Genomic DNA, 144179 nt, shown 5'->3' on the forward strand with positions numbered 1-144179 from the left:
GTAGTATATTTTTTGTTTGTGACTATTCAGAGAGTGCAAAATAGAAGCGGTCTTTCCATAGCGCTATACTTTTGAGTCTGAGCGCAAGTAAATTGATTAGCACTTCCAGCGCTTTGTTTGGGGTAGTCTTTAAAGCGTCTTCTTCTTCTTCTTAATTGGCGCTATAACCGCTTACGCGATTTTGGCCGAGTTTAACAAAGCGCGCCAGTCGTTTCTTTCTCGTGCTAACCGGCGCCAGTTGGACACACCAAGTGAAGCCAAGTCCTTCTCCACCTGATCTTTCCAACGCAGAGGAGGCCGCCCTCTTCCTCTGCTACCACCAGCTGGTACCGCATCGAATACTTTCAAAGCCGGAGCGTTTGTATCCATTCGGACGACATGACCCAGCCAACGTAGCCGCTGGATCTTTATTCGCTGCGCTATGTCTATGTCGTCGTAAAGCTCATACAGCTCATCGTTCCATCGTCTGCGATATTCGCTGTTGCCAACGTGCAAAGGTCCAAAAATCTTACGCAGAATCTTTCTCTCGAACACTCCAAGCGTCGCTTCATCGGATGTTGTCATCGTCCAAGCTTCTGCGCCATACGTTAGGACGGGCATGATGAGAGTCTTGTAGAGTGTTAGTTTTGTTCGTCGAGAGAGGACTTTACTACTCAATTGCCTACTTAGTCCAAAGTAGCACTTGTTGGCAAGAGAGATTCTACGTTGGATTTCAAGGCTGACATTGTTATCGGTGTTAATGCTGGTTCCTAAATAAACGAAGTCTTTTACAACCTCAAAATTATAACTGTCAACAGTGACGTGGGTGCCGATACGCGAGTGCGCCGACTGTTTGTTTGAAGACAGGAGGTACTTCGTTTTGTCCTCGTTCACCACCAGACCCATTCGCTTTGCCTCTTTATCCAGTTTGGAGAAGGCAGAACTAACAGCGCGGTTGTTAAGGCCGATGATGTCAATATCATCGGCATACGCCAGCAATTGTACGCTCTTATAAAAAATTGTGCCTGAGCGATTAAGTTCTGCGGCTCGCACGATGCTCTCCAACATCAGGTTAAAGAAGTCACACGACAGGGAGTCACCCTGTCTGAAACCTCGTTTGGTATCAAACGGCTCGGAGAGGTCCTTTCCAATTCTGACGGCGCTGTTGGTGTTGAGCAACGTCATCTTACATAGCCGTATTAGTTTTGCGGGGATACCAAATTCAGACATCGCGGCATACAGGTAACTCCTTTCCGTACTGTCGAATGCAGCTTTGAAGTCGACGAAAAGATGGTGTGTGTCGATTCTCCTTTCATGGGTCTTTTCCAAGATTTGGCGTATTGAGAATATTTGGTCGATGGTAGACTTTCCAGGTCTGAAGCCACACTGATAAGGTCCAATCAGTTGGTTGACGGTGGGCTTCAGCCTTTCACACAATACGCTCGCTAGAACCTTATAGGCGATATTTAGAAGACTAATCCCGCGGTAATTGGCACAAATTGCAGGATCGCCCTTCTTATGGATTGGGCAGAGCACACTTAAATTCCAATCGGCAGGCATGCTTTCATCCGACCATATTTTGCATAGGAGCTGATGCATGCACCTTACCAGCTCCTCGCCGCCATGTTTGAATAGCTCAGCCGGCAGTCCGTCGGCGCCCGCGGCTTTGTTGTTCTTTAGCCGCGTTATCGCTATTCTCACCTCGTCATGATCGGGTAGCGGAACGACAATTCCGTCGTCAACGATTGGGGTATCGGGATCTTCACTTTCTCGGTGACATGCGCAGCTGTCACTGTTTAATAGGTTCGAGAAGTGTTCCCTCCATAATTTAAGATTGCTCTGTACGTCGGTCACCAGTTCGCCGTCTTTGTTCTTACAGGAAAACGCCCCGGTCTTAAAACCTTCTGTAAGCCGCCGAACTTTCTGGTAGAATTTTCGGGCGTTGTTCCTGTTGGCCAGCATCTCAAGCTCTTCGCACTCACGTATTTCGGCCTCTCGTTTCTTCTGTCGGATAATACGTCTCTCTTCCCTTTTCAGCTCTCTGTAGCGATCCCACATGGCTCGCGTTGCGCCCGATCGAAGCGTGGCTCTATAGGCGGCATCCTTTCTTTCTGCGGCAGCATGACATTCCTCGTCGTACCAATTGTTTTTTCGGGCTCGCCGGAATCCGATTTCTTCTTCGGCGGCGGTACGTAGAGAACGAGAAATGTTGCTCCATTGTTCGTGGATGCCGGTTTGTTGGGCAGTACTCTCTGAGAGCAGGAGTGAGAGTCGAGTGGCGAATCTTCTGGCTGTCTGTTGTGATTGCAGCTTTTCGAGGTCGAACATTCTTTGCGTAGGTAGATGCACGTTTTTTGCTGCACAGAGGCGCGTGCGCAGTTTGGCTGCAACAAGGTAGTGATCCGAGTCAATGTTGGGTCCTCGGATCGTACGTACATCTAATACACTAGAAGCGTGTCTTCCATCTATCACAACATGATCGATCTGGTTTCGCGTTTTTCGATCAGGGGACAGCCAGGTAGCTTGGTGTATCTTTTTATGCTGGAATCTGGTGCTGCAGACTACCATGTTTCGGGCCCCGGCGAAGTCGATCAGCCTCTGTCCGTTACCGGATGTTTCGTTGTGTAGGCTGAATTTTCCGACTGTGGGACCAAAAATTCCCTCCTTGCCCACCCTGGCGTTGAAGTCGCCAAGCACGATTTTTATGTCATGGCGGGGGCAGCGCTCATAGGAACGTTCCAGGCGCTCATAGAAAGAATCTTTGGTCGCATCGTCCTTCTCTTCCGTCGGGCCGTGGGCGCAAATTAGCGATATGTTAAAAAAACGAGCTTTGATGCGGATTGTTGCGAGACGCTCGTCCACCGGAGTGAACGACAGTACTTGGCGACGAAGTCTCTCTCCCACAACAAATCCGACACCGAATTTGCGCTCCTTTACATGGCAGCTGTAGTAGACGTCGCAAGGTCCTATGGTTTTCTTTCCTTGCCCCGTCCATCGCATCTCTTGGATGGCAGTGATGTCAGCCTTTACTCTCACGAGGACATCAACCAGCCGGGCAGAGGCACCCTCCCCATTAAGGGACCGGACATTCCAGGTGCATGCCCTCAAATCATAGTCCTTAGTTCGTTTGCAGGGGTCGTCATCAGTATAGGGAGGTCTCATCCGAGGCTTTTTCAAACTTTTCATTGGGGGGGGGGATTTTTAAGTGGCGGGTCCCAAACCCAACGCACAACCAGCTATCCTGGAATGTTTCGCCTTCTCACTTTAGCTCACTCCCGAACGGGTGTTCGGAAGCTACCCAGAGGATACGTGGGCTAATCCCGGCCGTTGTGAGCTGCTTGAACCATATGTAGAAGAATCGTCCTGGCCACTCCCAAGTGAATGGCGATCAGTAACTTTTCCCACTTGCGTGGACTTCTACACGGAACCATCCTCCTAACTTTCCCCACTTGCGTGGACTTCTACACATGGAACCATCCTCCAAAGCGTCAGAGATGCATAAAAAGGCTGTTCTTTGGACCTTACTCATGATTTTAGCGTAAGTCGCCGTTTGAGCAGATGGCCACCATACAAGTATTCCATACATTAAGATTGGCCTAACTGCAGAAGTATAGAGACATACGAGGCGTTAGTCCCCATTTGATACCGACCGTTTTTTTGCAAGTATATAATGCAACGTTGGCCTTTTTTATTCTTTCCTCAATATTAGATTTCCAAATGAATTTGTTTGATTAATTTTAAAATTCGCAGACAGCCCGAATTAAAGTTTACTGAAATGAGCGCGGGTATATAAAGTTGACTAACTTGAATTTCTATTGAACTTAGCCTTCCTTACTTCTTTTTTGCTAATACTTGCAAAGCACACCGTTTTAGTATAGTATATGAGCAGGTTTTGTAATTCACTTCCATGTGAATTTCATTCAAATTTTATGTTGATTGCTTGGAACTACAGAATCTGCCCCAGACATATGACACATCGTGGTTAATTTATCTGGTTTATCTGCGAATTGGTTTACTGTGATATACTCGTAATTTAATTTTAATTGCAACCAGAAGCTCAAATAATTCTGATTATTCAATGAACAATGAGTACGACAAGGCATCACCAATTCGAGTTAAGTGAAATTCGTATCGCGAGACTTGGCATTTAACACGTAGAGAGATAAGAAAATCATGCACTTCCATTTTATAATACCACTTCGAATATCTTATCAAATAACAAAGATAAGTAAACTCAAATATTTATTAATTAAAATACACCGATTACAGGAACTACTCAAGACGAAGCTACTCCGAAAATAAATTTTTGTTTTTGTAAAAAATTTTAGCACGACGTCTTAATTAATGTTCTTCCCAAATTATATTTCATTCACGTGATTCTCCTATATTTCGCATTCGTGTGCCACACAGTGTTCAATTTTTTGAACCAGAGCCGCCAGAAATTGATTTATTTATTTCATGACTTGATAGAATAGTAAAAGAGTTTGCTTTATTTCTACAGAAAGTGAAATTTCTGAAAAGCATTAAAAATTAAAATAAATGAAGCATTGTAATAAATAAATACCCGAATTTCTACTATATCTAGAGGTTTCTTTTATACGCTAACCTCTAAAGAAATTTTACAAAAGCCATTAGTTTTTTTTGTTTCAATATACAAATAAATAAATAAATAAATAAATAAATAAATAAATAAATAAATAAACAAATAAATAAATAAATATATTAAATAAATAAATAAATAAATAAATAAATTAGCCCATAAACACATTTTTAGTTTTGACTTATTCCTAGCCTTTAATTTGAACTCTGAGCTTCAGTGTATTCATCCGTATCGATAGTTTTATTTTCCCGCATACCAAACCTGCAAACTCTTTTAAACGTTCACAGTGTTTTAGGAGATTTATTGTAGAATTTTATGACAAATATTTCTTATTACAATACATTTGAACATTTTATGTCCCTCTTTTATGAGTATTTCTAGCCCTTTCACATAAATGAAACAAAAATACCCTTCTAATATATTTAGAGTTATAGCATAGACAGATAGTGGCGTTAATTGGGATTAACAACTTAAGGGGACCAGGTGGTCTAGAAATCGATTTTTTATTTTTTCGATATTTCGAAAGTATATGTAGATAGGTAGGTGAGATGGCAAGAGCACCCCAGGTACACTACAAGTAGCACTTACGTGCCGTTTTGATACCATGAAGTGAACCACTACCTGTGAAAGGATTAAGGGAGGAGATAAAACCGTCTACAGCCATCCAGTGCTGTTGATGTAGCGGAGGAGAGAAAAGGGATCTAGGCTGGAGAATTTCATCAAGTCAACCTCAAAGGAGACGCTGAGGAATCTCAAGCGCCTAGCCGCCAAAGCCGGACTGCTTGTCTCCGGCAGTTTATAGGGGACCGAAATGCTAGCTGATTTAGAGTAAACCCCCGCTCCCACTTCAGACTCCATTTTGGACAGTGAAAACAGAGGCATCTATATCCGCACCAACTCTCCCCTCTTTCCAATCTTGCCTGCTCGGAAAGATAGCCCTAGCACAACCCTCAAAGCACATTTTGCGGATGGAGAGGTCGGTGAAAACAGAGGCATCTATATCCGCACCAACTCTCCCCTCTTTCCAATCTTGCCTGCTCGGAAAGATAGCCCTAGCACAACCCTCAAAGCACAGTTTGCGGATGGAGAGGTCGGTGCGAGTATCAGAGAAGGAAGGGGAGATCTGCTTCAAGATGCTGCTATGTCCTACAGGAAGTTGTCTCCAAAGGCCAAACTCCTCCAGCCTAATAGCACTCTGAGCAGCAATGGATTTAACCTGCAGATCCACAGGAATACCAGTGATGCCCACACATGCAATTCTCTGCACTCTCTCTCTAATTTAGTGAAGTTGTAGCCCTTCTGAAGAGCTACCCACCAAACTAGGCAACCGTATGCCAAAATTGGCAGAACCACTAAGTTGTACATCCAAAGTACGACACGTGGCTTGAGACCCCATTTTTTGCCGAACATAGATTTACAGGCGTAGAAGGCTATATTGGCCTTCTTAACTCGATTTTCTATGGGCAGCTTCCAGTGGAGCTTGGGGTCAAGTATTACACCAAGATACTTGACTTCGGATGAAAGTGTAAGACACTGGTTGTTAAGTCTAGGAAGCTTAAAAGGTGGAGGCTTGTATTTTCTGGTGAATAGCATCAACTCCGTTTTGTCAGAGTTGACTCTGATACCGGTACTGGCGGCCCATCTGCTGAGTGTAGCCAGTGCACCTTCCAAAATTTCAGCCATTACTGATGGGAAGGGACCTGAGACCATCAGGACCAAGTCATCGGCATATGCCGAAATGCGGAAATTCCCAATATTATAGCTTCTACAGTCCATTAACTAGGTAGAGATCGGTGTTGTTCACAACCCCAATGACTATCGCCCGTACTAGAATCATATTATTATTTCGTTTTTTTTTTATTAAAAAACTGGAAAAGCCCGATTTTTAGAGTGTCAAATTCAAAACCGCGCCATTTGGCCATATTGTTTTTTATTCCGAGACATACTGATTAATAAATTTTTTGGTTTTTGTGTTTCAGATAAAATAAAATATCCAAAATGGACAACACCGTCCAGGTCCAATTTTTCGGGATGGTCAACTTCAGCGCCATTTTTTAAATAAAAAAAAAAAAAACAATTTTATCATTTTTGTATGTAAAAGAGTTAAATAAGAAGCCTAAAAAATTTAAATATCGTTTTTCATTTATTTATTGTAAAAAAAGTTCCTGAAACTACCTTAAATTTTCGAGCTCTTCGGGACCTCTTAAGTCGGAATTGTCTCAGAAATTAAGTGCAAATAATCCGGATTAACTACCAGACTTAATTCACATAAATTCACGGATTAGGGAAATTTTCGATAGCAACACTGTCGATGGTCAAATCGACAGTTAATATCTATTGTGAATGAAAAATAATCAAACTTTTAATAAGAAGAACAAGAAATACTGAATGTAATGCTAGTTTGCACTAACACGTTTGAAATTAATTATATTAATTGATTTGATATAATATTTCGGAGCAGTTTCAGAAATTGCAATTAAAGGTTTGGTTTTAATAAATAATTACTTTTTAGTATCAGGATATTTAATAACCGTATTTGTTGCCTACGGACCATCTTTTACTGACAAAATTATCCAATAAGCAAATCAGTTGTCCACTAATCCCGTAATCCCAATTAACGCCGACGTCTGTCTAAGCTATTAGAGTGTTATTGTTTTACGTGATTGCCAAATTTGTTATTCACAATAAGTTCTAAAACCGCCATATTAGCAAAAATCACTTAAGGATTTCTGCTCACTTTAAAACGTAGGGTAACTAACCCACGCCCAGCAAATCAAAGAGCTAACCACACGTTGGAAACGATAAAACTGTCAATTGAAGCCATCATTGAGTTAAGTTATAAGAGAATCAAATCGCTTGGAGAACTACGGCGGGTGGAACCTAAGATTTGTTGCAAAATTTTTTCACTTTAAACAGAACCAAAACGACTTCCGCATCAAAGGTGAATATATGAATGCTTAAATTTTTCGATTAATTCAAATTATCAAAATTTTAAATAACATGTAAACAGTACGCAAAGTATTTTTTCAAATAAGTAAACGTTCAAATATTTTGTTTACATTTTTTAATTACAGCTAATTTAGTCATTGCCGGTAGCGGCATAATTTCTATACAAACAAGTCTATCTTCGTCTAAACAACTTCGCACTCAGTTTTGTTGTGTGAAATCTTATTTGATTTTGTAAGAGAATTTTTTTTTACGAATTGGTTCTGTTTATGCTTTAAAATGAAATGAGAATTTAACTTTCAAGCAGGTTTGATTAACTGATGCTGGTTTAGTTCAATTATTGTAGTAGGTATAGTGCTTGTCGGTTGACACACCTAGGCCTGCCGTAGGCCTATTGTGATACCACCGGGGCTGTCCCCTCTCCTCACTCTACATTGTCCTCATTGAATCAACCTGTGGCTTTAATATATTTAACAAGACTTGATATTTTTATATTGGCTACTTCTGCTAAGTTATTCAGGGAACTTTTTCCTAAAATATTGAACCTTCTTCTATCCAGAGCCATGCACCCGCATAGAAAGTGTTCTATAGTCTCTTCTTCTTCAATGTCGTTACAGCTTCTGCAATAGTCGTTATAGGGCGTTCCCAGTCTACTGGCAGACAATGTCCTTTTAGGACTCCGAGAAGATTTCTCATGTCTTTCCTGTTTAGTTTCAACAGTCGGTTTGTCCGGCCTATGTTCCATTACGTCCACGTCGTTCTACTAGTTGCACAGATCAGGGACAGAGACCATAGCCTATTGGCAGCACTGATAGTGTGTTTATTTATAAGCATCTTACAAGCTGCTAAAGGTATAGGGTATGTTCTATGTTTCTATGCGGAGCAGGTTTATTACAAAGTACTGTGATAGTTCTGTCAAAACGTCGATACATTCTTTTACTGTCTTCGAGGTAATATTAGGCGCTTTTAAAGCTTTCAGGGCCGATTGATTATCTGAATATATGATTATATCTCTTGCTGTGAGGACACTTTTATTTAGGGCTAGCAGGCCTTCCCTGATAGCCAATATTTCAGCCTGAAATACATACATTGCAGTGATCCGATTAGTGAGCAGTGATTCAATTATTGTAAATATTTTACAAAATCCCAGTCGTTCGCTAGTTGTTACAGAATAATGGAATACAAGATTACCCTTTCTGTATTCGCTGCGACGTCATGTCCGTAGAATTTATAATCAAAAGCAAGGGAAATTACTTGTTTGTGAAGGGAAAGAGTAGCCGAAAGCAATAGAAACTACCGAACATAAGAAATTATACACGCACAAACACTTTCTTGCCACGGCATCATCGGCAATGCAAAACTGCATTTGGAGGTATTTTTATAATTCGTGCTTTCACAATTTAACAATTAAAAACAATTAGTTTTCATTATAAAGGGTGATCAATTTAGAGGTGTCGGATTTTAAATTGAAATAAAACAGCGAAAATTCAAATTGATTCGGCAATATTAATTATTTTTGTGTAGAACCATTCATTATATTTTTATTTTGTTTAAGATAATGCCTTTCAAATGTTTGCCGCAACTGCGCCGCAATTCGGTCATCCGTAAACACCAATTTTGAATGACTCGCTGGATGACTTCGGTCGTTATCTCGAGAATAACTTTAGTAATGTTGGCTTTCGATGCCTCAATCGAAGCTGGTTTATCCACAAAGCATTTAGACGATGATATCACACGATCTTGATGGCCATTCCACAGGTCCGGGTACGAGAGATAAATCGCTCACCGGAACGACGACGCAGTAAATCCATTGTTTCGAGGGCTGTATGGCAAGTAGCGCCATCTTGTTGGAAGCAAATGTTGTGAAAATCACGGACTTCAATTTCCGGTATCAAAAAGTCGTTTATCATGGCACGATAGCGTTCGCCATTCACTGTTACATTGGCGCCAGCTTCGTCTTTGAAGAAATATGAGACGATGATTCTTCCAGCCCATAGACCGCATCAAACGGTTGTTTAGGAGAAAATGGAAATTAGATATTATGTTGCAGTAATGCAACACTGCACCGCGAAGATCTAGTTTGGCCGAATACCCAGCATTGTAAATTATTTGTTTTTTATTTAATTAGCTTCCACAATTTTAACAAAACAAGTCATCGCACACGCGAACAGATTTTATTTTCTCTTTTTATTTTAACCACTTCACTTTTAAACAGCTGTTTCAAATGCATGCGCTAATCAAATAGGTTATTTGTTACACCGTAATTAAAAATATCGACCGCCGTGAAGATAAACAAGTTTCAAAAAGTACAATAATTAAAACCAGTCGAAATGATTAAAAAAATTTTCTGTAAATATTTAACTCCAATCTGAAATTCGTTGATAGAAGTGAGAAGGTACCGAAATTTTTTTTATTTGCTGTTATGAAGGTATATTTGCTATTGCATTATTATGAAGGCGTTAATGTATGTTTGCTTTTTTCACCATATTTCTTTTGTTCAATAAAGTTTTTTTATTTGAGTTAACGAATGCAAAATTTATAGCAAATCAAATGACACTCCCTACATCACTACTAGGACTGCTTGGTAGTGGCGCCGATTTCCCCTATCAATTACGTTTACGTTTAGGTTTAATTTATTGCCCTTGATTAAATTTTTGTTTTTTTGCCAATATTCAGCTAATATGATTAAATTCTATTAACACTTGGGCAGCATTTTCGCCGTTTGCTAGAAGGTTGGTAATAAGTGGCATTAAATATCTATTAAAAATAGAAAAAGTCTTAATATTATACAATTTTCAAAGCTGCACGTGAATCTGTCAGAGATATTCGAAATATCTGCAAGCGAAATTTTCTGCAAGCGTTTATGTAAGTGATGGGCCCGCCGTCAAAACAAAAATGATCCGAACTGCGATTTTCGTGTCGGTTGCGCATTTAGGTTAATTATTATTATTAAGATTTCACCTCTCTTTGCCTTAACTAATATTTATAACATTTTTGAGAGGTCTTTCCAGTTTTCACTTTTTACAGTGAAATTGATTTTTTTGGGAATTCGCTCGACTATTTTACCGTCAGGGCATGAAAATAAAATAAAACTAAATTAAAAAGTTTGATATTGAAAAATTAAAACAACAAATTTTCTTTATATGTATATGGTAATATTAATTATGGTATGTAATAAAACCTTCTTTTATTTTCATTAAACATTTCTAGGTTATTGTTTTCAAGTGCAGAAAATTTCATAAGCCATGAATTCGTCTAAGGGTACTTTAATCAGTATTCTTCATACAAAATACTTTTATGATTTTAGGAAATTGCGAAAAATTACATGTTATCTGAAATACGTGAATCAAATACAAATTATTGCAGTCCGACAGTTTTGAAAGGAAAAAACCCGCACATTTTTCGGGTATACTGCTATCAAACATTTTTTTCAAGGTACTTGATCAATGATGTTTAGCGTAGACAGCCGCAAGCTCAATTTGTTTTTTAATGCTTGTTGCTATTGATATGCCTATCCACTGCACGCAGAAAAGCGTACTAGCTCGGTATTACCTATAACCAGTTTGCTTTTCAGCTGATGTGGTTCGCGTTCTTTCGTTTTTCTAGCCAATACAATTTTTCACCTGGTCATACACTATAAAATGTTAACTGGCAGCCTAACAGGCTAGTAAGTTTTATATCAATTAATGGAGTGCAATGGAGCTTGGAGTTAAGTATCACTCTAAGATACCTAACTTCCGATGAGAGCGGCAGAACATGGTTGTTTAATTGGAAGTCGAAAGGATGGAGGTTTTTTATTTTCTGGTAAATAGCACCAGCTTCGTTTAGTCAGAGTTGACTCGGAGGCCGAAAGTGGTAGCCCAGCGACAGAGTACATCCAGTGAACTTTCCAAAATCTCAGCTATGACTGAGGGAAACGGTCCCGATATCATTAGGACCAATCCATCAGCGTATGCAACTACCTTAACCCCACCCTTATTTAGCATTGTCAGAACTTCGTCAATAGCAACCATAGTAGGGGCGAACGGAAACCACCCTGCGGCGCCTCCCTGTGAACGAATCTAGTGACTTTAGCCCCTCTTGCCACCGCATTAACTTCTCTGCAGCCAAGCAGGGACGAGATCGAAAGACAGATAGGTCTTTCCACCTCTAGTCTATCTAATGCAGTGACAACTGACTCCGCCGTGTGACAATTGAAATCGCCCTCTATATCTATGAAGGCCGCCAAAGTGAATTGTTTTCTTCTAGAGATTTTTCCACAGTCCCCACGACTTCGTGTAAGGCTGATTCCTTTTCAGGTAAGCATGTTGTTTACCACCGCTATACGAAATATAATTTTTTTTAAATTTATTACAGCATTATCGTCAAGACTCGAGGTATTATCGGGGGCATGTGATTGAAAGCCAATAAGTATATTTTTATATTTTAAAAATCTATCTTTCAGATTGCGAATAAACAAATCCAAGAATGGGATGTTTCCGAAATCATAAGTCTGGCTTTTTTTGGAATTAAAGCTATTACTTTCAAATGCGTAATTGTATGATTTATAAATTCAACTTCGGCATTTTTTCTTAGAAACGAATTATGTCACTGTTTTATATATGTTTCAAACCCACCTCCCACTCGGTTGTGTGCATAATTGAGTGCCTTGGCTTTTCTCTGCGGCGTGGTGCACACATTGTTTACAGTATGAACTGAAGACGTCAGAATACACCTGTTAAATTATTTGTGTACTTATACACATACTCGTAATCTTAAGTAGGGAATTATTTATATTCTGATGGGCAGCAGATAAGTTTCTTATTCGTATTTTAGTTAAGGAAGCTATCATACGCAATACAAATGAATGAGTCGCCGCCGTCTTCAAAACAAGAAAAAAAACCAATCGCCGTCCATAAAGTGTTAAGATAATGTAACACAGATAAAATATAAATGTCGTGCGTGTGGCAATGACGTTTTCCGCACTTTTATAATAAATATTACTCATAATAAAGTTTTTAATGACTAAATGACCAAATCCAATATTTCTGAAAATAACAATGTTTCGCCAAAAGAGTATATGATGAAAGGGGATAAAAGTAATATCTTAATTTACACCGTTCAACCAAATCCATTTTTTTCAACATAACAATGTTTCGCCAAAAAAAGGGTAATATAAAAGGGATACAAGTAATATCTTAATTTACACTGTTCAACCAAATCCATTTTTTTCAACATAACAATGTTTCGCCAAAAAAAGGGTAATATAAAAGGGATTAAAAGTAATATCTTAAATTACACTGTGCAACCAAATCCATTTTTTTTCTCAAAAAACAATGTTTCGCCAAAAAAAGTATATGACGAAAGGGGCTAAAAGTAATACCTTAAATTACACTGTGCAACCAAATACAATTTGTTTAAAAATAACAACGTTTCGCCAAAAGAAGTACATAATAGAAGAAGCTAAAATTATTACCCTAAATTATATTGTACAGCCAAATTCATTTTTTATTCAAAAGAACAATGTTTCGCCAAAAAAAGTATAAGATGAAAGGGGCTAAAAGTAATACCTTAAATTACACTGTGAAACCAAATCCCATTTTTTTTCAAAATAGCAATGTTCCATCAATAGAATATGAAAAAATAACCTAAAAAGAATTATCTTAAATTGCACCGCGGTATGGCTCAATTACGTATGAACCAAATATCGGCCAAATTGCCGCCGCGGCCTCGGCGGCACACCTCCATCCGATGGTCCAAATTTTCGATGACGCTGAGGCATAATTGAGGTTCTATGCCGTTAATGTGCCGAATTATCTCATCCCTTAGCTCTTGAATTATTGCTGGCTTACCGACGTACACCTTTTCTTTCAAATAACCCCAAAGAAAAAAGTCCCACGGTGTCGTTGACGTTTAGGTGTGGTTCACATTCAAAATCGACCCTTGAAATTTAACCACCCTTTATATCAGGATGGCTACTTGTAGCCAATTTGTTTAAATTTAAATTTTTAAATTTGTTCTGTGGCCAAAGAAATGAGACAGGTATTTTTTATTTTTCTCTTTAATATTTACCCGTGCTGCCAATGCTTTGAAAATTACCATTGCGTCTCCTATGGGAAGATTGCACTATTCCGTAAATTCGTTATAAAATGCCCTCTTTCAATTACCATTTACAAATGTCTAAAGTTTATAACTCTATGCTTTACTAAAAAAAAACAAATTTTATAACTTTTTATAGGGACTCTGAGAACCCCAAAAAATTTAAAAATTTGTTAACAATTAAAAAAAAATAAAATCATTTAGTTTTTTATCTTTTGTTTTTGGTATAATTTTTTGGACATCTGTGAAGATAAATTAAAAGACAAAACAACAAATTTTTACACATAGACGACCGCCGTAGGTAGGATATGGCAAACCACCGAGTGTGTTTGTGCCATGAAAAAAAGCTCCTCAAAAGACGGTGTTTTTCAGAGGCGGCGAGACGAACGGCATGACGCATACCACAAATAGGAAGATGAGGCCAAAAACCCAAAACCATTCTATGGATACATTGCCAACTTGTGAGCCTCGTGCGGATTGAAGTCGTTTCATATCCCAAAGCTTTGCTTGACAACACAACAATTCAAATCAAAATTGGCGATATTGCTAAAGTGGATGTTGTATGTGTGTGACAGGACCGCTGCTTACAATGGGACACAGTGCAGGTGGTTGCGGTGTGATTTGCATTTAAATGCGTGGTTGCAATAAATAATTTGGCATTGGTGAGCGGGCTTGTGCGGAGCTGAACGAGTGGGTATCCGTGCACTGCTGCATGCACCGCTGTATTGCGCCATCTTGAGCACTTGGCGCCATCTTAGCATCTGTGATGCTAATAAGGCATGCAAATCGCTCCAAGCAACAGTCAGAGAACATATAACCTGATCTGTACTCATCAACGTTAAGCTCTTGCATTGGTTGGAGCTTGTACGGAGGCAGACCCACGTAGTGACAGGGAAGTACACGGGTTCTCCTACACACCAACACAGCAAGCGGCGTTACTCTCAGTCGATCTTATGTTTCCAAATTTGGTCACAGAGAATCACTTTACCTGCCGTGAAAAGTCTTAAATTTAAGGCCATGTTCTTTGCGCTCTTTGCGTACATAAAAAATCCTGTTTTTATTATTAGTGGGAGTGCAATGAAAAAACTTCGAGAGCATTTTTGAATTGCAGAGTTTGTATAAAAGCACACCATAAACTGACTATAAAAACCTGGAAAGCATAAACCAGCTTCACTCTAATTACTCGTATTTGAGGTACCCGTCACAATTGCTAAACAAATTCGCGTCAGCAGCGAAACTACTATACGAGTACTAGGTATGGAAATTATTTATAGTTTATTATTTTATAACTTATATACTAGCGTTAGCACATACATATGTATACACCTCATTACTTTTTTGATTAATTTTTCGAGTTTTCAGTGGCCTCCTTATAGCACTTCAGTCGGCAACGGAAATTTACAGAAATTTGTGTTGGAAAAAAAATTCAGATTTGTGGCCAAATTTGTATACTTATACACTTACTTATACGCACATATGTAAGTTGTTATGATGCAAGTTAATTTTTACATTTGCTGAATTTCGTAAATTCCGAAAAATGAAGAATGATCCAGCAATCAACCTAGAAACATGAAAAACTGCGCCTAAACGTGATTGCAATCAACAAACTACCAAATAAATCAGCATCAGCAATGAATATCCCGACACAATGGCATTCACTGTGTGGTGTGCGCGGCCGAGGGGGTTTATTTAAGTTTCAATTTTGCCAGCTGCCAATACTTTCGTCTCACCACTAGAACTTCAAACCCTTAGCCATGCAGCTTTGAATGTTCCGGTATTGCAGGGCGACCATTTAATAAACGAAACTACTACATACATACATATTTATATAGGTATGCTGCACCGAATTGATTTGAGTTCAAATGTGAAGTAGGTCTGACATATTCAGAGCCAATATCAACAAAAAAGCAAACATACGTGTGTTATACATACATACATATCAGGTCAGTCCATAAGTTCGTTCGTATTTTACCCATAATTTCACCTTTGCACGATTTTTGAATACAAAAAATTATTCGCGGAATACAACGAAACTGTTTATATTTTTTTTAATATATTGTGCATTCAACAGGTGATTTTAATCGAGGACAGAAGCACGTGTTGTTAAAAAATTAAATGAAATCTTCGAACGCGTATATTTGTATTTTTTTTATAAAAGTGATAAAAATGAACAATTGCTGCTGCAGAAATAAGCACTGTTCACGGAGAGGATACCGTGAGTGTAAGGACTGCGCAAAAGTGGTTTTCCAAATTCCGAAGTGGTAACTGCGACGGGGAGATGCCCCGCGCACTGGTCGTCCTGAAGTCTTTAACTCCGACGCCTTGCTCGAACTCGTGGATGCTGAGCCAAATTTGATAGTCGATATGATAGCTCGGAGGTTAAATTCATCGGATGGAAGAGTTCACGGGCATCTGGTTCAGTTGGGAGAGGTTTCAAAGCTGGGAAAATGGATTCCGCATAGACTTTCCGTCGCCAACCTTCAGCAGAGAGTGAGTGTGTGTTCTCAGCTGCTACAACGGCTTGAAAATTAAAGTTCTTTGAACCGTATCGTTACTGGTGATGAAAGATGGGTCTTTTGCAATAATCCTGTTCTCAAACGTCAATGGTTAGATAAAGATGAAACACCAGAACCGACCCCTAGAGATGGCCTTCACCCCAAGAAGATTCGGCTGTCCATTTGGTGGGATATGGCCGGTATTGTTTATTGTTTATTTACATTGTTTATTTACAGACGATAACTGCTGATAATTATTCCCAATAGCTATCAAACCTGACCTAGGCACTTAACAAAACTCGACCGTCTTTAGTGAATATACACAAAGTTTTGTTTCACCACGACAACGCAAGACCTCATATCACAAGGCAAACATTAGGCAAGCTGAACGAGCTCGGATGGCAGCTAATGCCGCATCCACCATACTCTCCGGATATTGCACCTTGTGATTATCACCTTTTCCGTGGACTTCAATCCCATATGAGTAACAAGAACTACTCCTCAAAATAAGCTATAAAAAGGGATATCGAAGAGTATTTTGGCTCCAAGGACTTTGTAAATAATAAAGAAAAATATAGTATTATTGATTAATAAATCATTTAAAAATCTTTTTTATTAATTTTAAAACCACCTTTAAAAAACGCACGAACTTATGGACTGACCTGAAATATGTGTTTGTTGTTAATATTTTTTGGCTGCACTTGCGAAATCAGTGCATAGTTATTTTGCTTAAATATTTTAAAACTTTGTCTATTCGTTCGCAAGGTAGATGGAAGATATATGATGAGTGCTTATACATAGAGTAAGATTAAGATACCTCTTTCTTCGATGAGCCGATTTCGATGAAATAAGGTGTACATACTGCCCTAAGCAATGGCTGTGAAAATCTTATGAATTCAGGGAGTAGACTTGGAGATTATATGTATATATGTATCCATAATTATGAAAGTGGTCTAAGTCAAAAATTTGAAGAAATTACATATCTTATACATACATAAAAATGAGTGTTTGTCTGTATGTTATCGATGAACTCAAAAACTATTTGACCGATTATTATAAAAATTGGTATATTTATGTATTTTTGTAAAATATGCTCATTGATGCCACTCGCCACCGGGTGGCGCTGCAGAGTAGCAACTTCTGCCCCGATTGTCATAAAAATTAATAAGACTATATTTTTTTACACAGAGGAAACGAAACTGCCGTCGAATTTGCAAAACACTGAGGCACCAACATGCAACCGAAAACCTTCTGATTTATTCATCTACGCACTAGATGGAAAAACCAGATATATTGTGTATCCCACAGCACTTCAATAAATATCGATTTGAAACTAAACTTTGAAATGTCACAATTTAAACAAAATCAATAAAATGGTTTAGAATACATTGAATATTTGTGTACTGATTTTCTTTAAAGTGGTATTTCTTAAATTTATTTTAGTTGTTGGCGTAGCAACGCGCGGGGTAGTTATAAAATAAATAAAAAAAACTAGGGTCTGTCAGACTCACGCACGGTAGAAGTGAAACTTCTAAGTTGGTTGTTCCATGCATGGGAGCCCCGGTTTAGATCTCTCGTGTTAAATTCAGGTTTTCATATTTTTTTTCTATATCACTCCACATAAATTTGTACTATTTATTTTTGTCCTTATTAGCTTCAAATTTGACACTTTGGTGCAGTGTTGCACTTGACGCTGACATTTCTTTGAACTTCCAATGGTATTTTTTGCCTACTTTTGGCGCGTTAATCAATTTGCTTTCATCACCGAAACGGTTGAAATGTCATTTTACAACCTTCTACTTCAACTATCGTCACTCGTTTCGCAAACGCACTCATTGTATCGCTTCGTCTCCTCCATACCTACCATCTATTTACTTCACAGCAGTTTCTTATTGCTTTCCCGCTTACACACATTCAATCGGCGCTTTATCTGATACTCACACACAGCACTCATTTGCACGGGCTATGGCTATCTATAATACCCGTTGTCGGTTGTCGATTGTCGGTTGCCTGCATGTCGCCAGCCTACTTCAATGCTTACTTGTGTGCTATATACATTTCGGCGTGTCTCGGTGGCTCCCTCACATCGTTCAGCGCTTGCGATGCGAGAGAGGGACAGAGAGAGCGAATAGGCGAGAGTGGGAAGGAGCAGCTGCTTCTTGGCCCTGCCCATTTGACGGATTTCGGTAACGCTCCAAACTTACCGTTTCACTCGCCTATTTTCAATCTGCCTTGGGGCCCCCGACGCGCCTAAAGAAGTTTCACTTCAATAAATAAATATTGGGTATGGGAATAAGTTTCCGTCCTTTCCTAGCCAAACTTATGAATTATTGAAACAATTAACTACTATATGATGTTATGTGAAATATGTGCCATAGGAAGCTACAACTTTACTCCATCTTTCAGGCAGCATACGGATTCATCTGACAAAAAATTCGAGTTCTTTTGACTTGATCCATTCATTGAGCCAGGTTACGATGCTCTCGTAAGATGTGAACCGCTCTCCAATAAGGGCTGACTGCACTCATCGGAACAGATGGTAGTCCGAAGGTGTAATGTCTGGGAAATACGGCTGGTGGGGCAAGATTTCCAAATTCAGTCCCTCTAAATATTTCTGGATCGTTTTAGCAACGTGTGGTCTGGCGTTGCCATGCAGCAAAATCAGTTTGTCATTTTTACCGTCCCATTCCGGCCGCTTTTTTTGAGAGCTCGATTCAAACGTATAAGCTACAGTCGGTAACGATCGCCAGTGATGGTTTAAGGAGTTTATAATAGATGACACGTAACTTAAATATGTGAAAAGTTAATGAAATTATACCTATGAACATATACTGGTATATATTGGTAACATAAAAGTATTTGATCTTGAAAAAAAATCGATGAACAGGGTGTCTGGCGGCCGAATTCGGAAGTACAAGCTGCCTTTACAAATAAATACTAGTGATAAAAGTTTATTTCAATAACTATTAGAAAGAAGACAGTACGGAGTTTTTTTATTATTCAAGGAAGGATGTTCTCTCATTATTAGCAGAATATAATCGTTCAGCATGTGCCGTCCACAGAACTGGCTTGCCCTAGACGATTTTCAATATATGGTTGAAATATGTTCCGGTTATTCCACTGCCTGGTAATGCACACCAAATCGTCACTCGAGGACTGTGAAGTGACTGCTGATATTTTAGTAATGGGTTCTGTCCTTTAGGTAACCAAAAACGGCAATTTTGAATGAAATTTTTAAACGAAAATGGTCTTCATCATTCCAGAAGATAGTAATTATCATACGACACCGCTGAAACATTGTCTCGCAAAAATTTTTGGGCAAATTGTAAACGTTAGGCTTAAGCGCTTGTGTGATATGAATTTTGAAGGGGTGTAGTCTAAGATCCTTCTTCAGTATTTCATGCACATTAGCTTTTGAAAGTCCTATGACAGCCGCTCTCTTATGCACGGACTACGAGGTGTGTTCAAAAAGTATCGCGAATTTTTTTTTTCAAAATTATTTATGACATTATGTACTTGTGCCAACGTTTTTTCCAATCTTCGAAGCACTTCAAAAAATAATTTTTTTTTATCTTGTTCAGCTCCTTCTTCGATGCCGTCTTTATCTCGTCAATCGTAGCGCAGTATCGTCCTTTCATGGGTCTCTTCACTTTCGGGAACAAGAAAAAGTCACAGGGGTGATACGGTGTCTGTGGCATCATTAGTGTCTTGTTTTTGGCCAAAAAGTCGCGCACAAGCAACGATGTGTGAGCGGGGGCGTTATCGTGATGCAAGAGCCAGTTTTTGTTCTTCCACAAATCCGGGCGTTTCGGACGGATTGCTTCAAATTGCAGGTAATATTAATTATTGTCCGTTTTACCCTGTGGGAAGAACTCATGATGCATAATGCCCCTGCAATCGAAGAAAACGGTAAGCAAAAATTCTACATTCGATCGAACTTGGCGCGCTTTTTTCGTTTTTCGGTTTTGGTTCGTGCGGCAGCTTCCATTGAGATATGATTGAGCTTTGGTTTCCACGTCATAATCATAAATCCACGAATCGTCACCAGTTATGATACTCTGGGTCGTCGCGGACAGAGTCCGACATCTCATTAGCAATGTTCCTGCGATGCTGCTTTTGGTCGAAATTGATGAGTTTTGGTACAAATTTTGCGGCGACCCGTCTCATGCCCAAATCATTGAAAAAAACCGCATGGCACGAGCCAATCGATATGTCTAGGTCTTCAGCAACTTCTCTAACGGTGATTCGACGATTGGTTAGTACCATTTTCTTCACTTCATCAATTTTTTCGTCTGTTGTTGAAGTGCTCGGGCGTCCGGCACGCCGGCATGCTTTTCATCATTCACATCTGCTCGGCCTTCTGAGAACATTTTGTACCACCGCTAAACGTTGCTTTGGTCGAAAGTAGCTTCTCCGTATGACACAGTCAAATTCGGAATGCATCCGCGCACTTAATTTCGTTTTTCACACAAAATTTGATCCAGGTTCTTTGATCCATCTTTTTGAATAGGTAAAAATCGAAGACGCGTGTATAAGAGCGTACAATTATTGGCGTATGCCGATGATATTGACATCATCGGCCTTAACAACCGCGCTGTTAGTTCTGCCTTCTCCAAACTGGATAAAGAGGCAAAGCGAATGGGTCTGGTGGTGAACGAGGACAAAACGAAGTACCTCCTGTCTTCAAACAAACAGTCGGCGCACTCGCGTATCGGCACCCATGTCACTGTTGACAGTTATAATTTCAAGGTTGTAAAATACTTCGTGCATTTAGGAACCAGCATTAACACCGATAACAATGTCAGCCTTGAAATCCAACGTAGAATCTCTCTTGCCAACAAGTGCTACTTTGGACTAAGTAGGCAACTGAGCAGTAAAGTCCTCTCTTGACGAACAAAACTAACACTCTACAAGACTCTCATCATGCCCGTCCTAACGTATGGCGCAGAAGCTTGGACGATGACAACATCCGATGAAGCGACGCTTGGAGTGTTCGAGAGAAAGATTCTGGGTAAGATTTTTGGACCTTTCCACGTTGGCAATGGCGAATATCGCAGGCTATGGAACGATGAGCTGTATGAGCTTTACGACGACATAGACATAGCGCAGCGAATAAAGATCCAGCGGCTACGTTGGCTGGGTTATATCGACCGACTGGATACAATCGCTCCGGCTTTGAAAGAACTCGATGCGGTACCAACTGGTGATAGCAGAGGAAGAGGAAAGATCAGGTGGAGAAGGACTTGGCTTCACTTGGTGTGTCCAACTGGCGCCGGTTAGCACGAGAAAGAAATGACTAGCGGTTATCGCGCCAATTAAGAAGAGAAGAAAAATCGAAGACGAGCCGACACACGTGCAAGCAAAACAGCAGTCAACAATTAACTGAACATTCAAAATGGCCGAACTCGTCGGCATGAGTGAGAGACATGAGCACCAACATATCGCCACAAAAAAATTGAAATTCGAATATGCGTAACCTGCGAGAATTCAAAATTCGCGATACTTTTTAAATACACTTCATAAATACCTCGCATGACTAACGAAGTTAACGCAGTTCCTTATAAGATTATACTTTCAACAGTTAGGAGTAAACTTTAAATTTAAAATCTAATTCTCCTACGAGACACTCTGTATTTAAGCATGATAAAATGATAATGATAACATGATAAAACATGGATACAGGGTTCCGATCTTTAACATGGAATAAAAAAGTCGCTGTATTTTTCATATGGAAACCCCCACCACTCACGTGCCATCACAATTGGCCGTTAAGCTTAAATGTGCTTCTCAATCCACCATGGTTAGAGACAGCCACCGTAGCACTTAAAGTAATAAAGTATCCAATTACGTCATCCATTAGAAGGCAGTTAGAGAGATATTAAGCTAAATAATCTGAAGTTAGAAAAGAAATAATTGCAAGTTGGTGTCTCATTTTTTGGTTTAAAGCTACTCCTGTAGGTCGCTCCACCAATCGTGCCATCATTAGGTGCGCAACTCGGTAGGAGAAAAACTATACCTAAATCATCTTGCCTACAACACTTTCTGCTAGTCGCTAAGAACAAACAATCAGTAAATCCTATGTATTTACTCTTCATAAGCAGTGAGGCAAATAGCGAATTTGTTGTACTTAAACTGCGGCTTGGAATTGTCGCATTACATAATACATAAATGGGAAATACGTGAAAATGTTGAGAATTATATGCATACAAAGCAGATAACGGTCTATCTGATAGCCCATCCGCTGCAAGCTACGTCGATACCGATGCTTACGTCTGTATGCTTTTTGTCTGTATTGTTGTTGCATCATAAGCAGATTTGCCACATTGGCACATTTACTCGTGATGTCCAGCAACAACAATAGCAGTAACATAAAATGATAAGAATTTAAACAAAAAATAACAATCATAGACATTCCGACAGACTTGAGCGAAGCAGTACCGAAGACACAAAAAAAAAAACAGCACAAAAAACAGCAGCGTAATAAAAAAATATTTATATCTAAAATGGGATAAAAAAATATGAACAAAACGTACAAAATAAAAAATATCTACCAACAAACCAGCAATGGAAGTGCTATCCCCAACAACAACGATATTGACGCACGCTACATCTTTCCTTTTTATCACAAAATGATGAATGTGCAGTTTTTCATGGAGCATGAAGAAAGGTTTGCTTTCGGCCCCATGTCGCTTGCTCGATTTGGTTTTGCCCCTGCCCCAGTGGTGAAGTTAGGTCGACACAGCAGAGAAAAAAAAAATAAAAGAGAAAAAGTACGTCGATTCAGAAACAATTATTTGAAATTTACATACATACGCGCACGCAACAATGTTGTTGGTAAAACGCAAATGTGTGTATACATTTTGATAAAATTTTCTTTGATTGCCACACAAAAAAAGAGTCGGCAGACGCTCGTGTTTGTTACTATGCCTATACTTAAAATAAAAACGTTTTGTAGTGCAAACCCGTTTTTGGATACATTTTACTGCTGTTGAGAAATCGTTTTAACCTTTTGATAGCCAAGCTTCTTTTCTAAAACAATACAAGGAGGCGTAAAATTAATCACCCTTTACGAAGACTTATAATTATTGCAAATGGCGTCGTAGGTTAATCACATTTGACACTTGTAAACTAGACAGCTGCACTGTGCAAGCAGACAGGCAATGGGGCGCGTAAAGGTCAAAATAAAGATTTCCATCATTTAAAATAATTTTTTTTATTAAGTAAAAAAGTTATTTGAAAACGAAATTGGATTATTAATTTTGCGCCACCTTGTATCCGCAGATGTGCACGAAGGTGGATGGCGAGCAACTCTCCTTGCTGCCAGTTACAAGTCTACCAGTCAGCTTAGGGTATTTTACAATGTTGAGTCACGAGTTTGCATGCATCAAAAAAGTGCCGGGAATTGTTCGATAAAACGTAAAATAATTGTGTAATCTTCAAAATTTATTTTGTTGTCCTTAAAATAGGCGCCATTCGAAGCAATACACATAGGTCAACGATTAGTCCAGTCATCAAAGCACCTTTTAAACGAGTTTGAAGAGATGTTATTCAGCTCCTTTCGCGAATTCTCCTTAATGGCCTCTATCGACTCAAAGCAGCGTCCGCGTAGTGGCAATTTCAGTTTTGGGAAAAAGAAAAAAGTCGCAGGGGATTAAATCCGGTGAATACGGTGGTTGGTCGACGATATTTGTCGAGTTTTTGGTAAAAAAAATGTTCAAAATATGAGCCTTGGGAGACGGTGCGTTATCATGGTGCAAGGTCCATGAGGTTTCTTTCCTCAAATTGGCCGTTTCCTACATCACATAACTTCCAAATAATATTCTTTATTTACCGTGGCATCATTTGGAACGAGTTCCGACTGCACAACACCATGATAATCAAAGAAAACGAGTAGCATGACTTTCACTTTTGACCTACCTTGACGTGGTTTTGTGGGTTTCGGCTAATGTGGATAGCGCCATTTAGAAACCTGTTGACTGGTTTGCATGTCAAACTCATACACCCACGTCTCATCACCTGTTATGATGCGCTGGATGATGCGTTGGGTCCGAATTCACTTGCTCTAGCATGTCTTCAGCCACCTTCTTCCGACGAATTTTTTGAAAGAAATTCAACTCTGTTGGAACGAGTCGAGCAGTCACGCATCTCACGCCCAATTGATGGTGTAAAATGTTGCGAAACACGCTAAGGTCACGAGCTACCTCCCTCAAACTTAAATGATGGTTTTCCAGCACCATTTCCTTGACTTTGTCCACGTTTTCATCCGTTGAAGACGTTGATGGGCGACCAGATCGGGGCAAATTTTCTACGATTTCTCGACGCTCTGCGAAAGCCTTATACCACTCGTAGACCCGAAGACCTGTGTTTTTGATAAAGTACATTCGCCATTGGCTTTCTGCAACATTTGCAACGATTCGGCACACGAAATCCCGTTCAAAGCACAAAATTAAAGACAAATTCCTTGTTCGATATTTTTATCCATAGTGAAAATCGCAGAGCACACCCGCGGTTGATATAATTAAATGCCAAAAACAAGCTAATTGACAAATCACGCTCAAACTCTGTGACACTATAGAAGGCAGTTAGTTGTACCAACATTTCAGCAAAAAAAGTTAGACACACGCTTTTTAAATGAACAATTCCCGATATTTTTTCGACAGAATAAGTATACCAAGGTGAGTATAAAAAGTTAAATAAGAAAGAAATAAGTATAAGTTTTTATTGTAATTTTTATGTGTGTTTTTCTTATAGGCCCATTAGGTTGTCATGCCCTCAACATTAATTATTGAACTCATCACTTACCTGTTGTGTGATTTTATGTTATTTCTGCTTAGTTTTTGCGATCAACAAGTATCGAGCTTCGTTGATCACTGTTTTTTCTGGTGAAAAATTTACCTTCTTTCCCAAACGATTCTCTTTGAAGTGAGTTTTAGAGACGACACTAAACGATTAATTAACTATGATCTGTAGTTGTGCCGTTGGGCTAGCTCCTTGAAATATTTCAAAGCCAATGGCCAATCTATTAGCGAGTACGAACGAATAAAAGGATCTGATTGATTGGACCGATTACGCGTGATTTATTATATCCTGAACTTTCTACAGCTTGTTCGTTTGGCTGGACTTCTTGGTTATAATAAGTGTATGGCAATACTTTAAAGCCGACTTTAGACTCTTAATAGTCGTAGTATGTTTTGTAAAGCTCCCAAGAAGTCGGCAAAGCTTTCAAACATCTCACAGCTTTGCACTATAGAAGCATACCAAAAGTTCGGAAATCCCATTAATTCCATAATGCAGAACCATGAACGAATCATAAGAAATGACAACACTTTGGCGACCGCCATTTGTATACAAAAAACAGCTGACGGAAGTGACAAAATTTGTGTAATAAAATGTTTGCTTTTGCTTCTGTTCTGTGGAAGGTTGTTGAAAAATTGTGAAAAATACTTAAATAGGTGCTTTATATTAATAAAATATGTTCAATGTATGTAACTCAGTGTACCATAATTCGTTCACATAATGTCAAACATGTTCCGGATAAAAATTAAGTGAGTACAGCCTCGGTGAAAATCACCAGGCACACAAAGTATTTGCATGTTCCATACAAATTAACCAACCGCTTAAAATATGATTTATAACCCCAATTGAATCAATTAAACTTATCGAGTACACGTATTTCAGTGTTTCTCATTTCAATTATACATTCAAATAATTGGCGCTTACACCTTTTAAAATTAATTATTTCGTGTATACGCGTTGTTTGCAGTCGCAATTCATTGAATACTCCAATCACGGACTGCATTTTTATTAGTCACCATCGGGAGGGGATTTACTTATCCTCCTTTTACGTATTTTACTCCCGGATGTTGGGATTCTGAGAGTACAGCCTGTGACAAATGTATCCTATCAAGCGATCCAAATCGTACAATTAAATTTTAGGTTTCATCCGCTGTGCATCCCGGCCAGCGCTCTTCATAGTTCGAAGTTCTTCTATGTTGGTCTCTCAGAAGCTCTTTGTGCTCGAAATGTTCGTATTACCAGATTACCAGAGCCTTAATTGAGTTTAACAAAATTTTTAAATGTGTCGAGATAGATTTTTCAAAAGATCGCTTATTGAAATTTTTGAATATTTATTATAAATAATCGAATTGTACTTCCTTTTTTTAATGCCTATTAACTTTAAAATATGTCCTTTTAACCTATACAAATCTATTATTTTCATTGGCTTAATAAATAAATAAATTCACCACACAATTTCTATATCTTACAAAAATCAAGTCCCAAATGTGTATGCATGGTAATAACTATGCACAGACTACTCCGATTTAACCAGGGTTTTTAGTATTTTAAAGGTAGTCACTCCTGGAAGATCTCCATTTGACAGAAATTACATGAACTTAAAAAAGAATCTTGCCTATAAGCCCAAATGTGTTAAAGAATCATAAAATAACTTCCAAACTGTAACAAATTCAAACTTTCTCAATCTAAATTAGTACTATTTTTACTGTAAAAACCTTGAAATATATATTATCACTCGGTATTAATAAAATCTATTCACTTCTTCCTTTTACTATGGAAAAAGGCTTTCCACGCTTAGCTTTCATCAGGCTTTCCTGACAGCATTGAGCACTCCTCACAAATAGGGTTGCCGAAATTAACAAAATCCATTAAATCCACAGGTTGGTTCAGAGAAGACTCAGGAGCCTAAAGGAAGAGCTCCAGTGGTATCACAATGAGACTATTCAGGCCTTAGTGTGTTTCATGAGAGTCACTCAACTTACTATTACTATAAACATTTTGAAAACACGAGGAATGTGAAAAAAATTATGCATGTGTGTATGTTCGCTAAGCGAGAATAAGCAGTCAAAACAAAGGTGAAAAGTTAGTACTTTCTGAATTTTACATATTTTAGTTTAATATTGTGCAGCTCTCTACCCTTGCGTATATACTCTGTCTTAACCGGCAGGTTTTTTTTACACGTAAAGTTAAAAAAGGTATTGCGCAACATATTTCCGCATATTACGAGACAATTTGTGAAACTTATTTTTATTTTTAGTTTTGGGTTTTTTATAGTAATTTTCTATTTATTTTGTATATAAAGTATTGAAAAATTTGTAAAAAAATGCACGTCTTATAACATTTAGGTAAAATATTTAATCTATGTTCTGAAAAGTTACTAAAATCACCTAACACAATTGTTTAAGATGGTTCTCAACGGGTTAGAAATACTTTTTTTATTACCATTTTATTATAATTTTTTTATAACCACTTTTATTGGATACCAGTTAGATAACCAATGTTGAAAGTAAAGTGTTGATCATTTCATCAAGTGCTGGATAGGAATGTTGATGGGGCCATCTATTTCGTCATAAGTTCAAGCTCAGTGCACTCATTTAAGATAGGAGTAAAGATTTCACTTTAAGGTCAACAAACCCATACGTAAGAGAAGTTTCTCTATATATTCTGGGTTCAATGTACGTTCCTCAAAATTTAATCACTTTTGGTTTTACGGCTTGGCTGCAAGATTTAATCTTTGTGTGGGTTTTTATATTTGTAGAATATATCAAATTCGATAACTAGAAATTTTGTTTAACCAGGCACCCAAAGTCATAGTTCGTAGGACCACCTCTATAAGAATACGGCATAATTTTTATTTTTTGAAATTTTTGTAAAAGTCCAATTTGAACTATTTAATTTTTTTCAGCCAAATAATAACAGTTACATTCAGTTTAACAAGAGATTCAATTGCACATCACAAAATCTTTTTGCATATTTTTGCCCTTTTGTCTTTATGATTGCAGTGGAGTGGTGCCTTCATTACGAATTGGTCCTATGTATAAAGCGTGGTGTAGGCATGGCAGTAAGCTGATCCATGTACATAATCATATCAATTAGTCGACGAGTTATAGCCAAAAAACCATATAAACAATTTTGCTCCTATTTCGAACTTCGAAAGCCGATTAAAAAAAAATTCGAACTAACATAAAAAAACGGCGCGATACGGGTCTTCTAATTTCGCCTCTATTTTCACCCGCCACTCTCAGAATGGACCTAATTTTTGCTAACCTGAATTTGTTCCACAGTGTAATTGAAGATGAATTTCAAATGTGAAAAATTATATTTATAAAAATCAGAATAATATTTTTTTCAACCTCGCAAGATAAAATTTTAAAGCCCTTATAGTCGAGTGTAAAAAGTTTTACTTAAATATGAATAAAGCCTTGATAATTTTAATTTATATTAAAACAAAATATCGTTTTTATTTTTCTAAAATGGGGCATTATTTTACAAATCAGGCAGATTTGAACAAAATATGAACTACACATTTTTGAGTAAGCTTAATATTTAACTCGCCTTATAACGAAAAAAGAAAAAGAATACAAGGTGAAGTCCAAAATAAAAAAAGACTGAGCTAAAATTGAAACGACAGGAGCTTTGTTCTGATAACGTCGAGTTTGTTTATTCAAAATAGTCCCTTCTGCCTAGTGATCTGAAAGCTTTGCGAAAGAGTGTTTCAGGTCATTGACCGAAATGTCCTTCAGGATGTCGGTAGAAGTCTTTTAGATAGCCTCTACGAACGCAAAATGTCATAGTCAAATGCAATTCTTCGAATAGGTAGAAGACACAGGGAGCCATATCAGGCGAATACGGTGATTGATTGATGGTTAAAATGCGATTTCTATTAAAAAAATCAGCCATAAGAGTGGATCGATGAGATGGTACATCAACATGCAATAAGCGCCAGATTCCTCTTTCGCGGAATTCAGGACGAGTTCAATGAATGCAATGGCACAAATGCTTCAAAACGCCAAGATAGAAAATTGCATTGACCGTTTGGTCCGTTGGTACAAACTCCCTGTGGGCAATGCCCTTGGAATCGCAAAAACAAAAGAGCATCGACTTGATTTTTGACCTCTCCAAATGCGATTTTTTGGGTGGTTTCTCGTGTAGGGCCTTCCATACGGCACTTTGACGCTTAGTTTCAGATTCATATTGGAAACACCAACTTTCCTCACTCGTTTCAATGTTGTGAAGGAGGTTCTTGTCTTCTCTTGCCTCTTTAATGGGGTCTTTCGAAAGTTGAATTCCGAGCAATTTTGGTCCTCAGTTAACTTGTGCGGAGTGAAACGTGCATAGACCTTTCGTACGCCCAAATGATCAGTTAGAATGTGATAAATCGATATTTTGGAGATACTCAACTCCGACTTCATGAGTTTCAGCGATGATTTCGGTTCGTTTTTGATAAATTTACGAACAATTTCGATGGAGTTTTCGGTGATTACTGATTTTGGGCATCCCGTATGTTCACTGTCATTTTTGTTCTCACAACCATCTCTAACACGTGTAAGCCACTCATGAACTCTGGCACGAGAGAGACAATCATCGCCATAAACTTTTTTCATCCATTCAAATGTTTCGGTAAACGTTTTACCGATTTTAAAACAAAACTTTTAAAACTCATTTTTGAACCGATGACACAAACTTACTGACACTTTAGACGCAATAACTTTGCTTTCACTGAACCGAATGTCACCAAGCTTTCACTGGAAGTCAGCTGGGCATGTAACTCAATAAAAAGATGGCACCATCAAACACATTTTTATGACACCAGTCCTGTTTATTTTGGACTTCACTTTGTATGCCCACAATTTTTTTTATTTTGATAAATAGAGGGAATCAAAATTTTGAGAGTTTCGTGATTTTTGGCTTGAAAAGTAATTTTTAAACTCTTTTAACTCTGGCTATATTGAACCTATGAGTTTTTATTGTATTACAAAATTTTTATTAAGAAAAATGTATAGAAATATTAGGTTGCTCAATAAGTTTTCCGATTCGAAAAGAAAAACGCAATTTTATGGTTTGAAGTACACTTATTATATTATACTTATTATATATTATCCAGTATATCCCTGAACATTAATACACTTCTACCAACGAGATTTCATTTTATGAATTCCATTCCTGAAGAGAGAACCTGACAGGGCTGCAAAATACGCTTCCACGCGTAGCTTTCAACTGGTCTAAAAAGTTACATTAATATTCAGAATTTATTGTTTTACCAGTTTGCAATTCACAAATAGAGTTCTTTTCGCATCCCAAAAACACTGAAGGTAACACCTTCTTGGCCAATTTCTGGACGCGAACTCATTTCAGAGCCGAAGAACCAGGTTTACAGCACTCTTTAGCCTCTTGTTTTGATTCAGGATTATGGTGATAGCACTCAGTCTCATGCATTGTCATGAATCGACGCACAAAATCCACTTTACCCTTTCGAAAACGCTCTAAATGTTGCTGATAAACTCACATTCAAATTTGTTTTTCTTCCATTGTTAGCGAATGCGGCACATATTGTGCACACAGCTCACTGAAACTCAATACTTCTATCAAATCCAGTAGCTTTTCTACAATTTTCGGTGTTGTCTTCAACAGTAAGTTTGCATTAATTCAAGGCCACATTTAAATTCAGCGACCCATATTTGTACTAATTGATGGTGAAAGGCCTTGTACACTTTCAACATTCGTTTATAAATTTCCTTTGCTTTTAAACCTCCAAAAATAAAAATTCAATCACTGCACTGCATAAATTTTTTCCATCGTAGAAAATACTGTGATACGGCAAAAAAAAGAGCGAAGTTATCACTTTTTTAATGCAGCATGCACCGAAATACCGTTTTTTTTAAATAATAAATAAGGGTTTTGGTGGTTTATGGAAGATTTGAAACGTGATTTTGTATTTATTCAGATCTACTATGTCATTACAAAATGATTGTAGCACAGTGTTATAATTACTAGTGAAAAAAAAAAAATATCCCACGCAGAACAGACAGTATAAATAATCTGTAGTATGACCCTGAAGAGTCCTTTACCTGCCAGTGAAAGTCTTATATAAATCAACATAGTCGGAGATACAGGTATAAGGAAATAAGCAGAAAAGAGGACAGGCGTAAAGTGAGGTAAAAATTTAAAATCGCTTCTTACGATCAAAATATACGCAAAAAAGCATCCAATTTAAAAACCTCGTTTATATCAAAATCACAAACAGACTTATGTATATATAAATACATACAAATATACTTATATACTCACCGCAGAAAGTGCAAATGAAAGTAGAGAATAACCTCTTATTGTATCTAAAAAGGTTTAATTCCAGTTGTCTCAGCGAGCAAAATAAAAAGTAAATTACTATAGTTGCCACTTAAAGCTTATAAATTTTCAGTACATTCGCATTACGCTTTTGCTTTGTAGGTATAATTTTTCAGTAATCAAATATATTTAGTAATGTTAGTCAAATTTAAATGCAGGAAATACATTTTTAGGCGCAGAAGTTTAAATTTAGTCAACAGCAGCAGCTGTGTTGCTGTAAATAAATAAATTTAAGTGCTTGAAATCTACTTTTAGGCGCAGAAGTTTAAATATGTCTAACTGTAAACAGCCTGCATTCCGCTACACTCAACTTATTACGCCGGAAATGCCAATTCATTAGGGGAACATTTTCAAAGTGATGCACGCATTCACGCGCCACCAAAACAAAGTTAGCAACGCTCACGCCCACACACATACAGAGTCAATTTATATAGCACCGCAATATTTTTTACTTTTTATGCGTATAAACATATTTACTGTTTTATATACCCAACGGTAAAATGGACTGTCTCCGGACTAGCGCGAAATTAGACAATTCTGAGTCTGATACAGCTGGAAAGAAAAGAGTTCTTTGTAAAAAATGAAAACAAATTATATCGGCTCAACAGCTAATTTTGAAGATTTCACTGTGCACCAAGGCGGATCGAGTGGCGGTTCCGTGATATACCCAATCTACTGAATTCTTTCAACCGTGATTTACAATTAGAAAGGCATTCTATGAAGCATGTCATTCACGGACTTATTGATACAAATAGGGGAATATTACCAAAGAATCAGAGTATCGTTCGCCATTCAATATGGTGAGAAGACCAGCGATCCCTTACATATCGGGTGTTTTTTTAATTATATGAGAACTATCGATATGGCTAACTATGGTTTGATAGCCGAAAATGGAAAACTGATCGGTCCTTATTTTTTTCGAAACGAAAAAGTAGCTGCCGTTACGGTGAACTGTGAGCGCTATCCAGCCACGGTGACTGACTTTTTTTTCCACATAGTTCCATCAAAATGGCACAAATTGCCATACAGCGCGCTAAACAATTCATTTACTAGAATATTCAAGTCACTATTGATGCCATACCGTTAGATTTATTGGAAAAAGTGGTCTTAAACAGGTCTGATTGAATGGACCATTTAAGTCGTAGCCGCGGCCGACAAAAAATATATGCCATGAAATTAGGGTCAAGCTTTGTGATGCACTCGGTGGTTGCTTAGTGTAACTATTAGGTTGGGGAATAAGTTCATAGCGTAGCGAAGACTTTTATTTAAATAAAAACAATAATTATATCAATAAGTTAATCAATTATATATTTACAACCTCTTACCACCTCCGCCCAATTTGTTGATGCCATTCCGCCAAAAATCGCTTGGTCTGAAAGAATCTGTTTTTAAGGACCTCTTTGTTTGCGAAGGTAACGCCTTTCATATGGTCTGACAGGGAGCGGAAAAGATGGTAATCGGTCAGTGCAAGGTCCGGAGAATACGGCAGATGCTGAAAGACCTCCTATTCGAGTTCTTGGAGTATGGCTTTGACGACTTGTGCAACATGGAACCTGACATTGTCGTGAAGGAGTATGATTTCATCATATAGATATGTTCTTTTCAGTTGAATAGCCTCATTTACGCGGTGTAGTTAGGCAATAAAGAGATCTTTGTTGACCGTGGCATTCTTTTCGAACATTTCCTAGTGCAACATGCCCTGCCTGTCCCACCAAACACATATCATGATCTTTTTTGGATGAAGATCAGGCTTAATTCTGGGCTTTTGGATATCTCCTGGAGCCACCCACTCCATTATTTGCTTCATACTGATGTATAGGCACCATTTCTCATCTCCCATGACGGTTCGGTACAAAAAGTGCTGTTTATGACCGCCAGTTGCTCGACGGTGGGAAAGATGTTGAGAGCAATTTGAAGGCGACTTTCTTTGTTTTTTTTTGCTGACCTCGTGAGACACCCAGGCTCCCAATTCTTCGGTAAACCCAATTGAATAAAAGGAGTGAGTATCATGTTATTATCGCAGTTTATTTTTTCCGTCAATTCACGACTGGTTAGCCTATTGTTCTGCTTCAAAAGTGATTTGAGACGTTTTTAGTCGAATTCAGAAGGTCATCCGCTGCAGGATCTGTCAGTGACTTCAAAGTCAGCATTTTTGAACTTTGCAAACCATTTCCGTACTGTACATATACCCGCCTGATACCTTTTCCATACACGTCGCAATTGTCTCGGGCTGCTTCGACAGCTTTTTGACCGCGATGAAAAGTAGAGAAGACCAGGTGTGGAAAATATTGATTTTTGCCTCCGGGTATTCCATTTCTAAACCTCAAAACTAATAAAAAATTAAATGACTCAAAAATACAATTAACATAGTTTAGTAGAGCAGAAAGAGTCCCATCGAATGAATACTTACCCTTTGCCAAACAGCAAACAAATCATTGTAAAAAATATAAAAACACTGTGAACTTATTCCCCAACTCAATAATATGCAAATTGTTTTAAAATTTTCATATATCACATTGCCGAATTCAGCATTGCCTTAGCTCAAAAAGATTAGCATATCTGAATGGTATGCACCTCTGTAGGGTAGTATTACCAGTGACCGCTGGCGGATGTCAGATTTGGTATTTTAGTAGATCTAATAGCCTATTTCCATTGAGTCTTATTGCAGTTTATTTTTAACTAATCAACTCTATGAAAATAGTCTTCTCTTCAGACCATAGCTAAACTCAACTTTGCTGGTATAACAGAGAATGTTATGCCAACAGTGTAAACCGCTTTACAAAAGTTAACATTTTCGTAACACGAAACTTGCAGACTACCTGCTGGTGATGCAAATTTTTTCGATTCTCACGATCCCGAGATTTTCAGTATTCTTGAAAGCAATCCCGGGACTTGTCCCTAGATGTAGGCATGCATTGTTTGGTATTTCTATTTCGAAAAAAAGAATTGCATCAATATTGTTTGAGAAGCTTTTCTGGCATTTCCTTTTAAGGTATGTTGAAAAGGCACCACGCGAAAAAAATGTTTAAATATTCACTTATTGTAAATTTTTGATCGAAAAAAGGTCATATATATTTTAATCCAGTACAGTTTAAGTTTAATAAATGGAAAGTAGAAGGCTTTTTCATACATATTTATTTATATGAAAATAAACAGTAAAGTAAGTCAGTATACCTTTTTACAACATAAAAAACGAAGAAGATTCCAAATTGTCCATATTTCCGAAAAAATTATTGAATGTTAGTATTTTAGGAACTTTGTTTTTTGTTTTGTTTCTGATGATCTAGAAGTTTTTGCTAAAATAAGAAATTCTGCCATCCAACAGTCTGAGCTGAATAATTTATTTTTTTAGTGCCTTATTAATCGTTTATTGCTTAATATTGCCTTCATATCTCTTATCATATTAATAATACATACTTTTTTTGTATATTTTGCTTCAAAAAAGTGAAAAGTACTAAGCCTTTAATTTTCTACTAGTCTATTATTGGAGGTACTTTAATTAAGCGCCATTTAGGTCACCTACATAACAATTATACTACCCTCAAAGCTTGAAATGTAGAGAAATTAGCCGATATTTATTTATCGAATTAAAAACTAAAAATTCAGTCGTCCGCTCTTATTCGATTTGTACTTTCAATTTCAGAAGTTAAGAGGAGCTAATTAACACACGAGATCACCCTAGTGTTGTGTAACTGTGACCTGTGTAACTTTGCCCTTTTACTTTTGTGCTTTGTCAACTGTCGCAATCTGCAATTGTTTTGAACTGGTTTGGAGATGAGTCGTGACGAACTAGTGTGCGTGCCAATGGTTATCATATTTTGCTCTGTAGGGACAATAAATGTCTCAACGCCATTTACACGTTCTGATATTTCGAATCCTTTAATGTGACACTTTATTATTATTTTATTTTATTCATGCCTACCTCTTACCTTACTTACTGCTATACCATGCTACCCTTCCTATACCTTATCCCCAACGCAACCATACAACTTTGGCAACCGTTCAGTCATGCCAACCATTCAAGTACTTATTTCTCCCTACACATCTGAGCAGCAGTCATGGGGAGCTGTACGTATTCCGCGTGTATTCATTTGATTTTATTCCAGCGCATATTTGCGCTGCAGTCGCTCGCAGACGACCGTTACAGTCGCAGTGTCGTTTTTCGACATATTTAAATATTTATGGGATTGCCGAAACGTTTTAATGTTGATTATGATGAAGCCGTTAGTATTGTTGTTGGTGTTGTTGTTGCTTACTCAATCTGCCTGCTTGTCTGCAGTTGGTTTTGATTATCGTTTTGTCATGCGTAGGGCAGCTGAGTTCAAATCGCTTCCCGGTTATTTTTAATTTGGTTGCCCTATAGTGTCGTAAGGGACGTTGGGGCAGAGATCACTTTGCTAGTCCAGTTGAATATGTAATGATGTACATACATATGTAGTTTTTGCGTATTTTAGATGTGTGTGGGGAGTTTAGGTGTAAGAGGATAAGTTGGTTTATTTAATGGCCGGTTACATCTTAAATGAATTTCAACAGCGAGTTCATGTTCATGTTTACATCCGAAATTGTCAAGGTTCGCTCGTTATTGAATTTACTCTTCTTATAACGTTTGTCTTTAAATTGCGGATTGCAGTGTTTTGCAACATATATGTATATGCAGTTGGTCTTTGTGAATTAAAAGTTAGGTTAAACTACTGAATGAAAGTGGGAATGTGGGAATACTTAGTTCCAAATTCAAAGCAGCTGTTACTTTGCAGCAGTGGATTAAATTTTATATTAAAATCTATAAAGGGTTACCGGGAAAGCCATTCTAAATACTTTAGGGCATCATTACTGAATCGATTTCTAAATAAGTTGATTACGTGACACGATTTTGAAAACTTAAACGTTTTCGAGTTATTCGATTTTAAAAATTATTTAACGAAAAATATTTTTTTTGCTTGTACGTACGTCCCCTTCGACTTCCCAAATTAAACAACCACGTTCTCGCGCTCTCATCGGAAGTTAGGTATCTTGGAGTGATACTTGACTCCAAACTCCATTGGAAGCTACACATTGAAAATCGGGTAAAGAAGGCCAGTATAGCCTTCCACTCCTGCAAATCTATGTTCGGTAAAATATGGAGATTCAAGCCACTGGTCGTGCTGTGGATGTACAACGCAGTGGTTTTGCCAATTTTAATGGATGCCTGGTTTGGTGGGAAGCTCTTCGGAAGGGTTATAATATCACTAAACTGTAGAGGGTGCAAAGGACTGCATGCATCGGCATATCACCGGAGCATGTAAAGCTTGCCCCAGTGCTGCCTTGAATGTCCTTTTGCACTTACTTCCCATCGATTTTTTCGACATTCCCATCGCAGCTCAAAGTGCAATCAGGTTAAAGGGGATTGGCCTCTGGAGACAATCTCTCAAGGGACATGGTAGCATTTTCGCCCAGTTAACACCGTATTTCTTCGAACTTCGAACAGATCTCTCTATCCGCAAACTAGAGTTTGAGGGTCGTGCTAGAGCAGCTTTTCCAAATAGGCATCGAGCTGAAAATCTTCCAAGATGGAATCGGGAGTCGGAGCGGGGGTTTTCTCTAAATCAGTCAATTTATCTATCTCCTTTAAACTGCCAATCACTGCTAGTGTTTTTCAAGCAGAAGTCTTTGCGATCTTGCAGGCATGCAAAATGCTTAGGGAACGCGGGAGCGAGGGAGATATTAACATTTACTCCGATAGTCAAGCTGCAATTAAGGCTCTGACGATGCCATGGTTCAGAATGAAATTAGTAAACTCCTGTAAAGAAGAGATCAAATCTCTTGGGTGTGCAGGTAAAATTTCTCTGATCAGGGTTCCAGGACATAGGAACATAGAGCGAAATGAAATTGCTGATGAGCTTACCAGAAAGGGGACTGAATTGGCCTCAGAGACCTTCTACCCGGTCATCGGAACCCCCTTGATAGTTGTTAAAGGGGAACTGCACAAATTATTTCTCAGGAAAGCGCAGAAAAGATGGAGCTCCATTTCTGCATGTGCTATTTCGAAAGCCCTTTGGCCCCAATACAATATACGAGGGACAGAGAAAGTCCCTTGTACACCTCGACATTCAATTTCCAAAATTGTAGCTGTGTTTACCGGTCACTGGACAGTTGGCATAGACGCGGAAAGCTTAGGGTTACCATTTAATCCCCATTGCAGAAGCTGTCGGGACCTTTCAGAGAAGGAGACTGTAGAGCATTTTCTCTGTAAATGTCCGAGTTTGGCAGCTAGATGACTAAAGTCAGTGGGGGATCCTTTCTTCGACAGCCTGGGGTCGTGCGCCTACCTAAATCCAATCAATCTTCTCCATCAAATCAACAGCTCTGGCTGTATGTAGATATCTACCTGTTGGAGGCCTCATATTGGTATCGGCGTTTTAGAGCTACTTGAGTAGTTTCAGGTTCACTTCAATGTTCACGTCCGCTTTTTTCTGATATTAGTTCCAGTGCCCAATTTTTTGTTTGTTTTTAGTTAAAGCGTATGCCAATTAGTAGAAATTATCAATAAACCTTGAACTAAGCCTTTGTCACTAAGTATTTCCTACTTCAGATTATTAAAAGATCTTGTTTTGCGGAAACTATTCTGTAAATTATTTAAAAAATTAAATAATAAATAATACCCTTAATTATCCAGGACGCCTTTGCCGGAAGCTTTGTACATGTATTGCACGCATTGCAGGGATTGCATTACAAAAGTGTGGTAAAAGTGCAACTGAGATTTACGAATTGCTGTAAAAACTTATTAAATATCATATTTCGGGAATGTTTGTTTACCACACCATTAGTCGTTTTTTCCAAATGTGTGAATTGACAGACAGAAAAAGGTGTGATCGTCCGTCCTTTCGTGGTTCAAACCAGTACAGCCCTAAAAGGTGTTCGGGAAAGTATTCACAGAAATCCGCTTAGAAAGCAGGAAGTCATGCCTAGGGAAATGAATGTGTCGACCAGATCTATGACAAGACTAATTAGGAATGATCTCCACATGAAAACCTTCCGTTGCTCAACTGGTCATCATTTGACAACGCGTTTGATGAAAACTAGACTCAGAGACAGATGAGAAAATTTTCACTGTTGAAAAAGTTTTTGATAAGTAAAACGACAAAATCTATGCTGAAATTTCTACAAACGCAAAAATTATTGTTCCAAGGGTTCAGCGTGGTCACCATATAGTTAAGACTTGGGAAAAAATGTACTAGGAGGCTGTTTTAGAAAGCGTGGTGAAGCAGTTGAGCAGTACTCTCTTCAATGGATAGCGTTGGATCTTCGAGCAAGTTTCCGCTGCAGCCCATAAGGCAAAAACTACCCAGCAGTGGCTAAAAATCAATTTTCCTGAGCTCATATCCGCAAAAGATTCGGCGGTTGGAAGCCCAGAACTGAATCCATTGGATTGCAGTTTGAGATCAGAATCGGAGATCATGACCAGAAATTTGGAGAGTCTCAAGCAATCTTTGGTTTGAGCAGCGACATCAATATCCATGGAAACCGTAGCTGAATGGCTGAATCGTTAATCGTTTGAAGGTTTGTGAACAAAAGTAGAAATAACGCATCTTTTTTCTGCGAATTTCTTCTCGCCTCATAAATTTGGCACAAAATTTATGGCAAAACTATGTACAAAGAGGTGAGAAATTTTAAATGTTGAGTATCTTTTGTTGACACATTTGCTGTTTAAGCGTCTAAGGTCGTTTCACATATTTTTTAATTCTGCGTCATTCTTACACTCATTCACACTTTTTAGTCTGTGCTACCTCGGGAGTATTGTCGACGCAAGTGGAGGCTCTGACATAAATGTTAAACAAAGAGTATACAAAGCGAAGTCTGCATTTGGTACTCTCGCGCCTCTATGGCAGAACAACAAGATAAACGTCGGTACCAAACTGAAAATATTCAATGCATGCGTAAAATCTGTGTTGTTACTTCGCTACACGCACTGTTTTTTGTTTGCGTGAATTGGAAGAATCAACGAAAAAAAAAATCGAAAAGAATCCCACGAGAAATGTTATGACACTGCCCGATCTGCAGAAATTATTCAAAAAGTGCGGATCAGTAACTCTACTCCTTCACTCAAAGCCATGGTAACACAAGATTGGAGGGCTTTAAATTTTCCATGACGACCTATTACCGATCTTATGGTTGCTCAACTTCGCAGACCTCAAACCAGGATACTAAACCAATAAGCATCCTGATGACACCATTTTTTCTCTGAAAGAGGCTGCAATTAATACCGTTATGGCCAATATGTACAAAAAGCATTTGATTCGGCCATGCAATCTTTTTCAGACTTGGTTCGAGGAGGTTATTACAGTTAATGGAAATTTTATTGAATAATTTTATGGATAAAATAGTAACAAATTCGTGAAGTTGCATTAAATTTTGTGTAAAATAAAACCTAATTAGTTTTACTCTCAAATTGTTGTAGTTATTTAAGTATGTAGTTTAAGTAAGTTAATATTTTTGTTCACTTGCACGACAACTTAGTATTTTCTAAAAGGGCCTGACAAGGTGATAGTATGGTCACCTATAGGAATGATATGCGGTCTCCATAGGCCTCATCGACGAACTATTTTATACATCTTGTTTTGGAGGATGATTATAGTACAGAACATTTTCTCTGTTATTGTTTAGCTTGCGCCGACCTCTGCACCTTACATTTTTGGCTCAAATGTATTGAGGATAGAAGAGCTACGTTCTTTTTCTCTCAATAAACTGCCAAGATTCGCAAAAAGATCTATGAAGCTTACAAAGGAGCAATTAGTTCTCATCCTATCTTTAAATTCTCTCCGTAGGTCTTAAGTACAATGGGTGCTTGAAAAATTCCAGTCATTCGTAATTCCATTCTATTCTAGTCCAGGGTGTAGTAGGATTGAAATGTATTTAAATAAACTAATTTCTACAAAACTTTAAATATTAAATTATAATTTAAATAAAGAAAAACACAGTCTCTAAAATTATAATGCAATCACTTGTATGCCTTCACCTCAGTCTCAATGAAAACCGAGCAAAATTATTTAATGCCTCGTCCTCTGCTCTCTATGTATGTGCTTCATTCTATGCAGTAGTATGAACAACAAAATATTTCACAAAGCAAAATTATTAGCTTGTCGTTTGTATGAAAATTTGTGCGACTCGTTGCTCCACTTTGTATTGGGCACGTTGGTCAAAGTGCTGTTGCCCGGAATATGAGTCCAAGCGTTGATATCGCAGCTATTTGTTTCATACTGCCTACTTTCACAAGCAAAATTGTGGTTTTCGTGCTATTTTTTCTATTCTTGTTATGCACGTATGTATGTGTATTTATTTGGGATATGTTGGTGTATGAGCGTGTGTGTGAATAAGTCGCGCTAGAGTCCTCAAATTCGACTGCAACTGTCATGCTCCACAAACCTACTGAACCCCGTTGTGATCGCTAATGCAAAACAGGTACGAACGCTATGAGAAATAAAATGGCCAGAACTAAATTATTACACAAAGCAGCAAAAACCAAAACAAAGGAAGGTATATGAAAAAAGTTTCCAAAATCATACAAAGCCAAAGATAGAGGCAAAACTAAATACAAAGCGCGGATTCGCTTGCGTTCGACTACGCCGCCCCGCTTGAACGCTTGTTCACTGCTTCAGTTCCGTGCACAAAGAAATTGAAGTCACCTCTGTACAGCGCAACTCTGAACAAAAGCAAAAACAGCATAAAACAGACAATAAAATAGCAAAGATGTTAGAATGGCGCTTCTATACGAGTATTACAAACAAAAAAACCAGAAAATTGTGTGAAGGAAAATAGGTAAATGACAAATAAAACGGGGAAAAGTGCAAGTGAAACCAGCTCGACAAATGAACAATGGATAACATTTGCACCTTTTGCTTGGTAGCATAACGTGACCACAACAACAAGAGCGGGAAGCATACAAGGTGCATACAGCAGCGTTGCTTGTGAAATAACAACTAACATTGTGATATGAATTACAGACATAATTACAGGTTGAAGTATATATAGGTGTGCATGTATATAATGTTAACAAGTGAATTGTCCCATATATTTATGTACAAGAAAGGATAAATTTTTTGTTTCAGCTGCTGCATGCTGTAAGAGCACAAAGTCTAGCTGACCCTAACAGCGGCATAAAGGCGTGAGTGACGACACAAGAAGTCCTCAGGGAAGTATGCGAACTAATAGATGTACTTATGCATGTATGTATATGCATGTGTGCACATATACATAGATGCGTTGATGTGTGAACTCTCCGAAATAAACGCATGCATGAAATTGTCTAAAGACTAAAAAAAAACATAAAACACATACACACTAACGCAGCTATAACCATGCAAAGAAAGTGTTGTACAGTGAGTCCTCAACAGATAAATGCAATGTGACATGTTGGCAATAAAATATGTGTAAAAGTCATGCAAACATACAAACAAGCAACACTCAAACATAAATGAATAATAATGAAACAAAAAAGGTATAATGAACCGAGAGAAGAAAATTGGACTGCTGCTAAGTTCAACGTTACAAGCGCGCTTTTCTATTGTCATACACATATACATATGCTTTACATGCAAATACTTAGAAAAACTTTAATTATTCAAAGCAGAATTAGCGGCGTACAAGTACTACTGTGTGGGCACACAATGAAAGCATACACTAAGGCGCGAAAAGGTGTACGTAAAAGCATGCATAAATATATATATATAAATATATATATATATATATATATGTAAGAGCTTAGCAAAACTGATTCGCGTTTTTAGCTGAACTTTCACTTTGCTTTTGATGCAATTGTGGTAAAGGTGAATGTGATGACGTGGCGTATACGTAATTAATTTACTAGGGCAGTGAGAGATTTTTGGTTAGACGCATCACGCTGTAAGAAAAAAATTAAAAGAGAATTAAATGTCAAAATTTTGTGATTATGATAGAATGAAAGATAAATAAATGCATAGATCGATAGATAATAGACAAATAGCTATATAGACGGATGGATGTATAGGTAGACAGACAGATATATAGATAGATAGATATGGATCGATATATATTTAAATATGTAGACATATAGAAGTAGATAGATAGATAGATTTACAGATACATATCAATATAAATACAGGGTTGCCCATACTCGACGGTCCCATCTGGCAACCCTGTATCTTTTGACAGAGACGTCAGATCGCTTAATGACATACCGCGCTGGATGTGTCAGTCCAAGCAGATTTTTACCATGGAACAGTACACGCCACGCGAGCGCTCCCAAATTGTTGAAATTTACATTCAACAAAAGAAGTCAAAAGAAGAACAAAATCATCGTGTCCGATGAGGCTCATTTCTTATTGAATGGGACGGTAAACAAGCAAAATTGCCGTATTTACGCCACTGAAAATCGTCACGAGATTCAAGAGGTACCTCTTTACGACGAAAAAGTCACTGTTTGGTGCGGCGTTAGTGCGAAAACGATTATTGGGCCGTTTTTCTTCGAAAATGAAGTTGGTCAAGCTGTTACCGTCCATCAGAAGCGTTATCGCGATATGATAACATCTTTTGTGATGCCAATTATTCGTCGAAAGCCTATGAGGCAGTTTTGGTTTCAACAAGACGGCGCTCCTCCACACACAGCTCGCACCACAATCGAGTTTTTCAAGAAATTGTTTCCTTATCGTTTTATGTCGAAAAATGGCGATTTTGATTGGCCACCGCGTTCGCCCGATTTAACGCCACCTGGCTTCTTCTTAATATTTAAAATCAAAGGTTTATATTAATAAGCCAAAGACCATAGAAGAGCTCAAGAACAACATCCGTGAGGAAATAGCCGCTATTCCAGCCGAAATATTAGCTAAAACTATGGAAAATACTGCAAAAGGGGCACAATACGCCGTACAGGCTCAAGGCGGCCATTTGAGATATATTATATCATATTCAAAAAGTGATGTCAACAAATCTACTTGAACCAAATAAAATAATTATTATCATCAACATCAAAAAAATTGTGTTTTTCTTTGATTTAAAAAAACACATCGATCCGTCGAATATGGGCAACCCAGTAGATAGATGGACTGATATCTACAGAAATAGATGTATATATATATAGATATATAAATGTAGAAATATAAATATTGTAGAAAGTGGAAATATGGACACAAAGGCAGATAAAAATTTAGATAGATATATAGACAGATTCTCTCTGGGGGTGAAGTGTACGTTGCTTCTCGGGGGAATGCACACAGAGGCGTATGGCAGTTGTGCCAGTAGCCTAAAGACCGACCATTGTGGTAGAATGCCACTCCTGCACGAGGTGCCCCTGCTTTTAACCAAAAATGGCGGATCTAGAGAGGCATAACTCGAAAAAACCCGTAATCCTAGGTGTAATTCGAACCGTGCCTATAGGATGAATGGCACTACGTAAGTGTGTCTTATAACGGTGACCTCCAGATATCGGGCGCCCTCTGGTTGTAATTAGCCTTACCGCGACACCGGGGCACTGTCGTGGCTCGACCTTCCCTTCCCCTTCACTCGTGGGACCACATGGCAGAGTCAAACAATTTATTAAAAAAGGCAGAAGTGCCTAATATAAACCAGGTCGATAACGACCTTTCGGTAAATAGTGCCGAATTACCAACAACATCGCAGGCAGCTAAGGGCAAACAATGCCCTCCAACTGTCAGCGAAAGTACCGATATGGAAGTTGACGACATGGCCCTGGGGCCAGATGGCAAAGCTTCTACCATATCACCAGAGGAAGAGGAGAAACTATTATCTTCTCCCACTCGTGACGCATAAAGAAAGGACGAAGACAAGGTGCGGCTTTGCGGTGCCGCCAGAAAGCGCCTAAAGTACTTCCTAAGAAAAGGTCACAGCATTGACGAGGCAAGAGAGTTGGCTCAAAAACCAGCTGATCTGAAGCGACAACGCTCCAGCAGCACCACGCCAAAGCAAAGCTCCCCTAAACGTGCCAATTTACAGGGGAGCTCTAGCGTTGGACAAAAGGCAGAAGAGCCTACCGAAACGGAAGGACCAAAGGCAGCAGTGCCTAATCCAGAAGTCAAGGTAGACTCAACAAAAATGTCTTACAAAGACGCGGCGTGTAGCACGAAGTTGGGAATAATTCCTCCTGACTATCCCACTACAGTATGGTCGACGGAAAGACTAACGGCCATACAACATGCTATCCTGGAGGCGATAAGGAAAACGCAGACTGGCGCTGCAAAGCCCAAATTTAATAGCTGCACCTTTCGCCCAGGATATATAGTTATATCATGCGGCTGCGATGATACGGCTAATTGGCTAAAGGAAGTAGTTCCTAAGCTGAAGCCGTGGAAAGATGCACAGCTGAAGATTGTGCAGGAGGCGGACATACCGCGCCCACAAATCTTCGTTGGTCACTTTCCAGAATTGGACAGCCCCTCAACTGAGGATATCATTAGCCTCCTTGACGGCCAAAACGAGGGCCTCAACACCAATGACTGGCGGGTGCTCAACAGAGTGCGCAAGGGTACTGTGGTAGAAATTACCATTGCTATTGACCCAATCTCCGCAGAAGTCATAAAGACTTCCAACAACTGGTTGAACTACGGGTTCGGTAAAACCCAACTTCGGCCAAAATCTAAAGGCCCGATTGATCCGCCTAAGGTTACCGAACAGGACCCTGACCCCTCGGCGAAACAAAGCTCTGAGAAAGCAGGAACTTTGACTCCAACGGCTTCAATAGCCCAGGACGATAAGGCCAGCTGCTCCAGACACGAGCCAGAAAAGCCAACAACATCCGGCACATGGCGCCATAACGTGGCCGAGGGTATCCGCATGCGACCCCCGCTGCAGGCTGATAAAAAAGCGCACAGCCACAAGAAGGATCGAAGGGGGGATCAGATGTCCGCTGAGGAAGCAGTCCTGCTGAAAAGCAACCGAGGCAAGAAAAAGGCAGCCATTGCCAAACGAAGGATCACTAGATGACCTGGCCTAAGCAAAAACCCTACAACACCAGAAGGCAACTCGGATGCCTTCAAATAAATCTCCATCACGCAAAAGCAGCCTCGGACGTGCTTACGAGGAGATTTAACCAAGAACTCTTGGATGTAGCTTTCATTCAAGAACCATGGGTACGTAAAGGAGTCATTCAGGGACTCCAGAGCGCAAACGGTAAGTTGATATATGCTGCCAACAAAGACCGTCCCAGAGCGGCGTTGATAATAAATAATCAACTAACCTTTATCCCAATATCACAGTTCATTACAGAAGACCTGGTGGCGATTTGGGTAAAAGTGCCAACGAGCAAAGGTGAGCATGAGGTAGTACTTGCCTCCGCCTACCTTCCAGGAGATGAGGTCACTGCTCCAACAAGGGAGGTTATAGCCCTGGTGGAATATTGTCAGCAAAAACGTCTCCGGTGGATCCTCTGCTGTGATGCAAATGCGCACCACACAGCGTGGGGAAGCACAAACATCAATCCAAGAGGTGAGTACCTTATTGAATTTCTACTTAGGTATAATATATCTATCCTAAACCGAGGCAACGAACCTACATTCATTAATGCAATCAGAAGTGAAGTCCTTGACATCACTCTCTCTAGCCATAATGTTTTGTCCGAAGTCTCAAATTGGCATGTGTCAGAGGAAACATCTATGTCGGATCACAGACATATTAGATTCGATATAGGTGCAACCAAACCACAAATGACAATTTACAGAAACCCCAGAAAAACTAACTGGGACTACTTTCACTTCTATTTAGAACAAAGTGTTAACTGCTCTAAGCGTCACATTCAGCTTATATCTGAGCTTGAGTTCGAATCGAACGAACTACATTCAAACATATATTAATATCTGCGTTTCACGAAAGTTGCCCAGTAAAAGTGAAAAAGCCACAAAGAAATGTTCCTTGGTGGAATAGTACACTTTCCAACCTGCGTAAAGAAACAAGAACCCTATGGAATAGAGCTAAAGCAATGGGAGACTGGTCCTCCTACTCAACAGCCCTAACCAACTACAATAAAGAATTAAGGAAATCTAAAAGGGCTACTTGGAGGAATCACTGTGAAAAGATTTGTAGTCTTCCGGATGCTATTCGTATCCAAAAAGCCCTACTAAAAGATCACTCAAACGGCATTAGTACCCTGAAAAAGCCAGACGGAAGCTACACAAAGAATCCAGAGGAAACCAGTCAACTTCTGCTGGACACTCACTTCCCTGGATCACTTGTGCTAGACGAGATCTCTGTACCGGCAGAAGCCACTACATCTGCGGGTGCTGAGAACTTAAAACTAGCAAACAAGCTATTCCATGAAAAGCGGGTACAATGGGCGATATCAACATTCAGCCCATACAAATCTCCTGGTCCTGATGGGATATTCCCCTGCCTTTTACAGCAGGGTGCACACCATATTATCCCTAATTTGACCAGACTATACAAAGCAAGCTTACTGCTAGGGTATTTGCCTACAAAATGGGCTGAGGTTAAGGTCGTATTTATTCCAAAGGTAGGGAAAAAACCCGAACAATTGCCTAAATCATACAGACCAATTAGTCTCAGCTCATTTTTCCTCAAAACAATGGAAAAGATAGTTGATCAGTATATTAGGGAATACAATCTAGCTAAATTCCCACTGCATCGACTTCAATTTGCCTATCAACAGGGAAAATCCACTGAGACTGCAATACACAGCCTGGTAACAGTTATTGAAAAGGCTATTGAGTCCAAACAGATAGCTCTATGTGCATTTATTGACATATCAGGAGCTTTTGATAACACCTCCTATGAGGCAATCTATAATGCCCTATATCTAAAGGAGGTACCTGAACCCATCACTAGATGGATAATATTCATGCTGAAATCTAGGACGATCAGCACAGAACTAGGAGGAACAATCAAATCTATTAAAGCCACAAGAGGTTGCCCTCAAGGTGGCGTACTCTCTCCTCTTCTGTGGACTCTAGTCATAGATGAACTTCTCCACAAACTGAATAACCTAGGATTTCACACTCAGGGTTACGCTGATGACCTAGTAGTTTATGTATTAGGCTGGCATGAGGAAACCATTTCGGATCGCATGCAACAAGCCCTTACACTAATAAACAAATGGTGCACGGAAAAAGGGCTCTCCATCAACCCATCCAAAACAACACTTGTACCATTTACTAGGAGAAGGAACATAAATCTCAAATGTCCGACCCTTAACAGAACAACACTTGAACTCTCGACAGAAGCGAACTATCTTGGCGTTAGTCTTGACAAAACGCTTACGTGGAACTCCCATATTGAGAGAGTTACTTCAAAAGCCACAAGGGCATTCTTTGCCTGTACAAGGCTTTTTGGTAAGACATGGGGACTAAGCCCTAGAATGACCTTCTGGACATTCACCACAGTTGTAAAACCCATAGTCACTTATGCATCCTTAGCATGGTGGCCCAAGGTCAAGCAAAGAAAGGCGGCAAACGAATTAAGCATACTGCATCGCCTGGTATGTGTTGGTATTACAGGGGCTATGAAAACGTGTCCCACGGATGCATTGGGTGTGCTCCTGAACATACCACCGCTTCCAATTCTAATTGAAAGGGAAGCTCGCTCGAGTGCCTTAAGACTAAAAGGTATATCTGAACTTAAAAGTGGGGATATGAAAGGACATTTAAAGATCTTAGAAGACTTCCTACATAGTCCCATTCTTCATAGGGATGATATACTATCACCCAAACCAATACTCTTCAGGAACTTCCAAGTTATAATCAATGAACGAACAGACTGGAGAACTAACTCTATCACCTTCAAACCTGGCTCCCAGCTATGGTTTACTGATGGGTCCAAATTGGAAAATGGTAGAACAGGGGCAGGAATCAATGGGCCCAAATTCAAAAAATCGATTCCGATGGGATCCTACCCAACAATATTCCAGGCAGAAATACATGCCATTGAAATATGTGTGAGAGAATGCCTTAGAAGGAAAATGAGAGGTACTCACATCTACATACTTTCAGATAGGCAAGCGGCTTTAAAAGCCCTTCTATCAACAACCATCACCTCTAAATTGGTAAACGATTGCCTAAACCTCCTAAACACGTTAGGAAACCTCAACACAGTAACACTATGTTGGATTCCGGGACATGAAGGACATGAGGGAAATGAAATGGCTGACGACCTTGCAAAACAAGGAGCAAATATGCAACTTACTGGTCCTGAGCCTTTCTGTGGACTGACAAAAGGCCACATTAATGAATTCCTTAGGAAATGGGAGGAAAGAAAACTTGCCGCACATTGGCTAAACTGTGCCGGTCAGCGTCAAGCCAAACTATTCCTAAGTCCCAACAAAGGAATATCTGACAAATTTCTCTCACTAAACAGAGTAGATCTGCGTCTTTTAACCGGATACCTTACAGGTCACTGCAGCCTGAGGTACCATCTAAACAATATTGGTCTATCCGAGACCAATGTCTGCCGCTTTTGCGAAATGGACATAGAAAGCTCAGAACATTTGCTTTGCGAATGTCCTGCGTTGGGCAGACAAAGACTTCACCACCTTGGTGGTATCGTAGTATCTCCATGCAATCTTTGGAACAACAAACCCAAAACTGTGCTAAAATTTCTAAAAAGCCTAAAACTCTAGGGTTACAAAATAGGCCTTTCACAATAGATCAGCTCTGGTCGCAGTGCGTAATGGCCTTCTAATAATAATAATAATAGACAGATTCTAGGGATGCCAATATTAACGGAAAATTTTAAAAAATATCGGGATACTTTTAGTAATTCCGAGATCTCTAAATTCGCTCCAATATGCATCTTAGGAGAAAAAAATCTTTTAATATAAGTAAAATAACAAAACCGAAATTCAAACGTAGCGTGTTATTTCAAAGGCTTATTATAAACGACTAAGAACTAAAAATATGTAACAAAAGAAAAATAGGCAAATTTAAAAATCATATATCAAGTAATACGTTTTCTTTTCTTTTACATAACGGTTCACATATGTTGATGGCCCACTGCCTTCATTTCGCTTTATTTACTTTCACTTGATCCGTTGATAAAAATACGCAAAAATTTAAAATAGCTCAAAGGAGTCTTATTACTAAATCAGGTTATTCATACATTCATCAATTTTGAAAGGCTGCCGAAACATCACCCATTTGCCACATCCACTCATTGTTAGTTTAAAATCGTTATGTAATATATTCTACTGTATCAATAAAGGCGAGAGTATTTTTGTCAAATCAAGTTACCCTCGCAGAAACGCACTCCAGTAGAAGTTAACACTTTACTATTGCCTTTTACCGGCCGCTGTAACCGATAGTGCCCAGGTTCAAAATATCAGGCATGAAAGTTTTACCCAAAATTCAATTATTTTCTCGGTAGATGGCTGTAGGAATCGATTCGTAAACTATCCATCAAACAATTTAAAGTTTATATTCGTTGTTTGCTGTTTTGGGTTGAACATCAAATTGACCCGCTCTAATATGCATATTTGTTTTAAGACCGATCTATAATTGTGGAATTGCCAATTGTTTTCACTTCATTTTGAGCTAATAAAAACTTTTTTTTTTTTTCATTGAAAACATAATACGCAGTTTTTTCTTACACGTATAGTTGTTTTTTATATAAACCCTGTTTTAGTGTATGTTTTTGATTTGACTCCCCGTTTAGGTGAAATTATTTTACATTTTTATTCTATTTTAAAATAAAATTTTAATTCAAAATTCTCTTTCTACAATACAGTCAAAACGAAAAAAAAATAAAATTAAGTCCCTGGAATCTCATAATATTTTTTGATAAGAAAATACGAAAGCACCAACTATTTGTCCCAGTAATTTTCTTTCATTTTATGCCAACTCAAAGTTTACAGCTCTTATTTTATATCCAAAATTATTGAAATATTTAATATCTTATTTAGGTAAAATAGCATTCATCTAACTTTTCATAATATTTCAGGAAAATAAAATGAGTCCCCAGTGATACAATTTTTTTAAATGTTGTTGCACTGTGCAAACTATCACAAAAGTAAAGAGCTTTTTTTTGCCGGGGGATTTTTTATAGCGATTCAGAAAAAAAAGAAAACCCAAACAGAAAATCAATGAACTCCTATCTGATTAAGATTATTCAATCGGCCAAATTTTGTAGTGTCAGTTCGAAAAAAAAGTAATGCGCTTGTAATGTTCAATTGACAAGATCTAGAGCTTGAAATTTAAAACAGCCGAGTTTATCTAAATCAAAAGTGAATTAGTGAAGACACATTTTCTTGTTTTGTGTTTTCTTTTTTTATACTCGTACATTATTTGCTATGCATGACCCAGAAAATTATGTACCTATATATAACTCACAACTTTTTGTATTTCATTCAATATTAACTAGTATACTTTTCTTCGGTTTTTTTGTTTTTTTTGGACATCGCTTGCCGCTTCAGCGGTTGTGCTCGAATGACCACAGAGTTCAATGAACTCTCTCATGGCGTACATACAAAAATACATGCTTATATGTTATGTATAGATATATACTCGTGTGTATAAAGTTCGTACAATGGCATTGATTGCGTATACGCCCGAGTGTCACACTTTCCGTACAATGCGCGTCAGCCGATAAAACCCATGTAGCAATACACGTGACTACATATAGGCCTTTATTTAAATCGTGAATGGGCATATTAATCAAGTTGGAAAAGAACGCAAGCTCTTATGTGTGAGGATGCGGAAAAACTATTTAAAAAATTGTTCACAGAAAAAGAAACAATGGTGTTTGTCAGAAGTCAAAGGGTCTGGCAGTGCAGTAAAATGAAAATTTGTATAAAAATTTATATATATATTTGCATATGTGATCCACTCATAGCGGTTTATAACTGAAACGTGCAAGCAACGTACATACGCGTTTTGAATTGGTCATAAATCAAAATGGCGATAGTCCAAAATGCGGCTGATCAAGGTTTTTCCATGCTTTTGTACATAAAAGTAGCGGCTTCTGTTATTTAAAAATTAAAACAAAACAAAAAAGAAACTATATTTACCGCATACCTTTTATTTAAATTTCATTTATTGTATGAGAAAATGTAGCAACAACTGTAAGCAATGCAAAAATGTGGAAACAATAAAACCAAAGGAAAAGTTTATTTCAACTACGTAAATCAGCTAAGAATACTCGAGCACCGATGGCGCTACTTTTTTTTAAATATTATATTTCATATTTATATATATATAAAATGGCTTAAATGCGCTGAGCAATTTTCATTCACTTTCAAGTATTTCGAAATTCGCTAATAATTTGTGATTGCGTGCACTTTTGGTCTCATTAAAGATTGCAGCGAGGAAGCAGTTAAAAAGTATAATCAAATAATAGAAAATAGAAAACTACTTACTGCCAACGATTGCCAACTAGTAGTAAGAATAACAGTGAAAGACTGTCAATACATATCACTTGACCTGATTTTTAAACAAATACATGTACATTTGTACGTTTTTTTTTTCACCTTCTTTCCTGGCATTTGCAGCGATTTTCTTTCCTCAGAAGCTGCAGCCTGGAGCCTTGCTACTTCAATCAAATCAATGCCCAGCAACCTGCAAAATTACGAGGCGAAAATGCAAGAACGAAACAACAACAAGTGGAAGTCAGAAGCAAATATATATGTATTTATATATACATATACTTGTTTTTGTATTTGTAGTAAAATTGGAGCTTTGAGTCTGAAATGAAAAGAAAACGAAAACTACAACAGATGGCAAAGAAATTTGTAGAAAGAAAAGCAATGATGAAACGTTAGTGGCAATAAATGTGAAAAAGCAATGAATTTTTGTTGAAAATTGGAAACGAAAGAAACTGCAGGTGGCACAAATAAAAGTTCAATGGAGTTATATACATATAGACAGACATTTGCTACGAACATACATATGAACATATATGGAGATTCTTTAACTTGAATTTGCTCAATGTATTTCTATAAGGTGGTGCAAAATTAATAATCTAATTTTGTTTTTAAATAACTTCTTCATTAGATTAGGTTAACTAGGCACAACAACCGGAACAACATCAAGACGCACGCCACAAATAGAAGGAGGCGCTTGACCAAACACCCAGAAAGGGTGTACGTGCCAATTTTATATATATATTTATATATATATTAGGCCGGGTCGATTTGTGGGGAGGCAAAAAAATCGCCCATTGCTCTGAGAAAATCATATTCTAGGGATCAAAATAAGAAACTTTGCCGAAGGAACCATACCTCTAAAATGAATTCTGATGTCCCCCAATTTGGGTCGAACTTTTAGTGTCTTTTGTGGGGAGGTAAAAAAATCGCTCATTGCTCTGTGAAAATCATATTCTAGGGATCAAAATAAGAAACTTTGCCGAAGGAACCATACCTCTAAAATGAATTCTGATGTCCCCCAATTTGGGTTGAACTTTTCAGTTTATTTTCTCAAAAATGGTGATATTTTGAAATGATTGTATGGGGAACCCCCAGGGGAGTTCCAGGGGGTGTGCCACTGGCATGGGTGGATCGGCCGTCCAAAGTTAGTGGGGGTCGATCATATATTTGGACTCGATTGGAGCACTCTAAATGGGTCAAAGTGGGATTTTTCGTTCGACCCAAATTGGGAGACATCAGAATTCGTTTTAGAGGTATGGTTCCTTCGGCAAAGTTTCTTATTTTGATCACTAGAATATGATTTTCACAGAGCAATGACCGATTTTTAAATCGGCCCGTCCTAATACATATATATACATATATTATATAAATATATAGCTACGTGTATATGTTGTGTATGTTTAGTCAGTGTTTCGTGATGCTTAAAAGGTCGATTTTGTAAAAATGTTAATAGCGTAATTATACATACATAATAATTCTTCACAGATGCAGTTCAATAATCACATAACACAAATTTTAATAAATATAAATAATCACAAAACACAAAAATGAATAATAATACACGTGGTATATCAACTGCGTATATATAGCGTCTGTCGCCAACGCGTACTGCCATATCACGCACAATACGACTTGTCGTATTCTTACTATACTCTATATCTCTCTTGCTCCGATCTATTAGCGTGGCGTTAGAGCCGTGCGTACATATAGCATCTAACACTATAACGTGCATAGACAAGGCACACGCCAGTACTATCTATCCTATTCTAACAATATGTTGCTCCCTTTCGCTCTACTATAGTAATATGGCGTTAATGCTGCATGTTTACACGTCACTCTCTTTCTCTCTCTGTTATATTCTAACGTCTTGTATGTAATGTATACGTGGTTCTCTCTTGTTCCTACAATACGAGTAACGTCGTATGACTTCGACTGGAGCCTTAGCGTAGGAGTGGGAGAAAAGACGAAGCACCGCACGAAACGGAGACGTGAATAGCCTAAAGCGTATCTAAGATATATATAAGGTATACCTCTTTCTCTCCTTTTCCTCCACATTATATCTTTTTTCTCTCTCGCGGAACGAAAATGCCCAAAACGTTGCATGTCCTTGAAATTTTACTCTCCATTCTCGCTCGTCCATCGACACCTAAGAAATCTAAAAGATCCCACAAATTTTCACTAAAATGATTGAGCATAGAAATACTGTATGAAAAACGAATCGGAAATATTTAACACAGCTATCAAACCACAAGTTCGTCACCAAGGCCATATAAACTTGAATTTGTACGAAATGAGTGCTTTTAAGAAATCTATTAGAACTAGTAGAAAAAGTCGTTAAGCAATATTTTATTGCAAATTTTATATTTTTTTTTTGTGCAAAAATAAATTTAAAAGGAATTTTTTTAATCTGATTTTTTCTTCTTCATTTCTCATCTCCCTTAAAGAATCAAAGTTTCAAAAAGGTGATTTTTTTTATTTACGTAAAAAAATGTTTGCGCTCCGAATTAAAAATAGAAATAAAACGATCCTAAACTGAATTCCACTCTGTCATGATAAGTTTTGATTTTGCATATTCTTTGAAAACTTCAGAGTTTTTTAAGAAGTTTCTAATAAAATTGAAAAATGTTTTTTGTTTTAGACAAAGTATTCTGAACTATGAAAAAGTAGTTAAGAAGATTTCAAAAAATCGATATTTTGTTTTTTCGATAGTTTTAAAGTATAGTATCTTAAGAATATACTGTGAAATTTTCATGCGGAAATTCCCATTATAGCTCCTAGAGCCCATTAGCTAGGTAGAGAGCGGTTTGCGCGCTCATGTGCCTTCAACCTTAAACTCATTAAACTCGAAACTACTTTTTCCGTTTGGTGTCGTCAAAAAAAAAAAAACTATTTAACCGAATCGTGAAATTTTAATGTGTTGTTCACAACATCAGTAGCTATCGCCTGTACTAGAATCATATTCCTTTTTCAATTATTTCGTATTTTTTTATTAAAAAACTGAATATTAACCCGATTATTAGAGTGTCAAATTCAAAACCGCGCCATTTTGTCAAACTTTTTTTTATTCTAATACTAGCATCACCCAGTGGGCTTCGCACCACCATACATAAAATGTTTTTTTTATATCGCAAGAAATTTTTCATATTAAGTTTTCTTTATCGAACTCGTAAAATGTTTAAACAGTTGAATTAGTTGATTTTTTTCATTCAACATACTTTCTAAAGATGTCACAATAGCCTTTTCTGTACTTTTTTAAAATTTGATTGTGGTGGTCACCTATATACAGGTAAGGTGAAAGAGCCGATAAAAACTTGTAATTAAACTTTGATTCTTTAATTTCCATTTTAATTTTTTACGCTAAATAAATTATGCTAAAATAAATAAAGTTAAAAATGTTTTTCCAGTTCCTTGAATGCTCCTGTTTTTATTATATTTTCGCCCAAAATTAATATTAACATAATACACTTACAACCACAACAGTACAACAGAAACGCTCATAAGCGGCTGTGTATTTGTTATTGTTTTTCCCATACAGGCATTTCGTATGAGAGGAAACCATTACTCACACAAAATATCATAACTCAGGAACGGCTGCACCGATTTCAATCAAACTTCACACAAACCACCACCTCAAAGATGGAAAAGAACTCTAAAATTTTTGTGTCAATCGGTTCGGCGGTTCTTGAGTTATAAGATTACCAAGGAAATGTAATATATAACGACAACTTGAAATAACCCAGGATCAGCAGTGTGGTTAGGAATTTCAGCTGATATAAGGCTATCGATTTGATCCGGAGTTATTTACCAGCCAAATTAGTATATGTGCGTGCGGCAATCCCCTTTTCTGCCATTCGATGGAGTACATATGGCAACGCACCTCCCCAAATACATATAATTTCACAATTAAATCCATAAGTGCTTTACATTTTTGCCGAAATGGATACTCATGTGGTTCAAACACATCCTAGAGTTACCCGGGTCCACGTTTTGGATTATATCTCGAGACCTTAGTCACGGAACGGTATGAAAAATACTCTATACTATAGAAATCGTCAACAGCTTCCATTTGCTACCCATATTGTACGAACACATCCTTAAGTTATCGGGGTCCACATTTTGGGCGATATCTCGAGACCCTAGTTACGGAGGGGCATTAAAAATACTCTATACTATAAAATCATCAGCAGCTTCCATTTGCTACCCATATTGTACAAACACATCCTAGGGTTACCCGGGTCCACGTTTTGGATTATACCTCGAGACCCTAGTCACGGAGCGGTATGAAAAATACTCTATACTATAGAAATCATCAACAGCTTCCATTTGCTACCCATATTGTACGAACACATCCTTAAGTTATCGGGGTCCACATTTTGGGCGATATCTCGAGACCCTAGTCACGGAGCGGCATCAAAAATACTCTATACTATAGAATCATCAGCAGCTTCCATTTGCTACCCATATTGTACAAACACATCCTAGGGTTACCCGGGTCCACGTTTTGGATTATATCTCGAGACCCTAGTCACGGAACGGTATGAAAAATACTCTATACTATAGAAATCATCAACAGCTTCCATTTGCTACCCATATTGTACGAACACATCCTTAAGTTATCGGGGTCCACATTTTGGGCGATATCTCGAGACCCTAGTCACGGAGCGGCATCAAAAATACTCTATACTATAGAATCATCAGCAGCTTCCATTTGCTACCCATATTGTACAAACACATCCTAGGGTTACCCGGGTCCACGTTTTGGATTATATCTCGAGACCCTAGTCACGGAACGGTATGAAAAATACTCTATACTATAGAAATCATCAACAGCTCCCATTTGCTACCCATATTGTACGAACACATCCTTAAGTTATCGGGGTCCACATTTTGGGCGATATCTCGAGACCCTAGTCACGGAGCGGCATCAAAAATACTCTATACTATAGAATCATCAGCAGCTTCCATTTGCTACCCATATTGTACAAACACATCCTAGGGTTACCCGGGTCCACGTTTTGGATTATATCTCGAGACCCTAGTCACGGAACGGTATGAAAAATACTCTATACTATAGAAATCATCAACAGCTTCCATTTGCTACCCATATTGTACGAACACATCCTTAAGTTATCGGGGTCCACATTTTGGGCGATATCTCGAGACCCTAGTCACGGAGCGGCATCAAAAATACTCTATGCTATAGAATCATCAGCAGCTTCCATTTGCTACCCATATTGTACAAACACATCCTAGGGTTACCCGGGTTCACGTTTTGGCCTATTTTTCGAGACCCTGGTATCCGATTCTTAAAATTTTAAAACACGAACCATCTACTGAATAGTCCAAACAAAGCCTAAAAATTTGGTTTGGATAGGTGAGCCCGTTCTTGAGTTATAAGATTACCAAGGAAATGTAACTTCTTTTTATATATATAGATAGTACGGGACATAGCTACAGTCATACCGATTAATAATTTTTTTTGGTTTTTCTTTTTCAGATAAATAGAAGAGCCAAAATGGACAACACTGACTAGGTCCAATTTTTCGGGAGGGTCAACTTCAACGCCATGTTTACAATTATTAAAATTAAATTTTTTCTTTTTGTATATAAAAGAAGTTAAATAAGAAGACTAAAAAATGCAAATATCGTTTTTAATTTTTTATTGTAAAAAAAATTCTTGACCTGGGGCCCCTTAAGCAAATTTCTAATATAAAATTTTTTAAAATCTTTTTATAAAATAAAAACTTAATATTGAGAATTTACTTGAAAAAAGTTTTTTTTTAATAATAATAATATAATTTTCGAGATAAAATTATTTTAAAAATGGAATTCTTTCAAATTTCAGATTTTCAATTACGAATATCTTGCAAAATAAAAAAATTTAAATATTGTTAGGGCAGTTATTTAGCGACCCAAATACTGCAAATATAATATAATAGTATTCGCATATCCAATACAAAGTTTAAAAAAATCTGTGATCCAACATTTCACTTTTCTATGGAATTGCCATATTGCCAAACAAATTCCAAATTTAGGTTTTTCGATTATCCAGCTTTTACTTTGGAGTACTGCACATTTAACATTTACAAGCAGAAATTTCGTGAGTTGATTCTTTAAACATGATGCTGGTTTTTCATGCAAACGCATTTTTAGTGATGAAGTTCATTTCACCCCGAATGGATTTGTCAACGTAAAAAATTGCCGCATGTGGGGAAAAGAAAACTCCCGAATAATTTCAAAAAAATCCCACCCACTAAAATGTAGTTTTATGGCTGGTGGAATAACTGGTCCGTTTTTCTTTGAAGAATTAAAGTAAACAGCTGTTACTGTCAGTGGACATCGTATTGAAGACAACTTATTGAAGTTCTTTTGTGGTCTGAGCTCGAAGAAATAGGCATAGATGATCTTTATTTTCAACAGGATGAAGCCACAAGTAGGGTGGAGTCACATGGGAAAACATTGCATTATTGCGATTTTCTTCACGTTTCGTTTAGTATCACGTAATGGTGACTTAAACTCGTCATCTCGATCATGCAATCTAACTCTACTAAACTACTTTTTGTGTGTTTTTTTTTTAAATAAAGTCTATGTGAATAAGACAACAGCGATTCCAGAGTCGAAATATAACATTCGGATCGAAATTGCTGTACTCGGTGCTCATGGTGAACATTCTAATGATGTAATTTTTCACGTATAATTGTTCAGATCCGTATTTTGAATAAGAATAGTAAAATTTGAAAGAAAGTGTTTTTAACCCCTCCATGGTCACGATTACCCAGCCTAACAAAAATGTGCCCATTTTGATAGTATACATTTCGAAATAGTGCTAATAAAATCCGGGCAATGTGTAATTTAAAACACAATATAAGATATTTCAAGAGTAATTTATTCCTGTAACATCAACTTACGTCATTAATAGCTCATTGAGAATAATTTTAATGCCAATAGTTCAGCTAAAAAAAAAAAAATTGATTTCAACAAAAGAAGAGAGTCAAAGTGAATACTAGTAATTTGTAAAAATTTTGTCAAAAAAAAAATTGTGCCACAACAGCAATTGCGAGTGCATTACGCTCAAAGTGTAAGTCAGCTAGTCTGTCAGTCTGTCAGTTTAGTCAAGCTATATGAAAAGAGCAAGTAAGGTTGCGCTTTTGAGAGATTTCTTGCGCACTGAAGAAAACACGACTAATAATTGGTAACAGCCGTAACAGCACCACTCAGGGGAAATGAATGAAAATTCAAAGTGATTGTATACGCTCGGAAATATCGAATTCACAAGCGTACATACAAACACATGCAATTTTACTTGCAAGCAGCCATATAGGCAGTTAGGACGTCACACAAATAGTGAATACTCTTACAAATAGACAAACAGAAAAATTCTTCTTGCAATACCCATAAGTACATGCCAATGCGACCAAATTAATGTTGGCAAACTGTAAATGGTAGCGAAGGCTATGTGCAATGGCAGTCAGTCAGACGCTTTGAAGCAGCAAAGCAAATGAACTGAATGCGAAGGACGTGTAAGCAAAGAAAAAACCTGTAAGTATACAAGTATATTTTTCCAAAGGACCTTCTTCATCGAAAAATGTTGTGCGACCTTAATTGTACAATACGCGAAAATAATTGGAAAAAAGGTGCAACAAAGCCATTGCCGCCAATGATCGAAGAAAAATACAGTGGTACGATGAAATAAGAACAAATTATTTATAAAATAAGTTACACCGTTATTGTGGGTGCGTTGCAAAAGAACTTGTTAATTGAAAATTGTAAATAAAGTAAAGTGTTTGAGAAGAATTTAAGTTATTTAAAAGATACATATAACTTTTTACCACAGAATAGCTGTAAACATATAAAAAAGGGGAGTTGTACTATAAAGAAGTTAAATTAGTTGTTAGACTTTAAAAAAAGAAGTTCTTTATTAAAGCTCTCAACATACCTCCATCCTTTTTTATGTTGCTGCCGCTATCAAGATGAGCTACATTAACAGAGGCTACATTCCTAGCTATGGAGGACAGTGAGATTTGGCGTCTTACCCAAGGCTGGCAAGAGCTCACATACACAAGTATGCCTTTAGAATCTCAGCCCAATAATTTGTTCTTATTTTTTTTGCTAAAAGCACTTAAAAAGTTTATTAACCAGCAAATAAAGAGGAAAATATGCCTGCAAGCGTTTGTGATACGCTTAAAATGTGTATTCCAAATATATGGAAATATTGTAGTCTTTCTCGTAAAAGGAATTAGTAGTAGGCTACTTCTTTGATGTCCAATAGACTTTATTTAATTAACCGTTTTGCATCATTTGACGGAATATCCGCGAACAATAACTTAAACAAAAAACTCTTATCACCAAATTCTTGTCATAATTTAATTTTTGTTTTAATTTTAATTTAACTTTGACGCTCCTAGAAGTTTTAATTAATTTTAATTATTTTTGATTAAAATAAAGTGGCAAACATATGCTGAAATTTCGGTGATTGTACCAAAATTGTAAGTTGGTAAAAAAAAGTTAGGGAGATTAAGTTCGGTTCGGATAGAACTTTATATACCCACGCATATTTAGTGAAATTTCATTTTTGGAATCAAACACAATGAGAGTTATAGCTTGTAACAGAGACAGACGGACGGAAATTTATTCTTAATATATGAAAAGTGAGCGCGGGTTTTATCCGATCTCAATTTTATTTATGGCGGATCCAATGTCGGATCATATGTTTTGATGCTCTTTATGAATATTTTATGATTTAATAATATCTATAAAACATACAATATTTCATTACAATTATATATCAAGTTATAGAAAGTTAAGTAAAACTTCCACCAACCTAAATCCAATCAATGTTCACCATTATATCAATAGCCTGTAGATATCTGCCTGTTGGAGGTCTTATATTTTTATCAAAACGGCGCTTTAGTGATACTTGGGTAGTGCCAACCACTTCACGTACCTACCTACCTTTATATCGGCAATAATGATAATATCGAGAGTCGTTCTTTTTTAAAAGTATTACTTTTTGAGCTTTATTTTTTGATCGATAATAAAACTGATTTCTAAAGCGTAATTTTTGTGGCAGAACTGAAAACTTAAAACCACACACCTTACCTGAACTCTCCTCAACTCACCAGAAGTTAGCTCAACTCACCTTAATTTACCTCTCTCAACTAATCTCACCTGAACTACATTATTATAGACACATTTACAATGGATGACAGATTTACGATACTTGCTCTGTAACTATGGTGAAACACAAAATTGTGAGTGGAACTTGGGGATTCGGCAGCCGAATTCTGACAGATCATTTTAGATGTATTCACAAACTCGTCCAATCAGTCGTTGTTCAGATAGCAACTAAATGTAATTGGTTGATTATTTTCGTATTTCACTAACACAATCTCAGTGTTTTTGTAAACACACCCCAAGTGAAGTCAGCCTATCAGCTGATTCTGTCAAATCCGCGCGGAGCCGAATCAAGGTGAATTGGGTGTGAAAGGTGGCGCCATAAAAACACAGGTACCTTATTTTCGCGATTTTGACAAGTCTGACGTCAGCTCCCTTCTCAATACAAAACAAAGAAAAGGAGGAGAAATTACATGCTGGTGAAAATTAAGTGAATATCTTGTAATTTGTGAATCAAAGTAATGAAAGCGAAGTGACGTGTGTTGAATTGTAAAAGTACAATTTAATATAAAGCCTCCAAATGCAGTTCGTTTGCGTTTTTAAGCGAAAGACACCGTGGAAAGAAAGTGTGTGGGCGTATAGTTTCTTGTGTTTGGTTGTTTGCATTGCTTTCGCCTACTCTTCTTCTTCACAAACAAGTAATTGCCCTTCCTTCTGCTTGTTTATTCATGGGGTCTTACGACACGGCGAATTCGGAAGGCGCAATCTGGTATTCTATCATTCTTGGAGCCGAGTAATGGTCTGCTATAGAGCTTTCTTTCGAAATCTTTCAAGGAATTATCCAGCAACAACCTCACGTTGTCGCAAGCTAAACAAGCAGCCAACGGCAGAAGAAAGTGGAAATCATAGACTTTGGCACTATGCGTTTCATAATCAGCGATTACGCAAACAATAATAAAAACTGCAATTTTTTAGCTCATCGAATTTTGGCTAATGTGGCTCAAAAATCATTTGATTTTTGTATAAAATGGTTTTAAATGATATTAGTTAGACAATGAAGAGTTTTATAGACATTCAAAAAGAAAAATAATCAGAAGTGATCAAAATGTTTAGGTGCTATCTTTTTTTCATCTGTATGTGCATATCTATCTCGCTTTTTTCGTGTTGTTACATACAACTGTTATGTGAACGGAATTAAAATTATTTAATCCAATAATCTATCGATTGAATATCTAATATAAAAATCCAATATCGTTCTATCTAACACTGCGAAATACTGAGGAATAACGCTTGATGCAGAACTCTGCTGGAAAGAGCAAATTAAGGTGAAATAAGCTGAATTAAACCTTAAGATGCAAAAGTTAAATTGGCTTATAGGAAGAAGTACAACCTTCTCCAATCACAACAAACTTTTGTAACCAGGTATTTAAGCCCGTGCGGGCTTATGGCATACAGCTGTGGGACTCAGAGTTGGGCATTTTACACTACCGCAAATTTTTTATTGTACAGGGTGGCTGATGAAAGCCGCTACCAAAAAAAAATTGAATAACTTTTTTTCTTTTTAAGTTATCTGTTCCATTTTTGTTTTAATTTGCAGATTGATCTTTAAAATTTATTAAAATGGATAACTGGGACACGCAAACAAGAATTTGGATAGTCCGCCGCTATCACGCACTGGAGTCCGTAGTTTTGGTACAGAGAGAGTACAGGCGGATGTTTGGCGGCGATCCCCCGAGCAGATGGACCATAATGAGACTGCTGAATAATTTTGCTGAGCAAGGAACAGTCGCAAGAAGACCTTATCATCGAAACCCACCAGTTCGGACGGAGGAAACGATCGCTACTGTAGCTGCAGCTATACAAAGCAATCCAAGGGTTTCAACAAGAAGCTTATCTGCTCAACTTGGTGCCAGCCGAAAGTCTTTGCAAACAATAATGCACAAAGATTTAGACTTATTTCCCTACAAAATTCAAATGGTTAACAAACTGAATGCAGCAGACTTGCCGATTCGCTTGGAATTTTGCCAGAAGATCCTGCAAATGGTGGAAGAAGACCAAAACATGTTAAACTGCCTTTTCATGTCTGATGAGGCCCATTTCGATTTAAACGGCAATGTGAACAAACAAAACTGTCGAATATGGAGTACTTCTAACCCACAGATACTCTACGAGACGGAATTGCATCCTCTTCGCGTGACAGTGTGGTGTGCGGTTTCTTCACGCTGTATTGTCGGGCCTTATTTTTTTGAAGAAAATGGTCACACCGTTACGGTTACTGGAGACCGTTATTTGAAAATGCTGAAAGAATTTTTCTATCCAGAACTATGCCGAAAGAGAATTCCTTTCAACTCTGTGTGGTTTCAACAAGATGGGGCAACGTCTCACATAGCCCAGACTGTTATGACAGAGTTGCGACGAAAATTTCCCAATAAACTGATTTCAAGAAACTCCGAATTTCGTTGGCCCCCCAGGTCGCCTGACCTTACTGCACCTGACTTTTTCTTGTGGGGTTTATGTAAACAAGAAGTTTATAAAACAAAGCCAACAAATTTGGATGAACTAAAACAATCCATTCGGGCAACAATTGCGGCTATTCCTGTCGCAACTCTCAAAGCAGCAATGAACAACTTTTTACTAAGATGCCGCACTTGTGTCAACGAGCATGGGGGGCATTTAAATTCAACTATTTTTAAAACTAGTTAAGCTACATTTAATAAAATTTAATGACGTTCAACTTGAAAAAAAAAATAAATGAATTCCATACACTAAAAAAAAGTTATTTGAGTTTCTTAATGTAACAAAATTCATCAGCCACCCTGTATTAATTATTTAGTGCAATATGGACAACTTTGATGGGGCTGTGCTAAGCAAACACATACTAAAAAAATTCAACGATTTTAAAAAAATTTTCCTCCGCTCATACCAAAACGCTTGAAAAACATACCAAGCCTGAGGCGCGGCGACTTTCCAACTCAGGTGAGCAATGCCGGAGACTTAAACGACAAAAACCTCTTGATCTTGCTTCACAAATTTGGACGGTTGGCCAACAGATGTCAAGTGTTTTCCAGTATATTTATGTATTTCCTGTAAATACTGTCCCATTCTACTTATTAGACAAATATTACTTGATAGTTGTAACGAGGTGTAATTGGATGAAATGTTTTTAACAATTTATAACATTACAATAAAAAAAAGTTCTCTATTTGTCATGTCTAAGCCGTATCAAAATTTCTGTTTTAACTGCAATATCTCTATTAACATGTAATCACTGTTTTCGATTTTTCAAATATTAGTTAAACACCCCAAGAATACATTTTTCAGAGAGATATTGAAAGAGGAAAACCATCTCAATCCGTGTAAGGGCACCATTCCTATACTTAAATATGTTCTTAAAGCCTAAATTGGAAAATTTGACCAGAATTTATTATTCTCTAAGGCGTTAATATAACACACCAAAGAGATTTTAAGATACTCACACAAAAACTTTTATGATTATTTATTGCCCGTTTGTTATATTTCGTTTGAGGGTATTCACTACTTTGTGTCCGTAATTCAATTCCTTGCATTTTTGCATGAAAGTAATTTTTGTTTGGCCTTTATGTTTGGCAACACATCGCGTACATACATTCATATGTGTCATCTGAATAATATTTCAAAGAAGTAAAATAAAATAAAAATGCATGCCTTATTGAAAATATCTAAACAATAACCAAAAAACGCCAATGCAGCAAAGCAAATTCAACTAAAAATCGAAGGCTATCCTAAATAAAGCGCCTTAATAAGACAATGAAAGTGACATTGAAAGCAAATTATTATTTTCTCGTTTTGTTCAAATATTGTTTGCTAAGCATGCGAAAAACAAACAAAGATGATTTGACACGCCATTATGGAAAAATAGAAATTACATGCTGCACCAAAAGCTGGTCATATTTCTGTTATATAAAGCAGAAACCCAAGTAAGTTTGTGTGTGTGTGTGTATTTTCCCATACCATATGTTGAAGTTTGATACAAAGCACTAGGAATTTTCCTCAATTCGCTGATGGAACAGACAAAAATGAAAATGGAAAAAAGTAAAAATAATACTAACTTAAAAAATGTATGATTTCATTGTCAGCGCGATGTATGAGCATTGTGACCTTATTAGGCGAAAAAGGCGAATCATAAAAATATGCACAAATGGGTTGCAAATCAGGCAAAGCATTAGACCATGTGCAGCATGATTGAGTGCATGCATTTATTCATGTGTATATGCATTAGGGTGGATTCGATTTCTACATATTGAAGAAAATGGCCAACTAAAGCATAGCTCTAAAGTTCATTTCGAGCTCCCCCAATTTTCAAAGAAGTTGTCTTCATAGAGAGAGCGAGTTATGGCAATGAAGATATTGTAGAAAGTAGAAAATCATACCTCTTTGTGAAAGTAAAAAGTAAAAACAAAAATGTGTGATTAGAAAAAAAAAACGTTACAAATAAATTTTTAAAACATTGCACAATTTAGTTGGCTTGCAAGTTTAATTAAGAATAGTTTTTGTTTTTTTAGAAGTTTAGTTTGATTATAATCTTATTCCACAAATGGAAGGGACTATAGTTTTATGCCGCCTCCGATTTACAGATGATTTTTTGAACAGCTCAAAATATTAAAAAAAATATATATAAGTTGCTTTGTAGAGCAATAAGGGGGTTTCTTAAATATAAAATACGCACCCAAACAAGTTTATTTCTACCAAGAAATTCTTAAGGACACGTTTGTATTAAAAAAGCAAATAACATTTATAGTATCAGGTCAGTCCATAAGTTCGTGCGTATTTTACCCATAATTTCACTTTTGTACAATTTTTGCAATTTTCTTTGATATATTGTGTATTCAACAAGTGATTTTAATCGCGGATAGAAGCACGTTTGGTTAAAAAATAAAATGAAATCTTCGAACGCATATAAGAGGCATATTTTGTATTTTTTTATAAAAGTAATAAAAATGAACAACTGCTGCTGCAGAAATAAACACTGTTCACGGAGAGGATACCGTGAGTGTAAGGACTGCTCAAAAGTGGTTTTCAAAATTCCGAAGTGGTAACTGCGACGTGTAGGATGTCTCGAGCGCTGGTCGTCCTGAAGTCTTTAACTCCGACGCCTTGCTCGAACTCGTGGAAGCTGTGCCAAATTTGACAGTCGATATGATAGCTCAGAGGTTAACTTCATCGCATGGAACAGTTCACAGGCAAAGGGTTTCAAAGCTGGGAAAATGGATTCCGCATAGACTTTCCGTCGCCAACCTTCAGCAGAGAGTGATTGTGTGTTCTCAGCTGCTGCATTAGCTTGAAAATGAAAGTTTTTGGAACCGTATCGTTACTGGTGATGAAAAATGGGTCCTTTACAATAATCCTGTTCGCAAACGCCAATGGTTTGGTAAAGATGAAACACCAGAACCGACCCCTAGAAATGGCCTTCACCCCAAGAAGATTCTCCTATCTATTTGATGGGATATGACTGGTATTGTTTATTATGAACTTCTGCTATCAAACCTGAATGAGGCACTTAAAAAACTCGACCGTCTTTAGTGAATAGACGCAAAGTTTTGTTTCACCACGGCAACGCAAGGCCCCATACCGCAAGGCAAACATTAGGCAAGCTGAACGAGCTCTGATGGGAGCTAATGCCGCATCCACCATACTCTCCGGACATTGCACCTTGTGATTATCACCTTTTCCGTGGGCTCCAATCCTATATGAGTAACTAGAACTATTCCTCAAAAGAAGCTATAAAAAGGGATATCGAAGCGTATTTTGGCTCCAAAGACAAGACATTTTTTAAGCAGGGAATTAAAAACTTGCCTAAACGTTGGGAAGGATTATAAATAATGAAAGAAAATATACTATTGGTTAATAAATACTTAATAATTTTAATCATCTTTTTTATTAATTTCAAAATCACCTTTAAAAAACGCACGAACTTATGGACTCACCTGATATATAAATCTGCTGGAAAAATTTACACGCTCCTGATTTACAGATATGTATATTTTTTAGCCGAAAATGGCTTTCCTCTACTTAGAGATAACCTACTTGCTCAACAAGGTGTCGTAAAATTAATTACACCATCGGAAGTTTCCTCATTTTTACAAATGGCTTCAATCACGTTTGCCCCTTGTGCACTAGGCAGCTACAGAATACAAACAGACAATCAAGACGCGTAAATTTCAAAACAAAGATTTCCATCACTTAACATATTTTGTTTTTAGTAAAAAAGTTATTCAAAAACAAAAGTGGATGATTAACTTTGAGCCAGAAGTAATTAAAAAGGGAGCTACAAATTTTATTAATATTCAGACCAAAGTCATAACCATGTCTATAAAAATAAAGTTTTCACAAGGCACCTGGCACTGGGTGCTCACGTAGACTCGTGACGAGGCGAAGGAAGTTGGAGTGTATTCGCATAAGCAGAGTGTTTATTTTGGGAAAATCTGATTCGAAAAGTCTGGCTTAGTTAGGTCATCTAATTTCACTGAATTTCTTTGGATTTAAAAAACTCTCCTTATTGAATTTAATGGAATTGGCGACTTTTTCACTTAGGCCTCTTCCATAATACTTTTCATACTCTTTCTTTCAGATTACTGCACGTGTTGTGGTATTACAACGATGATGCACAAAAACAAGTTAAGTATGTTTTTTATATCAAAAGTGTAACTTTAAGCTGTGTTATATGAAATTTTGTATTTCGATAAAGTTCGCCCACCTTAATGTATGTGTCAGATATTTTCACGGTTTGTAGGTCTCAGATTTATTTTTGTTTGCCATTTTTGTCAAAAATTAGAATGCTGAACTAATCATTTTTTTGGCAACAATCACAACCTTGAAGCACACTAACAATGTGTGAAGGCCGCTGTACACTATTTATAAATACATATGCACACTAGTCAGCAAAAGTAAACGTACGGCGTGAGTAGCAGTCTTTTATTGTCTCTGAGTGCTAAAAATGGCAAAGAACTAAATTTCTTATTTATATTTAATTGACAATTTAGTTAATCCTTAAAATAAGCTGGTAATAAAGTTATCGATAAATATTCAAAGGACTTGCAAGTACTGCTGCAGCAAAATTTAACGCACAAAAAAAAAAGGAGATTTCCGTTGTTAAACATCCCCTAAAATTGTGCGAAGAGCAGTGCATTTGGAGTACTTCTGTGCCAGTGTTACCTGTGATACCTGTTTTTTTTTGTCTCGTTAGCCACCTATACCCACGTATAGGTATACCCACGTATGGTTTTAATGTAAGTGATAGAGAAACATTCCATATTAATAATTAATTGTGATTAAATCGAAAAAACAACGGCTTTCTAAAACACAAAGAACATCTAGTGATTCCTCGATACCATTTTGCGACCGATACTTTTACTTGTTTTTGGTATTGGGACAAAACATCGAGTACTGAATACATGTCGATAAAATATGAAGCGTATTTTCAAGCGTCGAGCAAAAATTTAAATAATTAAAGTCAGAGAATTAAATTTTTATTACTGAATGGAAATTTTAAGCAAAAAATCGTTCTCACTAACGGAGGTACAGAAAAGTATTTTTTTTTAAATACTTCATACAATGTAATATAATTTAAAAATAAATTAAATACCTGATATGATAATATACCCAACAGGTGGTTTATTTTTTGTGTTATTGTATTTCCTGCCTTCAAGAAAAGTCTTTTGTAAGAGACGGAGGATGCTACGAAAACTAAACACGCACGAGAAATTTTATAAAGGGACCAAAAAGAAAGTTTATTTTTTTTTGACTCCTCTAAAGTAGTTACTTTTAAATTAGATATTTCACAGTTCAAGTAACGACTCGTTTATTCTATATTACGATTAAGCATTTTGCAGTTATCTAGAATTCATTCCTTGAGTTTCTCCCACAAATCAGATTTTTCTATTTCCCCACATGCAGATTCCTGGTCGAAATAAAACAATATTTCATACTTTCCAAGTACTTTTAACTTTGAAATGGCTTTGCCAGAAGTAACTGTATCCGTGGATTGAAGATTTTTAAATCGAAAATCTAAAAGAGTCGTCAAAGCAACGTGGATATTGTTTTTCATTTGCCCGAATCGACTATTGGTTTCAGAAAGCAAAACATTTTTTCATTCCGATATTAAATGATCTCCAGTGTCACATTTTTGTGAAGGGTTTCCCAATAAGAGGTGTTATTTCCGTAAAACATCAATGATTTCGTTGCTTGTGTGGCACGCAGCGCCGTCTCGTTGAAAATAAACCTTGTTCAGATCAAAACCATCCAATTCCGGCCATGAAAAGTCGTTCATCACCTCTCGATAGCGCAATCCCTTCACCGTAACTGTTGCTCCAGCTTCATTTTCGAAAGACTTAGGTCCAATGACGTTGGCTGGGTTATGTCATCCGAATGGATACAAACGCTCCGGCTTTGAAAGTATTCGATACGATACCTCTGTGTTGGAAAGATCAGGTGGATAAGGACTTCGGCTTCACTTGGTGTGTCCAATTGGCGCCGGTTAGCACGAGAAAGAAACGACTGGCACGCTTTGTTAAACTCGGCCAAAATCGCGTAAGCGGCTATTGCGCCAATTAAGAAGAAGAGGTCCAATGACTCCACTGGACCGTAAACCGCACCAAACAGTCACACGTTGAGGATAGAGAGCCCTTGCAACACTAACTCTTGGATTTTCTGAGCCCCCGATCTGAAAATTTTGCTTGTTGACGAAGCTACCGAGGTGGAAATGGGCCTCATCACTCAATATGATTTTTCGATGGAATTCCGGATAATTTTCATGCATTTCTGCGACCCAATCAGCAAAGACACGACGTTGTTGATGATCGGCCGGCTTGAGTTCTTGTGTTAACTAGACTTTATAAGCCTTAAGACTTAAATCTTTATGCAAAATACGGTGCAATGACGATTGTGGAATGCCTAATTCCAAAGAACGACAAGGAATGGACAAACCTGGGTTTTCTTCAACACTTTCGGCTACAACAGCAAGGTTATCGGCTGTTCTTGAGCGACGTACATTTGGTTTTATTCTTCACATCACTAACTTGTCCCAACATCACGAATTTTTTCACCAATTTCTGTATTGCAGTCCGACAAGGTACATCATGATGACCCAAAAATGGTTTACGAACCGTTTCTGCCAAATTTTCACAATTTTTATACTGAATTTTAATAATTTCAATGCGTTGTTTAAGCGTATATCATTCAATTTTTATTTATGGTGTAGTTTCTACTTCTCAAATATCAAAAAATGACAGCTTCAAAAGTGACATTTACCGATATAGCGTGCTATTCAAAATAACGCCTGTTATTGGAAAACCCTTTAGTTGGTATGCTAGATAATTCATAGCGTGAGTTATTTCTGAAATTCTTATCATTTTCCACCTGACAATTCCCCTGTTGCAATTTCAAATGATGCTAATAACACCAAAAGCTGCCTACATTCCTTAATTTCCACACGGTTGGTGTCTATGTCCATTTTTAAAAGAACAAATCAATTCTGTTAAATATTTGGCTAACTTTAAGAACCTCTGAATCATAATATCGGCCATATGGCCACCGCGGCCTCGGCGGCACACTTTCATCCGATGGTCCAAATTTTCGATGACGCTGAGGCATAATTGATGCTCTATGCCGTTAATGTGCCAAATTATCTCATCCTTTAGCTCTTGAATTGTTGCTGGCTTATCGACGTACATCTTTACTTTCAAATAACTCCAAAGAAAGAAGTCCAACGGTGTCAAATCTCATGATCTTGGCTTCCAATTGACATCGCCGCGACGTGCCGATTCGGCCATCAAACTTTTCGCGCAAAAGAGCCATTGTTTCGTTAGTTGTGTGACAAGTGGCACATTCCTATTGAAACCACATATCGTCCACATCCATATCTTCCAATTCGGGCCATAAGAAGTTCGTTATCATCTCACGATAGCGAACACTATTCACAGTAAATGCCTTACCGGCCTCATTTTGGACAAAATACGGTTCTATGATACCGCCGGCCCATAAACCGCACCAAACAGTCACTCTTTGTGGGTGCATTGGTTTTTCAGCAATCACTCTTGGATTATCATTCGCCCAAATGCGGCAATTCTGCTAATTGACGAATCGACTGAGGTGAAAATGTGCCTCATCACTGAAGATGATTTTGATTTGAATGCCCGTTTACATAATAAGCCTGAATAACTTTAACGCGTTGTTCGATTGTGTATCTTTCTATAGTTGAAATTGAGTTAGTCAGAAATTAGAAACTGTCAAATAAAATGCAGAAAAAGCTTGACGTTTAGGTGTGGTTCACGTTCAACATCGGCCCTTGAAATTTAACCACCCTTTAGAATACATAATTGTAGCGTGCCTTGGCGTCTTGAATAAGTTTTTAAGCAAATTCCAGCGTGAATTTGAATTTTTCGAAACGCATCGGAATATTTCTGAAATAAGTGTGAAATTTTTTAAAAGGTATTTGAGCAATTAGATTCAAATTATATGCAATGTAGCGTAAAGCATTTTTCTCACCTAAAATCTTTTTAGCTGCACTGAGTATATTGGAACCGTAGTCTGCCATAATGCATCTAATTTTCTGGAAATGGCACATTAAATAGTCGGAAATATTGTCACTTGGTTGAGCAAAACGAAATTCCCTGGTAGCACTATTTTTGATGCTTAGATTTACATCACTTTTAAAGCGAAGTGGGATACCTAAATCAGCTTTTTCTGAGTTCGTTTCGGTCTATATAATCATATTACCTGTTATGAGAGAACATCCCTGTATTTTATCTAGTCCACCTGTAAAGCCGTTCTTGGTGCTGTTGTAGCAGCATAAGCATTCCCCATACATGAGCGGGGTAGAATGGACTGTCGTGGGGAAGCCTGTAAAACCGTCTTCAAGCATTTCATACTTTTGCCATAGAAACTTTTTGAAAAATTCTGTATGCTGCATTTTATACAATATAATGGATCAACTTGTTTCATTAGCTGCAGAAAGCCATTGCTCTCAACAGTTTGACACTGCCCATCATTGGAACGCTTACTTCCATCATCTAAAAAATAATGGAATATACTGTATATTTATTTATTTATTTATTTATTTAATTCAATTAATAGTCTAAAAAATACAGTATTTCTTACAGACTATGAAAACAGATTAATGCTAAATTAATTAATCAAAGTTAAATTAAATTTTTAAATAATTAACTAGCTTCAATTGCAATGAGTAAAAGAAAAAGATAAAATTACTTATAACTTACAGAGGAGGATTATTCATTTTAGTAAGTCAAGAAATACAAAGTTTCTTACAGACTACATAGAACTAAAAGTATTTATATAGAATATTATACATACTACTTGCATATTTAGAAAAAATAATGCAAATAAATTTGCTAGCATTGACTTTTCTCACCTTTGACAGCTACGATAGTTGTAAGCAGTAAGAATATAGTTATTTGCAAAAATTACGTCCCAATTTCTACATAAATAAAATCAAATGTTCATATGTACATGGAAGGCAAATAAAAGTATATGGCAGGGTATTCTTCTTTACATACCTAGATAATTTATCAAAAGACATTCCTTCCTTTTTTGCTCTGCTGCTCCTGCCTGTTACAAGAGTCTGTCTTCAAATAGCTGTGTACTCCCAGAACACTTCACTATTTTATTACACATGCACGAGTATGCATTTTAAACGCTGCAAATTTATTGGAGTCAACTTTTTCGAAGTTTTTCCAAGCGGAAGATATTAGAGGCATTGCAAAATCTCAACTTTTCAAAATCAATTATATACACGTAGAAGTTAAAAGAAAAGTGAATACGAAAAAATTACGGTAAATCGAACTTTTCATGATGAAATGAATTTACGATGAATGATAGTTACAGTGCTGCCATATAGCAGATACTGTAAAAAAGTATCGATACCAAGTATTATACCCAAAAACATCGAGTAAAAAAGCTACTTATATGTATATACATATTTATAAATATTTGCACCCTTGCACTACCTAATTGTAGTGACGCACTAACCCATACGACTTCAGCGGCCTACTTGCTTCGACGAATAAGTATCGAGCATTTGCTTGAAAATATGAGTATCGAGGTATCACTAAGAATTTCCAGGAAGCATTTCAGCGAACATTTTGCTGTGAAGCTGTGTGCGAAAATTCTGACCAAAAATGGCTACTCTTACCGAAATGCACGCAAGAAGTCGCTTAAACAATTTATAAACGAAACACCATTCAGCAGGATCTTTAGAACAGAGATGAGACCATATAATAAAATAGTATGTAAAATCTGAATCAAATCGTAATCAGATCTTGATTTTTTTATTATCCATTGGGAATAATTTATTACCGAGGAGGAATGCTCAACTATGCATTTCTTTTCGTTTTTATAAAACAGCTAGAAAAGCAAAGAGAAAAGCGAACAAATAATATTGTAAAATACATGAAAAATCTGAAAATTAAATCTTGTATTTTGCAATATACTGTGCAACAAAAATCATCAAATTTTTTTGCATCCAGGAAAAGTTTCATAACACACGTGAAACTATAGATTTTTTATAATAAATCCATTACATTTTTTAAAGGACTTTAAATTTCAAAGGACTAAGTTTCAAAAAAAAAAAGAAATAATTTTAAATATTTGTACTCACTTCGTGTTTCTTTGGCAAAAAATTTAATTAGAAGGTCGAGACGCCAACCTTATTTCTCTATCCTGGGGATGGAGCATCCATCTTCAAGGCATCCAGGGGCACCAATTGGTGACCCTAAGCGCGCTAAAGGCTAATAGCGTTGACCCCAGGTGGGTTCCTTAGGCGTGAACACCCCAACCCAGTCACAAAAGCTAATTCGGCCAGGATCACGTCGTTGGCTGAATCACGTCGTCTTAATGAATACAAACGCTCCGACTCTGAAAGTATTCGATGCGGAACCAGCTGCTGGTAGAGGAAGGCCTCCTCTCCGTTAGTAAGATCAGGTGGAGAAGGACTTGGCTTCACTTGGTGTATCCAACTGGCGCAGGTTAACACGAGAAAGAAATGACTGACGGCCAAAATCACGTAAGCGGTTATCACGTCAATTAAGAAGAGGTAGCAGTCCACTTCAACCATCTCCGCCGTTGGGACTTACTGCACGATATTTGGGTTGTACATCATGCACCCCTTTCATTAGCTATTACTTCCGGCTACTACACATTGCTTCCTTGCTCTCGCAAGATACAACATTTTTCCCTTCTATAGCGTGGCCTGGGGTGAGCCCCCACCATTTGATGTGGGCTACTAGAAGGCAGAGAGTTGGTTTTATGTCTCACTAGGGATTTAAGGAAACAATGATGATGATGATGATGATACTCAATCCGTAACGTTATTATATTTATTTTAAACGAAAGGGGATATATTCACCATTTAAAAAAAGTATTGTTTTCTTTTCGTCACAACAAATACATTGTTCATTTTTTATAGTATCTATCCATTACGTATAATTTATTCCATAGGAGGAAAGTTTAACAATGTTTTCTGCTGCTTTATAACAGCAAGAAGATCGAAGTTGAAAATTAAAAAAAAATTGTGTGATAGCTGGGTATATCCCCTTCCTTTTGATACACCGACAACAACAGCTTTACGTGCATGTACAATTTTTCCGGGACGACTTTTTGAATTTTTAAAAATGGAAGCTGAGTGTGAAATGCTTAATTAAAGTAGCCTTCGTAAAAGTTTGCTATAGAACATAGGCAATAATATTTCTATAAAAAAATCCACATAAATATAGATAGTGTTAAGTGGTGTATTTAAGACTCACATCTAATAAATATTAAAATTTAAATATTCAGGAAGGCTCATTGATTTCATTTAAAATGAAATACTAAAATAATTTTCCAAACAAAATAAGTCAAATTCGAACATTCTGAACAAACAATCTAATTATACTTCCAATGCACCAATTTGTAGAACCTTGAAAGATTTTAATATGCTTTCAAATTACATTGGCCTAGACTTTTCTTTCACAAAGTACTACTTGATAACATGACTTAATGAATTGCTTAATTATCATAGATTATAAGTTTCATCTCATATTCTTCCTCTGTAAACTATAATAACCTTTTCATTTTCTTTATTAAAATTAAGTAAGTAAATTATAAGTCTATGAATATATTAAATAATTAAATAAATTTTCCAATACTCACTAACGAAATTAACCTTTACACATTTAAACTTATTTCTGGTGTTAACGTTGAATTTTGAGCTTTGCTGTTTTAAGAAACTTATAGTACACAGAATTTTATCTCTCTTTTATAAACATTTCGAACAAAAAAAGACAAAAATACCCGTCTATTGAGTAGTTAGCTGCCTTTACGGAGGACTGTTTGGATCCATCTCAAAGAGGTTTCCAAAAGGGTTCAATCTATACAGATTTTTTGAAGGATTTAAGGGTGTCGGCTTTCACTCTCAATTTTCTAAGTGGTTAATTTCCTCTCTTAATAAAAGGCACTATGTCGGTCGACTTGATATTGCATCGTCTTATTCTTTTGTTGCTTCGTCTGCTGTTCCCCAAGGTAGGGTCTAAGGTCCGCTACTATTTATCCTCTTCATTAACGATATTTCCTTCTGTTTTTCATTGTGTCATTTTCTTCTATACGCGGATGATCTAAAAATCTATCATGAAATTAAATGTTCAGAAGATTCATCCATTCTCCAGCGTTTATTGAATAACTTATAGAGCTAGTGTGTGCGTAATCGTTTGTTAGTTAACATTAATAAATGTGACTATACTTCGTATGCGAAAGTTTTTAATATTGTTCCAACAGCTTACTACATCTCACACTCGACGCTAAAGTCAATTAGTGAATTAAAGGACCTGTGTGCTTATTTTGACCCTAAGCTCAACTACACCACCCACATAAACTTTATTCTTTCTAAGTCTTTCGCAGAGCTAGCCTTTATTCGTCGAAATAGTTCTTGGTTTTCTGATCCCTTTACTCTTAAATTGTTGCACTCGTCCTTAGTTCGGTCCCGGTTAGAATATGCGGTATTCGTTTGGAGACCGTTCCATGCAATCTATATTAACAGATTATATTGTGTTCAGAGAGCTTTTGTGCGCTTTGCTTTGCGCTCGATGAAATTCATTGATCCCATTCCATCCTATCGCTCTTGTTGCTTATTAATAAATCTAATGTTCTTAGAGTCTAGGCGTGTTCTGTTGTCGATGTGTTTTGTCTTTGATATTTGTGCGGCCTCAATAGACTGTCCGTATCTACGCAATAAAATTAATTTTAATGTTTTCTCACGCATTTTCCGCTGTAATCAATTGTTTTTTGTGAGTATTGCTAAAACTTTTCATGTAATGAATGCTCCTTTTAGAAGAACGCTAGCTCAATTTAATGCTTATTCTTCTTCCTTAGTCTTTAATTTCTATTATTCTAAGTTTACTTTTAAGAGTCACTTATAAAACTTTTGCCATATGGTCTTTGTTTGTATCTACCTATGCAATAGTCTGTAAGCGTCTTGTTTCTTGATTAATTTAATAAATAAATAAATAAATAAAATATTCTACAAAAATGTTACCACTTGATTTTTCCATAGAACTATTGAATACATCATGTATCTAAAATGTAAGGATCACATAGTTTCTTTTGCCAATTTACCATAAAAAGTTTCAAAAGGGTGAACACTTTAAGGGGGGAGCCTGGTTTATGAGGTCTAAAAATTGCATCTCTTTGCGATTTTTTTTTAAGGAAAAAATTAATTTAGCACTGCAAAGTTTTTTCTATCTTTTAATGAACATTTGAAAAGTATAAAAAATTTTTGTACTGGTTAAAATAAGTTGAAAAAAATGTTTAACATAGAAATTAGTAGAGCGCTGCAACGCTGGGGTTTCCAACTGGCGTACAAGATACAGCTCGTAATTATTATCTAAAGCGAAAAATTCAAATGGGTTTCTATTTATCATGATTTTTTATTCTAGATGAACTAAGCAAACTGAGAGAAATTCCAAAATTTCAACTTTTTGGAGGTTTTAAAGAAAAAAATGCCTTTCTATAAAAAAAAAATTCACTTCAACTTGGTATAAAAATCTTGTTCATTAGTTTTTTCATTCATGTAAACCAATTCAAAGAAATCATAAAAATGAAAAGTCGAGAAAAGAAGATAAAGTTTGCACTATAGCTGTCCGGTCACACTAACGCTCGCCTACCTTTGTCTTTGTATCTACGGAAATATTGAGAATTAGGCTCTGTAACTTTGTGTGAATATTCTGAAATATATTAGGAATCGCTTAAAATGAAAAAAAAAAATTGGAAATTTTTGACCTTATAAACGAGGTTCCCCCCTTAAGTCTCTAAAAAAATTCAGCTTTTACTTTCAAATTCACGCATATTTTCTTTTTGCTCCCTCCTAACAAAAACCATTACCGGAAAATTATTTTAAGAAAAGTTTGATTTCGTCCGGTGTTACTTACGAAAAAAATTTCTTATTGCAGATGAAATCTATGCCGGAGCACCTAACAACGGCTATCAGCGTTTGGTGTACTCGAAAAGCTACAAAATAATATTTATTGTCATCATAAATTGATTTTTATATTAAATGTACGTTAAGGTCTTCTGCAGCAGTTTTCATAGGCGTTGAGTTTTTGTTAACGTTTTTGTTTGAATTTTAACTACTATTTTAAAATCCTTTATTTCACATAAATTTGCATTAATTTTTTTAATAAAGGAATGCAATCAATATACGTTAACTTTTTGTGACCAGTGTAGGTTCTGTTACTCAAAAACCCTTTTCCTTTAATGCTACCGTGATTCCATTTCAGGCGCCGTTAAAATACCCACTGCCACACTACAAATGTAATTAGTAAATTAAAAGCTCGTTAGTAAATTAAAAATGAAAATGATAGTAGTTCCCTGCAAGAAGGAGGAAAATGCAGTAGTTGCTTAAATTAACTCAAATCAAATTAAGCTAATGAGTGCTATGCACTTTTGTGGCAGTGCAGATATTTGCCACAAACAAACAAAATGCCCACCCACATACTCGTACGCACGCACACACACATTGGTATAGATAGGTTCCTTTAGGTGCGTGCATGTGTCATTTTAAATGACATATGACGAATTTGTGTCAGCCTTTCAGGCGAAAAACGAACATCTAGACATACTCATACTGATTTCCTCAAACACTTCGTAGATATCCATTCATCTGTACTTATACACACAAAATAGCAGCAGATAGCAGGAAGAAACGACAAATGAAGACGCAAACCTGTCAGGCAATGTCAGGATATGCATGCTCGAGCATTTTGAGGCGGCAACAGGACATTTGGACAGTAGCGGTGGAATAGTGCAACGTGCAACATATGTTGTTGACTGTTGATTGTTGACGTGTGGAAAGTTAGCCAAATGGCAAAATTATACCCGCACCACATTTGTACTGATGTTATGCCAAAATGGCCAATGAGTGGGCTTTCAGCTGTGGCTGCTGCAGTCTCATTTGTGGTCTTGCTGAGCGGGGCACGTCTGAGCGATTGTGTATGCGCCATTGTGTCAGTCACATCCGCCCTTGGCGACAGTATAGAAATCAGCAATGATTGTGACACGAAAATAGCAAATAACTACAATACATTTTTCAATTAGCAACAGTTACTGGTCGTTGACTCTACGCAAACATACCCAGATGATCGCTTAAGAGATGTATTCCGAATGATAATGCCACTCGTCAGCATCAAAAGCACATACGAGCATACGTATGTGTGTAGAGCATTCCTATTGTGCATTTGATGAAAAAGACATTCCACAAGGCACATCACACTCATCCCTGTGCCTTACAGATATTTGAAAAGAATCTTCTCTTATATCAATCGCCACCTAAGCAGAAGAGAAGTTTGGAAGTTAACTGAAAGTTGTTGGCAAGTTGCAGATATATTAAAATTTCCAACTTCAGATAATTTTCGTTTTTACATCAAAGTCGCTAGAGTTCGGAAATCTTTGATGTTCTCTTAGGGCATAAATTACCGTTGCATGAAGTCACATTTCCAAATGTCAGGTTGGGTTGATGGATAAAGCCAAACTGTTTTGAAATAACAAATTTTTATTTTCTTGAGCCAGCTATAAGTATAATATAAGTATATGGAAGCACGGCAGAGATATGAACTATGTATAATATAACTTAGACAGTGCATTTGTATACATTGAATGCTCGACATATTTTACTAGGTTGGGGAATAAGTTCGTAGCGTTTTACCGAAGCCTTGTATTCAGACAAAAAATAATAATTAGGTCAATAAGTTAATCATTTATATATTCGCAGTTGTTGTGTATAACTTCTTCCTACCTCTTGCTAATGCCGTTAAGCCAAAAATCGCCTGGTCTGGTGTCAAAGAAAATTTTTGTAGCTAGTTTTAAAGCACCTTTTTATTATCGAAGGTAACGCCCTTCGTATGGTTTGACACGGAGCGGAAAAGATAATAATCGGTCAGTGCAAGATACGTAGAATACGGAATCCATACTCTTGTATAGCGGCTTTGACGACTTGTGCCACATGAAGCCTGGCATTATCATGAAGGAGTAAGGTTTGACCGTTTCGATCAGGTATTTTTAGTCGAATAGCCTCATCACGCGGTGAAGCTGGCCAATGTAGAGCTCCTTGTTGACCGTGACATTCTTTTCGAGCACTTCCCAGTGCACCATACCCTCCAAGTCCCTCCAAACACATATCATAATCGTCTTTCGATGAAGATCCGGCTTGACTCTCGGCTTTGGGGTATCTCCTGGAACCACCCTTCATATTGTTGTATAGACACCATTTCTCATTTCTCTTGACCATTCGGTGCAAAATCCGTTGTTTATGACCGCGTGCTGCTCGATGGCGGGTGAGATAATGAGAAGCCATTTGAAGGACTTTCTTTGTTTTTTTCGTTGAGCTCGTGAGACACCCAGGCTGATTGAAGGTGATTGAGAATCGCTTTATGATCTTAGTTCATTCTTTCCGCCAATTCATGACTAGTTTGGTGACCGTTCTCCTTCAAAAGTGATTTGAGACGTTCTTCATCGAATTCAGAAGGCCTTCCGTTGCGAGACGTGTCATCGACGTCAAAGTTGCCATTTTTGAACTTTTCCCAAACCATTTCCGTGCTGTAGAGCCGCTTATGACATCTTCTTCATACGCGTCGTAAATGTCCCGGACTGCTTTGGCAGCCTTTTGACTTCGATGAAAACTAGAGAAAATCAGGCGTCGAAATTGTTGATTTTTGACTTGTGGGTATTCCATTTCTAAGCCTAAAAAAATTAAATAACTCCAAAATAAAATTAGCGTAGTTTTATAGAGCAGAAAGAGTTCTATCGAATGAATACTTACCCTTTGCCAAACAGCAAATAAATCTTAAAAAAATAAAAGAAAATATAAAAATGCTATGAACTTATTCCCTAACCCAATAGATAAACCAAACATTTTTATTTTACCGCAACTTACTTTTAAGCCTGCAGTGATTGCACTTTTCTTTGTTGACTCATCCATGCTGTTCAATTCCGGTATTTTGTGTGCCCGCAAGTCAACGTCGTCAGCATAATTGAGATGTTGAAGATAGCTCAACATATCCTATTTTAAGTTATTGTATCGATGCGGAAGTAGGGCCGCCTCTAAGACATTCCTAATAACAAGCAAAACAGCATGGGTGATGGGATATATTTTTGGGGTACGCCGCTCCGCTTCGTATATCAAAGTCGTCATACAAAGGAATGCAAAAGTACATATGTACATATATTGTTCGTCCTGGAGAATAATTTGAAAAATAATCAAATTAATTGTAACCAAAAATGCTAGTTTTCCATTATTAGGCCAAAATATAATATGTATGATACAGCAGTTCTCGTATGACCAGCATGACTATATGTAACCCGAGAGATCAGCTTTGGGTTATTAAGAGATTAGCATAATACGATCTTTTCTCTGCTCCAAATTTATAAAACGGACTCACAAACTTCCTGATTTAACAAAAAAAGATTCGGTATGGGAATAAGTTTCCGTCCTTTCTTACCTAAAGTTACGAATTATTGAAACAATTAACTACTATATGATGTTATGTGAAGTATGTGCTATTGGAAGCTACAACTTAACTTCATCTTTCAGGAGGTATACGGATTCCTCTGACGAAAAATTCGAGTTGTTTTGACTTCATCCATTCATGGACCCAGTGTGCGATGCTCTCGTAAGAAGTGAACCGCTCTCGGTTAAGGGCTGACTGCATTGATCGGAACAGGGCAGGGTGGATAAAGATTTAGCAACATGGGGCCTGGCGTTGTCATGCAGTTAAATCAGTTTGTCATGTCTACCGTCCCATCCCGGCCACTTGTATTTGAGAGCTTGATTCAAACGCATCAGCTGCAGCCGGTTACCATCGTCAGTGATGGTTTTAGATTATTAGATTTAAGGAGATCATAATAGATGACACCGTTCCGATCCCACCAGATGAACAACATAACCTTTGAAGCATGAATATTTTTTTTCGCTGTCGATGGACTTGGTTCACCTGGCAGGCTCCAACACTTTCTACGTTTAGGGTTGTCATAGCAGATCCATTTTTCATCGCTAGTGATGATGCGATGCAGAAAACCTTTTCTTTTCTGCCGTTCATGAAGCATCTTACACGTCACCGAACGTCTTTTGATATCCCTCTTCTTCAATTGATGTGACACCCAGTTACCTGCTTTCTCGACCATTCCCATTGCGTGCAAACGTTCACCAATATATACTAGAGCGAATACAAAAATAGTATCAGCAGTGACATCCCTTTTATGAGGGCGGAAACTTATTCCTATACCCAATAAATTTATATGCATAGTATTATACTAAAATATTTTGTCAAAATGTGGGTTAAGGGCACAAAATCTAAACAAGATACCCAAATCAATACTCCAGTAGGCATAACTTACGAAAGTTGTGCATATATTTATACTTTGCAATAAAATATATGCTTACATGTATGTGTATATTTTTCAATAAAACATTTTTTTTTGTTTTACTGCAGATAAATCTAGCCCAACAATAGCACCATATAAATAATCCTGTATTTTATTAGACTTCTGCCATACATTTGTGCACGGTTCGCACTTTGTGCTACAACCTTATCTCTGGAATGACATTATCTTTTCTGCAAACTCTAAATAAATAAAACCAAGTCATACAATGGCAATAAATTATCGCAATTACCGTGAGATATATACACATATACACACATACCTATATGCAAATGCTCAAACACTACTTACTTGTGTGCGCGTATATGTTTGCCAATCTAGACATTTGCACGCATGTGGATCTTTTACATTTATATTTGTATTTAAAATTGAAATATTGTAAATAAAGCTGCCAATAGCATAAACCTAAATTCAAAGAACGGAGTGAAATGAATAAATTTGTGCCCAACTAGTGTTGGTAAGTGCAAAAGAGTCAGTGCGTTGAACATATTTCGATTGTGTTGTATGCCGATTTGACGTGTCAATTAATGCAAATTTTCTCAAAAACTTCTACAAACTAATAAAACTGTGAAATGGAAAACAGCAAATATTTAGATACAGATTTCTGATAGTTTTTGTTTTGTCTGGATACGTTTTGTTGTGATTTGTTTTTTGCGGCTTACGTAGGTGGGCACTTATTTTGTTTTGACTTGAATGTTTTTAAATTTGTTCAAGCTTATTAAGAAAAACAACAGAGATTAGAACAATAGGACATTTTGTTTTATTTCTGAAGCTTTTCTTAGGCATTTTCTCATTTGAACTAACGCCAACATAAACCACAATTTTATTATGGTAATTCTTAAAATCAAATTAACGATGTTTTTTAGTCTCACGCACTCAATCGATGACACATACTATTGGGCCCGATTACACATGGTTAAGGCATGTTGTATAGGGGGTTAAAGTTTTAGTTATCCTTGTAGATTCCAGATACGAAGATATCACAGTTAAATTTTGGTGCCTAATTTTATAATATTTTATTAAATTTGGTTTATTTACATTTGGTTTTAATTTTTTGAAAGTCCATAAATGCATCTGAACTTTGCCCTCTCTGGCATCAAAAATACTATTTACAGGTCATCTACAAAGCATGGTCAGTCTCATTCAGTACGACCCATTTGGGTCATTCGGCGATATAAGCGATATTCGCCTGTATTCCTGCCTAAATAGACTTTTGCAATATCAAGAACTTTAATTTACTTAAATCCTTTATCATGTTTCTTTCGAAAGAAGATTAGGATAATGACCTTATTGTAAATACAAATGAAATAACTGTGTATACAGATGGCTCAGAATTAGATAACAAAGTAGGTGGAGGGGTCAACTCCGGAAAACTGAATATAAAGCAATCATCAAGGGCTTCTGGTTTTCTAGAGCTCGAAAATTTAGGCCTCGACTTTCTCATTTATTCAGACAGCGACAAAAGCGCTAGAATTCAAAACGCACAGGTCGAAAACAGGCTTAGCGTGCTATAAACTCTTAAATGTCTTATCCCAGTATATCAACGTAAACCACATTTGGGTGCGAGGTTATAGAAATATAGCAGGAAACTATATCGCAGATGAACTTGCCACAAAGGATACAACCCAAACTATTCAATCGGATAAAGCTTTGACACCCATGCCCATAGTCACTTGTAAATTATTGATTTATAGAGAAACTATTAAAATAGTAACAGCATGCGAGTTCAGCAAATAAGCATGGCTGAAACTCAATAATAGTAATTCAAAATGCCTGGTAAACTTCAACAGAGAGAATACAATAACTTTGATAGGTGTATTAACCGGTCATTTTTTAAGAGGTAACCATTTCAGAAGGCTGGGAGTTCTATTCAACGATTATTGTAGAAGCTACTATAATACAGAGGAGGAGGATACTATTTAGCTGGAGAAAGACTTTGCATGCTTGGTAGTACATTTTTAACAGATGTACTGGAAGAAGCGCATCTTAAACTAACGAAGATAAGCTTATTTAGAAATGCCGACGGATGGCTTAAAAGGGATCTCATAGTGTATGGAAGAAGTTCCAGTGGTATCACAATGGATCTACGACAGGTCTAAGGTCATATTATCAGTCACCATACCTACCTGCCTAGCTACCTTAGCCCTATGTGACATTAACCACCTCCAATCGGTATACAAATTTATATGCAGTGTCTTCTCTGGTTATATGGTAGTACATAGTATTGACGTTGAGAAGGAGGTTTTCGAAATCTGATGTAAAAATTTTGTTCGTACATTTGAGGGACACCTTAATGCGAATATTACATATATCGGGTGTTTTTTTAACAGCATGAAAATTATCGATATGGATAACTAAGGTTTTAACAACAGAGAATGAAAAACTGTGTCGACATTTCTGTACGGTTGCCCAGTTATCACGAATCGTTTAATGACAGAACGGAGCTTCCAAATTGTGGAAAGTTGCTTTGAAAAAAATATATCTGTAGTTCCTCCGGGCGGCATCATCGGTTCTTATATCTTTCGAAATGAGGAAGAAGCTGTCGGTACGGTGAGTAGCAAGCGCTATCGAGCCATGCTGGTGAAATTTTTGTTCCAATAATTAATCAGCTAATCATTGACGATCGATTTATTGGGCTGATTTAATATATCGTGTGGTCAGGGTTGGACATTTTGCGCTACTACTAATTTGCAGTAGCATTCGTTCTTTAGTGGTAGTAAAAATAAGGATTTCATTAACATTAAATCTTCAGTTTTTTAGTAGTTTAACTCTCTGCTTATTCTATTATGCCCAATTCTGCGTGTAACTCATAGCCGCGCCGGAAATATCATATTAAAAAAATAAAAAAAAATCATTCCTACAAAATTTATATTTCATATCATCAGGCTCTTAAAGAAGCACCCGATACATACAAAACACTAGTGAAATCCTTCTCACAACTGCATACTATAGCGCTGATGCTTCAGGCTTGTGCCAAATATTTATGCATGAGTGCCTTTTTGTGACATGAAATAAATCAAAATTTTTGGATTGAGTGTATGTATGTGTGCATGCGTATATACGTATGTAAGTATAGCTATAGGTATAAGAATTTACTCTGATGTGAAAAGTCAAGCAGTTCATAAAACATTCAAGTTCATGAACTGGTACTTTGTGGGCTAGTATGCCACTAGTTGGGGAGGGATTAATTTTTTACTAGTTGCGGAACTACCAATTAGAGGGTAAGTGAAATAAACATTGGTAAAATAATGGGATAGTACGCCGCTAATTGGGGAGTGAGTAATATTTTACTGGTAGCAAAATTACCATAAATGAGAATAGCCGTATTCTTTTGCACACGAGTTGAAAAATAATATTCCAACTCGGTAAAACCAGTTATTCACAAAATTATACAAGCAGGGGAAAACACAAAATGAACCATTCTATTGAAAACTTGGTGAAAATAAAAACTTCATTATTATTAATACTATTATTTTAAACTAAATAATAAATTATTTAAAACTAAAATTAAGCATAAATTTATACAATTAAATTATGGGAGGTCGTGCTTAAATATCAATTTCATCAGCTCCATGTAGAGAGCAATGCATGGTGAGGAACCACCAAACACTATGCTGCTCTTTCTAAATGCCAAGAGCTAATTATTATTTACTGCAACCCGTAAGGCCGCCATGTCTTCCAACACATAAACATTTCGGGTGTACAAAACCCAGCTTTTCGAACTAAAAACACTGCAAACCCTTCGTACTTCTTCTGCATCTATCTTTTTCTTTTATTCTGTCACTTCTGGGAAAAAGTTTAGTTCTATAATTTTTAAAATAAGTTTTATTCCTTTTGCTTACTTTGGTATTTTTTTGCTATCTCATTTTATGTGCCAGATGTCTAGCTTATCTTTATCTCTTTCAAACAAGACATTTTTTTAGGCAGTAGCCAAACTTTGGTCATAGAAATCTTTATATTTTTGATAGAAATACCTTCTGCTCAAATATGAACGAGACTTTATCAATAAAACGGTCCGCGGATGACATATGGCAAAAATAAATTTTTTGTTGGATGGTAGGACTGTTATAAGCTTACATGGCAAATTCCAGCGTGATATGTCACATAGTTTGTTTTCTGTGCTACTGTAAACAAGTCAAGCTCGAGTGTATTTTTCGAATTTAACGATGGAAATTCAAGTTGAACAAAGAATTTCTTTGAAATTTTGTTATTCCAACAAAATTTCGGCTTCAGACGCCTTAAAAATGTTGCATACAACCTATGGGGACTCTGCTCTATCGCGTGCACGTGTGTACAAATCGTTCAAAGAGGGCCGTACATCGGTTGAAAACTTGCCTCATGAACGTCGTCCAACAACATCAGTAAACGACGAAAACATCGGAAAAGCAAAGGAAATTGTGCTTGAAAATTGCACAAATCGCAAAAACGGTTAACGCTGAATATTATTTAGACGTTTTAAAGCGTTTGCGCGAGAACATTCGTCTTAAAAGGAAGGAATTGTGGGACAACAAGTCATGGTTCTTGCATCACGATAATGCACCAGCTCACACATCACGTTTTGTTCGCGATTATTTGAACAAAAATAATGTTAATATCGTTCCGCAAGCACCGTATTCGCCTGATATGGTTCCATGTGACTTTTTCCTGTTTCCCAATCTCAAGTTGCCGCTCCGTGGAAAACATTTTGAGACAATTGAAGTTATAAAAGAGAATTCGAAGAAGGAACTGAAATCCACACCGAAATCGGCCTTCCAGAAATGCTATGATGATTGGAAAAAACGTTGGCATATGTGTATCGCTTTGAAGGAGATAAAATAAAAATTGAACAATAATTAACCGTTTGTGTTTTATTAAATCAGTCTCGTTCATATTTCAGCAGTATTGTTGACAATGTTATGTTGTAGAATTTTAGGAGTACAGTTTTTGTGTTTTAGATATTAATACCTAGCCTCCTGTTTTACAAGCTAATTTAACCTCTTTTTGAAAAAATTCCAAAAGGTGCATTTAAATGAAATGTCGGTAGGGCTTACTGAAAACACAAAAATAGGCAATATAAGCCTTTCGTCATAACTGACCAAAATACGCGCCTATCCTGGAGCTCAAGCTAAACGTTGTTTACTCTAGCCAATATCGCGTGTTTGCCGAGCGGGCTTCTGAAGATTTTGAAGAGGATTCCTATTTAGGGCGAAAAATCTTAATTAGCGATGAGGCGCATTTTCGGATCGACGGCTATATTAAAAAGTGAAATTGGCATAATTGGAATGACTTCAACGTATTTGAGGTTCACCAGTTGACAATGCATTCACAAAAAGATTCATATTTTGCTGCATATTTTGAGTGGGTAGATTCTCTGACCCGTACTTCTTTGGCAGCTTTGTTAGAGTAGTAGCAATTTTTCACTTAATTTCGGGGTATTAGAAGTTATATTTATCTTTCAGCCTCTTAACTCAAATACCACTGGGTTAGTTTGCTTATCCTGCTTAACTCGAAATTGTTTTATGGTACAAGTTTTACGTGTGTGCTATTTTACTGCATTAATTTTGAATTTTTGGTTTTGCTCCTTTTTTTTCAAACCAATTCTTTTCTTGCCCATTGCAGACATTGTCAATACATAGATGTACCTTACAAATAAATACAAGAATCTTTATGCACTTGATCAAATAAGTATGCTTCGGCAGTCCCGTAGTGTGGCTAATTGTGTTGTCAAAAGCAATTCCATACTAGTAGAGCATGGCCATTGAATGTCAATGAATGACGACCAACTAAAGCATATATTTATACCGCATATTTATGTGCGTATATGCAAATAATGCAAGTAAAACAAATTCATACATATATTCATATTTTGTAGTATGTGAATATAAATATTGAATTTGTATTGTTCTAAATTGCAATATGTTGCCTGTAACTGGGGTCAATGGGGAGGTAAATATGATCGTTAGTCTGCAGTATTCATTGGAGGCATTCATGCACATACATACATAGCTGAATATGTGTGGCTTCGTATAGATAGGTAGATATGTATGGACATAAATATTTCTAATGCAATAAAATATAGAGAAGCGTATAAAGATGCATGAAAGGTTGGCTTTTTGCTGCATTATAGGGCTGCAAAAAGAGCTTGACAATTTTGTTTTTCGGAGTATGGAAACAATTCTCGGACTTATTTTCAGAATGTTTATTTAATAAATGCACATTGAAATATGATATATTTTTATGAAAAGGGTATAAACCATCAAGACCTTTTAAATAAAGCTATATCTCTACATGCATACGTACATACATACACTGCGATAAATAACTATAACAATAGGCCTTATTGACAAGTTTTAACAATTTATTTCTTTCTTATATAGTATTAATATTTCTTTATGAAAATACAAAATCTTACAAAACCATTTAAGTTCAAGTTTCACACTTTGGAAAATGAAAAAAAAAATCAATAAACTTTCATCAAAATTTCAGACTTTTTAATAAAACTTTTTAGAAAAATGTGAGTATTCAGTGTGATACCTATTAAATTCTAAAGTAATGAAGTATACATAATTTGCTGCTTTGCTTTGCTTTTAATACATAAATTGCCCAGATTTTCTTAAAATTTGTTTTGCTGGCGGGTTTACCCATTTTCTCCGTATGCTGGAAATTTGTTTTATATACCTATATGAAAACTCCCAAGAACGATAGAAACAAGATTGCGCCCATCAGACAGGGTGTGCCATCACACTAGTCTTGTTGTGTAGTGTTGCCCACTCTTTGCTCTTCGCGACAAATTTAGCGCTTTTTCATGCATGTGAAAAATTTGGTCCTTGGTGTTTCTTTCCATTTTTTTTAATTTGAAGCTACCAAAATAGTAAGTTAAAAAAAATTGTGAAATTAAAATAAAAAAGGGGAAAAGAGGCCACTCTGAGAAGATTTCAGTGCTATTGGAAATTTGGATGTTTTATAAGAATCAATTTTAAATTTGATGTTTTGAAAGCGCTAATTTGATTTTTTGCCTCTTTTGAGGTTATACAATAATATTGGATCTACTTCTCTGAACTCTGCTTAATACATAAAGTCTTCTTTATATTTAAGGGGACAGATAAATGTAAAATTTCGAAAAAAAATTTTTTTTTCATAAAATGTTAATTTAATTTTTTTTAAGAATGTGTCAAAAAAATTTTAGAACGTAAATTTAAGTATTTCGTATGTTATAGATCGTCAACCGTGACGACTCTATTCTTTACGTTCGAGCACTCGGAGAGGTATAGTTACGTTGCCGACTTTAGACGCGTTTTTCTCAAATATATTTTTCGAATTGGCGTACACGATAACTCGAAAAGTTATTGGCCGATCTCCTTGAAATTTTGCACACATCTTTTTTACGATATTACTTTTAATGTAAATTTACAAGTTTTTGAAATTTTTCGGAAAAAAAATTTGTTTGAAGCAAAAATTGTAGGAAAATTCGTCCCAAAATTAATTTTTTTAAGCATTTTATTCCGCGAATTTTTTTTCAATTTTTTTTAACTCAAAAAAAATTTTTTGTGTTTTGTATTCAGGTGCACCGATGCTACAATGCTCGCCGATTGAGAAGCCCCGCTGCGACCTTCCTGGAAGAATTGAGTGTACATCCGCCATTTGAAATGACTCAAATAAAAAAAAAAAAATTATATTATTTTATTGTATAAATAAACTGTATGCCAATTTTGAAACAAATATATTGACTTCTTCAATTTAAATAATTTTATTCAAAATCAGTTAAAAATATGTCCGCTTACAGGTACCATATTTGACCACTTAAAAAGCCCTAGAATTTACTGAATACGATTTAAAGCCAGGGCGGTGGTAAAACATAAGTTTTAAATACAAGGATGGATTTTTAAAGCTTTGTTTTCTCCATATGGTCTATTGAACATAACCATAAGACATTTATTTAAAAAAACGCAAACATTAAATTTGTCACGCATATAAAGGTCTTTAAGTAATTTAACAAAAAAATATTTTTTAAGACATTTTGGAACTTTTTTATATCCAAAATTGCAGTTGTGAGAAATAGATTTGACTACTAGAAGGAGAAGAAGATGATCAAAATTAAAAAAAAAATGTAAATAAAGGGGACAAATGTCACAAACAAATAAAGCAGGCTACAGGCGGGGTACAAATCTAAACAATCGGTTGAAACTCGTTTCGCCACATACGTGGCGAAAAAAATAGCTTGCTTTTGAAGAAATCTATAAGTTCCTCAATGAATTCTTTGCTTAATATTGTCATTTGTCCGCACATGTACAAACTTTGAAATTTCTTTTCAAATAAATAACATATAGTGTGAAAACAAACCAACCAAAACATCTCGCCTTTTAACCGTAGATCGTTCTTTGTATCAAAAATGATACATTTTATATTTTAGAAGCCAATAAATTCGTCCACGTTGGCAACACTTACCTCAACTTTTATGACTTTGTTTGTTCCGTTGATATAAGCATTTTAAACTGAGTTTCAAATTTTAAAATCAAGTAGGCCGCGAGAAAAACGAAAACTTCATAATTCTACTCATTGTATCATATTTGATACATATGAAATTTTTAATGATTTTTCGTGCGAATAGTTTTAGTTTCATCCTTGTTTTGACATTATTCGGACGTTTTTTTGTGAATAAGTGATTGTTAGTGAAGTTTGGTTCAAAAATGTCGCGTCCACAATAGAAGTTGGGGAATGAAGTTCTGGATAACAGTTCAAACGATGAATCTGAAAATGGAAATTTTTTCAATTCAGAAACTGAGGCGGAGGACTATGTGTTTGAAAATGACTCAAATGAAAGTTTTTTATCAGATATTTCTGAGAATATTGGTATTGATCCTTTATATACTGCAAAAGATGGTACCATATGGAATCCAGAGCCATACACCATCGGTCGTTCAAGGGCGGAAAACGTCATTAGTTTGAGACCAGGTTACTAACTGTGCTTTTTTATATAACGATTTTTCAATTTACATACTGACTTACTTCTTTTAGGAGTAACAAGAAACGCATCTAGCCGAGTTGGAAACATCCGAGATTCCATGCTATTATTTTTCCCTACATCGATTACGAAAATAATAATTGAAAATTCGAATAAGTATGGGAAAGAATTGCATGGAGATAAACATTTAGAAATTGATGAAGATCTACTCCCGGCTTTTCTGGCTGTTTTGATATTGGCTGGTGTATATAAGTACGTTAATACATATATTCAAAAACTAAAATATCATAAATAAAAAACTTTTTTTTTGGAATACTTATATAGATCTAAAAATGAAGCTTTGCATGATTTATTCGATACTACATATGGACGACCTATATTTCGCACAATAATGACCGAAAAAACATTTTTATATGTATTGAAAGTTATACGCTTTGATGACGTACTTAGTCGACGAGAGAGAAGAAGTGAAGATAAATTTGCACCAGTTCGCGATCTTTGGGAGTGGTGGGTAAAACTACTCCCTACGTTCTATAATCCTCATGATTGCATCACAGTAGACGAACAATTATTGGGTTTTCACGGCCGCTGTAAGTCTCGCCAGTACATTCCGTCGAAACCCGAGAGGTACGGTATAAAGTTTTGGTTGGCCGTTGATTCCGAAACATGTTATGTTTGAAAAATACAGCCTTATTTGGAAAAAAGAATTACTGGAGCTCCAGAGCGCAACCAAGGCGAGCGGGTCGTACTTAATTTAGTGGAAGGATTGAAAGGTCACAACGTTACCATGGAGAACTTTTTCTCGTCGCATACTTTGCGTCAATAAAGCTTAATTTTATAACTATCTCAAAATCTAGTTAAAAACACATTGGTTTGTTTCATTTTTAATAATAATTCAGCATGTATCAAAAAAGATACACGGTATAGAATTGTGAAGTTTTTTGTAGGGCTGATCTACGGTTAAACTAGTCCTGCATCCAAATTGAACGACTTCTCTTCCTCTCCTCTCTTCTTACCACCCACATTCCATATTTCATGTCCACGCAGCAACAAACAACGTGAAACTAAAATCGTCAACAAATCCACACGAGTGTGGCAAAATAACTTTCAACCGATTGTTTCGGTTTGTTCTCGTCTGTGGCCTGCTTAACGCACACTCAAATAATACACGAATAATTACTAACAGCAACAATAATCGCGATAGTGTGACCAGAATCATATTTTACATAATTTCAATAATCACATTTTAATCAGAAGAGGCTAGAAAAATATTAGGAAGAAGGAACTAAAACTCCGAAGATAGAGAACAAAAAAAAATGTTAAATTAAGTTTATCATACTGATCACCAATTGAGCTATTGTGACGTCACGAACATTATTGTCAAATTTGCTGAGAGCAAAGCAATGGAACCACAATAGGCGCTATTCTCCCCATCGGGCGAAAACACGAGCATATTTGAAATTTGAAACTTGCATTTTGTTATACCAAAATACAGGGTGACAAAAAATAACTGTACACAATGCAAACTTCTCTGTGCAATTAGATGAATGTAACATTTTTTTAGCGAATGCTCTTATTTTGTGTTTGTTGTGTGTGTTCTGAAGTACAAAAAAAAGTATTCGTTTCTGTTCCTGCTCTTTTTAAATACTTTGTGTAACGATGTCAAGTAGTCGCTCAGCTATTATAGCCCTGCATCAGCTAGGAGCACGCAACTGCGAGATAGCACGGAAGCTTGGAATTGCACGCTCATTGGTTTTTCGTGCAATCAAACGATTTAAGGAGTTTGGCAATGAAGGTGGTCGTCCTGAAAGAGGAAGAAACCGAACTATTAACACTTCCAACAACCGAAAAATCATCAAAAAAAAGAGTTCAACGAAATTTTATGGTCTGGATGAGGAAAATTGCTCGTGAGACAGGCATCAATCGTGAATCAGTTCGCCTTATAGCAAAAAAAGAACTTGGACTTAAGCCTTATAAACTGCAAAAAATGCGAGCTGCTCACGGATGAAAACAATAAAGTAAGACTCGAAAAATGTCGCTCGCTCCAACGTCGGGCCGCAGGGATGGGCAGGGAAAAAATCGTCTTTACGGATGAGAAGCTGTTTACCGTTGAACAAGCTCACAATCATCAAAACGACAGAAATTCGGCTACAGAAGCCCCTGGACGATGAGTGGACGTTTTAACAGGACTCGGCACCAACCCACAGAGCAAAAATAATCCAAGAGTGGTGCAAAGCCAATTTCCTCTCTTTCATTACTTCCTAAGAATGGCCACCCTACTCACCGGATCTGAATCCGCTAGATTACAGCGTATGGTCGATTTTGGAAGCAAGGACCTGTGCAAAACGCCACAAAATTTTGGAGTCCCTGAAGCAAGCGTTGCGTCGAGAGTGGGATCGCATAACGATAGACGATCCACGGCCTATAGCCCAAAATTTTTTGAGACGTTTGAGCTTGTGTATTCGTGGCCACTTTGAAACTGGCTGAATATAATGATACTCAAACATTGTTTATTAAAATTTCACAATTTGTTTTGAGCTACTATCAACGATAAATTTTTTTCATTAAAAGATGTTGTATACACTTAATTTTTGTCACCCTGTACAATGCACTATGAAAAAGCATTTTTTCTGGTTAAAAAATTTGAAAGAAAAATATTCCTCGGGAAAATCTATACCAAAAACAAGTTTTTTTTTATCGTAGTCACCTGAACTTCATTGCAAAAATACCAACTTACGAGTATATAAAATTTCACTTGAATATTGGGATCCGAATATATTATTTTAGACTATGCTGGTATATTAATTTTTGATCTGGGTATCATGCGTACTGGCAGATGGACGGAAGGATGGTCGGACGGTGAGACACGGCTACGTCAACTACTCTCATGCTTCTAAACGTTTTGCTAATATATATTTTTATATCTACCTCTATTACTTTATGCAATTTCTTGCAACCACTCTGTGATCAAAATTATAATGCCCTCAGGCACAAGTGCGCTGGTATGAAAATAATAGTTTTAATTGAATAACTTTTTCGTTGGGTATTTATTAAACTTTTACAAATTTTCTTGGATTGGAAAAATCCACGCATATCGTTCCGCAACCGCCGTATTCGCCTGATTTGGCTCCGTGTGACTTCTGGCTATTCCTAAAACTCAAGAGACCACTCCGGGGAACGCGTTTCGAGGCGATTGAGGAGATAAAAGCTGAATCGAAGAAGGTGCTGATGGCTATACCGGAAATGGACTATTTGGCATGTTTCGGGGATTGGAAAAATCGTTGGCATAGGTGTATTTCATCGAGAAGGGATTATTTTGAAGGGGATGAAATTGATTTACAAGAATAAATAAAGAGTTTTCATTTTACAACCAAATTCACCTTACTTTTTGCCTACAGTGATAGAACGCTTTAAAATTATTAAGCGATGCATAAAATACTCTCCGAATAGTACCCTAGTAAGAAACTGCTGAGTTGCCCTGATATAAGTTTGCACTTTGTTTCTCAACAGTATTTGAGATGCCTTAAATTTTCACAACATTTAGAACTGCCAAAAGTGCAGAGCTCAGTTAGAGTTTCCTACTTCAAAAATTTGAACAAAATTCTTTTTTCCGGGAGTTAAGAGTTGGAAAATTTGGTCTCAAGAGAAATAAGTCACCAAGTACTATAACTCGCCAGGACTATTTTTGATTGTGCGGAATATCTCAAATTGGCCATTGATTGCCTAGCTTAGGGTTACTTTAGGTATTAGTTTGAATTCGCTCAAAAGTTGTCGCAATTTTCTTTGTATACTCACTTATTAGATTATCAATGTTGCCAGCTGTATTGGCAATCAGGAGACTTGAATGTTGCCAAACCAAAAACCAAAGAAGTAAAATTACAAAAAATTATGTAAACTACTGCAGGACGAAATCAAGCGCAATCGCTGAAAAAGAAAAAAAAAATGAAATAAATTTTGCGACAAAAAAGTGTAGCCAAAATATTAATTGCTTGCCAAAAATCACGCCGCAACAACGAGGCGAAAAAAGGGCAATAGCATAAGCAGAGTAAAGGAAGAAGTAGACAGCTAAACCACTAAGGCGCTGAGAGAAATTGAGAACCGTGCTAGAGAATTTTTTATTTTATTTTTAATATTTTTTTTTTCAAAACTTATATGTAAGTATGTATGCTGCAGTAAAATCAGCAATGCGTTTGGCGTGCATAATGAAAAGTTGGGGGTGGGGAAAGTTGAAGGGTGTAAGCGATCAGTAGGAAAAACACAGAAATTCTAAGGCATATATTGCCTTGTGTGTGTGTGGTAGTGACCCCAACACGAAAATAAGAGAGGAATGATGGGGTGTGTGGTATTAAGATGCCGCATAACCTGGCAGCTGACTTGTGCTGGCACGAGTGCAGTAACAGTGCCGCTTTGTTGATGTTGTTGTTGTTGTTATGCTGTTGTTGTTGACTGCTGCTTTTCAGTCTGCCATCTGTGACACATTCAAAGGATAATGACATTTGCGGGCACTATGCCAAGTGTTCAGCGCGACAGCTCGCCAATTCCAATTCCAATTCCAACTGCAACTGCAGCAGCAACAAATAAACTACGAGTACAAGCCGAGAGCAACGGCAGGAGTAACAACACTGCAACACCGGCTAATACAAATGCCAGCTTACATGCACGCAAGGGCCAACTTTAGCTCGGGTTGTGCACAAACGCCAGATTCGCATTGTTTACATCAGTTTTGATAGTTGTTGTTATTATTGTTGCGATGTTGTTACTTGCCGGCAAATCCGCTTTGAAACCGATTCGCAATCGCATTCGCACGCTTTATTATTGTTTTCATTCGTGCGTCAACTTTTGCTTGCCGTCAAGCGTAATGCTAAACTCTCCCCATACGCACACGTACACACACACACATACAAATATGCAAAAATTCTTATACGTACTATATCTACAACTGCATCTTGTTTCAAATGTAAAAGTATACCATACATTAAGGATACGCAACATATTTACCCACTTGCATGTATGTGAGTAGCATTGTGTTGTTGCTGTTGCTGTTGCCATAGCTACAGTTACAAATGGGTGTTGGTAATGAAAAGTTAAAAATACTTGACGCTGACCTCTGCCAAGGCGAATGTTGTTGATGGTGACGCGCCACCACCCAAACAACACTTGCAACCAGCAAAGCAAGCTATGGTCCTCGTCGGGAGAATGCATACGGTGAGATGAGTCGGGGTTTGGTGTGACTCGTGTGGAGGCTGCAGCAAAGACAACGACAACGACTACATTTTACAGCAGCTGCAACCTGATTGCCATTATTTGTGCACTTGTCTGGTGCTGCAATTGCTGGCAGACATGGAGTTTGTTGTCGCCACCCATTTAGTCGATTTGCCAAATTGTCGGCGCGCCAATTCCTCGGTTGGTCTGCCCGCCAGTCGGCATACCCCGCTATGCCCACCAATAATGAAATGCAAGGATTATATTTCTTCTTAATGGAACTTCCTACTCATGCGCCGTGTCTACCCTTGCCGCAGCCTTTGCGCACTTCAACACATTTACCAGCCAACTTTCGTACTCATGGTGCGCATCGTCACCTACGTCGCATCGTCATCCTCAACCTCATCTATGGTGCTTAATTAGTTTGTTATCTCGGCTTGCTATGGTACTTGCATTAACACGGTTGTTGTTGTTGTCGTAGTGGGCGTGGAATGTGGCTGCGTTAGGATGGTAGTGTGGGTGCCAATGAAGTAGGATAGTTAAGTAAAGCGCGTACACCCACACATATTTATAGCAACTCAAAGGGTGTGTGTGTGTGTGTGTGAGGGATTGCAGGTGTAAGTTGTGTGAATGAAAGCAAATTACTTAGAAGGAAATTTTAATTAGGAAGTAAACGTTACCACTTTGTGAATGTTATATTGTCATAACATAATGAAGATCAGTTCATCGCAGTGGCCTTTTAATGACAAAGTACGCTGCGCTCTTGAAGGTAGTTGAACCACAATACTTTGCTTCAAATGCTTGCAAGATTTCCTGCTTTACGCATACTTAGTGGCTAGTGTAGTAAAATATTAAAATGTATATCTCACTTTAATATCTCATATGTCATTTCAACACATAATAAAATTGGTTTCGATGAATTTATCTAAATTAGTTAAATTAAATTATTCGTAAAATATTCTTTTCAATGATTCGAAGTAGGACAAACTAAGTGACAAATCGTAAATGCAACATTTTATTAGCAGTCCTTTTAACTGCCAGGGTGTGATTCAAATTTTCTTCATAATTTTGATTAATTGACGTACTTCTTCTTCTTAATCGCGCGATAACCGCTTAGGCGATTTTTGTCGAGTTTGACAAAATGAGCACCAGTGGTTTATTTCTCGGGCTAAGTGGCCCCAGTTGGACATACCAAGTAAAGCAAAGTCCTTCCCTACCTGATATTTCTAACGAAATGGAGAACTTCCAGTTCCTCTGGTACCAACAACAGGTACCGTATCGAATACTTTCAGAGCCGGAGCGTTTGAATCCATTCCAACGACATGATCTAGCCAAAGGCGCCGCTGGATCTTTATTTACTCCTACGTGCAGAGGCTTAAACATCTTTCGCAGAATCTTTCTCTCAAACTTTCCTAGGGACGCTTAATCGGATATTGTCATCATCCAAGCTTCTGCGTCATACGATAGGACAGGCAAGATGAGAGCCCTATAGAGTGTTAGTTTTGTTCATTGATAGAGGACTTTACTACTCAATTCTCTGCTTAGTCCAAAGTAGCACTTATTGGATTTCAAGGCTGACATTGCTATCGGTGTTATTGCAAGTTCTTATGTAAGTAAATGAAGTATCTTACAACCTCGAAAGAATAACTGTCAACTGCGACGTGGGTGCCGATGCTCGAGTACGCAGAGGAGTGCTTTCGTTCACCACCAGATCCGTTCGCTTTTCTTCTTTATTCATTTTAGAAAAGTAAAACTAACAGCACGCTTATTGAGGCCGATGATGTCAACATCGTCAGGGTACGCCCTTATAAAAAAACTGTGCTAGAGCGATAAACTTCTGCGGCTCGCACGACAGCGAATCACCCTGTCTGAAATCTCGTTTTGTATTAAACGATTTGGAAGGGTCCTTCCCACTTCTGACGGAGCTCAACGTCATCTTGCACAATCGTGTTTATTGTACGAAGATACCAAATTCATAAATTGCAAAATATAGGCAACTTCTTTTAGGTGCTGAGAGGCTTTAAAGTCGGACAAAAAAAGGTGTGTGGCGATACTTCTTTCATTGATATTTTATAACACTTTGCGTTTTCTGAAAATCTTGCCAAGGCCACACTAATAAGCTCCAATTAGTTGTTAATTGGTGGGTTTCTGTCTTTCGCACAATACGCTCGATATAACTTTGTACGCGATATTTAGATGGCTAATTCCACTGTAGTTGGTATAGATTGTAAGATAAGTCTTCTTATGATTGCGCAGAGCACACTTAATTTCGAATCAACGTAGTTTGGATAGGAGCTGATGCATACACTTTACCAGCTTCTCGCCGCCATGTTTGAATAGCTCAGTCTGCCGACGCCCGCGGCTTTGTTGTTTTTAGCCGCGTTATCGCTACTGGCAACCCGTCATGGTGGGGTTCAGGAACTACAGCTCTGTCGTTAACGATTGTGGGATAGAGATTATCACATTCTGTGTAATATATACAGTTCCCACTATTCAGCGAGTTCGAGAAGTGTTCCCTCCATAACTTAAGTATATTATGTATGTAAAATACCAATTCATTGTCTGGCTCTTGCAGGAGAACGCCCCGGCCTTGAAACTTTTTGTAAGCTACCGAAATTTCTGATACAATTTTCGTGCATTTATCCTATCGACCAGCATCTCTTCGAACTTACTTACTCACTTTAGCCTATCCTTTATTCTTTCGGATAATATGTCCTTCTTTCTTTCTCTACTACTGGTAGACATCCCATGTGGCTTGCGTTGCGGCCAGTCGCAGCTTGGGCCTATAGCCAGCGTCCTTGCTCTGCGGCAGCGTGACATTCTTCGTCATACCAATTGTTTCGTCGGCCTCATCGAACAAAGATTTCTTTTATATGATAATTTTATTCGGCTTGTATTCATAATATTGTATATCGGTTAGGCCAAATTGAATAATTTTTCGTGAAAAGAAATACTTAATCGTATAGTTAATTCAATTTTTAATATTATGAATACAGATAAGCTCCTCAGATGGGAAGAATGCAACTGTTGAAGTGGAAATAAAGCTTTCTATGCACATCTTCTTAAAACTAGGTAAACACTTACGTATTTGTTTTCATATAGAATTTTAATATTTTGAATGCAACATCCAAATATTTACAGTTTCTGTGATTGTAATGGACTATGAATAAGTTCGTGCGGTTTTTTTTCGAAATTTGAAACTTTATTGACGTAAAATGGTTACAAATTTAATATTCAAAATATTGTCCATCGCTTACTACTACTTTTTCCCATCTTTCTGGCAATTCACGGATTCCCTTTGTGAAAAATTCGGTCGGTTTTGCCGCAATCCACGAATCGATCCATTTTTTGACTTCATCGTAATTACGGAAGTGCTGGTCAGCCAGGCCATGTTGCATCGATCGGAAGAGATAGTAATCGGATGGCGCAAGGTCTGGACTATACGGCGGGTGGGGTAGGACATCCCATTTGAGCGTTTCTAAGTATGTTTTGACCACTTGTGCAACATGTGGCCGAGCATTGTCATGTTGCAAAATAACTTTGTCGTGTCTATCGGCGTATTGCGGCCGTTTTTCTCGCAGTGCTCGGCTCAAACGCATCAATTGTCGTCGGTAGACATCCCCCGTAATCGTTTCATTCGGTTTCAGTAGCTCATAATACACAACACCCAGCTGGTCCCACCAGATACACAGCATAACCTTCAGGCCATGAATATTCTGCGCCGACGTCGATGTTGAAGCATGGCCAGGGTATCCATACGTTGCCCGACGTTTTGGATTGTCGTAATGGACCCACTTTTCATCGCCAGTCACAATTCGATGCAAAAAACCCTTTCTTTTGTGCCGTTGAAGCAGTTGTTCGCATGCCATAAAACGGTGTTCAACGTCTCTTGGCTTCAATTCATACGGCACCCAATGGCCTACCTTTCGGATCATTCCCATGGCTTTTAAACGTTTGGAAATGGTTGATTGATCAACTCCCAAAGTTTTTGCAACCTCTTCTTGCGTTTGAGCCGGATCTTGATCGAGCAATTCCTCCAATTCGGTATCCATGAACTTTGGCGGCGCACCCTCGCGTTCTTCGTCTTCCAAGCCAAAATCACCACTTTTAAAGCGTGCAAACCACTTCTGGCACGTTCGCTCAGATAGAGCATGCTCACCATAAACTTCCACCAAGATACGATGACTTTCGGCTGCTTTTTTCTTCATATTAAAATAATGAAGAAGAATTCCCCGCAAAAACACATTATTTGGCACGAAATTCGACATTTTCAAGTGTGGTAAAAATATTGTTGTTTACGCTTCAAATAAAAAACTTATACTGACGTTTGTGCCTTACGACAGTAGCTCTCCAATGAATGTTTGGAAATGTGGATCGATGGAATAATAATCAAGTTACGCCATCTGTTGTAAAACCGCACGAACTTATTCATAGTCCTATTATTAATTTTCCTTGCAAGTGATACATTTGCCTACACAGCATTTCTAAAAATGTTGTCTAACAATCTCTAGGGGTTTGTGAAAATTTAACTTAACAGAAACTAATTTGCTTGTGTATTATGGAAATCTGAAAGTTATTGGTCAATCAGCTTACATTTGTAAGTGTTGAAATTCAAGTCAATATAAATTAAATTTGTGTATTAAAATTATTAAAAAATGTATCGCATTGAGGTCAACTGAACGAAAAAAAACAGTATCTGGTATAATTTTTTAAGAAATTTTGCTTAGCTTAACAGAGGTTCACGTTTTTTTTTAGCTGCCGTTATATGTGAGGTGGCCATGGTTATTCACCGATTTCGCTCATTTTCAATACCAAACTGGCGGGGATAAAAAGTAATACACCTAATGTTTAAAATTTGAAACTGCTTTAAATAAGCCGCGAATGATTTTTCTTCAATGTGGGTTTTTTTTATTTGAAATGACTTCCAAAGCTCGCCCTTCAGTAGCTGATACGATTCTTCAGCACATTTCCGACTGTATAGAGCTGAATTTGGTCGACAGCTGCAGCAATTTTATTTTTGAGAGCGTCCATCTTAAAAACTACGCACAAATTGAACGAAAGCTTCTTTTATCGAATTTAGAACGTAATTTTCTTACAGTTTTGAAAGGTAATTTACCATTTTACAAGTCCCTGAAATGATTATTAACCAATTGCGTGCGATTTCAATACCAACACATCCTACCTCAGGCTATTGGTTAAATGGGTAGTATTTAGGCTGGGTTACAAAAAGTTGAGATACTGCATGTATACTACAACGACCCCCAGAATTATTCTGTAACAAAGGAGAAAAAATGGTTACATAAAAAATACTAATTTCTAAAGAAAAAATAGTTTTTTTTCCAAAAATTTTACATATCGAAATTTTCACTAGCCAAAGATATGAATGACTAGACTTTATAATTAAGCTATAAAGCTCCAATGGTTATCATTTTAGCAGATAAATATTAAGATTTCATATCATAATTCTTTCTGAAGCGAAATGTCGTTGGTTTATTGGGTAATACGAATTTTTGGCGAATTTATAGCCAACTTTGTTTCCAATAGGTTTTAATTGAAGTAGAGAGTACATCTTCTGAGCCCTTTTTCGCTTCATCAGGGGTTCCTCAAAGGAACATTTTAGGTTCACTGCTTTTTGTCTACTTCCTTTATGACATAAGCGACTGTTTTTCTCACGCCGATTTTTTACTGTATGCGGACATCTGAAATTGTTTGCAATAATTGAAGATCATTCCGATCTTAATAAACTTCAACATTAAAGTTCTTCATTTATGGTGTAAAAATCAAGTATAGCTTTGAACATAAAGAGAGAACGAAAAGTGTTCGCAATGCGTTGTATTGCGTATCAGATAATATCTTGCAAAAAGTTAGTGAATCTAAAGACTTATTATTGTTTATGACATTATTTTGAGAGTAAGTTCAGCTTTAATAGTCATATTAATTTCACCATTTCGAAGTCACACTCTGTTCTAAGTTTTGTGCATCGTAATTAGGATTGTTTAGGAGTTACGTCCGTTCTCATCCAGAATATGCTGTATTTGTGTGGAGACTTTACAATTAACTCCCGATAGCAATAATAGAGCGAATGGCGTTTTTTTCAAATTTCCTTTCCATTTCTTGAATTTTTAAACACCTATGCCATCGTGTGCCTTGTCATTAACTTCTGTCTAGAACGTTATGCAAGGAATAGTGGAATGCCCTTATCTTTTAGAAAGTACTAGTTTTAATGTTCTGAAATGCAGTCTACGAGAGCTATGGTGTGGACGTTAAGAAGTTCGGAACGTTCTTTTTTAGCCATTCTTGGTTCACCAGAGCTTTGTGAGACGGGAAACGTCCATGGACTGCCACCCGAAATGTTCAAACCAACTTCCAGAATATTTTCCCCGATAATATTTCGCATTTACCTTGACGTCGGGCTCGATGAAAATGATTGAAGAGCGTCCATCTGCGGTTACAGCAGCCCTGTTGGTTAATCGATCACTCAAATTCTCGTATGAACGGTTGTAAGGTTTGACCTTGAGATAATTTTTCAGTATGCGGCAAATGCTACGGTTATATATTTTCAGTTCTTTCGCCATTTGATTGGACTTCGTTGGGGATTTCGCTCAAGCCGCTTTTTCAGTGTTTTAACCATTTCATGTGATGTTGCAGTCTTTTGATGGCCAACTCCATGACGTTTCGTGATGATACCAGTATCATTGTAACGAGTAATGATGCGATAAACAAAAACTTAGTTTAAGTTGGTCTAGCTCACGAACAATCGCTGGTTGTGATTTTCCAGTCAAAAATACTGCAGTCACACTATTACGTTTGAAATCCATTACTGATTTTCTTTTTTCGCGTTTACTTTCGACAAAATGCATCCGCGCGCTTGTAAACAATATTCTAGGACTGTCATTATCCAATTAACAGGCAGCTGATGTACGGGCACGGGCTAAGCAAGCGGTCTGAAGTTGTTTACACTTCGAGTGCCGGGCCCTGTAATATACTTATTGCGACCACGAAATTATAAAAAGTGTCAATATGAGAAAAACAATCCAGCGCTATTAGTTTGAGTCTCCAGTACTGTCTTATTCTTTTAGCTAGATGTGTTAGATACAGGAGATCCATCATGATCGGTTAGATATGTCTACAGACGCCCTCTCCGGTATTAATTAGTATACAGAAGCTATGAAGGTAACCAATAACCATGAATAGAACTAGAATGCGTAGTTCTTCAAATAAACAATGAGCAATAGTGCGTGGATTTTGAGTCTGGGCTACTAATGGAGCTTTTCTAAAAGAGTGGCTTTGAAAACATAATCTTACAAATGGTTTTGTTACCCAAGAATCAGACCTTTTAATGCATACGTAGAATCGGCCGATGAGCCCGAAAATCCATACAATGTTTTTTTCTTGTCATATAGTTAACGAGATATTGTCAAATAACGGTTTTAGTGTAAAGAAAAAAAATATAGATCATAAATAATTTCAATATCCCGAGAATCCTTCACGGATCAAAACAAGACTCGTATCAAATTAAAGGTAATTAAATTTGCTGTCTTTCGTACTTGCTTGCTTTTTTAATAAAATTAAACATTTTCGAGGTATAGGTATAAATATTTTACAAAAAAAAAAAAAAATATGTTCCGGTTGTAGACTAGTGTAATTTCAAGTATCATGTTATTCCAAGCTTTCACAGAAGTTGATACCTGAAAATGTTTAATTTCCCTCTCCGATGAAATATCTTGCACACATTTTTTAGGACTTCACGGAAAACTTTAATGATCTTTACAAGATGTAAAAGGTATCTGGGCAATTGAGGAAAGGAGAAGTACATACATAACACGGTCTACTACTCAGTTCTCAGTTAATTTGGAAGAATTAACTGTGCAGGCTTACGAAATTATAGAGGTTTTTTTAAATAAATTTCTTCGCTTGCAAAATTCTTTTTATTCCTGGTTTATTTTCTATCATCACCTAATTTTTAAATTTTGTTTATTGTACAAAAACCAAATTTTTCGACTCTCTTCTTAATCCTCTTACACACCGCATCTATAATTACGACATTGCAAACTTCATTTTTCCATATCAGTCTGAGTAATACATATTTTATTCTTTTCATCATTCTTCAACCTTCCGCTGTGTACTATAAAATCACGGATCTTCCACTCTACGTGAAAATAAAAAATGGTGAATATTTAAGTCAGCAAAAGTTTATAATTATAATTACAACCCAATGCTCTGAGTTGTGATGCAAAGTATTTTCATAAAAGTAATTATTGAAAAATTCGATTGAAACAAACAAACAAAAAATTAAATAACCAAAAAAAAATAATAATTACCATACCTTGACCATGAAGTAATTTCAGTAGAATTGCTTAGACTTAATATACTTCCGACCGACATCTAAAATTCAAATTGGTAATACATACACAGCCCATCCGCATACACTAAAACTAAGTGTGTATGCATTCGCAGCCATGTGGGTATGTGAAAAAGTCACAGCTAAAGTGCAAATGTGCAGATAAATATTTAAATATTATGAAAAATTAATATGCACAAATGTTTGAATGGAAAATATCTACACTTATGTCGGATCAGTTGAGGGTTATACGGATGTTAGCAATGTAACGACTGGAAAAGTTTTCGCGCCAGTCTGACAGGCAATTAAAAGTTGTAGAATAAATTATAAAAGTCCGGAGTGTTTACTTCTTTCCGTATTTCTATAGGATGTTCATATGCATTCTAACTGGTACAATGGGTGTACGATATTTTCCGCTTACTCACATCTTTGCCATGCATTTACACAGTGCTTCATGGATACAAAACATATATATGTATGTGTACTAATCACATATTATATGTAAGAATTTCTGGCGTAAAACTGTAGTAATTACGTTAAAAGCCACACATTTCTGAATACAAATGAGAATGGACGTAGCGGAAGTATTGAGAATATAATAAAAACAAGCAAGCACCTAAGTGGATGACACAAACATTTAACATATGCTCCAATTTTCGGCAGTCGAACATTTTTGTAGAATTCTGTCAATACCTGAAAGCAACATCTGCTGCTTAATAAAAATACCTGCATACGAGGGGTTAGTAAAAAGTAATGTTGAACCAGTATTTGTAGTGAGCCCAACTACCTACAATAAATGGTTTTTCCTTGCACTTACCCTGATTGGTGGAACTGTGTAAAATATCATATAAGTAGGTCGCCTTTTCTGGAAGACACATTGATTTGAATGCAAGAAGTCGAGGAATTGATTTGTTTTGATTTTCACTAGGTTTTTTACGTGGCGTGTCTGAAACCCAGCGCACATCCAGATATCCCGGGTTGCTTTGACTTCTCACATTAGTTCGCTCTCAAACGGATGTTCGGGAGCTAATCGGAGTATACTTGGGTGAATTCAAGAAGTTGTGAGCTGCACACGGAACCATTCTCCAAACTCAGCCAAAATCGCTAAAGCAGTTATCGCGCCAATAACAAGAAGAAGTCGACGAATTAAAATTTAAATGAAAATAAAAACTATAAAAGTGAAGTAAGAACCCTCATTGAGTAGCCTTTCGAGTTTAACAAAGAGCGCTGAAACCACCAGCCGCTCAGTCAAGCGCCTAATGTACACATCAAGTGAAGTCAAGTCTTTCTCCACCTGATCTTTGCAACACAAAGGATAAGTTCCTCTTTTTCTGCTACCACCAGCTGGTACCGCATGGAATACTTTCGGAGTCGGAGCACTTATTTATATCCACTCGGACAACCCAGGTTAAGGTATCCACTGGATTTTTATGCGCTGCACTGTGCCAATGTCACCGTAAATGTCCATCGCCTGTTATACGTGCCATCGCCTACTTGCAAGTCATCGTCCTTAGTTCGTTTGCCGTGGTCCTCATATGAGTAGGGAGCTCCCATTCGAGGTGCTGTTATTTTCACGAGGCAGGTTCCGAATCCAGCACTCAACCAGATATCCTTGGCTGTTTTGCCTTCTCACATTAGCTCGGAAGCTGTTCAGAGGATACTTAGGTGATGCATGGAAATTGTGAACTTCTTGAACCGTATGCAAGACACTTAATGGCCAGGACACTTCCAGGTGAGGGATAATCAAAGACTTTTCACACTTGTGGGGACTTCCACACATGGAGCCATCGTCCAATAAAGGATTTCTACGAACGAAACACATGCCGACTTAGTGAAATATTGGGGGGCTCTACTCCTCCATATTCCGCAGCTGAGCGATTCCATGTCGATTAATCGAAGTGTTCTGGGCATTGTAGATTCCTCTAGTAATTCGTTTATTTGTAAGATTGAGTATAATAAGAAGTAAACTGAAATTTTTTTTCAATAACTTAGTAATTTAGAGAATTATTTAATGTTGAGAATTTTGGTGAAGAATTTTTTAAAGTAAAACATCTTCGCTACGTTTTAATACTTTCGGAATATTTTTTTGTTTTGTATAAAATATCCATTATAGAGAACTTTTTTTTGGAAGAAATAAAATTTTTTGGCTAAAAATTTTGGAGAATATTTGTTTTTTCATTTTGAAAAACCCCCTACTCAGATTTATTTCTTAGTTTTTTATTCATAGCTAAGATTATGCTCAGTAATATTTGCAGATTTAATAATGGGATTCCCATAACTTTTTGATCATACACTCGCGGTGATGGTGAAGGTGATCCAAGGGTAGTTTAAGTTTAAGTAGCAAGTTTAAGCTGGGTAGTACATCGACGGAAGAATCTCTGAACACCCCTCTGGACGTCCATCCACGGCCCATACCGAGAATCACGTAAAAAGTGGAATATATTGTAATAGGGGCGAGTGAACATCAAACATTTCGTTGTATTTAGAAGGATGACAGTATAGAAAATATTCTCCACACGGAAAAGCAACTTTGCAATTCAAGAGCATACACAGGCCGCACAAAAAGTTTAAATTATAATGGCTGTCAGACAAGAGGAGGATTTCGAATTGCTCGAACTGTCTCCCAATTCTCCAGAATTAACGCTCAGCGATCTGTATTTTTTCACCCACTCAAGAAAAATTACACATTTGGGAAAATTTTTGACGATAACAAACTGATGACTGCCGTAGAATCGTCCTTCCGTGACCAAGAGAATTTTTTACTTATCATATATGTACATAAAAGCTATAGAGAAGAGTTGGACTCAACATAACAACATATTAGGAGAATATATATGTAAAAAAATAAAATCAGTATTGTATTGTACGTACGAAGGGGGTTCAATAAGTACGCGTGTTAGAAATGAAGACACCAAATTTGGTTGTATTTTTCAACATGGTTCCCTTTTAGAAGGCTACACTTTTCCCAACACTCCGGGCATTTTTTAACCCCTCCAAAAAATAAGATTTGTCGAACTCTCTAAAATACGCTTCTGACTCGGCGATGACTTCTACTTTTGAACTAAATTTTTCTTCGGCGAGCCATTTCTTTATGTTAGGGTTTTGTTAGTTAACAAGAAAAAGTCGCAGGGAGCTAGATCAAGTAAATACGGGGGGTGCGGCAGCAATTCATAACGCAATTCATGAAGTTTGGCGGCGACAACTCCGGATGAACTTGGTGGTGCGTTATCGTGGTGAAACAGCACCTTCTTTTTCGCCGAATGCGGTGTGTCTCGTTCAATTTTTTGTGAAAGCGTAGCAATAACTCACTGTAGTATTGCCCAGTGATCATTCTTCGTTTGTTCTAAAAAAAACCAAGAGGATGACGCCGTTCGCATCCGAAAACATCGTGGCCATGACCTTTTTAGCCAGTCTGTCTGGGACTGTCTTCACCTTCTTTGGAGGAGTTTCACTGGGAGAAATCCATTGTTTTGATTGTTGCTTAGTTGCCGATGTGTAATAATGAATACAGGTTTCATCAACGGTGAGAACTAGACACAAAAATTCTTTCGGATCCCGCTTAAAATTCTCCAAACACTGCTTCGAAGTTAACAGCCGCATTCGCTTGTTGTCCACCGTGAGCAATCGCGCCACCCATCGGGCAGCCAATTTCTTCATTGTCAACTTATCGTGCAAAATATTAATGGCCCTTGCGGTCGACACAGCTATTTCCTCTCTTACTTCACGCACTTTCGTTCATCGATTAACGAGAATCATGTCGTGGACTTTTTATTGATTTCCTCGGTAACCCCGTCTGCCGGGCGTCCTGGTCCCTCCTCGTCCAAAACTGAATGTTCGCCCACTTTTAAATTCGTTGAACCAATATCTAACTATGGTCATAGAGAGCGAAGCGTCCCCATAGACAGCATCCAACTTTGCTTTTATCTCCTCGCATTTTTTCCCATCCAAACACAAATGGCGAATTACCGAATGACACCACCCCTTTTCCATCTAAGCGAAAATCACAAAACACGTGTTACTCGAATAGCTGCCAAATCTAAACTAACCTATGAATCAGTCTGAAATTTGTTTTGCCGTCGTTTGATAGATGGCAGCACACGATGCTACTACCAACTTCACTCAGGAACACCGTCTGTCATGAAACACGGGTATTTATTGAACCGCCCTCGTATATCAATTCAAATTAGTTTTTGATTACCCCTCATATCTATATATTTGTATACGGCTTTGCATGAAAAATAGGTAACACATGAAATCAGCTAGAAAATTTTTGCAAATTTTGCGGAATTTCATTCTTATAGTTGTGCAATATGAAGTCCTTTCATTATTTTCTTCGTATGTAGTTTTTTGTTGTTTTCTATCATTCAGCATTCACAATTGTCATCGATTTGCATACGTCTCTTGGCTGAGATAAAAGTTTACAAAACAGCATTGAAACTTTCGAGACATTTCAAGCAATTTTCTTCATCACTACGTGCATCAGTTTAGTATTTTGCTTTTTTTTTTGCTGAACGTTTTGTGCCGAAACTGGTGTAGCTTCTTATATAGTAAACGGTGAAATTAATTTACAAGATTTAGTTTATTTTACTTTCTAGTTTTGAATGCATTGATTTGGTACTTAGACTGAGCAGATGCATTAAAATGGCATACACACATTTACCTTTAGAAAACATTATACATGAAAACTTTTAAAACAGGATTAAATAACTCAATAAATAAAATATAATTTAAAAAAACAGAGATTCCTAACTAACAAACTTCCTTATTCCTAATGTCTATTCGAGTGCCTCTTTTCTTCGGCATTATACAAGAGACTTTAGAGATTCCTATACTGAGAAAACTTATTTTTATTCGTAAGTTTAGTTAGTTATTTGCCTCAGTTATTTGAAATTCAACTTATTTGACCTACTCCTATAGACTTAAAAGAGTTGAAAAAATATTTATCCATTTCTTCTCTGAGCATCTTAACTTTGTTAGTCCTTTATCAACTTTCTTTTAGAAATGCAGGTTTCCTTCGACTAGGCTCCTAAATTCGGATAGAGAGAACTTACGATTTTTCTCTGGACATTATACGAGACATTTTGCCTTTGTTATCATTTCATTAGAAACTAGTATGAGTAAAAGCAACCGTCTGCAACCCTGCAGCTCTCCCCAAACGAAGTTTCATATACTGAGGTGACTCTAATCCATTGGTGATATGAAACAAAAAGCGTTAGAGGTCGTCTACACTCTTTACAGGGTATTTGACTAAATGGGATCCATAGGATCTACTTGGGAATATAACACCGCATTACACACATTCTGTCCTATGAACCAAATATATTTTTTCGGAAAGGGGATAAAAAATAAAAATACACGTGTATCGGCGATTTTCATGTACACGTCACTATTTTTTTTTTTTTTGTATTTTATAACTTTAAACGAGCAATTCTTTGTATGCATATCTGTATAGCCACACGATCTCAGGATTAGCTTAACGGATTTGAATGAAATTGGGCACACAGATAGTGTATCACATTTCTAGACTTTTCACCTAGGTGTTGCCACTGACAATGTTTCACAGGGTTGCCACCTGTTCGAAATTAAAAAAAAAAATTCCATGAGATATGCCGATGTGGGTATCAAAAGAGAGGTATTTCACTCCGCATTACAACAGAGATATAAAACCCCGAATTTTTTTATTAATTTTATTATATTAAAATTAAAAATTGTTACATTAAAAATTTTAATGCTTTTAAAGAAACTTAGGCCTTTTAGGCCGCCACTATATTCCACTGCTTAAAGCGTGATGCAAAGAGTTCGGCTGTTCTCTTTGACAAATTTCCTTCTCGTACAAGGTTATTGAAGTCGGTTTGCGTTACTCAATGCGCCACTACAGTCCCAAGTTCACTGGGTGTTGGTACAAATTCCGATACTTCTGGTTCCCCGCATCTCGCATTCGATGCAAGAAATGTTGATAGCATTGTTGGTGCTACTGTTGGTTCTCTATTCCTTAATTCGGGAACATCATCAAAAATCTCCATTGAAGCCGCTATACGTTCTTCTGGTGAGTACAGAATCGCTGGAATAACCGATTCTACATTAGCGTAGCGAATTTTGTTGCGGCGAAAGTATTGGTACCCTTTAGTTTGAGTAAAAGTTACGCAAAATTAGCACAGTTCACTGCAGTGCTCCGAATAAGCCACAAACGTAACAAAAGTTATTCCGAGTCGGGCACTACATTTTTCGTAAGATGAAATATACAGAAAGACGTTTTCGCGCAACAGAACTTAAAACAATTGTCAAAGTATAAGTCTCCTAGTAGCGCAACTGTCAGATGATCGGAACTTCCGGAACTGTAACAAACACACAAACGGCACAAAGTGTGTTGTATGAAACAATAAATTAAAGGTTAATAAGTTGTTTAAAAATTTGGAGTCCCTCCAAGTTATGCCGAAAATTTAGAAACAATTTGTTTTTTTAGAAAAAAAAATGCAAGAAAATCTGAGAATTGATAACATTTTTTTTTTAATTTTACATAATAAAAACTTTTCCACGAGTCTGTCTGCAGAAATTCAGCGCGATTGGATCACGGAACAAGGGTTAAAGATTGATCCAAAGTTTTTCACACAGGCGGACTACGAGCTCTATATTTTATACATAAAAAAAAAAGTTCTGACGTGTACATGAAAATCGCCGATACACGTGTATTTTTATTTTTTCTCCCCTTTCCGAAAAAGTATATTTGGTTCATAGGACAGAAAAAAAGTTCGTTTTTGTAACGCAGTGTAATAACTTAATCTATTCAATTTGTATAAGGATTTATATGCAGGAAAAAAAATTATTATCGGATATGAAAAATTATCGATCCTCCAACAAGAACATCGAATTCTTGCAAACGAAATCGGGATTCCCGAAGTCGCACCTAGTTTTCTCAATATATTCCTTCGAAGCCAAAACAAATATGGTGCATAGATTTGATGAGCTCGGCAAGAATGCGTCAAATACAACAATCTTTGCCTCACACAAACGTTGTGCAAAAACTGCTATAGGGGGCCAACTTTAGAAAAATGCAAGTTACGGGAATAAAATATGGTTTCTTTATTTAGTTAAGATTAACTTTAAATTATAAAGCCAGAAAAGCATTATTTGATCAATTAGTTGTAATGCATCCACCTCGGTATATATATATAAACCCTTGTAAAAAGTAAAATTAAGAGAAAGTTACGAAAATATACTATTAAATTATTTAATATATTTAAAAAAAATTGAAATAATTTGATAGCTGAGCTGAAAGCACTTTGGGACTTGATAAATACTTTCTAAGTCATAAATAAGTGAGAATCAAAATATCTACCCTGGTAAATACTTCGAAAGCTAAGAAGGTTAAGTGAACTATTGGAACGATACACTTTTCATATCAAAGATACTCATACCTTACTCCGTTCTTAATACTAGTTTCCTGGGTAGCTTCCTCTTGCTATTAGTATTCATTTACTAAGTACCGGTTTGCTGAGTAATAAGTCCTTATGGTGGCAAGCTCAACAGATTGTATGCTGAGCATTGTAACGCAATAAACTTTTCGTAGTTTACCATATTTTGATTTCTATTTTCTATAATTTGTAATTATCTACTTTTTAGTGGCCTTTAATCAGCTCCCGCGAAGTATCAAGCAAAACTGATTGCTGTTACAGTCCCGGAAGAGAAGGAGTGATAGGAGATATGTTTAGAAAAAATGAAAGGAGCGGCTAACAACTAAAAAGGGCTAAGTTCAGTCCGGACGTACTCCCACTTTATAATAATAAAGGGTTTTTTAGAAGTCGCGCCTAGATGCTGTTTTAAAATAAAACATATGAAAATTTAGTTTCTTTCACGTTCCACTATTTTTTATTTAACCAGTTAACTGTGATTGACGAGTATACTCGTCATGGAGAAGTGGCAAAATTTTGTGTATTGACGAGTATACTCGTCATGCGTATAAATGAGTGACCATTGGCTATTTAAATTACAATTTTTGAGAAAAACTACACATATTCTCAAATTTCAAGACGTTTCGAATATTTTGAGGCTATGCCGGAATAAAGCAAACAAATAGAAAATATAAACAGTTTGAGATGATGTCATGCTTCCCCGTATGCACTGGTTGAAAAAGTTCACCAGTTCACATAATAAATTTATTTATGTGCGATGATAACGTTTTTTAGATGTTAACCTAAAAGGGGCAAAGGCAAAAGTCAAAAAGTGGATTTATAAACTAGAAAGCTAACTCGTGTGTGTCAGTGCATATATTTCCAAGAGTCGGCGGTTCTTATCAAATAAGTACACTGCAACGTAAGAATTTCAAGTGCGTAAATATCAGAAGTTCTGTAAATTACTATTTTTTTTATTTTTAGTTCATTTGTCCCCAATTTTATAAAATTAACCCATCTTTTTCATCCAATATCTTACCAGCGCAACTTACTCTGTGATTGACGACTATACTCGTCATAGCTCAATTTTGGCGACACAAAACTGTGCGCACTTTTAAATGGGAGCGCCACAGTTAACTGGTTAAAGCACGGCTCTTAAAAATTACAATATATGTGAAACATGTCAACACTTAAAAGCCCACCATTAGCATGACTACAGGTTATCATACGAGAATTAGAGTTTTATAGGACTCGGTCTCACATTACACTGTGGAACAAATTCAGGTTAGCAAAAATTAGGTCCATTCTGAGAGTGGCGGGTGAAAATAGAGGCGAAATTAGAAGACCCGTATCGCGCCGTTTTTTTATGTTATATTAGTTCGAATTTTTTTTTAATCGGCCTTCGAAGTTCGAAATCGGAGCAAAATTGTTTATATGGTTGTTTGGCTATAACTCGTCGACTAATTGATATTGTTTCAATCTGTAAAAGCCAAATTATTGCTAGAGACCTGTGCAACAATTACAATTTTTGAAAAAATTGATTTCGAAAATTTTTGTGGTACTTATGAAACAATATACTGAAAATCGGCATTTGACTGCAAACTTCGAAGGCCGATTAAAAAATATTCGATCTAACATAAAAAAAACGGCGCGATACGGGTCTTCTAATTTCGCCTCTATTTTCACCCGCCACTCTCAGAATGGACCTAATTTTTGCTAACCTGAATTTGTTCCACAGTGTTATCGCATTGAGTTCAGCAATCTTGATCCGAATATTGGGTTTCAGCTCTGGAATCGTTGTTAGCTTATTCATATAAACTTTGCTTTTCAAAGAACCCCAGTCTGACCTGCCACTCCATGTTCTTTTCTCGAATCAGTTCATTGAAATTTTTTCATTAACCTTTGAATTATCGATTCATTTGGACGATTATCTCCACCAAACAAATTACGAATTTTGCGATATGTTATTCTTAAACTTGGGTAAGCACAGCTATTTTTTTGACATAAACGACACACTGGGGTAAGTATCACCTCAATTCATAAACTTTTGCTTGTAGGTATTTAGATTAAATAAATTTAAAATATATTGGTTAAATTAATTTATTCAAAGCTATCAGATAATATAATGAAATGTTTGGATTTTGTTCATATATCAAAGATAAATTTGATCAGATTTATGAGCTTTGTCTTCTAAAGCAAAAAAAGATATCGGGAAGCAATCCTGGACTTCAGAAAACTATATACAGTCTGTGTCAGACGAATAGAATCGGGTTTTTCTTGTAACTTCACGATATAATTATTTCATTCTGCTTTCTGCTGCATAATAGTCCCACTCAAGGGCTACGATGCCAGTGCTAACTCAGATTAGTGTCGTTCGAAAATTTCCTGTAAACGCAACTAAACAAAAATGAGTGAGAAGTACGTGAAGCTTTTTGAGGCGGTACGCCGCGGCCGCAAAAGTGATTAAAAAATCAAAAAAAGTTCGTTGTGATGTGGAATCAGCGGTATAAAGTGTACAAAAATGTTGATGACTTTTCCGAGCGCAGCTTGAAGCGAGTGACGACAAAAAAGGAGGATAAAGTGATCGTCCAACTTTTTAAGCGGGACCCTTCTTTGTGACTACGGCGAGCACGCATAATTCTTGCTAAAAACGTATTTTTTTTTTGGTGGGTGAGGTAGGGTTCAAAATCCCTTCGCACTTACAGCGACCGTCGTCTACTGCGTCGTGTGGTGTGGCCACTAAAACGATCGCTCTTCTCCTTCTGGGGAGACACCCCTCCCGGTACTGCTTTCTATATTTCTTTGGGAGGGCCCTGAACGGCATCCATAAAGGACCAATTGTATTCACCCACGTCTGGGTCCACCATATTTGTAGCCAGCTTTTATGCTATAGGCTCGTCTTCTTGTGTCTCTATCTGTGCGGCTTCGCTTTGTTTCACTGTGTCGAGGTCAATCTTTTTTTCGTAGTACGTTCTCGATGTATTTCTTTACCGCGTTCCAGTTGTCCCCGCGTTCGAGCATTTTGCTGCTAAAAAGGGAATATATGTGAATAGATGGCCGGAAGGCCAGTCTATGATTTAAAGCAACTCGTGCTTCAAGTTTGCGAAATCTAGTCCTGTTTGTCGACGAGCGACGCAGAAAAGCTGGTTCAAAGCATGAAGAAAATGCCAGGCTACACTCGACAACGATGAAGACTACACGGCTTATTGAGTAATTGCGACTCGTAGTCTTGTACATACTTTCATGTAAAAACAATTTTAAATATATATATATCTCTTATACTTCATGAATAAGCGTGGTTCCTTTTTTCTGACACAGATGGTAAACTGAAAATGGTGTAGTAAGAATACGAAAAAAGTCAAACTCATAAAAATTGGTTAGTGAATTATTCGTTTGTTACATTATATTGTACTTGTAGTATGTACTATGTTTCTGTATAAAATTAATTAAAATAACAAATTTTAAATACAAATTTTTTATCCGATTTGGGTGATGAAGTAATTGACTTTGGTGACCTTGATATTCTCCTAGACTTTTCAATATATTGTGTACACTTTCTTTTGGCATTGACTGTAAAACAGTACGCGAACTATACACTGTGGTAAATTTCACCCAATAATTTTTTTACATCTGCATAAATTCGGTGCACACCAACTACTGAGGACTTACGGTATGAATTCGCAGAGTAAAATTCGCGTTGCTAAAATGCAGCCGGCGGTATATTTCCAAATGTAAGAAATAAATAAATCACAAACCATCACACAACTTGTGAGCAGATTCATTCCCAAGTATGTCAACCGAAGGTTAAATACCAACCATTTTCATAATAAATTTCAATAATTTTAACGCTTTATTCTATCGTGTAAAATTGTACACCTGTCCGGGTGCCAAATCTTATTTGTTTGTACTAAGAGGAACCCTGTATAAGTTAACTCTGACAATATTAAAGTAAGTGTAAAAAGTAATATGCTGTAAGCAATTTTTTTTTTTTTTTAATTCATAAAACATCTCTAATATATAGGGTTGTTCAAAAGGTGCGCTTCAACGTTTTTCCGATAGGGAGGGCGAACGACGCAATATTTTTTATTTTTCCCTTGTCATTTGTATACATTTCATCATGGAACGCTACACACTTGAGCAACGATTGCAAATCGTGCAAATTTTTTATGAAAATAATCGTTCTGTTGCTGCTACTTTAAGAGCATTACGGTCATTTTACGGTCCATTTAACAAGCCGTCCCGTTTTGGGGTTATGTGAAGTCATCGGTCTACAGTAACAAGCCGGCGACGATTTGTGAGCTCAGAGCCAATATTGAATGCGAAATTGCTGGAATTTCGGCCGATTTATGCAAAAGAGTGGTCGAAAATTGGGTTCAACGATTGGACTTCGTAAAACGTGCACGCGGTGGTCATGCAAAAGAAATCGAATTTCATACTTAAATGTATATGTTCAGACTCGATAATAAAAAAAAAATTAGTTAAAAAAGTCAAACCGTTTGTGTTTTATTCAAAAAAGTTCAAAAGTTGAAGCGCTCTTACTGAAAAACCCATTAGTTTAAAAAAGAAACGTCACTCAACACCTCCTTAGCTACTGATTGGATATTTAATCCATAAACTTGGATATATTTCTTATATATGCACATACTTGTATATATATACAAGCATATGTATTGACTTATGTAGCCAATCGTATTTAGCTGCAAGTTTATTCTTTTCAAAGGCAAGTGCTTCGTGTTTCTTAAACCTCTTTGATTTGCCCAGTGAAGCGCCACTTTAAATTGTGGGCACATTGTCCTAGCACTCCACATTTTGCATTGCTCCGCTATCCTTGTCCTTTCTGTTAGTTCATCTTATAGACGAGACAAAGGAAAATATCATCGGTCTGATGCACGTTGACGGCGGCACGTACGTGACAAGTTGTCGATTGCGCAATTGTTTTCAATTTAGCAAACTTCCTTTTTCGACGCATCATTTTCTTATTTTTTTGCTTCAACTTATTCGGAAAGGAAATGAAAAATATAGGAGGGAAAATGAGAGGAAAAAATAACTGTCTCAGTGTAATTGAAACATTTATTTTATGGTATCAGTTACAAGCCATTTTTAAAAAGCAGTGTTCACCCAGACACATATACACACATACACACGTGCATACTACAATATACACATGCACAATTTTTATGTCACTAAAAAACCTCTCTTGTGGGTAAACTGTTAATTTAATAGCTTGGTTGACATTAAAATTATGAATATAATGCAATAATCATTACTTTTTTATTTAAAATTAAATAGAAGAAGTTTTAGAAAAACTTAAGACTAAGAAATTTAGTCATAACACAACATTTTTATTATTATTATCCTAATCTTAAATTTTATGTTAAAGGGTGTCTAAGAAGTGAATTTTTATTAGAAATACAAAATACTCACCGAAAAATCGATAATCTATCAGCAATACATTAAGGGGTTATATAAAAAATAAATAAATAATTGGCGCGTACTCTTCTGTTAGGTGCTTGGCCGAGCTCCTCCTCCTATTTGTGGTGTGCATGTTGATGTTGTTCCACAAATGGAGGGACCTACAGTTTCAAGCCGACTCCGAAAGGCAGATATTTTTATGAGGAGATTTTTCATGGCAGAAATACACTCGGAGATTTGCCATTGCCTGCCGAGGGGCGACCGCTATTAGAAAAATGTTTTTTTATTAATTTTGCTTTCACCGAGATTCGAACCAACGACCTCTCTGTGAATTCCGAATGGTAATCACGCATCAACCCATTCGGCTACGGCGGCCGCCTAAGGTCGTAAGGGGTTATATATGTACAGTTAAAAGGACGAAAAAAGCGAACTTTCCAGAATTTTTTCTGAGAAAACTTTTAAATTTATTGATATAAAAATTTGTTCACATATTATGTTATCTTTTAACTGTATTTTAAGACTTAGTATACAGCTACAGCGGATACCCGCTTCCCAAAAAAGACGTTTTGACCACTATATCTCTGAACTGGATCCTCTGAAATTAAAAAACCAATAAATTCTAGTAATTATTCGAAGGAATAAGCAAAATGACGGTTTCTCAAAAAAAAAAACAATTATTTTTGACCAAAATTTCGGCCTTAAATTGTTTATAAAAAATTTGTTATAAAATTTGAGACTAACCGCTTTAGCCGTTTTCGAGTAATGTTGGTCACCGGCTTTGAAAACACCATTTTGAGAAAAACGCGTTTAAGGGGGGAGCCTGCTTCAGAGGCTTCAACAAATTTTTTTTTTTGCATAAATGTCTTCCCAAACTATCCAAGAATGTGTCCTCAAAATTTCAGAAGCAAATTCAAAATATTTTCGCAGTTACAGAAGAAATTGTGAGCAAGCGTCGAGCAGGAATACGAGCGGCCGGATCGCTCGAAGTGCGATTTCTCGGCTTTTGATTTTTACGATTTTCCCTAATTGGTGGGAAAGATATGGGAAAAGTTAAACGTCCTGTCGAAACGAGATTACATTGATTGTATTCGGTATTAAATTCTCTTCTAGTTGATCCTCAAAAACCTTAAGAAAGTTATGATTAACGCACTTCTTAAACAATTTAAAATGAATTTGTTTTTCCAAAAAAAATATATTTTTTTTAATCAGCGAAAAATTGTTGAATTTCTCCCGTTTTGTTTAATTTTCTTGGTTTAACTAGAAGCTATACTATACTAAAATAAAAATTTTTTTGGGTTTTTGGTTTCAGGTGAAAATTGCGACCTGCATCTTTCCCGCCGTACGACACATGCGCACTCGAGGTGCCTCGGCAAAATGCTTGTACCAGGCATAATATGACATATATTTTAATGAAAAAATTTGAGAAGACTGCTGAAATATATAACAATAAAACCTGGAAGTTTCGTTTAAGTCGAATATTTCTTTCCTTCCAAAAAAAAAAAAAAAAAAAACACGAAAGAAACGATTTTTTGAAGCCTCTAAAGCAGGCTCCCCCCTTAAAGTTTTAAAAAGACTTTCAACCATTCTGAAACGTCATTTCAAATTTGCGTGTAACTTCGAACACACTAACCAGAGCGATATTAAATTTTCTGTGTGTATTCTTAAATATATGAACATTAAGAAAACATATGAAAAAAAATGTTTTTTTTATAAAATTCTTCCTGTATATAACCCCTTGAAACTGTGGCACCGTCCAGCCTGTACATAACAACATATTATGAAAAATTATTGTTTACGTTGGAGTTGCCTTAAGACCAATGTTAAGAGTTACTGATAGATGGGTATCTTTAGGAGTATTTTGCAAAATCGCATATTTTGAAATCTGAAATTTCTTATGTATTAATCCTTTAGCATCGATGAGAAAAATTTCCACATTATCTTTTACGGTTACAAAATGACCACCAAAATATTTCGTTTGAATAATTATAAGATGAGATTTAAAAAGTAATGACTTCATATTTTTAAACTTATTCGAATTAAAAATGCAGCTGATTTAGGATGTTGATTTGAAGGACTGATCGTCGGTGGTTGGTTTTGCTTAACTGCACGACAACTTCGTTAAGATTCGTCACCCGTTATGACGTACTTTGAACACTGCGGCTGAATTAATTAATTATTAGTTATCCAACGAGAACAAATATTCTCCAATTAAGGCATACCATCGATTGTTTTTAGCACAGCAGTCGCTTCTTCCGCTGCTTTCACGAAATTCATCCTATAATAATCATCAGCCACGTTGGAACTCATTGTACCAAGGCTTCACAATGGCTAAGTGTGGTGTTTTAATGCCAAAGTTGAAGTAAATCGCAAAAAATCATATTTTACACTCGCTTGTGCTCACATGATTAGGTCAATTTAACTTTTAACTACCTACAGGGTCCGGCACTCCAAGTGTAACCAAATAAGAAGGCCATAAATTTAGTTTTATTCAATTCAAGGTGCAAAATGTGTGAAAATAATACAAAATTAAGAATCAATTTACTTTTGCTCGATTTGACCACCACTTGTCTTCAATATGTCCTTGAGACGGTCCAGAAACGAATCACAAGCTGCCCGAATGTGACTTGAAGATGCTTTGGCCCACTCACAGAAAATGGCTCTTTTCAGCGCATCGAGACTGGTGAATCTTTTAGTTCGGAACTTGCTTTCCAAAATGGCTCAAAGAGAATAATCCATTGGATTCGCAACTGGTGAATTGGAGAGCCATTGGGGGAATGTTATGAAGTTCGGAACGTTCTTTTTTAGCCATTCTTGGTTCACTCAAGCTTTGTGAGACGTTGACGTGTTCTGTTGAAACGTCCATGGTCTGCCACCAAAATGTTTGTCTGTCCACGACTTCAAAGCAACCTCCAGAATACTTTCCCGATAATATTTCGCATTAACCTTGACGCCGGGCTCGATGAAAACGATAAAAGAGTGCCCATCTGCGGTTACAGCGGCCCAAACCCATTACCAGTGGCGGGTGCTGCCTCTTGGTGACCAATCGATGACTCAAATTCTCGTATGAACGGTCGGTCAAATAAACCCTATCGTTTTGGGAGTTTACGAATTGCTCAATTTTAAAATTGTCTCGTCAGAAAACACAATGTTCGGAAATTGACCGCTTTCAGCCAAGCGAAACAACTCCTTCGCACTCTCAAGTCTGATTTATTGCTGCTTTGGTGTGAGATCATGCGTCTTTTGTTTCTTGTAAGGCTTGACTTTGAAATAATTTTTCAGTATGTGACGGATGCTATGGTCGGATATTTTCAGTTCTTTCGCACTTCCTCGAGATTTCGCTCAAATCGCTTCTTCACTTATTGAACCATTTCACGTGACGCTGCAGTCTCTTGATGACCACCTCCATGACGTTTCGCGATGCTACCAGTATCTTTGTATTGAGCTCGAGCTCACGAACAATCGCTGGTTGTGATTTTCCAGCCAAATATAATGCAATCACACTATTATGTTTGAAATTCGTTACTGATTTTCTTTTCTCGCGTTTACTCTCGGCAAAATGCTTCTGGGCGTTTGTAAACATTACTCTGGACTGTTATTTAGCTAACTAACAGACAATTGATGCGCGTGCATCAGCTGCGCGAGCCGTCTGAAATTGTTTACACTTCGAGTGCCAGACCCTGTACATTCGCAATCAATATACAACATGTTTTGCTAATTTTTTATAAAAATATAGTTCATTGTATAAGAAAAACTTTATAAATCAAAGTTAAACACTTTGCAAAAAACTTACTATACTTTCGCATATTTCATAACTTGTTAATTCGAGATTTTAGAAAACTTCTGATTATACAGTTTTATAGCCTATCAAATCTTAGTATAATAAAGTATAAATTTGAAGGCGCTCAAAAATCGCATTGATTTTGAAATCATGAGATCATGAAATTTGTGTGCATACGATGGTCACTATCTTCTTCCGTAAGAGTAAATATTCGAGTGCATTGAAAAATCCATGTTTTTCTGATGATATGAGACTTGCTTTCGAGTGGAAAATCAAAAAAAAAAAATTATTTTTATGGAAGATGTGAAAACAAAAAATGTAGTATATCCTGAGGCGGTAAAATAAAATTCTTTGCTTTAAGAGCTCTGTAACTTTACGTAAATTGAGAGCCGTGAGATAATCATGAGATCATACCATTTTTTGCTTATTTTGTATAAAATTCCTGCTAATATTTATTTATTCATTTAAATTGCCATACTACATAAATTTTTCGTACAAATGTGAAACATATGGAAACGTGTTGAAGCAAAAATAAAGACGAAGCAAATAAGTTAGCAAAACGGAACATTGTTATGACACATGGAAGATGGAAACTATCGCTGATGCAATACTGAGTAGCAACTTTAAGTCTCTCTGGAAACTGAGGTAAGTTTAAGTCTTCGTTAACAGAGCTTTAACAAACGAGCAGCGCTAGCCAGTTACTTGCAAGTAATGCTCTTATTATTTATAATCTTTAAACAAGGCACGGAGTATGCCTTAAAATGGTATTATTCTTATTATATCCATATTTACCACTTACAGAAAATATTGGAAATAATCAGACAAAAACTTCCATTTACAGAATAAAAACTAAATTTTCACCACTAATATGAAACATCATTTGGTATCAAATGCGCTGCAGGTGGTTTTAAAAAACTCGCTCTACGAGTTTTCAGGCTCGACATATTTACATACATACGAATATCGATTTAATCTTATTTTGCATAACTCTTTCACATTTGACTTTTAGTCTGTTTGCCAGCCGCACTAAAATCGCAGATTCGACTTTAAATCCCTCAAATTTATAACTATTTTGTTTTCGTTGCTCACCTTATGCTTCATCGGTTTCAATCTTGCTTTTTAATCCGCAGCCACACGGTTGACCTCATTGCTGACAATTGATATTGTATCCGTTGATTAAATTCGCCAACTTTTGCTCCACATTCGTTGTTAGCTCTACATGCACACATACATACATACTCGCATGTATGTATATACCGAGGAATAGGTCAGCCAGTTACCATGCACTATAGCAAAGTGTGTCCTATTGAATTGAAGTGGCATGCTACGTTGTGTTGCGCCTCATTGCTGCATGCTGCAACAAGCCAAACTGCAAACATGATTGGTTCGCACCCGTTATTCCCACCACCAAAAACAAAAACCAAAAACAACAAAAATAGTGTATGTGTGGTATGGTATTACTGTGCACTCAGTGTATCCACCAAATCGTTTAAATCGGTGAGCCGCGTTGCAGAGGAAACTACTCTGCAGGTGGGATTCGTGGCAAAGAAGTGCTGTGCTCAAAATGATTTTTCCTCTTCCGGTTTTTCAATTGCATTTGATTACCTTGTTGCCACCAGCCACCAGCCACCATTACCGCCATCACCGTCGCCGTCGATGTTGCCACCGCCATATTGACGAATGCAACATATTGAGAAATTGTGGAATGTTTTTGTGTTTTTGCCTGTTGCTTTGTTGCCATCGTCAATGCCACCGCAGCTACTTTTTTTATGGTTTACTATTCCATTGGCAGCACTGCTATTGACGACGACAACAACAATAATGACAGTGATATTGCCGATATCGATGGTAGCATCTTGAAATGTTTTCCGGTTGCCATGACTAAGTATGAGCGTACATATGTATGCATGTACATGAAGTTATATGTATGTATATGTGAGCATTTTTATGTGCGTATGTATGTATGTGTGTGGTATATTTAGAGTAGCTCACAAATCGTAGCGCAAAATTGCATTTTCGTCAAAAATTCAATAAAACCGGATTGTATGGTCATCCTCCCAATTGCAACTCATTCGCTTTGTCCAAGCTGTGGCGGAGTTAGCTATGCACATACATATGCATGCATGGCGGAGGCAGCATGAAAGCGGTTACCCTTGCAACGGTATTTCTATGGCTATTTACTGCACTTCTATCTGGTGATGGGTTTAAGGGTGTTATTTTAAAAATCGATGCATTTTAAAGGCCAAAAAAGCCCCATTTCCGGTTCTTTTCATACAAACAAGTGGCAATATTGAGCCATTAATGCACAGTCAGATGGGAAAGTATGTACATACAGTGGCGTACATAATTTAGTGCATGATGGTAATTTGTTTACAGTGGCAATGTTTTTCGAATTAGAGTAAATTTCATGGTAAAAAGATTTCAGAGGGCTGGCCAATATTAGACCGTCTGTCAGCGGATTAGACAAAATCAGCTGATGGGCTGACGTAACAGGGTATGTATTGGGTTGGAGAATAAGTTCGTAGCGCTTTTCAACAAAACACAAAAATTGTATTAATAAGTTAATCAATTATATATTCGCCGTTACTGTTTTCAGCCGCTTCCCACCTCCCGACTAATTTATTGATGCCGTTCCGCCAAAATCGCCGGGTCTGATGTCAAAGAAGTTGTTGAGCCAGTTTGTAAGGACCTCTTTGTTTGCGAAGCGAAGGTAACGCCTTTCATATCGTTTGACAAGGAGCGACAAAGATGGTAAATGGTCGTTGCAAGGCCCGGAAACTACGGCGGATGCTAAAGGAGCTTCCATTCGAGCTCTTGAAGTGCGACCTGTGCAAGATAGGGTCTGACATTATCATGAAGGAGTATGGTTTGACCATTTCGATCAGGTATTTTCAGTCGAATATCCTCATTCACATGGTGAAGCTGGCCAATGTAGAGCTCCTTGTGTTCCGTGACATTCTTTTCGAGCACTTCCCAGTGAACTATACCCTCTCAACCCCAACAAACATATATGATCTTTTTTGGTTGAAGATCCGGCTTGATTCTCGGCTTTGGCGTATTTCCTGGATCTATCCACTCCTTTTTATGCTTCGTGTTTATGTGCTTGCTCGCGTGACGCATGTTGCTCGTTGGCGGGTGAGATGTTGAGAAGCAATTTGAAGGCGATTTTCTTTGTTTTTTCGTTGAGCTCGTGAGGCTCCCAGGCTCTCAATTTTTCGGTAAATCCCACTTTATGATCGCAGGTCATTGTTTCCGCCAATTCACGATAGGTTTGGCGACCGTTTTCCTTCAAAAGTGATTTGAGACGTTCTTCATCGAATTCAGAAATCCTTTCGCTACGGGATGTGTTATCGACGTCGAAGTTCCCCATACAAATTTCTTTTTTACCATATTTAAAGAGCAGGCCTAGTAAATCTTTCATCTTATGTTATGACGTTGTAGCCGAAGTTGCTCGCAATTCAATTAATTTCCAAACATCTTCATAATTTTACTACTGGTATTATTCTAATCTACGACGAACAAGTATGATCTCTTTTATCAACTAGCAATACCTGAACTGAAACGTTTCCATACTGGTTTGGTGTTTCCCTGCAGGGTTGCGTACTTGCATGCATGCAAGAGCAACAAGCATTAAACCTCTTTCTGATCTCTTCTACTTTTTGGAGCTCTTAAGTTGTTATACTGTGAATGCTGTACTTAGCTTCTATATGTAACAGCTCCAGCGCGGCGCTTAGGATTGATGAGTGTGTATTGTCTGTGGTATTGTCGTTTATGATTTGTAGCGAATAGTATGCTAGGACAGCTTGTTTCCGTTTACGGGAAATTGAAACTTGTTGTACTCAAATTTATCAGAAGATCACGATTCTGCATGTGTGTATGTATGCACATATCAAGGGAGTATTAACGCTGAAGTAAACAGGCAGAGCCACAAAATATTCATATTAGCTACTCGTATAGAGTAAATCGACCTATACCAAAAAGCTTCGCAGACACTTATGGATCCACATATGTATATGTATATAGAAATAGAAATATGTATATATGTATTCATGCATACATACGTAGTTTATTAAATTTACTGCTGTGAAATGCTTATACGAAAGGGAAATTTCATTATGGATTTTCAATGCAAAGCTGTGTGTTTGCATGTTTTTGGTGAGTTACTGCAAATTCATAAAATTTTAGTGACATTCACTTTTGTAAACTTGTATACATACATACGTGTTTAGAAGTAAACGACGGTATTACAAGTACAAGTATTACTTTGTTTACTTAAGAGTTGTTTTAACAGCCAAACGCAGTCGAGAAGAGTCTACTTAGTCAAATCTTTCGGTCCTCTTAAACAATGGTGAGATATTTTAAGGAAGTTACACCTGTAATAAGAACGTTTGACATTGAAAATGTGCAAAAAAAGAGACTAATCAAGCTCAATTCAGCTAATTCAAAACCTCTTACTTGCCAATAACTATCTATGGAATCAGTCACATTTGATACTTGAGATGATATCGAAGAATCCATTCGATTATTATACAATAATATTTTAGAAAATGGGCGTCAAACTTAACTTAAAAGCATTGTCTGTACAATTACTTTATGTACTTATGCGATCTATCTATCTACTTAAGCGCTGCTTTGCAAATTAAGGGACCCGGTGGTTTAGAAATTTCAAAAAATTGATTTTTTGCTTTTCGATGTTTCGAAAGTTTAGAATATAGAATATACAGTAACATTTTCATGCATAAATTCCCAATATTATAGCTTCTACAGCCCATTACCCAGGTCGAAAATAGTCCGCGCGCTCCTGAAGGAAAGTCGTTCGCATACATGTTAGTCTTGGTAGGCTGAAAAGGAGAGCGACAGAAATTAGAGTAATAATCATAGCCTTATTCAATATAACGGTGTTCTAAAAAATATAAAAAGAGCTACAGCTCAGTAACTACGGACGACAATTTCATAAAGTTATTAAAAAATTGTGAAAAGAAGACGCGGTGGCGCCCAGTTTGGAATAAATATGTACACATGTACACATGCAGCCGCCGTAGCCGAATGGGTTGGTGCGTGATTACCATTCGGAATTCACAGAGAGGTCGTTGGTTCGAATCTCGGTGAAAGCAAAATTAATAAAAACTTTTTTCTAATAGCGTCGCCCCTCGGCAGGCAATGGCAAACCTCCGAGTGTATTTCTGCCATGAAAAAGCTCCTCATAAAAATATCTGCCGTTCGGAGTCGGCTTGAAATTGTAGGTCCCTCAATTTGTGGAACAACATCAAGACGCACACCACAAATAGGAGGAGGATCTTGGCCAAACACCTAATAGAAGTGTACGCGCCAATTATTTTTTTTTTTTACATGTACACAATAACACTGTTTGACTATTTAGTTCTTTTTTATTTAATAGGTTTATAACTTTAAACTGGCACTATGCACCACAAAACTGTAGGCTAGAATTATTTTCAAAGATTTTGATTAAAAAGTTTGGGGATTGAGTTGAGTTGGCTTTATATGGTTTTTGTACTAGAATGAACTATACCTTCATAAACAAATTATTAAAATTAATTAATCATCATCTCTTCGGAAAAGCAAAATTTTTCTAATCCGTTCTGTAACCTGCCTTTGCTTCTACTTGCTGCATCTTTTTTTCACTTTCGTTGCAACGGCGAAATGAGCGTCTATGTCTGCTGACTGATTCCAGCCTAGTACTTGTGTGCAGATCTTTGTTAATTAATTAGGTTAGAGTTAAATTGTCAGAACTTGTCCATAAGTCTTTGTTCCACAGCTACGAAACCGTGAGGCCCCTTCATTGAGTTATGTGAGTTGGTGTGAGTTTAGAGGAGCAACAGCATTTTGGATTTTTCGATCTGCCAAAAAAAAAATCAAACTAAAAATTAATTTTAATTTTGATAAAAAAATAACGACAAAGAAATGGGTTTGATTTCATCAATTAAACAAAAATTTAAAACTCAAGAAATAATTACTTTTTCTGATTTTGGGAGATGTTAAAATAATCATTATTTCCCAACAAAAAAAGAAGAAAACAGTTTTATTTTTTAGCAAAGAAAGAGAAAAAAAATAATATATATTTATGAATATCCGATTTTACTCCATCTTTCAGGCAGCATACGGATTTCTCTGGCGAAAAATTCGAATTCTTTTGATGTGATACATTCATTGAGCCAGTTTGCGTTGCTTTCGTAAGAAGTAAACCGCTCTCCAATAAGGACTGATTGCATTGCCCGACACAGATGATAGTCTCAATGTTGAATGTCTGGGAAATATGCCGGGTGGGACAAGATATCCCAATTCAGTCCCTCTAAATATTTCTGGACCGATTTAGCAACGTGTAGCCTGGCGTTGTTATGCAGCAAAATTAGTTTGAGTGTGTACAGCCCCATTTCGGCCGCTTTTCTTTGAGAGCTCGATTCAAACGCATTGCCAATGATGGTTTTAGATGGTTTAAGGTGTTCATAATAGAAGACACCCTTCTAATTCCACCAGGTGCACAACATAACCTTTGAAGCATGTATTTTTGTTTTCGCTGTCGATGGACCTGGTTCGCCTGGAATTCTCCAACAATTTCGACGCTTAGGGTTATCATAATAGATCAATTTTTCATCACCAGTGACAATACGGTAACCTTTTCCTTTCTGCCGTTCAAGAAGCATCTCAGATGTCACCAAACGTCTCTCGATATCCCTCTCCTTCAATTGATGTGATATCCAGTTACCTGCTTGCTGGACCATTCACATCGCGTGCAAACGACGGTGTTTACCGACGGTTGATCTGTCAACATCCAACTCTTTAGACATATCATCAAGGGTTTAACATGCGTCTTCATCTAATAATCGTTGTAGTTGAGTACCTTCTAATGTTTTCGGTGCCCCTTTACGATCTTTATCACTCACGTTGAATTGCCACTTTGGAAGCGTCGAAACCCCTCTTTACAAGTTGTATTTGATAAAGCGTGAATACCGTAAGTATTGATTAACATACGACACGTTTCAGCTGCACTTGGCTTTAAAAGGTAATAATGAAGAATGACTTCCCGCAAATGCTGTTTTTTTGGGACGAACGAAACGAATGCCAAGTACTGCTATCTAGACCTCACTTATACGCATTCAAATCACCTGTATATTATTAGAGCGAACACGCAAAAATTTACATAGTTTTAAGCTGACTCCGAACGGCAGATATTTTTTATGAGGAGCTTTACATGGCAGAAATACACTTCGAGGCTTGCCATTGCCTTCCGAGGGACAACCGCTATTAGAAACAACTTTTTCTTCATATTTGGCGTTTCACGGAGATTCGAACCAACGTACTCCGAATTCCGAATTTCATTCGCTTACGGCGACTGAACTAGAAAAAAAATGTTTAAAATGTTTACAAAGTTAATTAAGAATCCTATACAAATATGTTTCTTTCTACACAAATACTAGCTTTCCCATTTCATACGTTCAACTTACTATGTTCGTTTATTTTGATTGAGAATATATTTATATACATACATACAAAAGTTGGTTTGAATTTGTAAGCCGGCAAAACGTGCAGTGGAGTGCTTTATTGAAAATTTCTATTTATTATCAATTTTTTATTAAGCTTAAATAAAAATAAATTACAGAAAATATTTCTAATATCCTTAACATAGACTGCATTTCGCAGATATCTATGGCAAGCCATATTCCGCGTACAAGCGATGATCCATGCACCTAATTTTTACACAGTCTTTACAGTAAATCAGGTAATAACGCGTCGAATGTTGACTTGCAAGGGCTCAATTTCCGCTGGTTTTTATCGGCGTAGATATGACAAAATAATCTAAAACAGCCAAATCGCACGAACGAGGTGGGCAATGATTACACCGGCTTATAAAGCGTACCAAGCGGTGACTTTTTCTGAAAGTAAGGCTGCTTCAACAATTTTTGGAATCATGTTTTTGAAGTTTGAATATGATAGTTTTCAAAAGTTACTGTGGCGTGAGTGTACGCATGAGTGTACGCATGAGTATACGCAATGAAGTCTACGCTATTGTCTCCACAACCGCTCTCTCGCCTACTACTGCTTTTAATGCTAATGTTGGCGTTAATGTGACTGCTGCTATTCGCTCTGTATAGTCGATATTGCCTCTAATGCTGCTCTTTTACCTACTACTGGTGTGCTTGCTAAATATTTCTCTTCATTCGCCTGCTGCTAAGAAACGGAACAAAAAACAAGTACGAGTAGCTAACAGCGTAATACGGTATATTCGCAAAAACTTGTCGTAACTCTGAGTATGTACAGTTTCACAACGATTCACTTGATTGGAGGCAATAATTTGTATGGAAGAAAGTTGTTATTAAAGCAACAGTATTTTATCTAGTAATTTAAGCTTTTCTGATAATTCAAGTAAAGACTGTACTTTGCTCGAAAATAAACCTGCATCAAAATATTATTGCATCTAACGGTATTTCGCAGCAGTAAAACTTCAGCGGCTGCAATATTGTGCTTGGATTGATATTGCCATTTGAACAGAGAATAACGTGCCTCCTATGGTAAGAACTACAAAGGCAGAATTGTGATAACTTTAAAACTGAAGGAAACCATCAATATCCTTAAGAATTCATCAAATTCTGCCCTTTCAACAGCAAAAATTGAAGAAATCGCAAACTTTGCAGCCAGCAAATCTACTGTTTGAACCACTATTCTAAAAGTGCCACTTCTAAAGCATAAAAAATTACAAAAAAAAACAGCTTTGAATAAATTTCGTAAAGAACGCCGCCTCGGAACGACATTGCTTGGAGTTCTGTTACAAATAACGATCCCGGTGAATAGAAAAAAGTAGTCTTTACTGATGAAAAGAAGTTCAATCTGGATAGGCCGGGTGGATGCCTATTTTTATTAATTTTTGTTCCTAATGTATTAGTTGTCAGTATTCTTATTTTCTCAGCAGTATTATTCCTGTATTCAATCGAATTTTCACGAGTATTGCAACTTGCCAATAATTCATTCAGTTTGTTTTGGAATCCATTTCTATTTCTAATATCGTTGTTTTCCAATTTTTGTATATCGATATGTGATTTTTTCTGTTTCATTTTCCGTGATGTTAATCGAACTCGTATCGTTGCCAGCAATAATTTATGATCAAAAGGAACGTCTGCGCCTGGTAGTGTTTAGCCCGTATCACAGATGATTTAAATCTTTTATTAATCAAGATGTCGTCAATTTGATTACGTTTTATATTTTTCATTCCATCTTGGTGTTGGTGATTTCCATGTGTACAGTCGTCTCTCTGGTCATTTGTAATATGTACGTGTTACCAATGATGAATTCTTATTCTGGACAAAATTGCACCAGTCTATTTACTTTTTCAATTCTATCTCCTAGACCAAATTTTCCAGTCACATTTGGTGTTTCCTTTTTTCCTACTTTTGCGTTCAAGTCGCCCATGATTATATTTATGTCATGTTTCCTATTTATCATCATTAGAATTTTTTTAGATCAGTATAAAAACTTTCAACACTTTCGTCATCAGCATAGTCAGCATTGGGAGCATATATTTGGATAATATTTAAATCAACTGGCTCTGTTTTCAATTTTAGGATCGCCATCCTGTCAGAGTATGGAATGAATTCGCTAACTTTCCCATAATGCTTTTTCGCGATCTAATGCCTACTCCTCTTCTATGTCTTGAAGAGTCATTTCCTAAGTAAAAAGAGTGTACGCCTTTTTTATGCAGCCGTTTGATTGCCACCATGTTTCGCTTATACCCAGAAAGTCAAGTTTTAGTCTGCTAAATTCACTGATTGTGTTGTCTAATTTACCTGATTCGTATAAACTTCGTACATTCCATGTCGGAATATTTAAGTTCCTTAAGTGTTTCATAATATTTTTACTCCTATTATTTGTGTGTTGATTGTATGTAATTGTCATGTGAGAGTGTACCTTCAGCGGTTTCCCATTGCCTTAAAGGAGTAAATGTTCATTTTAATTGTTTTTGACTGCTAATATCCTATTTTTTGCTTTTTTTTGCCCATTAAATGTCTTCTATACACTGGGCATTGTTTCCTCGTATATACATGGCTGTCGTCTGGGCCCAAATTGAATTTTTCGTTTGCTCTTATAAAATTAATACATTTGTTTTTGAAGTCGTATTTGCACTCGCTTGTTTTATGTCTTCCAAAGCACCTGCTGCATGTTTCATCGTTTTTACATTCTAGTGATTTGTGGCTGCATCCTTTACATTTAAAGAACATCGTCACACCAACTCCGTCATACATCTTGCATTTTTCCCATTCAATACTGGATGTTTCAATTTTTAGGGCGTTCGAAAAATGTTCTTCGTCCGCTTCGAGTATGGCATTGTAATTTTTTTTCAAGATCTTTATTTCACCTTGCTCCATAAATTTGTTTTGCTTCTTCAAACATTCTAATAAATCTTCATTGTTCTTTTTCAAAGATATACCAGTTATCATCAGTTTTGGCTTAAGCGGTCGGGGGGTCTTAATCTCATATTGGTCACTGATTGCTTTAATTTTATTTCTTTCCTTCCTTCCTCATTTCGAAAGCAATAAGGACTGATGATGCTGCCAGTGCTATATGAGCTTCGCGAACAGATTTATTTTTTCAAAGTAAATTTCCACAATTTGGAATAATTTTGCCATTCTCAGCTGCCAAACCAAAGTTACTGATATCGATAGTTCTTATGCCGCTAAAGAAACACCCGATATAATCTTCATATTCGCAAATATTTACACTTTCATCTGGTTACTCAAATGTTTCTAATATAAATAAATACATTTTTTAATATATTTTGGTAGTTATTCAAAAGTCGTAACGAAACTTTCATACTTTGTGCGTTTTAGTGTATTCAATTAGTGCGAAAAATTTTAGTATAAAAGGTCTGGTGGTTTCTAATGAAAGTGTAGTCGAGTATTCACCGGGTTTGGAATATAGGCAACTTAAAACCATGACACCTCTACGCTTAGTTTTGGTAGGCATTTTGTTTGTGGCCATCACAAATTTGTCTTCAACAAAGGCGCAAACAGCAGCAGAAACAACAACAACAACAGCTGCTGCTACAACAACAACGACAGCATCAGCTGCTACAACAACAACATCTAGCCCTTCGTCAGCAAATACTATTTCTCCGGCTGTAAGGAGACGTCGTGCGGCTGCAAGAAGAAGAAGACAAAGACTTAACAGACAAAGACTTAACAGTCAAAGGCGGCAACAAAATAGAAACCGAAATATCCGACGTAACAGACGTATCAACCAAAATATCATTAGTAACAGACGTAACAATCGAAATAACCGAAACGCTAACCTCCGTCGTCGTTTTAATAATTAAATATTATTTCAATGATAAGTGCAGAAAACTTTAATAAAGCATGGAATTGTGAAATTTCCTAATTAAAAGAAAATAAAGATTTGCTGATTATTACAAAATTCGAGAAAATATCAAGTGATTCATATGTGTATATGTATATATAGGTATATCCAAAGGGGCTTTCAAAATTACATCTACATGTCAGAAGTGAATAATTCCTATTAAGTCATTTTTGATTTTTTTTTTTCAAGTACATAGGCAGGTGTATAATTTTACGCCATAAAATAGCGCGTTAAAACTATTGACGTTATTGTGACGTTGATCGATCTTTAAGAGCGATGTAATTCAAAATTTGTGATTTGTTTGGTGGAAATAATCATCAGAAAAAGTCAAGAATTTAATAGGTGATTAAAAAAATTCGAGAAATTGGTTTCGCCGACGATAGAAAAAGGTTTGGTAGTCCAAAAGCTGGATGTTCTATTTTATAGAATATTGCTGCTGTATGCAAAGTGTTGCTGAACAATCTTCAACATCGATATCTCGACGTTCTTTACAATTAGACATTCATCATTGGCAGATTTTACATGCAGACCTGACCGTGGTGGTCTTTTAAATTAATTAATTTTTCACATATAATTGCTATGAGTCGAATTTCGAACAAAAATAGCGAAATCTGAATGAACCTAAATTTTTAATTTTTTATTTTAAAGCAACATCTAGTAACGTCTTTTGAAATACCCCAGACATTCTAATTAAAAATTCTGTACTTCTAATTAAAAGTTTGTGGAATTTTACCTAGTTTCTGTATGAAGTTTGACATTTGGATTTGTATGGTTTTTATAAAAAAAGTAATGAACATTACGTATACGTGAAAAATTCCGTAAACCAAATAATTCTTCGGAATAATAAAATCATTCAGCCATACTCCCAGATACCTGAAACTTTTTACTCCCTATTATTTTGCCCCCCTATGGTGCGTCTCGCATGGGAATAGTCTGTGCTGCTTTTATTTACAATAATACAGTTGGTTTTATCAATATTTGTATTTAGCCCGAAATCTTTGCTGTGTCTTTCCACTTTGTTTACGCTAGTTTGGAGATCCTGGAAATTGTTTGTTACTAACGTTGTATCGTCTGCGTAGCGAATGCTACTTATATTATATAACAGGTGGCGCTAAAGTAATCCTCCTATCAGAAAATGCTATAAATTTTGGAATTGACCCCTAATGTCAGTTCTGTTTTGACATTTGTGTAGTAAACACATGCGAAATACACGTTAATAAACAATGTTACGCTACACTGCTGCAGAACACGGAATATTGCTGACTATTTATTTGACCTATAATCGTTCGATGACTTTGGGACAACGTGAATTTCGTCGCAGATTTCCTCGCCGTCCAACGCCTACTGGTGAAACACTGCGACGTTTAGCCGCTCGCCTCGAAGAGACTGGCACAACACTGCCGAGAATATTGCTGCTGTAGCCGAGGATGTCATGGAAGCGCCGTCGACATCGACCAGACGACGTGCCACGCAAATGGGTATCAGTCGACGGTCTTTACAGCGAATTTTGGTACAAGATTTGAAGATGTTTCCGTACAAAGTCCAAACGGTGCATCAGCTGTTAGCTGCTGACCGCCAATCGCGTCTAACATATGCTCAAGCCATCCTTAATCACCACCAAGATGAAGATGATTTTTCATCAAAAATAATCATGAGTGATGAGGCCCATTTCCATCTTAGCGGGTACGTAAATAAGCAAAATTTACGCTTCAGGGGCACTGAAAATCCGCGTGTAACCCACGAAAAGCCATTACACCCGCTCAAAGTAACTGTATGGTGTGCTGTTTTCGCTGGAGGAATCATCGGACCTTTTTTCTTCGAAGGCGTCGCGGGCTAAACGGTTACTGTGAATGGTGAGCGCTACAGAGCAATGATCAACGAGTTCTTTTTGCCGCAACTTGATGAATTGGGATTGGAAAACATGTGGTTCCAACAGGACGGTGCAACGGCACACACTGCACGTGCCACAACCGATGTGCTGAAGGATGCATTTCCCGGGCGCCAAATCTCCCGTTTTGGCGATTTGCACTGGCCAGCAAGATCGCCTGATTTGACCGCTCCAGACTTCTTTTTGTGGGGCTTTTTGAAGTCGCGGGTTTATGGCAACAAGCCTCAGACTCTTGCAGCTTAAAGACAATATCCGTCAAGAATGTGAGGACCTATCGCCGGAAGTTTTGGCTAAAGTGATGGAAAATGCCATAAAAAGGGTTCTAATGGCAATCAACTGTGGCGGCGGCCATTTACATGACATCATATTCTCGACTTGATGTAAACAAATTTAAAAGACCAAATAAAAATAACCCAAAAATAAATCCAGGAAGAATCAAAGTTTTTCATTTTCGTTTTAAATCACAGCCAAAAAACATCGCAAGGTTACTTTTGCGACACCTTGTATATCCCATTACCTTTAATACCTATTTCTGCGTCATTTATTGCTTCTTCAAATATTTTTTCTGCGTACACAAAAAATAAATGGCGATAGTATGCAACCTTGCCTCACTCATTTGTAGATTTTTGTCTCCGAATCTAATTTCTGCCGTCTGATTCCAACAAAAATTTTGTATACATTTGACATACATTTTAAATAGCTTGTTATGTTGTATTTTGTGAAAGGCTTTCTCGTAGTTTATGAAACACATGCAGATATCTTGATTGGTGTCCTGTAATTTTTGTGTTATCATTTGAAGGCTAAATATTGCTTCTCTGGTCCCAAACCCTTTCTTAAAGCCTAATTGTGTTATTCCCATAGCGGCCTCGCATTTCTGATGAATTTTTTTATTAATGATTTTTATAAAAATTTTTAGCATATGACTCATTAGACTTATTAGCCGATCATCCTTGCATTGTTTTGCATTGGTCTTTTTTGGTATCACAATAAACGTGGGCCTGGATATTTAGCAGTTTCATATATGTGGCTAAACACTTTCATTAGTGTTAGCGTTCCACTGTCATCTATAAGTTTGACAATGTCAGCTGAGATTTCGTCACAGCCTGTTGCTTTTTTTGGTTTTGATAATTTTATCCCATATTTTACTTCAGACATAGTTATTTTAAGTAATGGATCATCTGTGGTCATTTCCATGTGTACAGCCGTCTCTCTGGTAATTTGTAATACGTGCTACCAATGATGAACTCTTCTTCTTGACAAAATTGTTCTAGTCTCTCCTCTTTCATTTCTATCTCCTAGACCGAATTTTCCAGTCACATTTGGTGTTTCCTCCTTTCCTACTTTTGCGTTGAAGTCGCTCATGATTATATTTATATCATGTTTCTTAGTCATCATTAGATTGTTTTGAGGTCATTATAAAAACTTTCAACACTTTCGTCATCAGCACAGTCAGCATTGGGAGCATATATTTGGATAATATTTAAATCAACTGGCCTGGTTTTCAATTTTAGGATCGCCATCCTGTCAGAGTATGGAATGAATTCGCTAACTTTCCCATAATGCTTTTTCCCGATCATAATTCTATGACTTGAAGAGTAATTTCCTGAGTAATAAAAGTGCACGCCTTTTGTATGCAGCCGTTTGATTGCCACCATGTTTCGCTTATACCCAGAAAGTCAAGTTTTAGTCTGCTAAATTCACTGATTGTGTTGTCTAATTTACCTGATTCGTATAAACTTCGTACATTCCATGTCGGAAGATTTAAGTTCCTTAAGTGTTTCATAATATTTTTACTCCTATTATATGTGTGTTGTTTGTATGTAATTGTCATGGGAGAGTGTACCTTCAGCGGTTTCCCATTGCCTTAAGGGGGAAGTCTACTGTGACAAGGGAAAAAACAGGCTTATTTTCCGGATTTTATTTCTAACAAAATATTGCTCGTACATAAAATCTATTTAAACTCTTATCTTTATTATATATTTAAGTTTTTGAAAAAAAAATTTTAAGTCAAAATATTCAAAATGGCCGCTGTGGCACTTCTGCAAGCGCAGGTCCGCTTTTCTTAGGTGCCTAAACGGTGTACATGAAATCTTACGTTTCGGTGATCTAAAACAAAAAAACAAAATATTGTTATCATATACATAGTATTGACTCTCGTCTGACGTAGAAATTCTTGAAATTTTTTTCTTTTTTTTTGCCTAAAATTGATGTTACTATTGTTTATAACAATTTAACAAATAACGATATCAAAAAAATCCTATGTCAGACGAGTGACACTATTACAGAGAATATATAATTAAATTTTTAAGCTGATTCATTTATCAGAACTCGAGATATCGTGTACACCGTATACAAAACTTAGTTTCGAGAAAAATGCGTTTAAAGTTTCAGTATAGCAGGTACGCGCTTTGGAGCGCTTCGGGAAAAGGTCGAAATTTCAACGAAGAAAAATTTAGCCAGCTGTAACACATATTGTACCTTATTTAAGAGGGTTCAAAGTATTTTTTAAGCTAATAAAAAAAAAATCGATTTTTTGAAAAATTCACAGTAGACTTCCCCCTTAAAGGAGTAAATGTTCATTTTAATTGTTTTTGACTGCTAATATCCTATTTTTTGCTTTTTTTTGCCCATTAAATGTCTTCTATACACTGGGCATTGTTTACTCGTATATACATGGCTGTCGTCTGGGCCCAAATTGAATTTTTCGTTTCTTCTTCTTAATTGGCGCGATAACCGCTTACGCGATTTTGGCCGAGCTTAACAAAGCGCGCCAGTCGTTTCTTTCTCGTGCTAACCGGCGCCAATTGGACACACCAAGTGAAGCCAAGTCCTTCTCCACCTGATCTTTCCAACGCAGAGGAGGTATTCCTCTTCCTCTGCTACCACCAGCTGGTACCGCATCGAATACTTTCAAAGCCGGAGCGATTGTATCCAGTCGGTCGACATAACCCAGCCAACGTAGCCGCTGGATCTTTATTCGCTGCGCTATGTCTATGTCGTCGTAAAGCTCATACAGCTCATCGTTGCATCGCCTGCGATATTCGCCGTTGCCAACGTGCAAAGGTCCAAAAATCTTACGCAGAATCTTTCTCTCGAACACTTCAAGCATCGCTTCATCGGATGTTGTCATCGTCCAAGCTTCTGCGCCATACGTCAGGACGGGCATGATGAGAGTCTTGTAGAGTGTTAGTTTTGTTCGTCGAGAGAGGACTTTACTGCTCAGTTGCCTACTTAGTCCAAAGTAGCACTTGTTGGCAAGAGAGATTCTACGTTGGATTTCAAGGCTGACATTGTTATAGGTGTTAATGCTGGTTCCTAAATAAACGAAGTCTTTTACAACCTCGAAATTATAACTGTCTACAGTGACGTGGGTGCCGATACGCGAGTGCGCCGACTGTTTGTTTGAAGACAGGAGGTACTTCGTTTTGTCCTCGTTCACCACCAAACCCATTCGCTTTGCCTCTTTAACCAGTTTGGAGAAGGCAGAACTAACAGCGCGGTTGTTAAGGCCGATGATATCGATATCATCGGCATACGCCAACAATTGTACGCTCTTATAAAATATTGTGCCTGAGCGATTAAGTTCTGCGGCTCGTACGATGCTCTCCAACATCAGGTTAAAGAAGTCACACGACAGCGAGTCACCCTGTCTGAAACCTCGTTTGGTATCAAACGGCTCGGAGAGGTCCTTCCCAATTCTGACGGCGCTGCTGGTGTTGAGCAACGTAATCTTACATAGCCGTATTGGTTTTGCGGGGATACCAAATTCAGACATAGCGGCATACAGGTAACTCCTTTCCGTACTGTCGAATGCAGCTTTGAAGTCGACGAAAAGATGGTGTGTGTCGATTCTCCTTTCATGGGTCTTTTCCAAGATTTGGCGTATTGAGAATATTTGGTCGATGGTAGACTTTCCAGGTCTGAAGCCACACTGATAAGGTCCAATCAGTTGGTTGACGGTGGGCTTCAGCCTTTCACACAATACGCTCGCTAGAACCTTGTAGGCGATATTTAGAAGATTAATCCCGCGGTAATTGGCACAAATTGCAGGATCGCCCTTCTTATGGATTGGGCAGAGCACACTTAAATTCCAATCGGCAGGCATGCTTTCATCCGACCATATTTTGCATAGGAGCTGATGCATGCACCTTACCAGCTCCTCGCCACCATGTTTGAATAGCTCAGCCGGCAGTCCGTCGGCGCCCGCGGCTTTGTTGTTCTTTAGCCGTGATATTGCTATTCTCACCTCGTCATGGTCGGGTAACGGAACGACAATTCCGTCGTCATCGATTGGGGTATCGGGATCTTCACATTCTCTATGACAAGCGCAGCTGTCACTGTTTAACAGGTTCGAGAAGTGTTCTCTCCATAATTTAAGATTGTTCTGTATGTCAGTCACCAGATCGCCGTCTTTGTTCTTACAGGAAAACGCCCCGGTCTTAAAACCTTCTGTAAGCCGCCGAACTTTCTGGTAGAATTTTCGGGCGTTGTTCCTATTGGCCAGCATCTCAAGCTCCTCGCACTCACGTATTTCGGCCTCTCGTTTCTTCTGTCGGATAATACGTCTCTCTTCCTTTTTCAGCTCTCTGTAGCGATCCCACATGGCTCGCGTTGCGCCCGATCGCAGCGTGGCTCTATAGGCGGCATCTTTTCTTGCTGCGGCAGCATGACATTCTTCGTCGTACCAATTGTTTTTTCGGGCTCGCCGGAATCCGATTTCTTCTTCGGCGGCGGTACGTAGGGAACGAGAAATGTTTGCTCCATTGCTCGCGCATGCCGGTGTGTTGGGCAGTGCTCTCCGAGAGCAGGAGTGAGAGTCGAGTGGCGAATTTTCTGGCTGTCTATTGTGATTGCAGCTTTTCGATGTCGAACATTCTTTGCGTAGGTAGATGTACGTTTTTTGCTGCACAGAGGCGGGTGCGCAGTTTGGCTGCAACAAGTTCTATCACAACATGATCGATCTGGTTTCGCGTTTTTCGATCAGGAGACAGCCAGGTAGCTTGGTATATCTTTTTATGCTGGAATCTGGTGCTGCAGACCACCATGTTTCGGGCCCCGGCGAAGTCGATCAGCCTCTGTCCGTTACCGGATGTTTCGTTGTGCAGGCTGAATTTTCCGACTGTGGGACCAAAAGTTCCCTCTTTACCCACCCTAGCGTTGAAATCTCTCTCCCACAACAAATCCGACACCGAATTTGCGCTCCTTTACATGGCAGCTATAGCAGACGTCGCAAGGTCCTATGTTTTTCTTACCTTGCCCCGTCCATCGCATCTCTTGGATGGCAGTGATGTCAGCCTTTACTCTCACGAGGACATCAACCAGCCGGGCAGAGGCACCTTCCCCATTAAGGGACCGGACATTCCAGGGGCATGCCCTCAAATCGTATTCCTTATTTCGTTTGCAGGGGTCGTCATCAGTAAAGGCAGTTCTCATCCGAGGATTTTTTAATCTTTTCATTAGGGGGGATTTTTAAGTGGCGGGTCCCAAACCCAGCGCACAACCAGCTATCCTGGAATGCTTCGCCTTCTCACGTTATCTCACTCCCGAACGGGTGTTCGGAAGCTAACCAGAGGATACGTGGGCTAATCCCGGACGTTGTGAGCTGCTTGAACCATATGTAGAAGAATCGTCCTGGCCACTCCCAAGTGAATGGTGATCAGTAACTTTCCCCACTTGCGTGGACTTCTACACATGGAACCATCCTTTTTCGTTTGCTCTTATAAAATTAATACATTTGTTTTTGAAGTCGTATTTGCACTCGCTTGTTTTATGTCTTCCAAAGCACCTGCTGCATGTTTCAAAGTTTTTACATTCTAGTGATTTGTGGCTGCATCCTTTACATTTAAAGAACATCGTCACACCAACTCCGTCATACATCTTGCATTTTTCCCATTCAATACTGGATTTTTCAATTTTTAGGGCGCTCGAAAAATGTTCTTCGTCCGCTTCGAGTATGGCATTGTAATTTTTTTTCAAGACCTTTATTTCACCTTGCTCCATAAATTTGTTTTGCTTCTTCAAACATTCTAATAAATCTTCATTGTTCTTTTTCAAAGATATACCAGTTATCATCAGTTTTGGCTTAAGCGGTCGGGGGGTCTTAATCTCATATTGGTCACTGATTGCTTTAATTTTATTTCTTTCCTTCCTTCCTCATTTCGAAAGCAATAAGGACTGATGATGCTGCCAGTGCTATATGAGCTTCGCGAACAGATTTATTTTTTCAAAGTAAATTTCCACAATTTGGAATAATTTTGCCATTCTCAGCTGCCAAACCAAAGTTACTGATATCGATAGTTCTCATGCCGCTAAAGAAACACCCGATATAATCTTCATATTTGCAAATATTTACACTTTCATCTGGTTACCCAAATGTTCCTAATATAAATAAATACGTTTTTTATTTTGGTAGTTATTCAAAAGTCGTAACGAAACTTTCATACTTTGTGCGTTTTAGTGTATTCAATTAGTGCGAAAAATTTTAGTATAAAAGGTCTGGTGGTTCCTCATGAAAGTGTAGTCGAGTATTCACCGGGTTTGGAATATAGGCAACTTAAAACCATGACACCTCTACGCTTAGTTTTGGTAGGCATTTTGTTTGTGGCCATCACAAATTTGTCTTCAACAAAGGCACAAACAGCAGCAGAAACAACAACAACAACAGCTGCTGCTACAACAACAACGACAACATCAGCTGCTACAACAACAACATCTAGCCCTTCGTCAGCAAATACTATTTCTCCGGCTGTAAGGAGACGTCGTGCGGCTGCAAGAAGAAGAAGACAAAGACTTAACAGACAAAGACTTAACAATCAAAGGCGGCAACAAAATAGAAACCGAAATATCCGACGTAACAGACGTATCAACCAAAATATCATTAGTAACAGACGTAACAATCGAAATAACCGAAGCGCTAACCTCCGTCGTCGTTTTAATAATTAAATATTATTTCAATGATAAGTGCAGAAAACTTTAATAAAGCATGGAATTGTGAAATTTCCTAATTAAAAGAAAATAAAGATTTGCTGATTATTACAAAATTCGAGAAAATATCAAGTGATTCATATGTGTATATGTATATATAGGTATATCCAAAGGGGCTTTCAAAATTACATCTACATGTCAGAAGTGAATAATTCCTATTAAGTCATTTTTGATTTTTTTTTTTCAAGTACATAGGCAGGTGTATAATTTTACGCTATAAAACAGCGCGTTAAAACTATTGGCGTTATTGTGACGTTGATCGATCTTTAAGAGCAATGTAATTCAAAATTCGTGATTTGTTTGGTGGAAATAATCATCAGAAAAAGTCAAGAATTTAATAGGTGATTAAAAAATTCGAGAAATTAGTTTCGCCGACGATAGAAAAAGGTTTGGTAGTCCAAAAGCTGGATGTTCTATTTTCTAGAATATTGCTGCTGTATGCAAAGTGTTGCTGAACAATCTTCAACATCGATATCTCGACGTTCTTTACAATTAGACATTCATCATTGGCAGATTTTACATGCAGACCTGACCGTGGTGGTCTTTTAAATTATTTAATTTTTCACATATAATTGCTATGAGTCGAATTTCGAACAAAAATAGCGAAATCTGAAAGAACCTAAATTTAAAATTTTTTTATTTTAAGGCAACATCTAGTAACGTGTTTTCAAATACCCCAGACATTCTAATTAAAAATTCTGCAATTCTGATTAAAAGTTTGTGGAATTTTACTTAGTTTCTGTATGAAGTTTGACATTTGGATTTGTATGGTTTTTATAAAAAAAGTAATGAACATTAAAAAAAAATTGCTAAAACTTGTCAAAATTTTGATGGTATTTATCACGGGCTATAATTTGTTTGCATTTTGGACTATGCTGTTTTGCAAAATTTAATAGTTGGCGGTATACGTGAAAAATTCCGTAAACCAAATAATTCTTCGGAATAATAAAATCTTTTCTCAATGATGTATTCCATTTATGAGAGGGGTTCAATAAGTACCTCTGTTAGAAATAAAGACCATTTTCTCACCTTTTAGAAGGGCATACTGCTCCCAAAGCTCCGGCTATTTCTTTAACCACTCCAAAAAATAGGATTTTTCGAACGCTCCAAAATATGCCCCTGTGTCGGCGATGACTTCCTCGTTTGAACTGAATTTGAAAATTGTCTGTCTTCACCTTCTTTGGAGCGTTTTCATCGGGAAAAATTCATTGTTGCTTAGTTTTTGGGGTGGGGTGATGAATTTAGCTTTGATCAACGGTGACAACTGTATGCAAAAATTCCTTCTGATCTCGCTTAAATTGCTCCAAACACTGTTTCGAAGTTAACAGCCGCATCCGCTTGTTGTTGCTTGTGAATAGTTACGGCACCCATCGCTCCGACAATTTTAAATTGTGGTATTGTTGTATTAATTGACGTTCCGGTTGATACACCTATGGTCTCTGTTACTTTGTGCATTGTCGTTCGTCGTTTGATACCAAATTACCTCAGGAACACCCTCTGTCATTAAACACGGGTACTTATTGCACCGCCCTCGTGCATATCCGAAAGAACCACCCCGCATTTAGTGCAAGTTTTGCGTAACTTTTTATTGAATATATTATATTTCTTGAAAAGTACAAAGGCTTGCTTGCCTATGCATCACAGGGGCTATGAGAACTACCCCAACAGCTGGCATGGAAGCACTCCTCAATCTCCCACCACTTCATATAGCACTCCAAGAGGAAGCAGCTACGTAAGCACTCATGCTACACATGAAAGAAAATTTCAAATTGGGCAACCTCACCGGTCACCTAAATATCCGGAATAAAATCAAAAACACCATAAGCATGGCTCAAGTTTCAGACCACATTGACCCAACCCTGTGTTTCACAAAAGGATACACAGTTACCTTTCCTGAGAGGATCGAGTGGAAAACAAACCCGAAATGGATGAATGATGATTCACAAAAATGGTACACTGATGGATCAAAAACACCTTATGGTGTAGGAGCAGGAGTAGTAGGGCCCAGAATCCACAAATCATACACTCTCACCAGAGACACCACTATCTTCCAAGCGGAACTATACGCAATAATGGAAGCAGCAAACATCATGCAACGTAGAAACCACAAGAGAGTAAAGATCAAAATACTCTCGGACAGCCAATCAATTTTCTAAAAGCTTTAGATAGCTATACCTACAACTCAAAAACCCTCTTAGAATGCCACAAGGCACTCAATAACCTGGCATCCAAAAACAATGTTTCATTAATTTGGGTACCGGGTCATGAAGGATATGACGGCAACGAAAAGGCAGACTTTCAAGCCAAAAAAGGGGCAGATGAAAACTTCTAGTCCTATGTTTGGATTCAACAAAAACAACCTGAAACAAAAAGTAAAATACTGGGCCAAAACTCTATTAAATCAGCATTGGAACAACGTAGAGGGTCTTAGACACTCCAAAAAGTTCCTAAGCTTCAACGCTAAAAGAGCTAACATGGCCCTCACGTTAAATTAAAAGAGCATTCGCGCTCTCACAGGCGCCCTCACGGGTCACTTCACCTGCAACAAACACTTCCAGAAATTAGGCATAACTAACACCAGCACCTGCAGATTCTGCTGCGAAGATGAGGAGTCTATAGAACATCTCATTATCGAATGTCCGGGGTTGACGCATAGAAGGAAAAGGTTATTAAACAAGTTCATGCTTACAGATGAAGACATTCAATCACTCCCTCAGAAGGAGCTGGTACAATTCATAAGCATACTTAACAGTCAATAGACAACATAGGGTGCACAATAGATCAATATGGTCGCAGTGCTAAAGGGCCATACCTTAACCCTTTACAACCATTAACCATTAATTATATTTCTTATACCTTCGCTTCAAATTATTGCAATTTTATTCTTTTATGTGTCATTAGCAGGTTCACAAACTTTCTTTGTGCCAATTTCTATAATTTTTATATCTCTACTTTTTTCACTTCTTCTAGAACTTTGCTTACTAAGTAGAGGCCTTGTCATTCTGTCTGGCAGCGAATTCATTTTTCATACCTGGATACCTATTATTAGGTTCCCCTATAAATAAGAACTCTACTTTTTCGAGCTCAACTCGCAATCCGTAATTAAAAAGCGATATTAGCCACACAAAATCTCTCTTCCGAAATCCGATATAGAATATATTGTAATCCCATACCACTCGGTGTTTTCAGTTTTTTCAATAATTATTATTACAAATTTAAGGAGACACGTCAACGTAAAAACTAAATAAAATGC

This window comes from Anastrepha ludens, chromosome 3, assembly GCF_028408465.1.
Source record: "Anastrepha ludens isolate Willacy chromosome 3, idAnaLude1.1, whole genome shotgun sequence".
NCBI classification, from domain to species: Eukaryota; Metazoa; Arthropoda; class Insecta; order Diptera; family Tephritidae; genus Anastrepha; species Anastrepha ludens.